This window comes from Melopsittacus undulatus, chromosome 9 (assembly GCF_012275295.1).
Source record: "Melopsittacus undulatus isolate bMelUnd1 chromosome 9, bMelUnd1.mat.Z, whole genome shotgun sequence".
NCBI lineage: Eukaryota > Metazoa > Chordata > Aves > Psittaciformes > Psittaculidae > Melopsittacus > Melopsittacus undulatus.
The window spans coordinates 2,086,733-2,228,739 of NC_047535.1; the positions used below are offsets into that span (position 1 = coordinate 2,086,733).

General features: G+C 40.7%; 7 protein-coding genes and 6 non-coding genes across 16 annotated transcripts; 9 read left to right on the forward strand and 4 right to left on the reverse strand.

Annotated features, from left to right (window-relative positions):
* The first annotated feature begins 448 nt into the window (after positions 1-448).
* Positions 449-9,356, forward strand: LCTL (lactase like). The gene is made up of 13 exons (XM_005148851.2): positions 449-572; positions 1,617-1,777; positions 2,295-2,382; positions 2,623-2,732; positions 2,984-3,112; positions 3,505-3,600; positions 4,507-4,561; positions 4,655-4,816; positions 5,502-5,776; positions 6,105-6,231; positions 6,660-6,859; positions 7,479-7,542; positions 9,241-9,356. Exons 1-13 carry the CDS (start codon positions 449-451, stop codon positions 9,354-9,356), a joined length of 1,707 nt encoding a protein of 568 aa, XP_005148908.2.
* Positions 8,486-8,558, reverse strand: TRNAV-CAC (transfer RNA valine (anticodon CAC)). The gene has a single exon. It is a non-coding gene; the product is annotated as a tRNA-Val (tRNA).
* A 678-nt stretch (positions 9,357-10,034) lies between the features above and the next one.
* Positions 10,035-19,610, reverse strand: ZWILCH (zwilch kinetochore protein). 2 transcript variants are annotated; one of them, XM_031048695.2, is made up of 18 exons: positions 19,523-19,610; positions 19,240-19,291; positions 17,969-18,064; positions 17,761-17,867; positions 17,162-17,358; positions 16,871-16,950; positions 16,426-16,581; positions 16,121-16,192; positions 15,707-15,800; positions 14,977-15,032; positions 14,024-14,126; positions 13,196-13,275; positions 12,797-12,953; positions 12,001-12,029; positions 11,485-11,621; positions 11,111-11,206; positions 10,904-11,022; positions 10,035-10,425 (listed from the first exon to the last, which is right to left on the reverse strand). In XM_031048695.2, the coding sequence occupies exons 1-18, from the start codon at positions 19,579-19,581 to the stop codon at positions 10,334-10,336; spliced, it is 1,782 nt and encodes a 593-aa protein (XP_030904555.2). In that variant the 5' UTR covers positions 19,582-19,610; the 3' UTR covers positions 10,035-10,333. The 2 variants fall into 2 exon arrangements, with proteins under 2 accessions (XP_030904555.2, XP_030904554.2); XM_031048694.2 differs by having other exon boundaries at positions 17,963-18,064.
* Positions 19,611-19,870: 260 nt separating this feature from the next.
* RPL4 (ribosomal protein L4) lies at positions 19,871-24,679 on the forward strand. The gene is made up of 10 exons (XM_005148799.3): positions 19,871-19,940; positions 20,792-20,963; positions 21,559-21,665; positions 22,047-22,185; positions 22,716-22,840; positions 23,070-23,199; positions 23,429-23,585; positions 23,869-23,952; positions 24,145-24,265; positions 24,347-24,679. Exons 1-10 carry the CDS (start codon positions 19,938-19,940, stop codon positions 24,605-24,607), a joined length of 1,299 nt encoding a protein of 432 aa, XP_005148856.2. The 5' UTR covers positions 19,871-19,937; the 3' UTR covers positions 24,608-24,679.
* On the forward strand, positions 20,613-20,713 carry LOC115946469 (small nucleolar RNA SNORD16). Its single transcript, XR_004080541.2, has one exon. It is a non-coding gene; the product is annotated as a small nucleolar RNA SNORD16 (small nucleolar RNA).
* LOC115946465 (small nucleolar RNA SNORD18) lies at positions 21,410-21,481 on the forward strand. The gene has a single exon (XR_004080538.1). It is a non-coding gene; the product is annotated as a small nucleolar RNA SNORD18 (small nucleolar RNA).
* LOC115946470 (small nucleolar RNA SNORD16) lies at positions 21,881-21,981 on the forward strand. The gene has a single exon (XR_004080542.1). It is a non-coding gene; the product is annotated as a small nucleolar RNA SNORD16 (small nucleolar RNA).
* Positions 23,245-23,315, forward strand: LOC115946468 (small nucleolar RNA SNORD18). Its single transcript, XR_004080540.1, has one exon. It is a non-coding gene; the product is annotated as a small nucleolar RNA SNORD18 (small nucleolar RNA).
* A 298-nt stretch (positions 24,680-24,977) lies between the features above and the next one.
* SNAPC5 (small nuclear RNA activating complex polypeptide 5) lies at positions 24,978-26,265 on the forward strand. The gene is made up of 3 exons (XM_034066239.1): positions 24,978-25,098; positions 25,501-25,590; positions 25,758-26,265. The coding sequence occupies exons 1-3, from the start codon at positions 25,009-25,011 to the stop codon at positions 25,863-25,865; spliced, it is 288 nt and encodes a 95-aa protein (XP_033922130.1). The 5' UTR covers positions 24,978-25,008; the 3' UTR covers positions 25,866-26,265.
* Positions 26,266-27,905: 1,640 nt separating this feature from the next.
* Positions 27,906-61,264, reverse strand: MAP2K1 (mitogen-activated protein kinase kinase 1). Its single transcript, XM_005148798.3, has 11 exons — positions 60,894-61,264; positions 45,570-45,780; positions 43,425-43,571; positions 40,544-40,621; positions 39,988-40,039; positions 33,850-33,974; positions 31,722-31,929; positions 31,524-31,588; positions 31,326-31,387; positions 29,782-29,827; positions 27,906-28,816 (listed from the first exon to the last, which is right to left on the reverse strand). Exons 1-11 carry the CDS (start codon positions 60,971-60,973, stop codon positions 28,703-28,705), a joined length of 1,188 nt encoding a protein of 395 aa, XP_005148855.1. The 5' UTR covers positions 60,974-61,264; the 3' UTR covers positions 27,906-28,702.
* Positions 61,265-66,011: 4,747 nt separating this feature from the next.
* TIPIN (TIMELESS interacting protein) lies at positions 66,012-73,319 on the forward strand. Of its 2 annotated transcripts, none has more exons than XM_005148797.3 (8): positions 66,012-66,386; positions 66,951-67,109; positions 68,190-68,283; positions 68,687-68,762; positions 69,813-69,935; positions 70,471-70,534; positions 72,255-72,452; positions 72,830-73,319. In XM_005148797.3, the coding sequence occupies exons 2-8, from the start codon at positions 66,977-66,979 to the stop codon at positions 73,015-73,017; spliced, it is 876 nt and encodes a 291-aa protein (XP_005148854.2). In that variant the 5' UTR covers positions 66,012-66,386; positions 66,951-66,976; the 3' UTR covers positions 73,018-73,319. The 2 variants fall into 2 exon arrangements, with proteins under 2 accessions (XP_005148854.2, XP_030904558.2); XM_031048698.2 differs by having other exon boundaries at positions 68,196-68,283.
* Positions 71,332-71,466, forward strand: LOC115946467 (small Cajal body-specific RNA 14). The gene has a single exon (XR_004080539.2). It is a non-coding gene; the product is annotated as a small Cajal body-specific RNA 14 (non-coding RNA).
* A 645-nt stretch (positions 73,320-73,964) lies between the features above and the next one.
* Positions 73,965-90,609, reverse strand: DIS3L (DIS3 like exosome 3'-5' exoribonuclease). Of its 2 annotated transcripts, XM_005148796.4 has the most exons (17): positions 90,462-90,609; positions 87,564-87,717; positions 86,644-86,772; positions 85,883-86,018; positions 84,743-84,919; positions 84,331-84,409; positions 83,220-83,399; positions 82,108-82,277; positions 81,155-81,316; positions 80,227-80,474; positions 79,294-79,386; positions 77,793-78,326; positions 77,381-77,535; positions 77,091-77,269; positions 76,607-76,752; positions 75,014-75,188; positions 73,965-74,464 (listed from the first exon to the last, which is right to left on the reverse strand). In XM_005148796.4, the coding sequence occupies exons 1-17, from the start codon at positions 90,589-90,591 to the stop codon at positions 74,153-74,155; spliced, it is 3,159 nt and encodes a 1,052-aa protein (XP_005148853.2). In that variant the 5' UTR covers positions 90,592-90,609; the 3' UTR covers positions 73,965-74,152. The 2 variants fall into 2 exon arrangements, with proteins under 2 accessions (XP_005148853.2, XP_030904535.2); XM_031048675.2 differs by lacking the exons at positions 82,108-82,277; positions 84,331-84,409; positions 84,743-84,919; ... (2 more) ...; positions 87,564-87,717; positions 90,462-90,609 and having other exon boundaries at positions 83,220-83,273.
* Positions 90,610-142,007: the final 51,398 nt, after the last annotated feature.

The window sequence follows — 142,007 nt, forward strand, 5'->3', positions numbered from 1 at the left end:
TTTCCTTTTCAACTTCCACAAGGTTTGTTTCCATTACATGTGTAGGTGTCAAGATGCTAGAGGCACAATCACTTTAATTTCTTGCTTCTCACAATCATTGTTTGCAGTTTTACTGACACTAGTGGGACAGTGGCATTCAGAACAAAACAGCTTCCAACAAGGAGACTTTAGAATATAGTAGAGATGAGTAATGTTATGCAGGGAATGCTTCTAATAGTTCTAATTTTGCACTTCATTCTTCCTTCATTTCATCACCCTGCCAGAAGCTTAACTGCATCTTCCACCTCACCCAAGCACTGCTTTTGTACCTATGCAGCAGAAAAAAATAAGCTCTTCCCTTTAGATCACTCTAAGCCTACTTTGTAGGGTGGCAACACTTGACAATGCTCTTCTATTTTACCAGGTGGGAGCTGGCAGAGGACAATTGGCAGTGAGGAAATTAAGAGTGATGAAGACTTACATTCTGAGACTATGGTATATGCTTGTGCCAATAACACGGCTGGATACAGCTGAGAATCTCCAGTGGACAAAGAATAACTCAGGCTCCTTCTATTATGGCACTTTCCCAAATGGTACTTTAGAACTATGGTTGGTTGTGGGGTTTATAATGCTCTGGATCTACTTGTGTGTTTGCACAAGGAAACTACCAAAAGGGTTTCCTTTTCCTTCCAGGGAAATGGCAGAAACAAACATTCAGGCTCTTGCAGAATGCATACTTAACATCATGAGCATCTAGCTCTGGGGATACAGGGATTCACCTAACTCTGCTCTTCATATAGTCACTTAAACCAGTAAACTCTGAGTAAATGCTAATAGATTAACATTTTATATCGATCTCCCTTTCCTGTGATTAAGATGCAGTGACAAATCACATCTGAGAACTCTTATTTCACTAATTATCTACAATGAAGATCTATCAGCTAAACATATCCTCTGTTATACAGCTAACTTAGGAAACTAACATGAGTGAACTAGTTGTATTGTGTTTGTTGCAACCTGTTTAATATTATCTAATCCACTCTTGAATACTACTTTATGAAACCTCGTTCTTTCTTCAACATGCATTTATACCCACACGTTTCATTCAACCAAAACCAAAACTAAAAAGATACAGGCACTGATTTGTTTTCATGTTTTTAAGTGACTTATAAAATGGATTAATCTTGTCCTTTTGTATAATACTATGAAAATAATCCAGAATCTTTGTATGTATTTTATATAACATCTACACTTGTAATCACTATAAAACCATATGAAAACTAGCAGAAATGTGGGAAACTGATTTTTTCTGACAGCAAGGCACTTCTGCCACACTATCAATGCACTTCCTCACTACTGCAAAATAACAGAAACAAGATTTAAATATGTGGAAGAATTAGATTCCCTTTTCAGTGCATGAGAAAAGGATCCCTTTGGTCTATACCACATTTTCAATCATTTCTTATGCACTGTTAAAGTTTCACATAGAAAACATTGGCCTCTTCACTAGGCACAGAGTCATGTTCAGTTCACACACAGCTCTGAAGGTGTATCAATTACTTTCTCATATGAAAATTGAGTATGAAGATCATTGCAGGGAAATGTTGAGATCCTGACTCACTTCTTTTTACCTTCAGGGTTTTTATGGGGTGTTGGAAGTTCTGCGTACCAGACTGAAGGGGCCTGGGACAAGGATGGGAAAGGACCAAGTATCTGGGATGCTTTTACTCACAAGAAAGGGAAAGTGTTCAGAAATGAAACAGGAGATTCAGCATGTGATGGCTACTACAAAGTTAAGGTATCGTTAAAGAGGAACTGCACCTTTAGAAACGTTCTGGAGCCATGTCATGATATTTATTACTGAATGTATTCTTTGTGCTAACTCCGGGATGAGACAGTAAATGAAAGCCTGGATTTGTGGTTGTGTGCCTAAGCTGAAATGTCTGAAGTCAAGATTCACAGGTTTATATTTGTTAAAACACTCTCATTGCAAATTCTGACAAACATAACTGTGTTGCAGAATACCTCAACTCATTTTTCTGTCCCCTATTTGATGGTGAAACATGCTTCCACAGCTGTTAACACAAAACATTACAGGACTTCTTTAGAGTCAAGGAAAAAGTAGTTAAAAAGGAAGCACACAAGTAGAAAGAGCCATCATCTCAGAGCAAATGCAGAAAATAACTGATAGAATCCTCCTTTCCAGGCAACTCTTCTCTAGATTTTCTGCATTTGGTACTATTTACGACAAATGAGTAACTGTAGAGTCACTCTGCTTAGACATGAGATATGTTAATTGGGTTTTCTTTTCACAGGATGACATTCAGCTACTAAAGGAGCTGAAAGTGAATCACTATCTCTTCTCTATCTCATGGCCTCGGATTATGCCCACTGGAATTAAAAGTAAGCAAAACATTTCCACCACATTCTTACCAGCATTAGTGGACATTCCACAGTTGTTTAACATTGCCTTTAAGCAGATTTCTGTTTCTTTGTTTGCAGAACAGAATTTAACTGTTACCTATCTGTTAAAGTACACCCATCACTGTAATGTAAAATGCCTCAGTTAAAATGTTCAGGTTTCTATTCTTCCTGCTATTTGAAAACTAATCCAGGTAATTTCTTGTTTGTGTGTTTCATCAGCAGAGCAAGTGAATGAGAAGGGAATACAGTTCTACAATGATACTATTAATAGTCTTCTGGAAAACAACATTATCCCTATTGTGAGCCTCTACCACTGGGATCTTCCACAGGTTAGACAATGTTTAAGTAAGTGAAATATTAATATAAATGCTTCTGATAGGATATTTATATGTAGTTAGAAAAATGACTAAAGATGGCTGCATGCTTATGTATGCTTAGAATTATCTTCTGCTAATCTGCATTTTATATACACTGAAGATCAACAAATCTTCTGAGCTACTGAAATATACATAAGTCTTTGTTAACAGGCAGGTGTAACTCTCAATAGCATTATTGATTCTGGACATTCTTCTTTACAAAGGTTCTCCAAGAAAAGTACGGTGGCTGGCAAAATAGAAGTATGATAAATTATTTCAATGATTATGCAAATCTGTGTTTTGAGAAGTTTGGTGATCGTGTGAAACACTGGATTACTTTTAATGATCCCTGGGTAAGTTATCAATGCTTTCTGTGCAATCACTCCCATGACACAGTCCTGTTCCCAAAATACTACAGGAAAGTAGGCTAAAAATGAGAGAAGGAAAGGGAAAAGGGAGCCACTTTGACCCAAAATCTCAGCAGCCAGATTCTGCACAAGGACAGTTTTAAGATAGGAAATTACAGTCACCAAAACATCGTTTCCAATAAGCCACAGTATATTATCAACCAAGCAATGGGGCTGTACATTGAAGTTGAGGGGAGGTGAAAGAAAAAGGGGACTGGAAAGGACAGAGAAACAGGTCATACAGGACAGCAGAGGATCCGAGTCCATAGCACAGCAGCAAAATCTTTAGCTCTGCTGCTCAGAGACTAACTCATTCTAAATACTCTGTGTATTTACAGGCAGTTGCTGTAAAGGGTTATGACACAGGAGAACATGCACCAGGACTGAAGCTTGGTGGATGCGGCGCCTACAAAGCAGCACACCACCTAATTAAAGTAAAATTAAAATCATGCTTTAAATTGTGTGAATTAAGAGGTTTTAGCAGATTATGGTTTTTGATTTTGCTCTTTCAATGGAAATACACTTTTGCACTGATGTAACTTCCAACTAGTACATTTGTGGGAACTCTAAGCCATCTTGTTCCCACTATGTGGATAATTAAAGAAGGATTGCTGATAGTGCGCCTCAGTCTTGAGCAAGCTAGGGAGTGTTTGTGTGCATGGGTGCAAGGTCAGGCTGGGAAACAGCCTGGGGAGTGATTGTTTAGAGAATGGAATTTATAGTGACTGAAGACAGTTACTGTGATTGATGTGGTTTTGTTTGGCTTCATAGCTCAGACCCATATATGTACGCTATAGAGAATAAAGAACTGGACTGGAACAAGTTGTGGAAGTGGTTTGTGTGTGTGCATGTTTAGCCTCTTTCTTTACAGACATCACAATTTCCAACTAGTCCATTGAAATTACCACCTGATTTAAACCACCAGCACTGAGGTGGAGCATGATGTACTAGGAGCTTGATGTGACGCTTGCTAACAACTTACATTTTCTTTATAATTTAAGCATCTCTTTTACAGTTTGTTTCAAACTGGTTGAGTAACAAAAGACCCAGGTTACTCCAGAACCAAGGAGTAAAAATCCTGACCAACAGCTTTGAACTTGAATTCTGAAATGAACTTGACTTTTGCAAACAACTTGAGTAAGGTTTTTTTATAGGGACCTCATGGAATTTAGGGAAGAAATGCACAAATGCTTTTTTGACGTTTTATATTAAAGTTTCCACTGTATACATAAAAAATTACATGATAGTTTAAACACAGCACAAAACCTGCTCTTGCTCTTTCACTACTGACTATGGCATAAGATTAAAATGTGTACATGACCTATTTGTTTAACTTCCAGGCTCATGCAAAGGTATGGCACTCCTACAATGACACATGGCGTAGCGAGCAGCAAGGTAATAAGGATTCATTCTGTGATTATGCTTCTATTTATCTTAGTGGATTAAAGATTATGCATAAACTGCAGAATTGTTGCTTTGTGGTTTAAGGTATGGTTGGAATTTCCCTAACGAGTGGCTGGGGTGAGCCTATTGATCCACACAATGAAACAGACAAAGCTGCTGCTGAAAGATACATACAGTTCCATTTGGGATGGTTCGCAAATCCGATTTACAAAGGAGACTATCCAGAAGTTATGAAGATTTATGTAGGTAAGTCCCAGTAACCAACGATAACATGAAGAAATTCTACACTTACAGCATATTACAATGACCAACGTGTAGTTTAGTCCAGTATGAGGACACAGGAGAAGCAAGGCTAAGCAACAACCAGCCCACAGGCTAAACACAGCTCCTCAGCAGTCTAGGGGACACACTAGAACTAAGAAGTTGAGCTGCTCTTCAGTGCTTATCTCAGTGCTCCAATGTGGAAAGGAAGCAAATACCTCACTTTTCAAGTCGAAGTCCATTTTAGTGCCCTGACTGAGATAAGGAGTTGTTAAATATCTTTCTTTAACCTAAAAGCAAAGAACCAGCAGTTTTCCATCACTACAGCTTGCATTTCTATAGGGTTCCACTACCTTTGTTATGCAGGATGAAGAAAGCAGGCAGCATACCCAGCAGCAAAGCACTTCTTGTCATGTTTCCTTTCCAAGCATTCTGTTGACATTTATCAATGCTCTTTGGAAAAAAAACCTAATCACTTTAATTCACTTTCTTCTTCCTGTATGGTACCCAATTTACTTCTCCAAACCAAAAGTATAAAAGATTATTTCATCTTCAAAAAGCAATCAAACTAAACTGCCCTCTACTAATACCAAGTTCAGGAAAGCAGCATTTATTGTTGGTGAGGTAAAGAAACCAAATTCTCAGGTGTTTCCTATAATTACTTTAATAGGTAAGAAAAGTGCCCAGCAGGGCCTGGGGACCTCAAGACTACCAACCTTCTCAGCACAAGAGAAAACCTACATTAAAGGCACATCAGATTTCCTGGGAATAGGCCATTTTACTACTTGTTATGTTCTACAGAAGAACTATCCTTCTCTACAAGTGCCCAGTTACCACACTGACTATGATCTGGCTGAACTGGTGGACCCAAAATGGCCAGCTCCAGGACCTAAATGGTTATATTTTGTGCCCTGGGGATTCAGAAGATTACTCAACTTCATTAAGGTGATTATAGAGTGAATCTTTAAAAGGAGATGAGCAAAATGCCTGGTTACATGCAGGAACTATACTTACACTGTTTTAGATTGTCAACTTTTTCATCTACATGTGTCTAGTTGGGAAGTTTCTTTGCCACCTTGATTTCAGTTCAGAAAACTACAGAATTGAGTAACTTCAAAATAACACAGCTAGCTTAAATTCCTACTTACACATTTACTATTACCTTTAGGATGAAGAATCTAGTAAAATGCATAAAAAGCATTTTCTAAGTCTTGTGTTCTGTATAGAATGATTATGTTTATATGAACCAGTCTAAAACCATCTTTGTTTGCAGACACAATACAGGAACCCTGTAATTTATGTGACAGAGAACGGAGTTTCTGAAAAGATACAGTGTACTCAGCTGTGTGATGAATGGAGGATAGAGTATCTGAAAGGATATATTAATGAAATACTCAAAGGTAAATTTAAAAAACATCTTTTTAGTGTGTGAGCTTTTTGAGTGTTTTCACCTTCTGATTATTTTTTACATCATAGAGAAATAAATACTCACAAATCTAAGTGGACAAAGTAGACTAATAAATTTCCACAGAAATGAAAACCCAGCCAAATGTAGCGATGCTGATAAATATAATAACCTACATGAGATTTAATACTGTAATAGATCATCACTTTCCACTCATAGAAAGGAGAAATTGCATCTATGAGCTCTGGTATCTCTAAGCTAAAGGAAACATTTTCAAACAATCTAAACTACATCACATTAACCATTTTCCTGTCCTCCTCCCCATCTCCTTCTGGTATAAAACAAAGCACCTACAGAACCAGATTTTAAGGATGACAAACATAGGCAACAAGTTTAACAGAAGCATTTCTATTCTGTTTACAGCCGTGAATGATGGTGTTAACGTCAAAGGTTACACTGCCTGGTCACTGCTGGATAAGTTTGAATGGAATAAAGGCTTCTCCGAAAGATTTGGATTTTATTACATTGATTTCAAAAACAAGAACAAACCACGATACCCAAAAGCATCTGCTGACTATTATAAAAAGATGATCAGTGCAAACGGATTCCCAAACCCAAGAGAGGTGATGGCAATTCCTAGTTTTATTCTTTTCTCTTTCTCTTTGATATATGGGCAAATATCACCTTGAATTTTGGGAAACAACTTGCATGAATACGGTGCATGAAACAACACTTAGGTTCTGTGAATTAGGGATGTGTTAAATACTCAGACCTCCAGAGACAAAGTGGAAACAGCCTCAAATACTGTTTCTAAAGCATTTCACAAACTCTCATTGGACTTACTGATGTGCTTTGAGATTTGGAATCATGTTACTATCGGATTTCTAGGCAGAAAATGACACATGTGCTGCCTTATCAGAATATGGAATATTTAGTGAGAGGTGTCCCTGCTCACGGCAGGGGGGCTGGAACTGGATGATCTTGAGGTCCTTTCCAACCCTAACTGTTCTATGATTCTATGTCATGTGCTTTTAAGAATTTTATTAAACAATTAGCTATAAAAATACATTGCAATAAAAATGACAATGATAAACATGAAGCTTCAGAAAATCATCATGTGTTGACAGAATAAAATAGTTTCAAGGCAGTTGCAGTGGGCAAATGCTCATGAACAGAGAAGAAGCTGCTGAGAATGAGACAGTCTTACAATCTAATCAAACTGCTACATGTCAACTTTCTCAGGTGGACAACTGGTATGGGGAAGCCATGGACTCTTGCTCCACCACACACCAGTGCCTCACTACAGGTAATTGTGCCTTCTGTTCTGTTTTAGAAAAGCATATCATATTATTTTCTAATTTTAGGTTTCTCAGTAGAATAATAGAATGCTTCTATTATCAAACCCTAAAAGATACTTTCTCACAACAGCTTTCAAATACAATAAGCCTCTCAGAAAATGTCTCTTTACTCTCTCCCACTAAAATCACCATAGCTAAGTGGATCAACTTTGGATGTTAATGGAATACACAAATAAAAGAATTACTATTTAAAATTAAGGCTGGGGATGACAGTATTCTCCTTAACATACTAAAAGTGCTAAATGCTCTTTCAAACAAATCAAACCCAAATTAAGACAACCTTGCAGACAGAAAAGTCTCTATATCATAAAATCAACCAGTTTGGATCCAACCATTACCCCAGGACTGCCAAGATCACCACTAAACCATGTCCCTAAGGGCCTCATTTACATGTTTTCTGAACACTTCCAGGTATGGTGATTGGGCAGGCTGTTCTAATACCCAATCCCCCTCCTGGACAAAGAAATTCTTCCTAATGTCCAGTCTAAACCTCCCCGGGAGCAGCTTGAGGCTATTTCTTCTAGTCCTATCGCTTGTTACTTAGGAGAACAGACTGACTCCACTACATCCTCCTTTCAGGTAGTTGTAGAGAGTGACAAGGTCCACAACAAGTCTTCTCCAGACTAATCCCCCCCATTCAGCTGTTCTTCATCAGATTTGTGCTCCAGACCTTTCACCAGCTCTGTTGCCCTCACTTCCCTACTCCTGCAGCCACACTATTTCCAATACAAGCCCGGGTGCTGTTTGCCTTCTTGGCTGCATGTTCACATGGTGGCTTATGTTCAACTCCATTAGTCAGCACCCCCAGGTCTCTTTCCACTGAGCAGCTTCTCCAGCCACTCTTCACCAAGCCTGAAGCATTCCATGGGCAAAATAAGAGTATGGGAGGGCTGTTTCTGCCCGGTTTCGAACCGGGGACCTTTCGCGTGTGAGGCGAACGTGATAACCACTACACTACAGAAACCCATCACATTTGATTACTACATAAAATGGGACTATAAAATATGGACTTAGGACTTGCCTAAAGCAGTGTCAAGCCACATTTCTGCTCCTTCATCCTCCTGAACAAAGCTGACAATGCCACAACTTTGAGCAGCTGCTTAAGAATACCTAATGCAGCAGACTTTACCTGCAGTTCCTACAGTGCTAATGCACCTCACTCAAGACCTTCCCAGTGTAATTCAGCACCTTTCACAACTCCTGAATTAGAATTAGTCTAACACAGAGGGTTGCTGAAACTTTTAGGAAAGATAAAATAAGTATTATGAAGTCTCAGAAGGAGGATGAGATTAATTCCACATGCTAGAAAAGGTCAGAGCATTCATCCTGAATGTATCCTACTTAGGCTCAGCTGCTGAGTTAAACATTCTGTGTGAATTAACTGCTTACTGAACTCCTCGAGGCTTATTTGTGGAGTAAAATACTACAAAATACAGCCCATTTATTTTTTCAAAGAAAAATCATGAAAAGGCTGAAGTACTTCCTGAGGCTTTCTCTTTGACAACTTTTTTTCTACCTTTCCCTTGGGGTGGGGAGAACAAAAATCAAAGTAACAGTAGAATACTGCTAATGCACTGAAACTAACTCATGGTAAGCACAGACTCTGTTAGATGAAATGTCTTATATATTATTAACTCAAATTTTAGATTCCCTGATTGCTCACATGGAAATTGTGACGGAGATTGTTCTTCCTACAGTTTTCACACTCTGCATACTCATCAGTATTGTGCTACTAATATTCTACCTTCGAAATCACAGTTAAAGTTGGGTGCTTACACACATTCATTTTGCCTAACAAATAAAGTGCAACTGGGCTATTATATTGGTTAAAGTTTACCACAGATGCCTCTTTTCTACTGCTGAAGAATGGAATATTAGGAAAGGGATAAGAAATAAAATTTACTGAGGAGAAACCAGAAATTTATAGAAATTTATAGATTTTAAGAATCATGAATATTGGGGGTTCTTACTCTTATCACTAATTTTCTCCTATGCAAAACATTTGTCTTTTATTATTTAATCAGCATATGCTACACTATGTAATTGTTTAAAGTTACACTACCAAAACATCAAACTGTCAACACACACAACTGTGATTCCAACGTATTTCAATGCTTATGCCCAGCCAATTATACTGAAGAAAATATGCAAAAGTACGTAAGAAAACAGTAAAAATAATTCAGTTTGTAGTGAGGAGAAAAAATAACCTGGAGAGAGAAGTAAATCCAAGAATACTCCAATGTATAAATACAGGGACAAAGAAAACCTAACTGTCAGAAGTCAACACTGCCCTGGATGAACAGCTTTCCAGATATATCTGGAGGATGAAATGTCACTTGACACCAGGAAAACGTGACAGTATTGCTTGTTCTGTTGGCTTAATTCACCCTTTGAACAGTATCTGACTGCATTCTTAAATAAAAATAAGATTTAAAACCCCAAAGTGCAACACTTTATTGAATATTTGTAAATATATGAACAAAGATATCTACTGTATTTTCAAAATAATTATACTGTACAGTCATTATCGCACAACATTTATAACAAACTGGATGCAGACAGAGGAATTATGGCCATGTATGTCAGTCACACTTGAAGCACACTAAAGCAAGTAACTCAGGAGGATGTATTGCTCTTCAAATCACAGAGTGTTTCTAAATATACTGTTGGGACACAGATAATACTGAGCTTTCCTCTTTACTGTACCTTTCAAGAGCCTGCCTGCAGAGAAACATGCATTTATCTGAAATGCACCTGACTGCACTTGACCAACGTAATAAAATACATTCTGTCTTCGGGGATTGCATTAACTGTGGAGTCAGATAAGAGACCTGCATAAATGAAAGAATAAAAATGTGATTAGCCACTGTCCTTGGAAAGAGGAATTGTAGATAGGGTCATGTAGCAGCTTCAAGATACTGGTTTCAAAGCTTTTACTGAAAGAAGCACTTCCTGACAAAAACCAACAGGAAAGCTTTAGCAAACCATTACCCTGTAGCAAACCTCACCCCCAGACAAATTATTTCTGTACCAGTTTACATGCTTAATTCTTCCCCATTCTCATGCTTCTGTCATGTTAATTCTAAAAACATAGCAGCAAAGGTGAGAGGCAGAAAAGTCATCACTCTCTGGAATTCTTACATTCCATAAATACCATTCCACCCTTTCAATAAAAGAAAAAACATCACTTTGTTTTTGCTGAAAAGCTTAAGTAAGAAAAATCTCAGACCCACTGACCCCAGTATAAAAACCCAAATTTGATTCAAGTGTCTACTTTAATTATTTCATTTTGTCACAAACACTCCTTACCTGTATTGTTTGATGTCATATGTTTAACTGGAGAATTGGTACTAACTTGCCACGTTGTTTTAACCTCCTTCGGTCCATGCCCACTGCTTATATCTACCTTCCATACTTCTGGGTGACTGCTGAGAAAATACCAAAACCAGTGCAAATTCAGTCAGGTATTCAGTCACATCTCACTTTTAATGCTGCAAACACTGAAGGTTCTCTTACTCTTGATAGAACTTCTTGACAAGAGCTGAGCTGATGGGCAGTTGAAACACATGCCTCTCATCTAGAGGGTTCTCTCTATAATATTTCATGCAGATTCTGCAATAGACAACAACCAGTTACTTTGGAGAAATACTTGTGCAACACTGCATAAACCTTGTGTAACATGAACTATAACTCTCAGATTTTATTATTTCCTTTCATTTTCAATTTTAGTCACAAAGCAAAATTTAGCAGGAAGATCCAGCTGCTCCTTCTGCAATCTCATTATCATCAACATTAAGGAGGGCTGCTTTTTAAAGAGAGTGTCTTTACAACTGCTGAAAAGAATCTATTTCTTACTGTCATTTCAAGAGCAAGAAGTAAAATGAAATTACTGTGTCAAAGGGAAGAGGTTCTCATGTTTGAACAGAAGTAGGACTGTACAGCTGACCATTATTTCCAGCATATGGTGAAGCTTTTGAACACGATGAACTTGCTCTTGTAAATCCACTGATGTGGAAATGAAGTAATCCTGGAACAGCAAAAAAGCTTCTGCTTTTAACTGGACACTCAATGTCTACAATCACACAACACAGCCTCAGGATACTAAAATCATTTTCCTGTTTCTTTTGAGAAAGCAAAATTTTAAGACCAGCCCAGCAGACTCAGAACTATGTTCCATGTTATCCAAGTATGAGCAGTTCTCTGTCCTGCCTGACAGCAACCCATATCAGACACCTAGGAAATCATATATGAACAACGAAACAACACTGACATTTCTGCAGTATACTGTTCTATCCTCATGATTTGCAATTCACTTTCTCAGCTTACAGAAATGATTGCATTCTCCCATCAGCTACCTGTACTCTACTTTACACTGCTTTCAGAGCTTAAAAAATAAAGCATCTTACCAAATAGGTCAATGTTGCAAGTTCCTGGCCTGTGAAATGAGCAGGGGAAAGGAAAAAAAAAACACACCAGAATTAAAAATTACTACATAGTGTCAGATGAAATAGAAATATCATTCAGGTAACCAAACAGGGAATTTACCAAGGAAGAGTCACTATGACTACAACATTACTTACTGACATGATTACTCATTAAAGACAAGGAAAAAACCTGTAAAGCAGCACTGTAGTAGTTTTCTTTTACTTAAAACCAATCCTGCACAGTGAAGAAAGTACGTATTTCAAGACAACACCTCTTCTTGGGACATACAGGTTTTACAAATAGGAAAATACAAAAGCAAGTGAAACAATGAATAAAACAGGATGGCAAAACAAAAAAAGAAGTGAAGAAGCGAAGTGACAAAGGAAAGTAACAATGTTAAAACACAAACCCATCCCACAGATTCAAAAAAACACCCCTGTCCTGGGTTCAGCAACTGCACCAGCTGCTAGGAAGAAGAAATGTAACTGTTACAGCTGAATCCAGGAAAACCCCAAACCAAACTGTAACACCTAAATACTCAAATTTCAGTTTGGGAAAGCAGCACACAATTACACAAGTTATAGTTATTTTAAAACAAATCAATGTAGTTTTGCGGCCATATACAACTGAGAAGTACAATGACTAAAGGAGGCTGGAAACAGCTCTTCAGCAAGTGGGAGCAAAAGCGAGATCAAGGTTACCCAAACCATCATTATTTCCTGTATGGAATACCTCTCCTCTTGGATTTCTAACCATGTTAACAGCTAACAGGCTTACCTATAAAAAAATTGACATAATCCTTCTTCATCTTATCCAAACCAATCTCCAAGAGCATTTGAATTGGAGTGATGCCAGTGAGAGAAACAGCCTCCATCTTTCCATGGTAAGACTGTTGAATCAATTTGCTCAGCAAACTGCTACTCCCATGATGAATCTGAAAATTAGAAAGGTTTTCCTATGACGTAACTGTGTACAAAACAACATAATCATCAGTCAGAAGTACACCACCACGGACACAGAAGCAACCTGTGACACCTCAAAGTCATTTGAAAACAATACAGTACAAATGAGGGGCAGTTAAGGGACAGGAACTATATTGTACTTCAAACAACTCAAAATGTTAACATTTATTTGTAAAGTACAAGTACAAGCTTACTGTGAAATACAGATACATACCCAGGGCTGTATCTCACCACGTTCCAGGGATTTCAGGATCAGTGTGAAACACGCTATTAACTCCTGATAGGAACTGACACCTTAAAGAAAAAAAAAAGGTGCAATATTTTATCAATCCATATCATGACTTTAAAAAGGGTTACTCTAAAGAAACAATGATGAAAAGAGACCACTGGAGTGCATATGACTGCTGAAACAGCACACAACAGAAGCAGATTGTCATAGAACACATTTTACCTACATTCTCTCTATAGACATTGAAGATCAACACACTTTCATAAACTTAACAGTTGCTGCACTCAGTAGGAATGAATGCAATTTAAAAGATGCATAAGTCAATCCCTCAAACAGAAAGGAGTTATTATAATCTCTGGAAGAGCTTAAAAATTATTTCCGTTAACTGATCTGAAAAAATAGTAATAATAAAAATATATTTTACTGAAAGACCGTGAGTGGTATTACAAGAATGATGTTTATAAGCAGCTTTATCAACTTAAAAGATGTCCTTCAGATCTAGAAAGACAATTTCTAAAGCTTTCTGCTTTAGAGCCCATGAGTATTAGTAATAGCTTTGTACCTTTTACAAATAAATAAAATATCTGCTGCTAGATGTTGCACTACCTTTTTATGTTGCAAGAAAGTAAATCAACTCACATATCTAAAATTGGCTCTTTGAGGAAAAAACAAAACTGTTGATAATTTTCGGGAAAGTTTAGTCCTTAAAACTGAGAGAAATTCACATTCGTTTCATTGAGAAAGCAACAAAATAGTATAGAGAACAGAAGAACTAATGGAAATCAGATGAGTCAAAACCCCAAATACACTTACATTTCATTTTGCACCATAATTGTTCAGCAAAATCCAGGTCTCCTCGCTCATTGAAGATTGATTTTATTGAACTGTCCACTGCCTCTGTGTCACATTTGATTTTCTGAAAGAGTTATTTTGTCTTAAGTGAGACAGGATGCCTAAAGGTTCAAAGGCCTTCGGAATTTAACTTTTCTCCAGAGATCAAAATTAGATGCATCACTAATTTTTCTCCTTTTCCTGGGAAACTACCACCTAGAAGCTACTCTGCATAGTAGTTTGGAAGCACATATTTCTTTAAAACTGAGACTAATTCCATTCAGAATTATCACATTAGATAATTGCTACCTTTGGACCAGGAAGTGAAGCCTACCATCAGAAAGGCTTTTGATTACAGACAAGTAAAGCTCAATCAAACTGTCTAATAAAAACTTCTCAAGATGATCCTTTTCTCCTTAGAGCATCAGTAAACAGCAAGAATAGAGCCTAGCAAGCACTAGCTCAGAACAACCTATGCTACACTGAACTTAGTGCCCTTGGAGACCAAAATGAATACATAAATAGGTTCTCAGAACAAAAAACTCTTCCTGTCATCCCCATCTTGATTATTTCTGTTTTAGCTGATACGAAACACATTCCATTTTTAGCTTATTAGTGAAACGTAAGTTCCCTCTCAATAGGGAAAAGATCCAAATCTTTTCTTGTAGACTCAAAAGGAAAAGAAAGCTGAAATTGAATTTCTCCATTGCTTGAGAAAATCATAAACCTCTACCTAAATAGGACAGATAGCCATAAATAAGACTGATACCATTAAATTGGCCCTAAAGCATTACATTAGTCAAGAAAAACAAATTAATGATAGAACATAAATACTATATGTTCTAGAAGATATTATGCAAGTCAAAATTTGCAATAACTACAGTTGTTATAAGGGTAACAAACTGACAAGGTAATCAGTAGGAAGTCAGATATACCTCCTTTCCATCTCTGTTTCCAGACACACAATATCCATCCAGCTTCCTCTTTAAATCTAGTAGAGGAGAAAAATAAATTTTACCACTATGGAATAAAAAAGTATCATCAAACCAATCATCTAAATCCCCAGAGACATCACCACAAACAAATACCCTGACCAGATGGCTAACAGACCAAATTTATCCATTTAGAAACTGGTTTTACTGGGCAAGGACATAGCCTGAAGACAGAATTTCTTAGTGTTTATTATAAGCTATGCATTTTCCCCATATACCTTTACTACATACGGTTATCTGAGTATTACCTTGTGAAGTGCCAGTGTGGAAGCAGTAAGGAGTAGCAGGTGGTCTGTTAAGTGTCTGGCTTTCTTCTACATGATTTCTCAGAGTTTTCATCTGGTTTATTTTTTGTCTGGTTTATGTTTTGTGCAAGCTTAATCTACATACCTAAAATTTTACAGTCGCATTTGAAAAGCTCCTGCATCCCTACATCTGATTCCCTTGTCAGATTTAGTTTCTAGTATCTTAAACTTCTAACAAGACACACAGTGTTCACCACAGTTTTCAGAAGGAATCAGTCATTTTGGATGCTTTAAGACATCATCAAAATAGTTTTCCACCACCAAAGGGACATTTGGCACATTTAGAAGCTCATGTGGAATTTCATTTTATTTCTGTGAAATGTGCCATCCCTCCTTCCCCATCTCCCCATGTAACAAGCAGCAATTACCAGCCAGAAATTCCTGGACTAGTTCAACAGCAGATTCAGGCTCTAATGGCTCAGGCCACTTGGTCACCTCTGTCTTCAAACATTCAGCCAAAGCCTAAAGGCAGCGTGAACATTGAAACAACACAAATCAGTTCTTGTGTGAGGTTCTTCACATGTCATACTTCAAAAAGTAGTTAACGTCCCCAAGAATCACACATCACTCTGTACAGCCAACCATGAACTTAGAAACTTCTTGGATTTCCTGGCTTGGGTGTTCTTGAGTATTTTGTATTCAAGGTTCCCAAAACTGAACTCCAACTTTATTCCAAAATAAAAGTTAACTTGAAACATCTGGTGAAGTTTTAAATAAATTATTAATGCATAAAATCACCATTCCATGTAAATCTAAAACTCGAACTTCTTGCTTACACTTACAAGGAGAAACTGCAGTTCTCTGTATAGCTGATACACAGGACTTCTGGGGTCCCCGGGCTCCAGGGCAATATTCTGAAAGTTCCAAGAAGTTTGTTAGTGTCAAGCTTTAGAAATCAACTGTCCTAAAACTGTCATTAGTGAAATGCATTTCAGCATAACTGACTTTTTTTTTACTTTAAATACCTGTGTTGCTTAGATAGTCACACAAATGTCAAGAGTTAAGCTTATTTTCTATCCTTTACATAGCTTATGTCACAAATGGTGTAAAGAGCTTGGGTTTGTTTGCTTCTTCCTTCGTGACTTACCAGTGTGGCAGCTGAAATTAGTGGGGGTGTCTCCAGAATCTTATCAACAGTATTCCATGTAATATCAACACAGATATTGCTTTCAGATTCTACAATTGTGTCCTCTAGTGCAGCAGCTCTGATAAGTTCATACTGAGCAAATCCTTTTGTTGTCACCTAGAATGAACAGGTTTAAAAATCAAAAAAACCCCACAACATTGGTTGGTTTGTATACATGCAAAAATCACTTAAAAAGCATTTCACACACACAGAATGGGCTAATATCAGAAAAATTCATTACAACACAGGGAGCTCAAATGTTACTTCAGGAGAGACTTATATTATGGACTCATACTAAGGTGTGTTTCTAAATAGAATCTATAAAGCTTCCTGAAACCAGCATCATAAATCCAAAACAAGAGTTTTAAAACATAGACCAAAAACTTGACAGACCATACAAACTTACAACAGATGAATGATGCATTATTTTATGTTGCATTTTGAGCTCTTCCAGGTTTGCAAAACAGGTTTTATCAGCTGTAGGACCTAGGAAAGGAAAAAAAGAATAAAAACCCCCAAACATTTGGCACAATTCAAATATGGAACTTCTTTTTCCTTCCCCCACCCACCCTCCCTTTTTTTTAAAGCAAGGCAGTACCAAGCCAACACCCCACAATAGACAACTTTGGCATTGCTACATTGATATTTTGACATTTTTAAGCCTTCCATATGTTACTATGTGTCATTATAACCTTACCATCACATGTAACCATATACAAATTGATCCCAGTGATTTTGTTTCCAGCTTTGAGAGGCTCAGCTCCAAGCCAACAGGTATGTTCAGGATCAGAACCATCACACCTTATCCAGAGGGGAGGAAGCACAACCACTTCACTTAGTTTCAAGTGGGTCATGTTTGGATTTTGAACCATGGTAAACAAGGAAATCAACTGCCTGGAAATGAAATAGGGAAAAAAATAAGATGCCAGCAAAAACAGCTAAATCCAACCCTACGTAAAACCAAATCCATGTCTATCATGCTTCGTTAGCAGACATTAAATCATTCTGCAAAAAGAATGTAGTCTCATAATCCTCTTGTTACAGCTTTCTTTGCTCTCCTATCCCCAGCCAGTCCCAACTAACCTCACAGGACAGCTTGCAAGTGCTTTCCCAATACCTGGACTTTAGCTACTTTGCAGAAATACTATTAGCTAGGAGAGGCCATTTTACAAGATGAAAAACTGTCATATCTCCTCACTCAACTAATGCATAATTTAACTTGGGGGGATTCAAAATGTCCAGGTTCTGAATATTGGGAAGAGACACAAAAAAAATATCACATCAGATGACACTTACTTTGCTCTTCTGACAGAAAGAGGCACTGGTCCAGAATTCTCCTTTGGTAAAAGCTCAGAGGCATCTGCTTTTGATTCTTCCATGGAGTCACTGTCTTCATTGGGTCTCTTTACGAGAAAGACATAGTTAGGTCAAAACATAAGTGTGTGAAAATACTTGATGGGAATTCAAAAGTGTAGATTAATCAACAACTAGCACATACACTCACTGCTTTCTGCAGAATATAAACCATGGTGTTTCCATTCCAAAATCTTTCAATAGGATTTTTGCAGCTATCACCAATCAAACAGATCTCTACATCGCTCTGAAAAAGAACAGTTAAACTTTTTACTGCACTACATATAAATGCTGCATTCCAGCACATTTTTTATACCAGAAATGGCAAAGTTAACTAATTTGATGAACTGTTTCCCAAACCTATTACAACAATTCACTTATCTAAGGCTGTCTGACTTCAGGAAAACACAGTTACTATGTGCTGTAGGTGGAATCAAATCAGCTGTGGAGATGCAACAACTTTTTGCTCACCAATGTAGAAAATTTAATCTCTAACAGGTTGATTCTATGAGAAGCTGAAGTTTGATTTGATTAACAAAACTTCAGACACCTTGAGGTATGAGGAATCCTTGTCACAACTGCAGTCACCAGATATCTTGAGATAGAGAACACTCATTTAAAGTAACATTAAATAACAATCACTTCTCTTAACATCTTGTGAGAACTCTAAACAATGTCTGGAGACATTAAATAACTCAAGCCTGTACTCAAGAATGAAAGAATACCAATCTGTCTTTGGGCTTTTCTATGCCCAGAGAAGTAATGTTTGATTCTTCAGAACTAATTTGGGTTTCATATTACTGTATACTTCAACAGCACCTGATTTTATTTTCACACTCTTACCAAACTCATATAAATGCCAAGATGAATAAAACTAAATAGCACTAATGCTCTCCAGCCATTCCAAAAGCTTTTAGAAGCAATTATCATTTTCATACAGATAGTCCATTTCCCCTAAAAGGACTTAAATAAAAAGCATGCCATCAGAAACTGCAAGTTTAAGGCATGAAAACGCTACCTGAGGGCAGCCACTGCTGCAGCAGCTGTTTCCTCCCCACACAGTTCCACTGTGCACCTCCTGCACTCTGCTGGGCCCCCACTCAGTAACTCTCTCCCTTGACCCATACAGCCACTTTTAACAACTTAACTCCTATCAAGTACCAAGCAGCAGGTGGAACACAGGAATGAGAAGGCAAGAGAGGGCTGGCGGTGACCCGGGAGGGCGGCACCGAGGCCGGAGTCTCTCCGCCCTGAGACAGGCGGATTTAGCCCTAAGACAGAGATGGATTCAAGAAGTATTGCTGAGGTAAATTTTCGTTTTTACGCGATATTCTCACACATACCTCAGCCACTGATCAATGGCTGCGCATTTTAAAGAGACACACTCAGGTTACGCGACTTTATTTTCATATATATGTTTACCTCAAAGAGATACGGATATTCAGGGATACTTTCCCTTCCTTCTTCATATATTCTGAAAGAAAACGTTAAAACTACGTTAACACTTAACGTACATACAACTTTTTTCCTCAGCATTCCTCATTAAACAATAAACTTAACTGCATAAAAACAACACGGTCCTACACACAGAAGCCCTGCAGCCTCCCACACAAGACCCACTCGATACCTTCACCTCAGCAACCTCCTCCTCCCCTAAGCAGAGGGCCCTACAGGCAGCGACTGCTGACTTTTAATATAGCCTCACCGGAGAAGGCTGTGGTAGAACGCGACCGCATCCCTCCGCCGCCGCTGCTCCGCTACCATGGCCGCCGCCGCCACAACCGAACTGCGCGCCTCAGCCGCCCCCGGCACTACATGTGACTACGGCTGACTCGCCGCGCAGGATCCTTCCGCCAGAAAAGAGTCCCTCTGTTTGGGAGGAGACTGAGAGCGACAGAGGCCTCCGGAGGTACAGAGCTCGGCATCGCATGTCGTGACATAGCCGAAGGGCCTCAGGCCGAGGTTAGGGTAGGGGACGGACTAGCGGAACGGCGGATGGAAGTGAGGACAGGGTGCGGAAGAACATCGCTCATACTGAAGGGAGAGGGACGTGCACTTCCTTTTCCGGTTGGGGCGGCGGCGGAGACGGGCAGGAGCACGACACGCTCCGCGCTGCCACCATGGTGAGGAGCCGGTCGCGGCACTGAGCGCGGTCGGGGTTGTGGCTGGGGCGGGAGGTGGGTGCAGGTTGGTGGGTTCAGGCTGGTGGGAGCCGGGCCCGGCGGACAGAGCTGAGCCGGGGGTAGCCCTAGGGCTGGAGGCGTGGGCCGGCCTCCCGGCCGCCATCTTGCAGCCCTCAGCGCTCCGCCTGCCGCGTGGAGCCCGTGTGGGGAGGCCCGGCCGGGTGAAGGGGGCCCGGGGCTGGCGGCAGAGCGGATCGTGGCCGAGGGCTGGGCCTGGTCCGCTAAAGGTCACCCTTTCCACTGTCCATGTGGGAGATGGGGCCTGCATCGCCGCCTGGCAGGGCTTTTCTGGTTTCCTCACTTATCTCTCTAAAGGAGAACGAAGTCACACGGAAGCTTTGGCATCCACATGGAGTCAAAAGAATGGTTTTTATAAATAGCCCTTGTTTCTACCTTTTTTGTGATTCCAAACCAGAACGGTTTGGGTTGGAAGATACCTTAAAGATCATCTAGTACAGGCAGGGATTACCGAAGATTACTAAATAGTTACCCAAAGATTCAGTTCTAGATTAATGTCACCCAAATGACTTGGAGATCTATTGAACTTAAAACCTCAGGTATAGTTTTCTGGCCGTGTATTGTGTGAGGAGCACTATGTTACAGGAAAATTATTGCTATGATGATGTAATTTGCGTCTTATCCAGTGCTCAGCGACAGTTGCCTGCTGTCAGTGTGCTGGCACTGCTGAGCTGAAGACCCCTTCATTCTGAGCAATAGTGGATGGATGTGAATAGTGAATACAGGGAGCTTACTCCCCTTGTGCTTAATGGTTTCTCCTTTTCCTTTCCCAGGCTTGCGCTCGCCCACTGATCTCTGTGTACTCTGAGAAGGGGGAAGCATTGGGCAAGAATGTCACCCTGCCCGCTGTGTTCAAGGCTCCCATCCGCCCCGATGTTGTGAACTTCGTGCACACCAACCTGCGCAAGAACAACCGGCAGCCCTATGCTGTCAGTGAGCTTGCAGGTATGGATGGATGGAAACACTGGGGGTAGGCCTTGCAGGTGGGCTAAAGCTGAGAACGCATCTAGAATGGAAATAAGAAGTGCTGTCAGTGGGGTTCTTTATAGGAGGTGTGGTGAAAACTCATGTTTAATGATCCCTGCTCTGTGTGGAGACTTGCCCGAGGCATTTGCCAAGAAGAAACCTGTGCAGATGGCATTTGTTAGAGCTGCTTCAGCAGCTTGTAGGTGCAGACACCCTCTGCTTTCCAAGGAATCTGTACTAGGAACATGCACCTACTGATGAAAGTATTTCACATAAACACTTTAGTCTGCTAGGAACAGTGCTCATTCAGATCTCCAAACTGAGGGCCAGGTGTAGAGGTTAGGATGTTAGTGTACTTGATTGTAATAAGCAGGTCTTCAGTATGGTAAGAATTAATTATCCTGCTCTAATCAGGATTTGTTTGGCTGAAATGATGAGATTCCACTTCATTGGTCCGTGTTTCTGAAACACATGATAACAGTGGAAGTTCTGATGGCTGCTCCTGGTTTCAGCTTATCCGTGTTTGGGAAAACTCCTCTTGTCACTTTTCTGAATGAAAATCTTTCTGTTCCAGGTCATCAGACCAGTGCTGAATCTTGGGGCACTGGGAGAGCTGTTGCTCGTATTCCTCGAGTACGAGGGGGTGGAACTCACCGCTCTGGCCAGGGTGCCTTTGGAAATGTATCCTTTCATAGCTGCATCCATCAAGCAGAACAATTACGTATCTAAATAAAACAGAACCTTCTGCTTGAGGCAGTGGTAATCTACAGTGAATGACCAGGTTTAGGAAATATGTGATGTGATTAGAACCTTCTGTATGCAAATTCAGACTGGCTTTAATGAGCAGCAGCCCCCACTGCAGAAGGGGAATGTCGTGCATCGCATGATGCCCATCCTGCCATGATGTCGTAATTTGCGTCCTACTCTGTGCTGGGTGACAGTTGCCTGCTGTCAAGTGTCCTGGTGCAGGTGGGTGACGAACACTTAACGCTGAGCAAGGATTCAAGTGCCACGCTAGAGAGAGAAGCTTCAACAAGGTGGTTCTTAACAGTCCATGCCTAGATGTGTCGTGGAGGCCGCATGTTTGCCCCCACCAAGACTTGGCGGCGCTGGCACCGGAGAGTGAACACAACTCAGAAGCGTTATGCCATCTGCTCTGCCCTGGCAGCATCTGCTCTTCCAGCTCTCGTCATGTCCAAAGGTGGGAATACTGTCTCTGGAAACGTTTACCTTGCCTGAGCAGCATCAGTTACTATGTAATGACTCAAAATGTATCTTCTGGGTAACTAAATTCTCTTCTAAAGAGTTGAGAGACTGCCCATTCTTCAGTGCAGAGTGGTTTGGTTATATGCAAAGTGGGAAGACACTTTGCAGTTGTGCAGTGTTGGAAGTTCGAGGATAGGAAGGTGCTTTTCTTTGTGCTGTTGACACAAATCTTGTGTTTATAAAAGCTGAATTGGGACTCACGTGGCAGTTCTGTTTGATTCCTGCTCATGGAAGCCAAAGATTTGCTTACTAGTTACTCAGGTACAGCAAGTTCTGCCCAAGGCAGGCATGTGAGACTCCACGGAGACTTCACTGCTGCAGTTACTGTGCCTGACTATCAGATCATGAATTTAATTTCCACTTCTGATCGTTTGTACCATTTCTGCACACACAAGTCAATAACACTGAGAAATGCTTGTGGCCAAGGTCGGTGGGTAACTCCATGTCTTGTAAAACCCTCACTAGGCCACCGCATTGAGGAGATTCCAGAGCTTCCTCTGGTTGTTGAAGATAAAGTTGAGAGTTACAAGAAAACCAAGGAAGCTGTTCTCCTTCTTAAGAAGCTTAAAGCTTGGAATGACATCAAAAAGGTGAGTTTCTAACGTGTTGTTTTGGAGGGAGACCCAGGTGATTAGACCCTGCAAGTAGGAATCCATTCTCATCTCTGAAGAATGATGAACTCTTCACTGGTCCGTGTTGCAGATCCACAGTGATGATTGTGAAGTTCTGACTGAAGCACGGCTTCAATGCCTGACTTGATTGTGCCTGACTGGTGGGGTTGAGACTCAATGGAATATTCACCATGTTACTTTTCCATAGGTTTATGCCTCCCAGCGGATGCGGGCCGGGAAGGGTAAGATGAGGAACCGCCGCCGCATCCAGCGCAGGGGACCCTGCATCATCTACAATGAGGACAATGGCATCATCAGAGCTTTCCGGAATATCCCAGGTAACTTTTACCTTCAGATGTGCCGATTCTTTGTTGGGAGACTGCCTGGAATGATGAGATTCCACTTCACTGGTCCGTGTTTCTGAAACACATGATTTTGTGGAAGTTCTGACTTGCTGAAGAAGCCTCTCTCTGTTTCTGTGGACTTCTGTGTCTGTTAAGAGTGTAGTCCTCCATTCCTTGATTTTAATCACAAGCTGACGGGATTGCTTTGCCTGTTTTCCTGTAGGAATCACTCTCCTCGATGTGAACAAGCTGAACCTGCTCAGACTTGCTCCCGGGGGCCACGTTGGGCGCTTCTGCATTTGGACAGAAAGCGCCTTCCGCAAGCTGGATGATCTGTACGGCACCTGGCGCAAAGCTGCCACGCTCAAGAGCGACTACAAGTGAGTGTGGACGGGATGGGAGAGAGTTCCAGATCCAGATTAGACCTTAGGCAGAAGCTCTTCCCTGTGAGGGTGCTGAAGCGCTGGCACAGAGTGCCCAGAGAGGCTGTGGCTGCCCCATCCCTGGCAGTGCTCAAGGCCAGGTTGGACACAGGGGTTTGGAGCAAGCTGCTCTAGTGGAAGGTGTCCCTGTGGCAGGGGGCTGGAACTGGATGAGCTCTAAGGTCCTTTCCAACACACACCAGTCTGGGATTCTGTGACTGACAGGATGTTTGTTTCACAGCCTGCCAATGCACAAGATGACCAACACAGACATTGGAAGAATCATGAGAAGCCAGGAAATCCAGAAGGCCCTGCGTGCTCCAAAGTAAGGGGTTTATCTATGAATGGGGTGTTTCTCCAATTGCTTGAATCCCTCAGGACAGAGGGTGGGGCCAGGCTTATGTTACCTTTTGGGTACAAATACAAGGAATTCCAGTTCCTCAAACCTCAGTAAATACTGAGCAGGATGTGGACTGTGGCCTGACCTGGTGCTACACCATGGGGCTGTTCTCTGCAGGAAGAAGATTCGCCGCAGGGTCCTGAAGAAGAACCCATTGAAGAATCTGAGAATCATGATCAAGTTGAACCCGTATGCCAAGACAATGCGGCGCAACACCATCCTGCGCCATGCACAGAACGTGAGTGCTCTGAGGCTGGGCGCAGTGGGGTCTGTACCTTGAGGGTGTCCTCATCATCTCATTTTGTCTTTCTTTTTGCAGCATAAACTTAAGGAGGAGAAGAAAGCCAAGGCAAAGCTGGCAGGCAAGGCCCCGGCAGACCCTGCAGCCAAGGGCCCGGCAGAGCCCGCAGCCAAGACCCCAGCAGCCAAGACCCCAGCAGCCAAGGCACCTGCAGCCAAGGCCCCAGCAGCCAAGGCCCCAGCAGCCAAGGCCCCCGCAGCCAAGGCCCCAGCAGCCAAGGCTCCAGCAGCCAAGTCCCCAGCAGCCAAGGCCCCTGCAAAGACCAAGGCTGACGCATAAGGCAGGCGGCTTCCCGGGGGAGACTGCCCGGCTGCGTCCGGGATCACCGGCAATAAATCCTCTTGGAGCAGAGCGCTGGTGTCGTATTTGTCGTGTGTTGGGAGGGGAAGGGATGCTTGGGGAGGCCGGAGCCGGGGTTTGCCCGTTTCCCGTTGTAACCGTGGTGCTGTGACCGGAGCCGGGGTTTGCCCGTTTCCCGTTGTAACCGTGGTGCTATGACCGGAGCCGGGGTTTGCCCGTTTCCCGTTGTAACCGTGGTGCTATGACCGGAACCGGCCGCACGGTGGCAGCCGCTGCACGTTTCCAAAGGCCGGCGGGCAGTGCGGGTGCGCCTCCTCCGGAGCGCTAGGGGGCGCTGCGGCGCGGTGACGTGCGCGGGGCGGGCTGGAGGGCGGTGGAGGATGCTGAGCCGGCTGCAGGAGCTGCGCCGGGAGGAGGAGACGCTGCTGAGAGTGAAGGCGGCGCTGAGAGAGCAGCTCACGAGGCTCAGGGTGCGGGGGGGGGAGCGGGGACGGGAACGGGACCGGGAGGGGACGGGACCGGGTGCGGAGGGGGGGGGGGGGGCGGACCCCGAGGACCCGACACTGAGAGCGGCCGGGCCCGAGCTGCGGGGGGGCTGGAGGTCACGTGATTGCTTGTGTGTGGTTATAGACACCCATAGGAGGCAGAGGCTCTTCCCTATGAGGGTGCCCAGAGAAGCTGTGGCTGCCCCATCCCTGGCAGTGCTCAAGGCCAGGTTGGACACAGGGGCTTGGAGCAGCTGCTCCAGTGGAAGGGGTCCCTGCCTGTGGCAGGGGTTGGAGCTGGATGAGCTTTGAGGTCCCTTCCAACACAAACCATCCTATGGTGTTATTGAGTAATTACTGCAGTGTGTCTGTGCTCCCGTGCGGCAGGTGGAAGAGCTGGCCCTGCAGTCCATGATCAGGTCCAGAGAGGAGAACGGGACCGTCCCTTCCTCCACAGCAGCAGAGGAGGTTCAAAAGGTGAGGGAGGGCTTTGCCTGTGGGGGGAGTTCCAAGGGTGGCACAGAGGCGACAGCAGTGGTTATGGGAGCAGTTGGGGGGGGGGTTGCAGTTCAGGTTCTTCCTGTTGACCTCGTTCACATTGCTTAGTAATTATAGAACTGATTGTGACACTCTGACCATGACAGGCTCTTGGGCAGATGGACAACGAGGCTGCCATCAACCAAACCGAGTTACACTTAAGTCTTCAAGATCATGGAGAGGAGGAAGAGGAGGAGGAGGAATCTGATTCTTGAGAGAAGAAAACCTGATACGGTTTGAATACAGACTCAGGAGTTTCTGCCTCATTCAAACTCACCCTTTTGTCCTGTGCATGGGTATGAACTGCAGGACACGCAGGACATAAGGTCTGGTGCAGTTACACTTGAACATGTGAGGGTCATGTCATAGGTGTTAAAAGAATGAACATTTGCTGTACAAACATGTAGCACAACCCCTTCCCATATTTAAAACCTAATGTAGCTTTTTGCGTCCCTGGCTGGGGCTTGGAAAAGTCATTGAGTCAGACTAATATAAATGTCTTGTGACCAGCAATAGTTTGTTCTTATTTCCTCATGATGAAAAATGAAACCAGGCCATGGAGGCTGGTGCTGACCCACTGATTGTGTTGTGACCTCATCTGCCTCCACTGGGAGGTGGGAGAAGCCATGTCCAGGCCTAGCTCTGGGCTCTTGGCTTCCATGTTCTCACGTTCTGAGCACAAGGTTTCTTCCTTCCTCTTCCTGTAGCACCTGGTGCTTTACCATATTGTCAAGTTGGACCAACACAGTGAAGTGTTTCCTAGTTTGTGCTCTCTCAAAGTAGCACCCAAGAGCCTTGTATTCATCCACAAGTCGTACGTGATACTTGTAATAAGGAAGTAGTGCTTTTTGAGCACTGTTACCTACTTTTTCCCTTAGTAATTGGTAAATAATCCAATTCCACCTTCTGCTTTCAAGTGATCTGCAAGGAGGAGTTTAAGAACTTAGTTATAAAACAGAAAGTGAGTGCCCTCTCATTTCTTTAGTGGCACAAAAAGCACTGTAACTGCTGCTCCTGGATAGACAAGATGCTTTTCCTCCTCATTTTATCCATTCTCATTTAAAACACAGAAATCCAAACTCTGTTAAACTGGTTAAAAACAAACAATAAAAGTCATACCCTAACTCAGCCCCTCTGTCAGCTGTCATTGTCACTTACCCCTGGTTGTGACTGCACAACAGTAGGGGCTGTTGCTGGCTCTGGAATCACTCTCAGAAAACAGAATCAACACCCTTGTAAAGTTTGCTTTAAGAGCAGGAAAGGAGTTGGGAATTGGTTGAGTATCCTAGGTGTGGTCAGAACCCAGGATTCCACCACCAATGAGCTGTTGCCACTGTCTGAGGAGAGATGGGGTATCTGGCTCTTAGGTGGTTTGTAGCTTCCTGGGGTGTCCTACTACAGGTACCTACATATGCACTACAGGAGCTCTTGTTACTGTTGCCTGGGGAGAAACCATGTAAAATGGGAGTTGAGTCTCAAGCTGGCTGTTCACATACTGCACCTTTCCACTACCAACAGTAAAGAGTACTACTGCAGTATCCCTGTGTGTTTGTGTGTGTAATGCACATGTAAAGCTCAGGACACATTTAATTAAACACTACCCAGCCTTGGCACTACTAAAAAGTCACATTCAAAGGAGGAGCAGCTGAAAGAAGCCTCGGATGTGTCAGTGAGTCATTTCCTAGTGTCAGTGGCTGAAGGGCTATTCTATCCCTCTCTGATACCTGATACTGTTGACCAAGTGGAAGTTTACATCCACACAGATGGGGATTCCTTTTGGGAAAGAACTTTAGACATTTCCTTCTCTGAAACATGAAGGAGCTGGCTGGTGCTGCTCACCACAGCTGTTACATCTCTGTGCAGAGGACACACTCCTGGTTCTGTTGCACAGGAACAGCAGCAAGTGATGGGAGCTGGGCTTGTGAAGGAAAATAACCTGCAGAAATGAGCATTATACAGCCTAGTACCTGAAGCAATGAGCACAGTGATAGATGCAGATGGGTATGTCTGCCCTTGGCTGGGTGGATCACAATGTTCCCATGCCACAGCCTCTCACACCCCACCCAGGGGGGCCACAGCACTGAGCACTGAAGGCTGTACAAAGTTGTGCGAGTGACACAGACACAAGCTCTGGTGTCAGGCTTCTCTCCAACAGCCCTCAGAGACACAGAACAGGGTATATACAGAAAAAGAGTGGGTAATGCACAAACACCTTCAGAATAAGGTCTTAAAGTCTCTAAAAAAGCTGCAAGAAGTTATTTGATAATAGATTTATTAAGAGAACCCATTGCTAAACATCTGAGAGAATAAAACAGTAGAGGATCTTCATACACTTCAGACACTAAACACAGTTGTCATGAAACTTCAGGTTAAAAGAAAGCAAAACTGCCTGGATCTTTGTCTTGATTCTGTAGGACACGGCCAAGAACTAACTTTGAAAACTCAATTAGAAAGACATCACTAAACCCAAGTAGGATGATATGTTTTAAAAATAAATATAGAAATATGAACAAGTCTACAATTAGAATAGTGCCCTGGACATTCCAAGAAATGCAAAGCTCTTCCCATCTACACCTGTGAAGAGAGATCTCGAAATAACATTGGAACCGTCAGGCCTAACTCTCAGGTACAGTTTGACAGCAGCAGAAGCATGCTCAACAGATACAGGTTCAGGGCATCCCTAACCCTTTCTGCGTGGGAGATTAGGTAAGCATGATTGAAGTACCAACGATTTACAAAGGATCTTGATAAAGTTCAAACAGGCTGGGAGGAAACACCCTCAGTGATATCTTCATTAAGAAAGAATATCCATAATCACTTGAAATCAGCAAGCACTGGAACTTAGACATCTTACAGTTTGGTCAGTGAACGAATGTCATCCAATACAATACCAATTAGTTTATGACAAAGTTTAAAACCATTTGGCACATGCTATAAAGACATTCTTCCTTAAGAGGTGAAATACATGTTTGAACAGGTAGAAGCTGAGGAAAGAGGACCAAAATAGCATCGTTGTTAACAGATGTACAGTACAGGAGCAGCTCTTCTGCACTCAGACTCCAGCAGCATGTGTGGGGGTGCTTGGTTGGTTAAGGCCTATGGTTGAACAGAGCCACCCTGCAAAATCCACCTCCTCCGCTTCAGATCTCTTAATGAAAGCGTGAATCTGAGCAGAGGAGAACATCATCAGTATTCAAGCACCCAAATCTGTTAAGTAATAGTTTTGAATAGCCTGCAATAGCATAAATCCAGTTTACTTTCAGTTTTCAAGCTAGCTATAAGATCTGACAAGCTACACGAAGCAACCAGGAGAGCTTTTCTGCAGGGTTCTGGAAATAGCCAGCATATGAAGTGTACACGTGGCACAGCATTCCAGAGGAATGCTGCCTACACGGTGCCTACTGCACAATACTTACACCAAGGTATGCAATAAGGACATGACTCAGCCACTTGAGATAATACTCTGGAAAAATGTCTGCTGGTTGCATAGAGAGGTTTTCTGTAACCAAAAGAGTCTGACTGCATTTTGTACCCTTATTGTACAACAGGATCACAGCAGGGGAAACTTGATTTTCTGCAGCAGAACCAAAGTGCTAGAACTATAGTTAAGGCCATGAAAGACCCAAGGGAACTGGTAAGGTCACTTCATGCAGAATAATTGCAGCATGTTTGGGTGTAGTAGTTCATAGTTTTTGCTAAGGAAAGCTGACACGAAGGATAAAATTTGTCTCTCAATAGGTGATTAAAATGCATTTAGCTACTCCATAAGCAAGTGGTATTTTGTTCTCTTGTCCTCCTGAAAGTAACAATCTATACATGTTATTATTGACTGATAAACCCAAGAAAGGGAATTCTTTTGCTCATTCATAGCATTAGGCCATCTACTTCTTGTGATAATCAGACTCCCAAACCCACTCATCTTGGTCTGACAGTCTCTGTCCTGGGAGCTTGTGAAACCTGTAACCCTTTGAGAAAAAGCCCCAGAAAAGCAGCCACTGCTAAAACTATTTGAGCTGCTTATGTCAAGGGCCACAAATTACACTCTAGGCCTCATGCTCCAATCCTGATCAGCTGAGGAATCCAACCTGCATGGACAAGAGCTCTCAGTTCAAGTTCAGAGCTTTCACTTACCATCAGCTGCTTCAAGTCGGCTCTCTCAGCAGGATTTTTAATTAAACTAAGAAAACAGAAAGTGTTGCACAAATTACATGTATTATCTTGTAAAGATCAGGTTACATCATGCTGGTGTGCTGCTTTGGTCTAAGAAGATCCCACTCTAGATACAAGCATTAGGTAATGCAGTGCCTCAAACAAAGCAGGGGCTGTACACAAGTCCCTTCTGTAGCTGTCACAGGTAGAGTTTTAGGTATGAAGTCTGATAAGTCTCCATGGGGGCAGCAGTGAGTGTCTATAACCAAGCTGGAGAGATCAAACTCCCATTCAAACAAAACCTCAACACTAGGAACTGCTTTATCCCCCAAGTTTCTTTTACCCAAGTCTTTTCAAGCTCTATATCAAGTATGGCTGTTGCATTACTTTTCTTCCATTTGGCAGCAGTAAATATATATATTTAGCTTCTAATAAATTCTCTCTCTGTAACAAGCTGCCTCCCTCAGCACTGAATATACTGGTTCAGTGCCAGTATCAAGTGCAACTGGACAAGTAAATCAGTGGGTAAACTGTTGCTGTGATAAAGTTGTTGGTTCAGTGAAACACTAAGAAAGAAAAAGCCATATCTGGAGCCTGCAAGACTCGTGCATCACATGGAACAGTCACTGCAGAACACTGTGAAGGTTACTCTTAAAAGTAAAGATCCTCCTTTGGAACTGTGGCATATGATCAGTCATAAGTGCTATGGTGTCTTTAATACTGAGAAATCTAAGTTGCATACAGCAGCAGAAATCATATCTTAAGGAGGGGAACATCTCTCAGCTTTGGGGTTCTCTTTGGATACATATGCTGTTAAGCTGGTGCCTGCAGGACAAGCTTCAGGCATATTAGCAGTCAGAAAAAGAGGATTACACTAATTGAAATTACATTTATCATAGCCACAAGTAGGAACTGTCCTGGTTTTGGCTGGGACAGGGTTAATTTTCTTCCCAGTACCTGGTGCAGTGCTGGCTTTAGTCTGAGAACAATGCTGATAACACACCATGTTTTTGTTTTCACTAAGTAGCGCTTACCCTGATCAAGGACTTCTCAGTCTCATGCTCTGCCAGAGAGGAGAGGCTCAAGAAGCCAGGAGGAAAGAAAACCAGGAGAGCTACCCTGAACTAACTAAAGCCTTATTCCATACCACAGACCATCATCCCAGTGTATGAACCGGGAGAAGCTGGCCAGAAGGGGCTGCTTACTGCTCAGGGAGAAGCTGAGTGGTGAGCAACTGTATTGTGCATCGTTTGTTTGGTTGGACAGTGTTTATTCCTTCCTTCATTTCCTATTGCTATTTTATTTCAATTATTAAACTATTCTTATCTCAACACATGGGGTTTTACCCTTTTTCTAATTCTCCACCCCCTTCCACTGTAAGGTACTCAGCAAGGTACACTGCAGGGGTCCCAGGTTACCAGCTGGCCTTAAACTACCACAACTCTGCCAAGTTACTGATACATGAAGGCAGCAGGGCTGATCCCAAGCATGTACCTTCCCAACTTAGCCACAGAGAAAGTACTCACCATTTGTTAACAAAATCTTGGAATTCCGAACCAAAAACACCATTGGGCAGTTTTGGAGGTGGCTAAAAAGAAATAAATCAGTAATTCAGCATAACTAATACATGGTGAAGCACAACCTACCTAGAGACCTACCAATTACACACCCTGTATCTCAGGAAGTTTACAACTGTATTAGCACAAGTGCAAATAGTTCATTACCTCGTTGACGATGTAATCAAGAAGCTCAAAGATTGCCATTGGGGGCCTGCTGTCTGGTCCATAGGCTAAGGAGAAATTGTAGAGGTAGAAAAGCACAGTGTTACTCTCCTTCTGTGGTAGGGGTGTTTGAAGATATTAAGACCTTGAAGCTGACAGAAAAGGGTATTAGAAAAGAATGTACAAGCTGTTGTAACTTACAGCTCACTGGTCGACCAGGTGTTCTTTGCCTGGGTGAGGTCTCTGTGACTGGTGAATCTCCCTCTACAGGGCAGCCAAACATTAATTCAAGCTCCTTAGAGTCAGGAGGAGGAATCGGGTATCTGCCAATAGCCATTTCCACCAGTGACAGCCCCATGCTCCAGATATCCGACTGCACTGAGTAGTGAGTTCCCTGTAGTCTTTCCGGCTACAACAGACAAAAAGGGAGGAGAGAATATAATAACAAGAGAAACCCCCCCTGCATTCTGCAATAACCTGGATTAAATTAAAGATGAAACCTCAACCAATCAGAATGACATGTTCCAGTGAGTGACTTCTTGACCTTTCTTTCACTCTCTCATCTGGAGTTCCAGAAGTCCCACAAACACTGCATACACCACTGCAAATAGCTCTGAGAATACTCTAAAATGATGCTATTATGTCACTGGTTTATTTAGCTTTATATCTAGATGTTGCCGATATTAATGATGGGATAACTAAAGAGCAAGAAATCAGAACTAGTACAGGCAACTATAGATTCATTCAGTTTCCCTGAGAAGCTGCTCTTGGCTTTCTGTTTGGGAAGGAGAGGGAAGGTAACTTGATTGTGTCCAAAAGTGACCTGGTGCTCTAGCAATAGTCCTGTGGTTTGTGACACTTCTCAGCTGATGCCACTCTGATAGCTCCCTATGGCAGCAATGCATTTATGCAAGAGCTATTCTATACATGCATGTTGCAGTTTCACATCCATATTCAAGTAACTTCTAAAGAAGTTGCTGAGCTTTATAATCGATCAATATGCTAATGAAATACTATGTACAAATTGAATGACACAGTATTATACAGGGCACAGACCTTTCCTGGTGATAATGACTAAAAAATATATACTGGATAGGAAGATGGGCATGTGTTGTGCAGGCTGAGCCACCTGCACACTAAGGTCTGACAAACTGGAGTGAAATAGGCTTAAATTTAATTATTTGTATTATAAACGTGTGCAGGTAAGACAACAGACTCAGCTAAAAACATGCTAAGGAAGCTGCTGCCAGAAAAGATACTTCAGGCACTATCAAAAATACCAGAATCACCATCATGGCTTGGTCTGTGACAGATGATAACAGACAGCAAAGCTAAATCTCAGTCTGTAAAAACAATCAAGTAAAGAAGACCAATAGCAGACAGCACTTTGCTCTCACTCCTCCTACTGAAAGAAGAAGGGAGAGCCAGCAGTATGTTAAGGGTCCAGAAGAGATGGGGCTGTGAATTCCTTTTGTTAATTAGCAACAGTCCCTGACTGTATGTGGGAACATAAGCCAGTTTTATTTCAAGCACATTACCAATATTACATGACAAAAGAGAGAACACTGTCTTTGCTGTTGAAGTGCAGGCCCCATACAAAGCTATTATGCTTTAAGCAGAAAAAACAGTTGAAGCCCACACAGTTTCAATCTTAGAGCAGAACCTCTGAACATGCTATTGTAGGAACTAATTGGCTGTCTGCTTCACCAGGTGTGTATGTTAGAATGCAACTTGTTATTTCCATTAACTGTGATTTTCACATAATGCAAAGAGTTCATGGGAAGAGCAAGTTTCAAGGTATTCCTCATAGAGAGGAACAAAGAACACCCTGTAAACAGGCTCAGATTGCTGCCACAGCCTTGTCCACAGCAGCCACTCACATGCTTTCTCTTATTGCTGCAGTGCGTTGAGTTCCCAAGAGCAGGCACAACAGGATCACTAGCAAGGCAGCAGTGTACACCTGCCTGCATAAATGACCACAGCAAAATGATGGAGTGGGAAGAGAACAACACTTAAGGAAAGCAAACTGCAAATACTGGGCTTTTCCAGAAACCCATATACAAAACCCAACAGCATTAACTGACTGGATTCTGCAAGATGGACACAGCTACATCTGTTACAGTGTTACAAAACATACCAAGTTGTTTGGTTTTCCTTGCAACAGTTCCTTCCCCCCACATACAATCTGATACTGGAATATTCCTGGAATGCAGGAAGTGCTGAACTATGACCAACAGCAGTAATGGCAATAGTTGGTTTCTTGTTTGATTACTGGCATCATGGTATCTCTACCAGAACATAAACTCAAAGCTACAAAATCTATACTTACAGACATGTAGGAGCGTGTGCCAACAAATGAGTTTGCCATAGAATCTATCAGTTGTCCACTGACACCAAAATCACAAAGCTTTATTTCCCCTCTAGAGTTCACCAGAATGTTAGAAGGTTTAACATCTGCAAAAAAAGCATTATGAATGGATGAATTATATTTAACAGATAAAATGGGAAATTTGACAATGAAAGTAACATGAAAAGTGAGAGTTACCATGTGTCTCCCTTTGTTTCCCTTCTAACTAGGACACAGTTCAACCCCTTCTCTGTGAATACTCTGGGAAGATATTTGATTCCCTAGGCCCCTTTCACTGGCTATTTATCTACAGACAGATGCAAAAAGCCTGTTAGTTTGCAGGTTTTATTTCACCCTGTTCCTTGTGCTTCCAATACTTAGCTTGGGCATCTACATCATCCTTGCAACGACTAAGACGCAAGATAAACATTAAAGTGTATGTCAGCACAGTTGCTTTAGCCCAGAAAGAATCACTAAAGAGGCCCTATATTTATTTTATAAAGGTAAATGAACTACAGGAGCCACTTCATCATCCTTAAGTTAGCATTCATATGTACATAACATCAACCATCCTGTATTCTTGCTGTTCTGGGGTTTGTTTGGGGGGTCTTTGGGGGTGGATGCTCTTGGGTTTTCCTGTTTGTTGTGTTGGAGTGAGGTTGTTTTAAAAGCTCTGAAAAAATCATTATCCTATTATTGAAATTCTGCATTTGAAACACTCTGAGATTGTGTTTACCTGTGACAGAACCAGGCTGGATTTTGACTCCATCACTGTTTCTAAATAGAAATGTAATAAGGGTCACTGGTAACCAAGCAACTAATAACAGCTATTTGAATGCAAAGGTACAGAGAACAATTATTTACTGTTTCTTTTGGAGCTGTAAGGTTTTTTTACTGGTTGCCTGATCCTTACCAATGCATTATCAAGATAAGTAAGCAACAGTTCACATTTGCAAGCAGTGCTACAGAAATAAGGGTACTATAAATGGGGTTTGAAGAAAGATCAGCTCAGCCTATTAGAATTTCACTTTAGACCCTGCTATTCAAGAGCAGACCCAGAGGTCTAGATAGTCTGTAGCATATTTTCATTGGCTTTTCCATTTTGAACACAAATATATTCCAGGTGGGTTTTATTTCAGCCACTGAGGAGCTGACCTTAGCTACTGATAACAGGATGGCACTGGAAAGATGATACTAACATTACTCCTCATCCCTGGAAAAAAATCCCCATGCAGAAGGTTATGCCTCACTGAACAACACCCACAGAGATTGCAGATGAAGACAAAGCTATGCCTTAGCTGGTTGCCATCTCAGACCCCTCTCAAAGAACCAAAAATCAAGTTTAAATAAAGCTATCTCCATATGGAAATTTCAGCCATATCTTCTGGTTCTTAACATCGCCCTTCCAGGTAACTGAGACTGTCCAGGCAGACTGGAAAGTGTTTCAGGATTATTTCTGTGTATACAAGTTCTTCTGTGCTCAGCTACAGGACAGCAAGCCTGCAGCTTGTCCACTTTGCTTGGAGTAAGCATCAGCCTGTAGAAAATCCAGAGTCATCTAACACAAACCATTCCCTGCTCTTAACACAAAGGAAGTCATGCCTGTGCACTTCTTTCTACCAGAAAGGAAATCCCAGCTGCTTTTGCCAGGTACAGTTTTCTTCCTTCTGCAGGAGGAAGAACATGGACACATGTTTTGTGCATACTTTTAATTCCCTATCCCTAGGAAAGCAACCGGCTTATAAACATTGCTCTCCTCAATAGATTTTCCTCCTGTCAGAGGAGCAGAGGTACTGGGCAGGTTATGGAGCTGCTGACCAGGCAGAAAACAGAAGGGTACAAACTGGTTAACACCGAGCAGTGCCTTGGTAAAGAGAGACCTTTAGAGGCCACCGGGGCATAGAACTGAACCCTCTGCAGGTTTTGACTACTTGCAGAGACCTCAGCACATTGCACAGGGAAACCAAAGAATCCAGTCCAGCAGCTTGACCTATCAGTTTGAAATTCCAGCAGGAATAAAACACAAACAAACCCACAAAACCCAAGCAGATGGGGGAGTGAAGCAGGCAGCAGAGATTCCGGCTTCACAGGAATCTGCACCTAGAGCTCTGGGTAAAAGCAAAGGGGAAAAACAACATTTGTGAAACACTGGAACCACTGCAGAGCCTGAACACAGTGAGAGACATGGCCTCTAGATTTGTACTGCTTATCTCTGAACATCTACTTGTTCGTTTTAGAATAAAGACTTAAATCCTCACTTTACAGTTCATGAATACTTCATGTTCATAATTAAATGGCAAAATATAATATTAGCATTCCTCTGTCAGTGAACCAAACAACACTCTCTTTATATTCATCTTATATGCTCTAGAATCCACCTGGGCTTTTGAAGACTTAACTTTTACCTTCAATATTCTCCTAGCTCATAAGCCCACACTATTCCTTCCTTACAATAGCACAGCAAACCCTGAGTCCTCACTGGAGTTCTGCACGATGCTTGTCTTTCTCTGAGCATTTCCATTTTCCTCACAAGGCACCCAGTGCAATCGGTGTGATGCCTGCAAGGCTGCTCTCTTCTCATCCCTCTCACTGCAGCACACTATGCTATTTTAACTCCAGAGTGCCTGAGCACTTGAGCAGTTTCTCTGGAAACCAGAGATTCGTATTGCCAAATGCAATAGGAATGCCAAAGCATCCTTCAAAATGTCTGCTGCAACTGGAAAGATATGGACAAATCTAGAAAGGGAGACAAGAAAATGAAAGGACATTTCATAGATCATTCCAGACAGCTGTACAATTCCAGAGACGTCCTTAGCCAGTCCAGAGGGATGGATACATCACACTGAAAAGGGAGCTAGTTAATACAAAGAAGCTTCCAGGATTTACAGAACATCTTGTAGCCTCTGTAAGGGGTGCATCTGCCTCCTCTGCCTGAGCCCAGCTCTCCCCCTCAGGTACAAACCTGGCTCTGAAAGAAAGGTGGCCCTGGGCATTATCATAACACCATCAGGCAAGAATTTCTTGTGCACAGAAGCTACCCAGCAGCCAGAAACCTGGCCATGGATTTGCTTTGCAGAATATTATCGCTATCTTCCAATCAATTCCTATTTCCCAAGGCAGCATCTCAGGAGAATACTCTAAAGCTACCACACTAGAAGGGACCAGTGACAGCATCCGTGCTGTGTGCTGCCTCCTGCCCTGGAGCTCCTGCCTGCAACTGAGTTCAGAAATCTTACAAAGCATTGTCTATGCAAGAGAAGAGTTTCCAGGAAGAACCACGCTCCAAACCGGGCTCAGAAACAACCAAAATGATGCTCTTATTAACTTACAGGGTTTTTGTTCACCCAGAGACAAAACACAGCAAAAACACATTAGTGTCTTAATCTGCAGCAATATACTTTGTCTTTCCTTACAGAACATCGCTTTGTCATTTAGAACCTTTTGTAATTAACCACAAAGGTAAATGGGCCCATAGAATTAGCATTTCCTGTTCTTGACCCAGAAGAAACCTTAAGTCTAAGAACATAAAATTACAATGTAAGAAGCTTTAGTTGTTGAAGTTTTATTTATTTACAATGGTATTCTTGCATTTTGAAGCCACATTTAACATTGACATGCATTACCTAAGCAAGTTCTGACAACATTAAACCCTGCTGACATCAGTTCACTCTACACACCTTTCATGGATTATGTTTTCTAGAACTCCTTAATCCCAGAAGACCACACAATAGTACAGCCAGCACACAACTGAGCATCAGTCAACCTGCAGGAGACAGCCTCATGCTGCAGGACAGCATCTTGCTCAGAAACCTGGCAGCAGGAAGCTGAACCAGGGCCCTCCTCAAGAAGGACAAGTTCTAACAGCTCAGTTGAGTGTGCCAGTTTACACATGAGGCTCAACTTACATATGGGAGATGACTGGTGGACAGTATCAGAGACAAACACCAGCAGATTTAGGTCCATATGTCAAGAGATGAGCAAGTCTGGCTCCATATGTCAGGAGATGGAAACACTGCTCTGGCTGGTTTTCCTTTTCTCTGCTAGCACTAGCCACAACCAACTTCCAAAATGCTATTTAACTCCCACTTTATCAGACATCACACATTTCAATGAGAGTTTCTGCATAAAGCGTACAAGGTCACATATTCCTGATGCTGTCAGAGCACACAGCATGGGAACTGAGCTGAGAAAATAACAACTGCAATCTGTACATGGAATTTTACACTGCAGGGGATATTCAGTCCATTGGAACCAATGGAGAAGAGGAACTTTTGCTGGTCTGCACATTTGAAGTATTCTGATGTAGCCAGTACTGAGGTTGAACTCCACTTAAACACCATCAGGAAGAGGTTATCTTGGATTTATCAGATTGTAAAACTGGAAATTAAGTTGGAACAATTGCTGTGTCAGCACCCAGGTGAGCAAGAGCAACTTAACACACACATACACCCCCCAACCAACATAACAAATCACTGCCAACTGAGAGCTACAATGTTGTTCCAGTATTCCCTAAAGTATGATCTCTTTTCCAGGAGTCTCCCTTATCCTCTGAACAGACACAAATGTCTTTGTAACTGTCATCAGAAATCTTTACAGAGTCTACACCTCCAGCCTCCTTTCTCCAGAAGAGTTATGTTTGATTGCTAGAAGAAACACCACCTAATGATGCTTAAGGTGATCCTACAACAGACTGTGTAAACTGGGATTGCTAATTACTCTGCCTGGCCAACAAATGTAAACTCAGATACGTATTAGTGTCTGATGAAGATATTTTTATAATCTGAAGATTGATCTCATATGGTACAAGACTCCCAGAGCAGTTGGCATGGTTTAGGCACATGGCCTGATCACTGCAGTGAGCAGTGCCATTCAAACACAGACAGGAAATGTTCCATCTCCAGTTGTCACTTTTCACTCATATTAGGAATAATGGAACTTAGTACTTTACCATTTCAAGGGTTGGTTTTGTTCAATGGAAAAAACACAGCAGTTTGAAGAGCTGGATTTTAAAAAGGGCAACTAGAAGGTGAAAATAAGGCAGTGCATTTATTTTTCAGTAAAGTAACTAAGGACCCCAGGACTGCAGAAGCAACACTCACTTTACATAGCTTCACTGTGGCTTTAAACTCATTTAAGTATATAAAGATACGCAATTCTGCATGACAGATGTCTGTAAACAGCATGTGAATGTAAGGCATCTTCTGGGGATGGGGACTTGCCTTTAGAACTTTGAATGGCAATAATGAGTATTGAAATGTCAAATTCATTTTAGGTCAGAGGTTTTCAACCTCAATCTCTCCAAGGATTTTGTCATTGTGGTTAATAGATCTGTTGCTATCAAAAGACTACAGGTTGCAATGAGGAAACAGATACAGTGAGACAATGCTTTTTAATAATAGTTTTCTCCATAAAGAGTTAGTTATGCCACTAGAAACCCCATTCATAAGTATCTTAACTGTCTTCTGCTTCTCTTTAAGCACAGGAATGGAAACTACATGAAGAGAAGACCTCCATACATGCTGCCTCATTTCAAGTGCTGACATAGCTAAGAAAGCTACTGCCCACAGCTACACTAGCCAGTGTTTCTTTACTGCAATTACACTGTGCGACAGGCAACGTGGCCCAAGTGCCACTCCTGGAGGAAGAAATGTTCGAGGGTTTCCTCAGTTCACAGCTCTAAGACTGCATTCTCGGCTTCTGTACCTGTCTGCACTTACCTAGAAGTTTATAATGTACTTTGTGTTGAAGAAGTCTATTCCAAGGAGGTGAAGGAAGACTTATCTAGTATTTAAGGGAAATACCATCACTCAGGTCCTTCAAAACATTCCTATCTTTGCTGCAAAGGGAGTACACTTCTGGTCTCAAGTTAAGATTCCCAGCTCTAGCACATACTCCCACTGGCAGCAAGCAGTTTCACACACTGACAAATCCTCTTATAAATGCAGATAAATTGCAGTAAGACATCAGAAGTTGAAAGTACATGATAGTAAGATATCTGGATATACCTCCCAATAAAAACCCTCAGAACCAAAATCACATTAAACTATAAAGAACCAGAAAAGCACAAATTAACCTGAATAAAAATTATATTCAAGAAAAGTTACAACGTAAAATTCTCACCTCTGTGCATTATTTTATGCTTTTCTCTCAGGTATGTGAGTCCTTTTATTACCTAAAGACAAAGAAAAAAACTAATTTACAAAGCAGAAGAGGTAAGTGCATGCTTTGTACAAGAGCTCCAACTGAATGCAATGTAACAGAAATACCAACGTGTAATGACTGCAGATCAATACTCTGATTTAATTTGTACCTCTAGGTGAGACTAGAGAAACAGTCAACCAGTTCTGCATACAGAGCCTGTTGCACAATAGATATGAGAAGGTGAAGTTCCAAATTTTCTAATCCAGTGTTGATTCTGTTCTTATCCAGAAGCATCAACTGACACAAAAGCAGAAAAATCAAAGCAAATACACCGAGTTACTCATTCCGATGCCCTGAGATACCAAATGATGACATGTACAAAACCTGTGTTTTAAAAGAAATGGGTGAACATCTGGTAGTATTTCCCCCTCCCACACTGCCCAGCCCTCAAGTTGTAGGGGAATGCCAAATCCAGGAAGCTGCTGAGACACGCATGTACCTACTTCCAGCCTTTGAGAGCAATGAGCACACTCACCGCAATGCTAACTTTGCCCAGTATCTGCTCAGGAATTCTTCCAGCCTTTTTCAGTACTTGATCCAAGGAGCCACCATCCTAATAATAAATGTTTGAATAGTCACGACTTAATCAAATTACTCTAAAGCCAGACTGAAACCTAAGTATGGGAAGTAAGAAAGCGCTGCTTTTCACATTTAACTTAACATTGTTATGGTGTGTATCTGAAAATCAGAAATTACTCCATGGGAATTAGTTTCATGTTTATTTTAAACAAACATTCAGCCAGTAACAACATCCACTCAAATAAACACTCCACACAATGATCTTCCATACCAGCATTTCCATGGTTTGGATCTTGCTAAGGAAGTACAGTCCACAAGTAGCTGCCAACCAAATGTTTGAAGTCTCATAGATTCTGTCCACTTTCAGGCCAAATCAATAATGTGCATTTTTTTTTCTTGTCACAGTCATTCCCTGATGCTCTATCCCCATCCAAAGACAGAATGAGGATTGAAACACCACAGGAAACCTTATGATCCTGATTACAGGGATAAAAATGAGTCACACTGGAAAAGACAGTTCTCTTCCTGATTGTGTGCTAGTGGCATCCTATGATCATAATTAAGCCCAGATCCCTCTTCTCATCTCAGAGGAGATCCTACATAGAGAAGGTTGGCCTCCTAGTTCTGCATAACCAGGGTGACCCTGTCAACTTCCAAGGATGGAGAGTTGATTCAGCTCTCAAAGAACCAAAACAGGAAGAGATGATTTTGAAGTTCCATGGTAAGTAATGGTCTCAGTAATCATATTAGGTTAAATAAACTGACTGCATGCACACACACCCCCAGCAAAGTCAAATATATTCCACTGTTGCTAAGAGCTTTGGAGAAGGAAAAATGTAAAAGAAAAAAGCTATTTATTTTTAGCAACTGATTCAACAATAGGTTTGTGCATAAGTTTTGGATTCTCTAGAATAGAGAACATATAATCTAAGAAGAAAATAGAAAGCTATTTCTCTAATTGCAAAACACCATCCTGTTGTCCAGATCAGCATTTGAATCTCCAAGTACTCAAGGCAAAAATCCACCTTGAGAAAGCAAATACCTTGTGCCTTAACCTATCCATTTATACATGTAAAGAGAAAAGATAAAATGCAAAGTTTTGTTATTTGAGGACTAAAAATCCATAACTCTTAAGAGAAGGAGAGTAGAGAAATACATACTTGAGCATGTATTTTTGTAATAAAAATACACCCACATAATGCTGCACTTGGTAAAAATACATCAACAGGAAAAAGATCTATATACATTTCTTGTATAACCAGTCTGCATTTCTGGACAGCTGTATTTCATACAGGTAAAACCCCATTTCTCTCCTCCCCTCTCCAAGGACCAGCTCTGCTCCCGGAAGAGGCTGAACCCAATTCAATTGTCTGGTGTTGGCTGCAGCCTTCAGTGTCTTCCAGAAGCAGACTCCAACACTTTAGCCTGTTAAATACCTGCTGCTAAGCAAAGTTATGTGTTGATTTTGAATTTATGTACCTAAAAATATCAAGCACTCAAATCTTCAAGTTCTATGCCTTTCCCACCTCCAACTTCTTGTTCATATTCATACTTCTGTTTTGTAACTCACTGCTAAAAATAAGGATTTTGACTGGCAGTAATTGAAAAGTATATACAAAATAGGCAATGGAGATTCTCAGCTCATTGTTCATCCAAAAGGAGACCAAAAGCTTCCACCTAATGATCCACATTAAGCCATCAGTTCAATGGCTTAAGACTCCAATTTTAATAATCCACCTTTCTATTCTATTGCAGAGCTTATTGATCAGTTGGCCTATGTGTAAAATCTTGTACGCAGTCTGACTTCAATTAGATCTCATCCTGTCTTCCCCTCAACTGAAGAGCCTTATGTCAGATACATCATACCCTGCTTAGGAACTTGCAAACCCTCATTGCTCCTGTTAATTTTCTTATTGACAAATTCATTTAGGTTCTTTATGCCTTTTATTTCTACATGTAATTACATATCACCACCATCTCTTGGCATGTCTTAACATACATATTGCTCTTCTAGCTATTGCAGATGTGCACATTTGTGACATTCATTACATGCATTCTGAAACAATGCCCAGTCAGTCATTTTTAACATCCATTTTTCTGGTTTTCATTATTCTTCTCCATTCTGAGAACTCAACTTCTTTATAATTCCCAACAGTCACTTGTATTTTGGGGTATGTACACCTTCTATTGGGTGAGCACATGCTTAAAAACTGGATTATGAGCACTTGTTCCTAAGCAACCATCGATTCCTTCTAAACATTTCAGTCAGGGAAGGCCAGAGAAGCATTACAACAACCACATGTACTTTCCAGAAAAGAAGAAGGTTTCTCTCCAAAGCAGCAGGATTTTTTTTCCAGGGAAATACATAAAAAAAGCCTTCAGATTTATTGTATTTCATATTGTTAAAAACAATCCTCTACTGAGCAAGTGAGGCACAAAATTTGCCTGACCTTTAATTACAGAAAATTTCCTTTTAGTGTTTGGCTCCATATGGTTGGAGAAAGGCAAACAGCTGTCGAGAAGAAGCTGTACTTTTCTATTAAAATTAAACACAGTCAAGAGCATTTTTGGCATTAAAAACAGTTGTGTGAGATCTTTCTGAGCTTGTTCACTTCCCAGGCACTAATCTTTCTTTGTATTTTCCGTAAAATTTGAGAAAAAGGAGATAAAATATCCATTCATCTAAAGAATAAACTAGACCAGGTTGCTCCAAGCCCCATCCCAACACTACCAGGGATAGGTCATATACTTCATTAACTTAAATCCTTTTGACACTCAGGTTTTGCACCAATGGTCTACTAAGAGCTTCAAGCTAAGACAGATTCGTATGTACTTACCATGTGTTCCATGCAAATGCTGATTTCTCCATCACTGTAGAAAGCTCCATAAAAGCCCACTATGTAAGGAGAGTTGCACTCATGGAGAACTTGCAGCTCCCGGATGATCTGGTTTCGAATAGCTGGCTTGATCTCTAGATGAATTAGCTGTAAAACAATCCACTCTTTATTATTTTCTTAGTGGTACAGTGCCATTCAGAAAGATCAGGTTGTTCAGAGAGAGTTTTCAATACTTACCTGGATAAGGCCCTGAGGAGCCTGCTCTGATCCCACAGGTGACTACTTTAAGCAGGAGACTGAACCTTCTGAGGCCACTTCCAACAAGAGCTATTCCATGACTTAACTTGAAAATAACTCATTTTATTCTCTTAGTGGCAAAGGGAAAAGAAAATACTACAATACAGCATGAGAAAGGTGAAATATCAGCACCCATGAGAAGGTGGGATTTCCATCTCTTCACTTAAGACTTCTCTATCACAAACTTTTTGTCCCAGCACACTTTCTTCACTTGGGTTTTGTTCTATGGAAAAGCCATGAACAAATGTCTAAAGGCAGTGTGTCAAAGACATACTGACTCAGAAGCAGCTGCTGAAAGTTTGTAAAGCATCAGTGAAAGGAATGAGCTGAACCTCAAATTAAAGGCTCCCCAAACTGAATCTAATCTAAAGAGAAGATGACAAACAATACTTTGTTTCACTAGATGGTTTTTCTCATTCAATCCAAGAGGTGTATTTCTTTTGTGAAAGGGAAGATTACGAGACATCATAGAAGTCAAATTTTGGTCAATAGATGAAAGAAAGACTTCAGTTCAGCAAGCATCTCAGTTGCATTGAATATTACTGAATTTCCTGTTAAACCCACAGTATGTGGGGAAAATAAATCAATTCAATTGATTCAGTTCAAGAAAACCTCAATGATTTGTATATTTTGCAATTCTCACACCTTAAAAGTGGGCCTTTTTATTTGCTTCTCTGCGAACTGTTAGGTTTTTATTCTCAAGTCAGTACATGCACATTTTCCTTGAGTTTTGCTGAAGGTGACAGTGTACTGCTCTTAAAAAATAAAGAGCTCAAGTCTTTTGACTTCTCTGTTAAAAAAAGGAAAAAATTTAAGTTTCCAGTAATATAACAGTGGGATCTGGGATGTGAGGGTGACCTGTGTTTTACCCTTCTCAAAGGCAAGGTTATGTTCCTGATAAAGCACAGCAGCCTGCCTGCCACCTCACCCAGTGCAGTACAACAGCCTGTGCCCCAACAGGCTGCCTCCCAACAAGTGCTACCTGTGCAAGGAACTTGACTCCTGGAAGGATAAGGCACAAGGTACCCAAAGAAAGTATCTGAGATGCTCCTCCCTTACTGCATTTGGTTCCCAGGGATACTGAGAGAAAGTGAAAGCTCCTCACATAAAGTGAGGATTAAAACATCAAGCTATTGCAGCTAAAAGAGTAATCACTATTCTCTCACAAACTAGGTCACAACTGCTACTGGCTGCAAAGCATAAAACAGAACCATGGAACAATACTCTTGCCACAAGGACAAGTACATTTTTGCATAGATGCCACCTGCATCCCATGATGAAACTATAAACCAGGACATGTCACTGTACCCAGTGCATTCCTTCACTCTTGTTTGTTTTGAGTTCTTTTCTTCCTGTATCATCCAGAGCCCTTTTCTGGTCTGCAGCTGTCAAGGAACATCTTAGGCAATAACCTTGCCCTTCCTCTAAACTCATGACAGGATATATATATATATATCTATCAGGATATTGTCACTTTTCCCTCATTCATACCTTTCAGTAACTTCTTCTAGGCCTTCTACTCATTACTGCATTTACCACATTTTATCTGAAAGTATATACCCATCCAAAAAGACTGTATTTGTCAAAATGGGGAAAGAAAAGAGAGGAATGAATGCCTAGCCTTTCATTATGAACACATGGGATGATACTCATGAAAACCTGGAAAGTTTAGGATAAGCAAGTGCATCTTATCCTGCTTTCAGAGAAGCTGATGTGTTTCATGAAGTTGATATTATTTTTAGGTATCAACATCACTTATTTCTCTAAGTCAAGTCACCATGTTTGATAAGAGACAATCTCCTTCATAAAAATCAATCACCCCCAAGTTCCTATTTTTGAGACACTCACCTTTCTTGCCATTATGAGACCAGAAGGTTTGTGAGATACTTTGAAGACCACACCACCGTTTCCTGCTCCCAGCTCACTGATCTTCTCAAAGTCATCATCTTTCAGCTCTCCAACCTTTTGTTTCTGGGTAAGGAAAGCTTCAAGGCGCTTTCGTTGCTGCTCATCCAACTCTAGTTCTTCCAGCTTCTTCTGAAGTGCTTCCAAATTTGTCCTGTATCAACAAAAAAAGAGCAGCTCCATTATTAAGCTGTTTGAGCTTACCCAGCAGTGTTGCAAGAGGAAGAGCAACAGAGCACTGAGGTCAGATTAAATTCAGTACAGTTTTGCACCTATATACATTATCTCAAACGACCTGACTTGTACAGTCATCCACATCAGACATACATTATTGGAACTCTGATTTAAGTAAACAGTATTTCATTCCAGATAAAACAATGACATAGACATGAACGGATAATATCCAGTTTCCCCATCTTTTAGGTTCTGTTCAGATCCATGCATGTTAAGTTTCATTACCTACAGGAGTGGCTTCATGACTCAGCACTGATGACCTGAGCTCTCATGAATCACAGCACATCACTCCACACTATTTTTGGTTTCACATTTTCAAGGATTGTGTTGTAATATCCTACAGTTTGTCTACATGCTTTATCTACTGATTTTCACATAACTATATACCTAATAATCCATTCTGAAACTTCTTATTTAGGTATCAGTTATCAAGCAGAACTAAACAAACATGCATTAAAACCACAGCCACTGGAAACAGAAGTTGGTTTAACTGGGGAAAAGAAACAGCCCAAAGGTTTTAAGCTCACTTTTTCTTCCACTGAAGGGCACATTTGCTAGAAATCAAGGTTTAACACCATTAGGCAATACAAAATAGTAATACAGAACTTTAAACAGTAGCTAAATTTGGGACTACAGAAAAAAGTTCAGTTTCTCAGGAAGATTCTTTATTTAATAGCTTCACTTCAGATCTTATGGCCACCCTTCATTTTAACAACAGCACCTTCAAAGCTCACTTAAAAGTTCCCTGCTCCCAGTTGCAACAATAACATGCTGCAAGAGTAAGTATTTACCAGCAAATATCCATTTTGCTTAGCTAAATTTAATGCATTGCTCCCAGAAAATACAGTGCTGCTATGATGAAAGACTTGAACAGAACCTACTTCTTCAGAGCCTATTTTCCATTAAAGATATGAAATCCACTAATTATCAAGAAAACTATTCCTATTCATCACTTCATAAAATGTCCACTTTCAAATCACATTGTAGGAGACATTCTGTGCATGCCTAGTAAGGTGCTGGTCACTTGAGAAGACAGATTCTCCAAGAAGGACAAATAAACCTGAGTGAGAAAAAGGGAATTATAGGACAAACCCCTCAGCTCACTCATTGGAGAGCCTGCACTTCCAGGCAGGATAACAATCGTAGTTTGACTGTAGGAAGGTTTAATCAAGGCAAATAAAAATGATATAAATATTTACAGCTCTTCCTTACTACACAATCACTGAAAGTTTAAGCAGTGACACACTCCTACTTCATTTATCAGTTTAAGTATGTCAGACAGGATGCAATTGTCAACCTAACTTAGGTGATAACGCTTAGAAAAGTTAAGTAGAGGAAATGGAAAGAGACCTTTGATGTTAAGGGGAATTCTGTTTGACATTTTAACTGTCCAAGCATAAGATTATCAGGCAACACTTGGAGCAAGCTTCACAAAACACTCACCCTGGGCACTGCTGCTCAAGAGCATGGAACAGTCTCACATAGTAAATGTGGATGTACCTATTCTACTGTAGTCACACTAGATTAACTGTCTCTGTCTTGGTGTAAAAATAATTTCATTCTGATCCACGTACTTCATCTTCAGGCTATGCTACAAAGAGAAACACGCTCTTGTTTCTGTCCTCATACCATGCTTTACACCAGGATAATCATACTGGAATATAATCACACAATTAATATCCTAGAGTATTCACCAGGAGAAATCTCCCTGCACAAATAAGCCTGGATTATAGGAACATTAAAATCACTCTGATTTACAAACTCTGTCTCAAGATTAACCATTAAGATGCTTTTGAAATTCAGTTTCTAAAATGCAAACCAAAAAGCAGAATCACCAGAACTCCAAGTTCTAATGGCAATTCATTCATCACACGCAGTGATGAGTAAGACAATGAGAGCAGTTCAGCTTTAGGATGCCACTTGGATTTTTCAGGACCAATCCTCTAACTGTAAAGCAAATTAATCTGAAGATACTAACCCAACAAATGCATTGTAAGAATTACTAATCAGAATAACTAGTAGTAACATCTCCAGTTAGTTTTGTGATAATTGAATGACACATCAGGACAGAACTGAGGTCTTTATCATGCTAATCCTTGGCTTGAAGCACCAAGTATTAATTTATTTAAAATGTAAACAAATAAATAATTAAAGAGTATGTATGTCATCAGATTTGGTGGTGGCAATCTATACTCAGTGTTTTAGAAGGCTGGACTCCAGTTTCAGTTTTTAACTTGAACTACTATAAGAATACTATCCCCTAGCAGGTAACTATAAGGACCCTCACCATATAAAAGCATCACAGCCAAGGTGCAGTGCAAAGCCCACACAGGAACAGGTGGATAGTTAAATCACTGCATATGAAGTATCATAAATCAAACTAAACTGACACATGGAAAATAAAGAGGGAATGCTCAAGTCAGTTCACCATTGATCTTTATGGTCTCTTCCATCCCAAACCATTTATGATTTTATGTTCACTAGGACATGATGAAAACACTAAGGAAGCTTTGTTAACTAAAAGTAGCAGCACGCTGTTATGCTTATGTCTGCCTCCAAAAGGAGCACTAGTAGTGACTTAATCTTACATAAAACTTTTATTCAGAGACAAAAAGATTCCTATTAAAATTCATCACCATTACCTGCTGCAGTCTTGGAGTTGTTTTTTCTCACTGTCAGAGCACTCTGCCTCTGCCAGAGCTCCATCAAATCACCTCAGTGCTTCACTGCTCCAAGCACTACTCTAAAGCAATAGGTTATCATTTAATTTATTGCTATCTGTTTTAAAGCCAAGCACATACTAAACATGCTGCACTAGGGAAAGAATTCAGCTTTCATAATGTGACCATCTGAATGAAGCCACACGGAGGCCTGTGCTGGTTTCTCCATTCATTAAGGACACAGTGTAATTTCACAGAGCACTACCTATAAATATGTTCTTACTCAGGTAGCAGAAATGGGTAAATGTGCTCCAGAGCCAGCAGACAACACCATTACACAAAGGGTAGTGTCTTAGGTGTTGAACTTCAGATACCAAGATCTCCCTCTTCTAGACTAGATTGGAAGTTACAATATACACCCAGGGTAAGATTTTGGGAGAGCTGGCTGTTTGTTTCCATGAGCAGCCCCAGGTGCTCCAGAGGTTCTCCACCTGCTCTTGATCAGGTAGGATCCTTCCTGTTGAGTCAATATTACTTCTTCCTTTTTGTACTCAAAGTTTTGCTGACAGTGCAGTGCCCTCCTCCCAGTTGTGTGACACTTCCATAACCTCAGGAGTTTAAAACTAAAGCAGAACAGAATTAAGAGAGCAGCCTGCTACAAGATGTGCACAAGCACACCCCACCTCCCCACACAACAACCACCGTCCGCTGTGTATGAAGAAATTTCACCTCTATTATTATCAATTTCGGCTTCACAAAAATCCCCATTTTAGAGGCCAGAAGACAACTGCAACCTGACATCCTGCGGGGACCCACATCCATCCCTTCCACAGCCAGCCTGTGTTACAGCCCAGAGGTGAGAAAGGTTTTCTGAGGAGAATCACAGCATGGGATACTGGGAACTTTTCAGACTTAGTGCCACCTCACCTGTATCAAAGCTCACCTAAGACCCTCAGAATGGGCTCACCCATCCCCGTATCTCACCTCCTGAGGATGGCAAAAAGCAGATGTTTAGGAAAAAAAAAGAGAACTGGGTGACAACAACCAAAGAAAAAGCACAACAACACCTCTAGCTGCTGCTAAATGAAATGTTCTGTCCTCCGCTTCCCAGAGATGCACACGTCCGTTCAGGAGTCTGCTGGTAAGACCAAGGCATGTCACAAATGCCATCACTTCACCAGGTTACCAGGTCACTTTTTGAGCCTGTCATACTGTTCCCTTAATGGATGGTTGAAGGTATTTTCAGACTTTGCTTTTCAAGACCGACATCCCTCATGACTTATACCCACTGTAAATGTACATATTATACACACGTGAGAATCACAGGGAGATACTCGTGTGTTACTTACGGAGCAACCCTGGTTTTCCTATACACAGTTTGGGCAAGGAAGAGCAGCAGAGTCTGCAGAGGACTCTCACCCTGCACACAAAGATGGGCACAAGGCAAGAAGAGATCTCTCAGCTCATGATTTTGGGGGCAGCCACCCCAGCACCTGAAGAAAGCACTCCTGGAAGAGATACATTAACTTCTCAGAGCATACTAACTCTGTCTGAACCAGTGACGAGGAGAGAAATGCTGCTGTTAGCTTGCTAGTACTTTATGTTAGAACAAAACCAGAAAAATAAATCCTTACTCTTAACTCATTATAATAACACTCCAAATGCTTGAAAATTTAATTCACATGAGTGATAAGTTAATCATATACTCAACCCTAAGAGCTACATTAAAGCTGTACTCAACCCTGAAGTCTACTTTAGAGGGAAGAAAAAAGGTGGTAGAGGAAGAAGGTCTGACAGAGTCTTCAGCAGCAATTTGTCAAATAGTTGTTCAAAGTTATTACTATCAGTTTTGCAAGCTGAACAATTAGCATGAGTGAAAGCATCAAGAAGTACGTTCAGTTTCAGATCTCCTGTCACATGAGGATACAGGCTTGGGGGTTGTTTTCCAGAACAGTGACAGTAATGCTTTCCCCAAGCCTACACAGCTGTCAGTTTAGAGAAGAAAGTAGGCAGTTCACTACATAATTTCCATGAACAACCTCAATCAGGGAGCTGAAATACAGCATTAGGAACATGAAGACATTCTGTGGTTTTGAAAAGACAGACTACTATTTCATGTGACTGTGCCAAACCCAATAAGGCTATTTTCTATTTAGCTTTTCCTTTAGCAAAGAAGAGCTCACAGAGTAACATGGAAGATAGAAGCGATTACAGTAGGCTCACAGCTTAATGCACAGGTGTCTATGTTTGGGCTAACTCCAGCAGACTCATGAAACCTGCAGTTAAACAACAATGCAACAAGATCCAAACTCATTATAAGTGCAAAGGAGTCTTGCTTTGGAAAAAACCCCAAACCAGTATTCCCCAGATCTTGCTTATTTTCAACCCCTGCAACATGTTAGAGGTCCTTCATAAGCTGTCTCTACCTTGGTGAGGTACACGATTGCTCAATACACTTGCTCACTTATAGCATGAATTTTAACATCTGAAAATGCTGTTCCACATCCACAACACAACAGACATAGCAGGGGGGATACTGAGGTTTAACACAGCCAGAGAAAAAAACCCAGTAAGAGGCAATTTGATTAAAATTAGTAAAAGCTATGTAAACCAAAACTATCAGAAAGGTATTGTTCTGTCAAAGGAAGTATCCTGCTAAACTAATTCAGTGTAAGAATTCTCCTTTGTCTAAAGCTCAGAGTCATGCATTCCAAGGAAAATCTAAGCTAAGACTTCAAGTCTCCTGCTGAGTCTCCAACCAACAGGACAACTTAATGTGAACAATTCCTCATCAGCTGAGCTGCTGGGCAGGAATCTCTGTTTAAAGCTTCCCCCCTGTCCTGCTTCAGCAAAAAAGCATTCAAAATCCCATTGAACATCTTGACTAATTTTGTTAAATAACCCAAAGCATGCCCAATATCATCTGAACTGGAGACAGAGTTCACTCAAGAGAACAAAACTACAGAAGCAAGCAGCAGCACAACTGGACAGATGCTGGACTCCTGCCCTGGATGCCTCTTCCTTCCAGATGTTTTGCAGCTGTTCCCAGCCGGCACGCAGCCTCACAGCCCTTTATCCTGGATGGTGGCAGGAGCTGCCAGCAAGGCTCAGCCACCCTTTCACATGGTTCACTCTGTGGCTAAGCAATGCAACTGGTGGTTTGGGGATTTTGGGCTCAGTTAAAAGGCTTCCTCAGGACTTAATGTAGCATTGAATTCAAAGTCTTCCACAAACTTGGCTGTTTCCAATTAAGAATTTCAAGAGCTAAACCTCCAGAACTAGAAATCCAAGTTCTTGGTCTCCCTTTCATATCTGCACACCTATCACTGATTTTTCCAGCCAGCACTAAATACAACCAGAACAAATGAACCATAGGGCAATTAACACTTCCTTACGGACAGAAAAAATAACTTAGGTCTTGGATATTTAGAACACAAACCCAGAGGATGGATAGAAGTTATAAAATGCTCATCAGGAACTGACACATGTATTTACACAAGTCCTGTTTCTCCATTTTTTGTCTCTGAACTAAGAGTTAAATGCAGTGACAAAAACAAGGGATAAAGATGTGCAGCAGTAACGGTAACACTATCCTCACAACTCCCTTATGTGGTAGCAACACAGCCTCTGAGAGACACTACAATAATACAAACGATGAAGTTACAGTATCGGTTTACAAGGCTTATGGAAAAGCCAGGATTAGAATTGAAACAGCTCCGTGCAGGAGCCGAGCAAGGAGCCAGAAGCACAGAAAAAATTGTCAGAATGTGGAGATGAAAACAACCAACCAAAATCCCCAAGCATAACTGGGATTCAGTGGATGGAAGGTTTAGCTCCTTGCCTGTATTTTAAATGGATGGATTGTGTAACACAGCACTTGTCAGCATAGCCACTTAGTGGAATAAATGACTAATTTTTACTTAATATATGTATAGGCTGTACCAATACATATAGAAATATTCACACATCCACATAGATCTACATCCAGACTGAATGTTAAACATGCATTCTGTGACTGTTCTATTTGCTACATTAAATCTGCTGACTCACCTTCCCACCACATTGGAGAAAAGGTTCTAGAAAAGCACAGGACAATGCTGAGCTGTACAAAACACCCCAAGAAAGAAGAGCTGCCAGGAAGTTCCAACAGTTTGCTTTAAAACCCCATAAGCAGACTTTTAAGAAGATACTTGTTCATCCAAAGCATCACACACACACTGCTGGACTATCTCTGTCCTAGTTCTCAGGCTATAAAATCATCTGCTCCCAGTTTTCATCAGAAAATCACAGAATGGTTTGGGTTAGAAGGGACCTTAAAGCTCATCCAGCTCCACCCCCCTTCCACAGGCAGGGGCACCTTCTACTACAGCAGGTTCCTCCAAGCCCCATCCAACCTGGCCTTGAACACTGCCAGGGATGGGGCAGCCACAGCTTCTGTGGGCAACTTCTCTTCTTGCTCCTTTAGCATGTGCCACCCTGTAACAGACACCACTCACTACTTCCTTATGCTGGGGTGACTGAACCCTGATGAAAACCACATCCCCAGCTGTCAGCAAGCAGAAGTTGTGCTGGAATTCACTCTCATCTTCTTCAGACAAGACTCAGGATGACAACAGCTTCTCAACAGATGGTTGCAAAGAGCCACCAAGCAGTGAATTTGTCTTTTCCTACCTGTTCAATTCCTCTGGGCACTAACTGGCACAATCCAGTGCTCATTCCTTCCAAAGTATAACCAAGATTTTGCTTAAATAACATTGAACATAGAGGCAATCAGAAACCAGCCAATTCCTAATTAATAGCAACACCACATCCTAAGTCTTCACAAAAAAAAAAAACCAACAACCAAAAAACAAAGACATTGTTTCCTTTAAGAAGCATAAATTTAAAAGCCTTTGGAAGAAAAAATCTGCTCCCCAAAAATTCAGCAAGCTGGAAACTGATGCTTCTTCCTCAAAGAGACATTTGTGTGTTCTGGCAGTAGAATCTATACACTTCAAGCTCAGTCAATCCCCAGGGCAATGATGGGAGAACAAATGCAGCTGTAGAAAGGGTAACACAGGCAATGTGGGGGAAAATCCTTACTGGAACATTTTGAACTGAATCATTTAAAGGGAACATCTAGGTTCTGTATACATTTTTCCTGTATACATTAAAATAGCCCTCAAATGATGGGCTGATGTATTTTCTGTCTCATGTAAATTCCCCATGACTTTCATGTTGGGTGTTTTTAAGCTACTGCTAAAGCAAAGACCCAGTAGCACCGTTATACCAAATAAAGAATTACACTACATATGTGGTTTTAGTCCCTTTTCAGGTTTTTTTAAGCCTTATTTGGTGCAGATAACACTGGAAGATATTCTAGGTAACACTGTAATGCGTTCCTCTTGAGAGACCTGAGACCACTCGATGGAAAGATGTGCTGCTTGAATTGTAATAATTACTGAATTTCAACATCTCAGTGGTATCTCTTGGACTCCAAGTGTGCTGTCATTGGGTTCTTGCCAAAGCAGGTGGCTCTGCCCCACTCTGTCCCTAGCTATTCATTCCTAAGTAACCAATTCAGATAACAGATCCATTTAAAATTAACCTAAATACTGCAAGTTTTCAGCCAGATTATTTCCTTGATTCAGCTCATCATGTAGCTCCATCAGTGCTGCTGTGAGTGCAAGAGGACAGAATCTGGGCTTCTTTGGCGCATAAATTCTCAGTCAGATCAGCACATACATCTGACCTTCTGAAAGAGTAGATATAGGAAAAGCATCAGGGAGACATAGGCACAGCAACGAAAGGACAGGACTTTAGAAGAAGCAGGATCTTCAGATGCTCACCTGTGAAAGCACACCTTTGTAACTCTACCTGCAGCACCAGTGCTGAAAAGGATAGAAAAGAAGTGGCTGTATCCATATGACAGCCTGCACTTCCCTCAGCTTTCATCTCACTGGAACACACTAATTTTTTACACCCAGTTTTTATTTAACTCTCTGAAAATGATATAGGCTTTCTGAAATACATATGCCTGCACTGCTATCATTACACTTAAATACAAGCATACGAACATCACAAGACTGGGTATTTACTCTCATCTTGGTATTAAGTGTCTTAAAAAAATCTCTCCTACACCCATAACTGTTAAGTAAAAGCTGGCTATCAAGAAAAAACAGCACAGGTCACTTTGCCACTTGTGTTAATTTCTGTACTACTTGTGTACACTTAATCGTAAATCTTTTCAACACAAACATCCAGAAACAATGTAAGTACTAAGTTAGAAGTTATTTTCCACCATTGTAACAGATCACATGTTCTATTAGCGTCTAAGAATTATTAAAATGCTATTAGCAATTCAATGAAAGACAATGCCAGACCCATACACATTTAAAGAGAATGCTCTGAATGTTTTAATCCAAGACTGGAAATTTTTGTTTGAATTTCTTTAATTAAACTATTTACAAGCTTGCAGTAATTCCATATTCATATTCAATGCAGCTGCTATCTAGCCAGGTCAGTCATAAAACTCCAGGACCTAATCTTCCAGAACACTACACAAGGGTACAAAGCTCCCCTGAAGTCAAACGAATTCCACAGAGGGGCTTGGCTCTCCTCAGAGACCTTGTGGTTTTAAAAACAATGGAAAAAAACCTCCAGAACGAATTCAGAAGTGACCCAGCATGCATTAAATCGAGCAGCTCTGAAAATCTTCCTTCTATTTCTCCTAAACTCATATCCAAGAAAACTGACCAAAAGAAATTACTCCACAAAGGACAAATCCTCCTGGAAGGTCTGCTGGGAAACAACCCACTGGTTACACTGTTCCCCCCCACTCCATTTTACAGTATGAACTTAAAAACAAGGGAAAAAAAATCAACCCAAAACACAACCCACACTACAGATGATGGGAGATAATCTGCCTTTTTACTCCTACAAACCCAAAAAGAAGTTTCCTTGAGAAAGATACTGAAAACATTAAAATTGCAAGATGTAGTGTAAATAAGCAACTATCTCTTTTCCAAATTGTAATAGAAGGTGGAGTTCAAGCCAGTTTTGCATAATTTCCAAGTCCTTCTTTGACTATCAAATACAGGCAGTTGCACTCGGAGGTCATCCAGCTCTTCAAGAGCTTCTTTAAATGCAATTTAAACAGAATAAAAACCAGTCCAAGCAGAAACAATAAGAAAAAGTTGGCAAATTACAAGTGCAGCTCTTAACCTGTGACTGAAACTTGCCAGTCACCCGTTTCTACAATATTACTCTCTGGTCTGAATGGTTCTAAGGCACACATGCGCTGTAATTAAGATAGTTTAAAGAAATAAAAAAGCCAGAACTGCTCAGGATTGGCTAAGCAGCACCAGTGGCAGCAGCATCATCCCTGATGACCTGTTCCCACTCACCATCATCTCTGTACTTACTTTCATATCATGCCTTTAAGAAAACAATATGCTTCCTATCAAGATCATGGCCATGGGTCTTTATCACCTTGAATTCCTCTCCAAGACCTGGCTGCTTACACCATATTAAAGGAAGATGCAGATTCCATTGTCCACTTTTGTGTTTACATTTGCATCTAATTTAACACAAGCCAGAATTCGTCTGTCATACTGTCCTTAGTCCTCCCGGCCAAGAATATAATCCTACCTTGCTCATTTTACATTGTATTACAGCTATATCACATCTGAGATGTGCCTGTCCCTGTACTCCCAGTACAGAGATCACAGTTTAGGCTTGATTTGGGAGATAGTAGTTGTTGCTAAAACACATACACAGTTTGTATATTTTGGAATTCTTTAAACAGATGACTGTAGATGACTGTAAAACATTTGTGTCCCAACCACCTCTGCAATGTCAACACTTACAAAATGCACAGTCAGTGGCACTTAATTTAAAAGCATTGTTTCCATTTTTGTATTTAATCAAGGTCCCAAGTTCTGGAAGGTTCAAGTTCCAATACCAGAGACAGGGAAGTTGCCTTTACTCAGTGAAAGTAAAGAGTAAGAGTTAGTTTGTAGACATACCCAAATGTAACTGACATACAAAAATGCAATTAGAAAGTCTCTTCCCCAGTCAGAAGTTTGAAGCAGTGACAACCACTAACACAGCTGTAGCAGTAATCCTTCCACAAGAGACAAGTTAACTGAAAAACTAATTATAATGCTCATTGGTGGCTCATTGGATTGTTGTGCGCTGTGACAAAATGTATTGACTATTTATTTCATTTTTTCTAGTAAACAGTTTTAAAATAGGCTGTGAGTACAGGCTTCATTATATGCCAAGACATTCAATTCCATTAAACATAATGTAGGATCTCAAGGCAGAGGTTTAATCAATTTTCCTGTACATATACTTTTGGACATGGATATTTTAGCTAATAAATTTTAATGCACTTCCCTGAGACCAGTACAATTCAAAGCTCACTATGTAATGTCACCTATACATAATAGGTTTTGAGGAATGCAAGTACTGATTTTTCCTTGAAATATATTATAGGGCTGTAACATAGAAATATGTAACTATAGGTGTATTTTGTGCCATCTCAAAAGAACTTCATATAACAATTATATTTAGTATTTGTTTTGAATTTAAAATATCAAGCATTGTGATCTCATTTAATATCTAAGTATATGTAACTGTTATGTACAGCAAGCTATAAAACTAGTTATCCTTTATCTTCACCAGCATTTTATATCAAAGTAACTTATGCATAAATATGATCCTTCCCTCTGCTTTTCTGTAAAGATGCAATTAGACAATTATATGAAGTAACCTTCTTTTTATGCAAACAAACCCCTTACTGTAACACAGAAAACAGCATTAATCTGAAACCCACCCTCCTGCTTCTTTGCAGAGCCTCTACTTCATGTTCTAGGTCTAGTTTGGATTTAGAGAGTAATGACTTTAAGACCTTCAAAGGTATAGGGAGTCAGAAGTCTGAAAGGAACAGAAAGTTGAAATTTATTTCTTGTTTCTTTTAGGTCGTAAAACAGTAACTACCCCAGCATGGTCAGTCAGAACAGAAGTATTGCTTTCACATTTTCTTCCAGGTTTGTTTGGTTTTCACCCTGTTTTCTCTGCAAAATCTTCGTACGAGTGTAACTGTGCAGCTCCAAAAGTAACAATAAAATCAAACCTGCAACTGGCCAGTGTCACCTTGGTTTCATTCTGATGATCTGAAGCAACACAAGAACAGCAGCACAGGTTCCACTCTCCCTGCACAACCACTTCTCAGCAGGAAGTGTCAAAAGCAGAAGTGAAGCTTAGGAAAAAGCTTTTAGTAAGTTGTGTCTATTGTCCAGCAGGGTAGCTGGGAATTTGGAAGGCCCTAGAGAGAACCACAGCATCCTGCACAAGTAATTACAGTAATCACTACAAATAAAAACTCCTGTCAAACATTTTGAAATCGTAATTAAAGCAGCCAGGATAAATATATTTAAATTGCAAGTACCCTAACTCTCCTTCACACTACCTGGCCAGGGGAAAAGAAAAATGCAGGAAGGTAAAAAAAACAAAAGGAAAAAAGAAAAAGGGAAGTCATGCAAGTGAGAACCAGCCCTCATCTGCATACTTCAAGCCCTACACCTCGTGCTATCTGCTTTTTCTTACTCTAGTCAATGAGTTCCCATCACCAAATAAGGATGAAGACAGAGGACAAGATAAAACGGAAACCAGGACATCCTGAATCATCCAGCCCCTTCTTTCATTTCCTTTCTTTCCCCTTCCTTTCTGCCAGGAAGTCCAAGTATCACACATACTCATTCCTAGAAGTATTAAGCTTCAATATTTTAAAACAGCAGGACATTCTGGGAGTCAAATACCCCTCATAATATGTTGCAGAACCTTCCATCTCTGACATTTTCTAGATTCCAGTTACTGATGGCCAATATATATCTGTTTGACTTTGTGCCAGCATTGCCTTTAGGCCTAAATAACTTCCTTCCTTCTGGATACTTAGGTCCTCCATGCATTTACAGACAGCAATCATATCACCTCACTCTGAATCTTCTTCTCACTTTAGCTGAGTAATTTGAGCTCTTTTCATTCTCTACTAAGAGGTTCTCTTCTCTGAAAAAGAACAGAGAAGCATCTGAGATTATTTGCAAAGTGACAGATTTGTATATGCTGGAAGCGAATAAGTAACTGGAGACTCGCGTGGCCAGAATTCCATTATACCAGGAGCAGAGCTTCAGAAAGTGTTAATATGGTAGCTCACAGATGCACAGCATACTTGAAATGCCTGACAATGCATACAGGCTGACAAACACCTCTACTGTTGATCTCAAGCAGTAACTAAAGGCAGGGCAAGAAGCACAGAACAGGAGAGGGAAAAAAAAGAAACAATCTTACAGATAATGGAAAAAAACAAATGTTTTCAATTTAATTCCAAAAGCATTTCAAAATTCTGATGCAACTGTTCTTTGCTGTTTGAAATCTTTCACAATGAGGATTTAATATTAGCAGGATGAGGGAATATTTCCATGATTAATTAATTCTGACTGTTTACAGGACAACAGGTTGCTGGATTTACTTTCACTAAGCTACTGCTTTTAAAAATACTTGACACATCTCTAAGCCTGGCAAAAGCTGGTTATAAGGTCTTCTACATATATGGGGGTTGGAACTAGATGATCTTAAGGTCCTTTCCAACACTAACTACTCTATGATTCTATATATGACAAAGAGCATAAGTCACATACCAAATAAATTAACATACAAACCAGAAAACTAAGCAAGATAGCTCCCCAGTGTAAACAAGATTCAACACTCCCATGAGTCTCCAAAGGTTTCCAACAAGTAAATGAGTACCAGATATGCAAAAGTAATTCAAAATTAATGACTTTTCTTGAGTGAGGTAGTACAATATTTAGTATATTACATGTTTAGTGATTAGTTTTAGGTACTAAAACCAGCAAGTGATAGGTATCAGGTTTATTCTATAAAACAAGACTAACATGCAATAGGGATCCCCGAGGAGTAACTCAATGTATCACCAACTCTCTTGAAGACAATTAACTGAAAAGTGCTATACAGGCAAATATAGAAATATTTCCCCTTTACAAGTCCAGAACAAAAACTACATAATATTCAGATCACAATGCTTAGATACAATCAGTAACTCCTGCCAAAGAACAGTTTTCAAACAGCTCATCTCTCAGTTAATCACCAAAAGAGTTTGCTAGAAGTGTCACAGCTGGAGCCGCTAGATGCTGATTTCTTTCATAAGATGCTGGGGTGGTTAAATGAGATCTGAGCCTGTCTGAAAACGTGGCAACAATGATCCATGCAAAGCACTTTAAAGCCCAAGACTCGCATGTCTCCCTGCAATTGTCTGACGTACTCTCTGTCAGGGTGGCATGCAAGCATATCAGAGCTCAGTTCACATATCCAAGAGAAGATTGCTCTGACCGTACAGGGACAGGAATCTGTTCTTCCAAGACACAGCTTTATTTCAGGGCTCAGCTAAGAGCTAGCCCATCACCTTAATCTAAATATTTAGTGGTGAACACAGACCTGTTAACCTCGAAGAGAAACCTTTTATAACACTTCATTACTTCAGGGTGCTGCCACTACATCTGCGTAACTGAAGTCACGATGCTCACCCACATCCACAAGCTCAACACAGGCTTCATAACAACACGTAACTACCCAGTGTTCAGTCCTTCTTTTCTTCCAGAAGTCTACCCACAATTAACCTTCCACACACGTACACGGTGTAATGTTTGTATCACACGCAGGAAAGCTCAGAAGCATCTTCTCCAAACACACTCACTGAGGTACCTGCCATAACATTGCTAATTGCTGAAAAACAGATTTACTGAAACTAGCTGCAGCTTGATTTGAAGCCAAGGACGAAGAGAAAGGAAACAAACAAGCAAACAAACCCTAAACCAAAGCAGAACACCTTTTCTACAGACCTGTGCTTTTCAACAGAACCTCTCCCACACACACATTTATGAAACATGCTATTGGAAATGTATAATTTGGCACTTAGGAGATAATTATATAACCTGAGAAATCAGCAGATACCATTACGGACTACGAAAAGAGAGTTAAACAAGTTTCCCTCTGTTTTTACTCCGGGTTATTTATCTTGCACAACTAACAGAAATCTGCCTATTGCCAAAGACACTCCTCACCGACCACGGTGAGGAGACCCCCAGTAGCTACCACGGGGGGGACCATGCACCCCCCCGGCATCAATAGTTCTGATTCTCCTAGCAGCCAAGGCCGTGCCGACTTAAAGCACAGAGGCTGAAGGAAAAGCCGACCCAACCGGGCCGGTACCGCTCCAGAGGAGTCCACCTCCCCAATACAGGATGAGAGCCGCCAGCCGGGCCGCGCCCGTCACCTCAGCCCCGCCGGAGCCCCGGTCACCCTCTTCACTCACTCCGCAGAGCTGGTCCCGTTGACGGCAGATCCATCCGGAGCGGGATTGAGCTGAATCGGCCCAGGCTTCTTCTTCGGCATTCTCGCCCCCAGACGGCGCAGAGGGTAACGGACGGAGCAGCCCTGGCCCCACTTCGGCCAGGTCCGAGGGACTTCCTGCGGTGGAGCAAAGTTCGGGGGTCCCCTCACCGCCGGTGCCACCGCGGGCGGGCAAGCTCCGACCTCCTCAGCAGGCAGGTACCGGTGGTGGCGCCGTCAGCCCCCGGCACTCCGCCCGCCCAACACCGGCCTCCCCTCACGGAGCCGAGGAGCACCGAGCTCCCTCCGGCACCTCCCGACGGGAGCGCTGCCCGGGCTCAAGATGCGCCCTTCTGCGGCACTGCGCCTGCGCACATCAGTCGGCCCGCCCGGCGCGCAGCCGTGGGGAGCAGGCGCATGCGCCCTGGGGAGGAGGAAGCCGGGCTGAAGCCGTGCCCGCACTGTGTGCTGCCCGCAACGGAGGGATCGCTCTGGCTCCCTCCGGTTCATGGCTTCATCTTAAAGTTGTTTGAGTGTGACACCGGGGGTTGTTGATCTCCCCCGTGTGCCACCGTCAACGCAGGCCAGGGTGGGAAGTGCTGTGCTTTATAATATATGTGTTAATATCACCATGAGCCTCAGCCGGAGGACTGACGGCTGCTAAATCCTCCCCGAAGTAAATGCCTGCTTTAAAAACGGAAACTTGACAATTATATTTACAGAATAAACAGTAAAAATCAGTATGAAAATTAAATCAGCTGCTGGTGATAAAACACTACTGGGAAGGGCCAGTTTGTGTCACATCAACGCATTAACACGATGACGGTTTTCTGGGGGTATGTTTCTGAGTTCTGACTTCAGTTACTACGGTTTGAGGAGCTTTCTAGGTTTTTGTAATTGTTGTAGTGAACCTGAAAATATAACCGAGAAGATTTTATTTTCCAGGAGCTCTCATGTTCTGGAATACAAAAGGAGGAATGTATGAGTGAGGAAGTATGATTTATAAAATAGTGCTGTCTGCGGGGATTATTCTTGATGCTTCTTTAACAGTTTTAAGGTTGGACATAGAAGACCTGAACAATTCGAGAATGAAGCTGTGAGCACACACAACAGGAAGAACAGCGCCTTGTTTAAACAGGTTAATTCTGGGGAGAAAACCACCGACATAAACATGAGGTTAAGCTTTCAGACAACAAAAGCCACCTCTTGCTGCTGATAAAAGCTCACATGTTGAGGCTTAAACACCAACTTGCTCCTACCCAGCTATAAAGTACTCACTTTTCAGATAGCAAATCTGCTCCATAGTGCATTGATTAACTAACAGAGAGGAGGTGGAGATGAGATCTTAGGCAGAAGCTCTTCCCTGTGAGGGTGCTGAGGCACTGGCACAGGGTGCCCAGAGAACCTGTGGCAGCCCCATCCCTGGCAGTGTTCAAGGCCAGGTTGAACAGGGCTTGGAGCAACCTGTTTGGAAGTGCATGAGCTTTAAGGTACCTTCCAACAAAAATCAGTCTGGGTTTTTAAGATTAATAAGTACTTTGATTAAAAACATTACATTACTTTTCCAAATCACAGAAGAACTTCACCATGGAATTCAGAGTGGGTTTTTATACAAAGTATTTATAATATGTGTTAATATCACTATGCTTCCAGGTAACAGCATCTTACTAATATCTAATCTAAATCTACCCTTTTAAATTTAATTAATGCTTATATAGCAACTGAAATGATGAACAAAGTCCCCTTTATGTTACACGCAAACGCTGTATCGTTCCTAGCATTTACCTAGTTCTAAAGTGGAAAAGATTGAATTACTATTTTCCCAGTTTTCCCGTCAAAGACACGCTCCCTCCTTCCCAATTCCAGGATTAAGAGAGAGCTCCCTCCTCTGGAGCACTTCATGCTTGCACTGCAAGTACTAGGGAATCTTGGACAATTGCCGAATTCACCCATCTCTTTTAGAGTCCCTTTTTCCTGCAGCATGAAATCAAAGACAGTTTGAATTGGCTGAATATAGAAATAGGTCACGACAGGGAGTTGGAACTGGATGATCTTTAATGTCCCTTCCAACCCAAACCAGTCTGGGATTCTATGATTAATGACTACTTTGATCTGAAATAATGCTTGACTTTCGGAACCCACAAAAAATAAAATACATCTTTTGAATATTCTCTGTGGAAGGAGCTTCTTTTTGCTTTACAAATGGGTGTTTCTGAGGGTGGATTACAGAGAAAAAGGTGAGAGTAAAAAATAGAAGGTAGTGTAATACCTGTGAAAGACTTGTGAGCAGGGAGACTTTCTGACTTATTGATTCCACCACTGCTTGGAAAAATACAACTAATGTCTCTGTAAATAGAAATGTAGCAAAGAAGCTTGTCGTCATTACCTCTCTTTTCCCTCACGGAAACTTGAATTTTGTCTAGTTTCTTGCATGAAAAGAAACAGGATACATATACAAGAAACATAATTACAATCTAATTATTGCATCGATTCATGCACCACTTAACCCAACTTTTAAAACTCGATTGCCACATAAAGCTGCTTATTTACTACCAAAACATATGTTTTGGTTATGATATTTAATGTTTCATAATCTATTTAGTGGTTAACAAAGCAATTGAAGGAAATAATTAGTCCCATAAGCAATGGAATTTAAGGAGCCTGATTCGAATTTGATTGAAATTGGTCAATAGGGTAAAAAATTATTTTAAGAGGGCTGACAGACTTTCAGCCAAAGATCACAACCTGTCTTGCACACCCTGTTTTCCTCAAGAAGCTGGGATTGAAAAGAACACTGTGGGTAAGAACACAATCTTAAATGTTTAGTAATATACTAAAAGCCTAGAAATTACTGTTGAACACGGTTGTAGAATATAAAACTTAGATTAGGTTAGCAAGGTATAAATCACAAATAGCTGAAGTTTGCTCAAGCTGTGGGATGTGACTTCCCACTAACACAGCTATCGTGGTACCAGTTTTGCAGAGGGTTCATTGCAACAGATTGGCCAGCATAATATTTAGAGAGTTTCTGAAGACAAGTGCTGCTCCCATTGGAGTAAACCCATTCAAATGTAGAAGTAGCCAATTATTCACTTAACAGATTTTCTTTGCTGTGTATTTAACAGAAGACAGGAAACAAGACTGAAATATAAAATAAGGTGCTCATTTTCTGCAGTTTTTCTAATGAAGTGACACTATTCAACAGAGAAACAAGTAATATTTCTATTTCATTGAAACTGGAAGCCAGAAGCATTTTCTAGAACAGAAGCAAGCTAGGTTTGGGTTTTATTTTCCCTTGAGTTATTATTTTATCAGCATGTGGCTGGTTATTCATTTCCTGAGGAAAAAAACAATAATCAATGCCTGCCAGCGTATGCTTTTCATTTAATTAGGAACAGGGGACTGGAAAGAACCACCCAGGTCATCAAGTCTGGTCTCTAATTAAACACTCTGCAAAAATATTGATTAATCAAAGCTGCATAAATATGGTAGGTTTTATAACACCATAATCCTCTGCAGATTGCAAGTGGCCTGCTTTAACACTTGTATAGGTTTTATACCTTTCTAGCACTTTTTTCCTGTCTGTTATCTCCTTGTTCCGATAAAGGCAAAACACAACAGAACAGGAGTCTGCTTATGCAGACCTGTGTGTATGGAGACTGTTCAGCCACACAAATTCATGCTCCCTTCTCCCTGCTTTTGCTCTCACAGATCCCTGCTATGCTACTTCTGTTCATTTAACAATGATTTTGCAGAAAATATGCAGGGACTTAGGGGGATTTGGAAGTCTTGAGCCTCTAATCAGTTCAGCTGACATTAGCCAAGTACGTAAAATCCAATTACTCCACATATAACCTCCCCCTCCATTAAATATTAAGGAAAACATTGACATGAAAAGATGTATTACACTAACCTAGTTATGAATCAGATATTTAGACTACACCAAACACCTAATTAGTTTGTAAGGAGTTTATTTAATATAAAGAATAAGTTATTTCCAAAACAAAGAGCTCATCATATAGACATTTGATTTTCAGTAATTTTATATGACAAATCTTTAATGTTTTAAGATGGAAATTACCCGTATTAGATCTATTATTATTACTATATCTTTGTGTTGCTTTAATACATCATGTGCCTCAGTCCTTTGAAGAAATTGGCCATATCTAAAAAGATAAATGGATTCAGTACTAACAAATCCATCAGCATGTTCTTCCTATATTTTACGTATTATGGGCTAAAAAAGCTGTTGCTGCATTTGGGAATGCACATTTTAAACATTAAGTGTCACTATAATTCTGACTAAAATATATTTATTCATTTTTTAATCTGGAAAGTAGCAACAATTGATTTTCTTTGTCATATTTAAAAGAATACATTAAATTACCAGAAACAGCATATGTCAAATATGAATTTACAGATAAATAAGGCAATGCCAATTCCTTCAATGCATTAATATGGTATTACTTTCTCTCACTTTGCTTAAAGGAAGAACTTATTATTTAAGTCAGATATACTTCTATAGACTGACCTGTAAAACTACACTGAGCTTTCCAGGTGCATCACCACTGGAGACGGAACTTGAAGCCTCTCCTCATTTCTGCAGTTCAACTCCTTTAAACGGCACTTTATGTGCACAGCTGCCAAATACACAGAGGACTTGGTATATTTATTACACACAATTACAAACTGCTTAGTTTCAAATCCCCAGAAGGCTTTAACTAGTACCTGCATGGAGAAAAGCCTGGTATTGTTACTTTCCCTAGAAGCCCTTCCCTCAGGGACACAGAAGAAGGGAAGGGCTCAACATGCACTGTTTCAAGCAGCATTCCTGGACCTGATCGCTCGCGGACCCTCGCAGCCTTGGAATCAATCTCCCATCCGCTGGGTGGGTCTCGCCTGAGGCGGTGACATCGCATAAACCACCTCAGGAACCGCCTCATAAACCACCTCATAAATCACCTCAGAAGCCGCTTCAGAAGCCGCTTCAGGAACCGCCTCAACCACACCTCCACCGCCCCCCGCCCGTTGCCTTTTGGCGCCAAAACGGCCGTGGCCTCCCTGCCGCGCATGCGCCCTGTCACGCAGCCGCCGCCGGGTGATCGCTCTCCTCAGCCGGGCCGTTCGGGCACTCGCGAGAGTCGCGATTATCGCTGCATGTCCCGGCCTGGAGCCGACGTTCATCGGTGTAGGGAGGCACGGAGCACCCTGAGGTACTGCTCGCCCCGGTATGTACGGATCTGTTTCCCCTCTTAACCTCGCTTCCCACAGGTGGAGGAGGAGAGCCTTTACCTCAGGTCCGCCCGCCTCAGGATGGCTGCAGCGGTGTGAGGGGAGCGCGGCCTCCTTGGCGCCCGGTGGGCTGTGGCTGTGGAAGTGTGGCCCTGCAGACCCCATTGAGCTTCTGTGCTGTCCTCTTTGGACTTCCTCGGTCTCCGTAAGAGCCTCGCAGCCCGGAGGGAGCTCACAGTCGAAGGTCAGTGCAGTCGGAGCTGCTTGGGTTGTTCCCTCGTTGTTAAGCTGCTCAGAAACAGCTTTCCCTTAAAGAAAGAGCCGTTCCTGAAGCCGTGGTGATTCCGGGTTATGCTAAGCGCGATGTGATAAAAGTTTTTGGAATTAGCTTCCCTCGAGGAGCTCTGAAAGGGGAATCCACCTCTAGACTGTGTTTCTGAGCGGGTAAACTGTAGATTAAAGGAATTACCCCTTGCATACCTGCATGCCTTTGATTATCAAGGATGTGAGTGGCAAAAAGCTGTTTTGAGAAGTGCTTTGGTTGGAAACCCATGCATTTTATTCTATTCCTGTGGCCTGTACCTGCCATTCCCAAGTCACTTTGAGGATTTGAAGCACAAATCCTTATTTTATTAAGCTCAGTGAGGCTTTATTGTATCATCCATCTGCATATCTGCTGCTTAATTTATATGTCACTTTTTATTAGCTGACATTTATTTTCTGTGAAAGCTGTATGTAACTGATGTTTATCTGCTTCTATGGCACCCTTTTTTTTTCTCTCTTTAAATGCTTTTGGTATTTCCTGCAGGAGGGAAGAAAAACTTACCTGTGGCAATGATGGAGCCTTTGGAGGACAACTTGTTTGATCTTTCTGATTATGAAAACACAGAAGATGAAAGGTTCCCACCTCTCCCACCTCCTGCCTCTCCGGGAAGAGATGATGCTGAATGGGCTCAAGCTAATGGAGGTGAACACCCCTGACCCCCAAATATCCTTTTTTGCAGTATGAGCAAGGAAATGCATGAAATCAGTATTTCTGATGGTGACATAGAATCATAGAGTAGTTAGGGTTGGAAAGGACCTTAAGATCATCCAGTTCCAACCCCCCTGCCATGGGCAGGGACACCTCACACTAAACCACAGCACCCAAGGCTTTGTCCAACGTGGCCTTGAACACTGCCAGGGATGGAGCATTCACAACCTCCCTGGGAAACCCATTCCAGTGCCTCACGACCCTCTCGCTAAAGAATTTCTTCTTTGTATCCTATTTAAACTTCCCCTGTTTAAGTTTTAACCCATTATCCCTTGTCCTGTCACTACAGTCTGTAATGAAGAGTCCCTCCCTAGCATCCCTTCAGAGTGTCCTTCACTATCTTGAGTTTACTGCATAAAAATAGTCTTGTACAGATAAGAGAGCAATTCATAACTTTACATTTTTATTGATTCTATGCTGTCAAACTTGTGGGGAAAGATTTTTCTCATAGGTTTCATGAAAATATGTTCACAATTGAATCCTTATAAAATTTAAGCTCTTCTGACAAAATGTTTGTAGATAATTATGCAGGTGTGACCTGTTGCTTCTCCTTTTTATTGGATTTAAGAAGAAGTAGTGATAAACATGTTTGCCTTAATCCCTGCTCTGTCTGTGTTGCTGGTCTGTCAGAATTATCAGTGGAAATCTTGAGACACACCTATCAAGTTATGTTTGTTGATACTCTCAGTTTCTTAACACTTAGAAACAACATTTACTGTTAGTATATTCTTGTCAGAAATACAATCTAAAAGTTCTAAAATTAGGAAATTTCCCTTTTAAGGTGCTTACTTTGCCAGAAAAGGGGATTCCTCAGTAGATTTTAAGAGACTGATTTATTTTCAGTCTGTTTTGTGAGAAAAGCAGTGTGAAATATGCAGATGTCCTTTTGGAGTCCTGTACCTGCAATTGAATACTTGTGACCTGCCTTTTTGATAGGGTAGAAACTTAAAATGTACATGATGCAATTCTAGTTGATGCCAACTGCATTGTATACTTAGTTGTTTTCTTTGTTAGAACCAGATGGGAACCAGCAGTCACAAGCAAAGGAGTCTGATGCAGCTCTACGGAAAGCAGTTAAAAGGCCAATGCCTAAACTAGATGCCCAGAGGTAATAGTTTTTACAAAATACTCCTTTCTGTGATGAATTTGGTATTTGGCTGTGGGGAAATGATTAAGGTTACTGTGTTCCCTGCTTGGTCATAGCCAGATAAAGAATTTTAGAGATGGAAATGCCTCTTGTCCATTGTATCATAGAATAGTTAGGGTTGGAAAGGACTTTAAGATCATCTAGTTCCAGCCCCCTGTTCATGACTTCTAATTCCATTATCTATATATCTATTAAATATACCCTGTATCTTTCAAATAGAGCTCTGCAGCTTCAGGCTATTTAAAGGAATTTGAGGGGGGTTTGTTTCTTTGAAAGGTTTTTTTCGTTGTTTCTTTGTTATTGTTTTTGTTAATCAGAAGTAAGTCCAGTGTTTCAAATAACTTCACCCATTTGCTATTACCAGGCTAATCTCAGAAAGAGGACTTCCAGCCCTAAGACACATGTTTGACAACGTAAAGTTCAAGGGTAAAGGGCACGAGGTAAGACATAGCAAGTTTCTGTTTTCTTCCTGGGATTTGATAGCTTGCTGCCCAACTGACAGGGGAAAATTGATATTACACTGTGGTTAGCCAGCTTTTACCAGCCAGCTTTTACCAGTATTTGAGTATACCCTGATGGGGATTGTAATTGCAAATTTAATGAAACACAAATGTACATCAGTATTTTAATAAAATCCATATTTTGATCTTTAAACTCTTTTCCTCTACTCCAGAACTAGAATATGTCTGTGACTGTTGTCCACAGAAGGGTTTTGAAATTGCAGCAGTCTAACAAGGCTGCCTACTATGTCTGGAATGCCTTTACAACTAGAAAGAAAATTAACTCTTATCTCTGGCAAAACCAGGACACATTTAATGATCAGTTTCCTGTGTTAGTGAAAATATTCTGGTGCTGTTGTTACACCTCTATCACAAAAGTTTTAGTGTTGAAAAATTGTGACATACCAAAGCAAAGAGGAAGCAGTAGTTTCTCTACAGACTGTCTCATTGACTTGGATACACTTAAACATAAAAGCTGATTTTTAAGTGTTACTAGATGATCAGCACATTTGCAAGGATGCCTGTGGAGCTCTGCTTTACAAGCAACATTCATGGTATCAATAAAAAACAGAAAGAAACAAGGTGATACCGCTGTTCTGAGCAGAAATCTTTACCAGATGAAGTGATTTAGATGTACATCTTCTGTGTGTTCTGAGCATCAGAATAAATGCCAGCTGTGTCCCTGTGATTCTTTGCAGTCTGGGTTCAGACCTATGTTGTCTTAAGGCCAGCTTCTTAGAAGCTGTCAGATGTTTTGTGGTATGTAAATGCTCTTCCTGAAGTTGGATTGCTGCTGTTCTTATAGCTTGAAATTGCACTTTCAGACTTTGCTGTGGGAGGAAGGGTTACCCACGCATTCATATCACTTCAGTTTTCAAGAGACTTTCAAGCTGCAGATGCTTAATGCTTTCAGAAACATTAGTGTCCCATCTCCCTCTGCAGTCTCCTGGCTTAGCTTTTACTAGCTGGATGTCATCTCCTGTGCCCTAGGCAGAGGATCTGAAGACTCTCATGCGACACATGGAACACTGGGCTCATAGGCTATATCCAAAACTGCAGTTTGAGGATTTTATTGACAGGGTTGAGTCTTTGGGAAACAAAAAGGAAGTTCAGGTATGTGTTGTTCTTGTTATTTTCTCTTCATGCAGTACTGCATAGTCTAAGAAGCAGGTTTAGGAGAGCAATTAGGCAATACAGGAAAGCTTAAGTTGTACATAATGCTAAGGAGCATAATGTTACTGAAATTAATGTCTCTCTTTGTAAAAATAGCTCTTCCTAGTGTTTAAATTTACATTTAGAGAGAAACTTTCTTTAGTTGAATTCTGGAGAATTGGGTTTGACTTTTTCCGGACATCTTTAGCCAAATAATTTGCTTATGAGTGCTGGAATTGATTGATTTGGGGGTTTTGTTTGTTATGTTAGAACCTGCAAAAGAAGGTTTCTGAAGAAGGCTTCTTCATCTGGCTGGTGGGAAATGAAGGACTAAGAGAATGAACCACAGCTTTAAAAGTTGTGGGTCAAAGAGAGTTGTAATGAAAGGAGATTTTTTTTTGCAGAGTTAAAAAGAAATTGGGAGTAGTGTTAAAACCAAAGCCAACAAAGATTTTGTTACAGATGAAATATCACTATTTTAGTGTCTCATTTGCAGACCTGCCTAAAGCGGATTAGACTTGATCTTCCTATTACACATGAAGACTTTGCAGATAACAAAGGTATGCCTATTGTGCTGAAAATTTACTTCCCCTCCTATTGACAAGAAATTAATGATCATTATAAGTTTTTAATGTGGAAGAAATTGTTGAGTGGTCCCCTATTTTATAACCAAGCTTCTGTGAAACTTAAAAATGCTAAACAGAACTGGTACTTGGACTAAAATTATATATATACACATATATATATATACATATATACACATGACAATAATAGTGTGATCTACTGAAAGGAAATAGAAAATGGGTATTATTGCCAGCATTGTTAGGAATACTCTTCCAAAAAATCCTCAAACTGAAATTGCTAAGTGAACACACTGGTTTGTATTATACTCTTAGGAGTGTGCAGTCTGGAGAGCTCTTGGGTATTATTATTGCAGAAATCAAGGCTCATTATACTGTTCATACTACACACTGTTGCAGTGAGTGTAGTGTTCTCTATAGGGAAAGTACTGAGACTGTGGGCAGTGTAATGTCTGGCTTCTTCCAGGATCAAAGTCCACTTAGCAAGTAGATAATTCCAGAATCTCTTCCAATCAGATGATGGTTTAAGAGTAGAAACAGATTTTTTTAATAAATAGAGGGAGCAGAGTTAATTTGGTAGCTTGAAAGTAACTTAATTGGCAGAAATAAGAGTCTAGTAGTTGTTCCTAAGATCTTTTGGAGGAGTTCACACTTTGCTGAAACAATTACCTACCATTGTCCAGTATATCTTCAGCTGAACCTCAGCTCTCAGACCAGCCAGTCCTTGGGAAAGGTGTTCTCACCTGCAGGGACAGCCTCTGGGGAGCTGGGGACCTGTGGCTGGCTTCACTGCTGGCTGCATTCACTAGGAATGAATGCAGCCGTGAGCAGCCACAGACAGTAAAGCCAATGGTTCCTGCCGACAGAGTCTGTAGAGTCATGAGATTTTCTGTGCGATGGTTCCATACATTTGTACTTAAATATGGTGCTGATCTGTTCTTAACTGTCAGTGAGTGTAGTGCTGCCACTGCTCAGTCCAGTTGAAAAGCTTAAGTAGTTATGGTTTTGAAATAAAAATTCAAGCTAGGGTATTAATAACCAAAAGCTTGTTGTCAGCTATCTTCTCTATTCACAGGCTTAAAGTGGTGCAGAGGCACAGACATTCTGGGCCTTAGGTGCTCTTGAGAATGCCCTGCTTCATGTTGGTGGTGAAGTTTGTCTGAAGGAGTTGGACTGCCTCCATTTTGCATGTTTTAATGTTGGCAAACAAGTAAATATTCCATAATAGCGGCACACTAAATTCAAAACTGATTGTTCCATGTCTGTGTTTGAACCTTTGTGATTCCCATACCTAGTCCTGCAACTTCCTAAAGGATAGTGTCTTATTAGTAGTAGGGATAGGAGGAAAATCATGTGGCCTTTCCATGGGGATTGCTTGCATTTATTGTCTCTTTTTAACCTTCACACCCAGCTCATGACTGCTAACTCAGAGCTCTGCCTCTCTAAGCTCAGGCATTTGTTGTTGTGTGTTCAGGATGTCTGATAAGCATTTGTCCTCTACTTTGAATTACAGGTAAGTGGACCTAGGCAGAAAATTGCCCATTAAAAGTAAATTACAGAATGATCTTCAGTTGTCAATGCAACTTTAAAGTGTAGAGCATAAAAATGCTTTAAAAATGTTCTCTTGACAGATACTGAACAGTAGATCTCTCTAGGGTGAAAATGTTAATTCTGCTACTTTTCCCTCACTTTTAACCAGATGGTGAAGGGGAAAGCAATGGACTGAATACAGCAGCTGAAGATGTAGGTTCCAGCTCTGGAAATGCAGAACAGCTCAGTCCTGTGTCTGCTATGACTCTCACAGAGCAGCAGCAGGAGCGAATCAAGAAGAACAGGCAGCTGGCCTTGGAGCGCAGGCAGGCCAAGATGCAGTGCCACAGCCAGTCACAACACAATGGTAAGCAGCTTGGAACTGAAGTGTTGATATTAAGGTCTATACCCTTGGAAGCTCATGCAGCTGATTGCTGAGTGATTGTAAAGGAGAGGGTATGGGTTGCTTTTCTAGTCAATAGTAAAACATGGAACTCTCAAATCTGAGCTGTTTTCCTGCAGTTACACCCCTCTAAAGCTAGTTCAGAGCTATGCTCCCTAGTTGCCATGCCAAGTTGTGATGGCTTTTGTCTTTAATGAAGTTAAACTCAACTTGATTATCCTTGGAGTTGGCTTTCCTGTGGACAGTGATTTTGGTGCTAGAAGCTGCAGTTAAACAGAGCAGTGGTGTCTTCCATGGTAGATAATTGGTTTTAGTTTGTTGACTTTCATTTTTCCCAACAGAGCTGTCCGCTAGTTACCCAGAAGAGGAGTTTAACACCCCTGTTGCTCAGGATCCTGCTGACCATATTGAAGATACCCCAGTTACTGCACTCAAGGTTGCTGTGGATGGAGATACAGAAGGTGAAGATGGAGATACAGAAGCTGAAGATGGAGACACAGATTTGGAACATGCCAGTGAAAAGCTGTAACCATTCTCCTGAACTTTCTTGATGGAAAACCCCCAGTACTTGAAGTACTGTCATTATAATTGCTGGTTCTTTTTACTATGACTTTTGTGAAGTTGGACTTTTGCAGCTGCAGATGAGCACCAGAAAACAACACATTCATTTGCATTTGGGACATCTTTTCTACCTCCCGCAGGAGTGTTCAGGGAACATTAATGAGGGGCTGTGGCCTATTTTGGGTTTTGTTAACACTTGATGTCAAACTGAATTAACTGGGAATATTGAGAGGTGAAGTATCTATTAAAGTTGTGGTTATTTTAACAGTGTGTCTACAGTAGGAGGTACTGCGGTGTCAGACAAGGGGTCCTGGATTTTTTAAACGGAGTCTTCAAGTATGTGCATCTTTATCTTAAAAAATGGAAGCTATTACCTTTTGGGAGTTGTTGTATGAGGCAGTCCCAAGTACAGGGCCTCTACATTTCCCCATCCCCGGTGCTCATGATGTCTCTTTACAGACAAGTCCATCCCTCAGGGGAACATGCTTTGGTTTTGACCTTATTAGTTATTTATATTCAGCTGATTATGTTCTCTGCCTTGAGGCTGTTTCATCCCTCTCTTACAGTCTTGTTTCTTTCCCTGCACAACAGCCTCTCCCTTCCGTGGAATGAGAGGAGCAGGTAAATCCCTGATCCTTCCCTCACCAGCCACACAAGAGAGACTGTTGTTCATAGGGAGCAGAGTTTATGGAAGCTGAATTAGGACAAGAACAGATAAAATAAGTTTAGGTCATCAGGTGTTACTTTATGCCAGATGTGCAGATGGGGGATTTCAGTAAGTCTAGGTTAATGTGAAGGAGCTTGCCTTTATATTCTTGTAGCTATGAGTTAAACTCACTGGAATAGAGCCAATAGAAGGAAGAACATAGGAAAGTAATTTTTACCATGACAGGTAAAAGAACTCACCCCACTAACTTCAGGCTGGAAGATGAGTTTTATATACAAAATCTTTTAGAAACTCATACATGGTCATAAACACAAAAATAATTCTTCTTTAAAATAGATATTTAGTTTCTTATTAAAAGGATTATTGAATACTTAAATAGAGTGCTTTTAAAAACCCCAACAGCAGTACAAAGTGGACAGGGGCAGAACATCACAATTCAAGTTCTGGCATCAGCCGAGACATCCAGTAGTGCCAAATCCCTTATCTCCTCCAGCAGTTGGTATAAGCTGGCTCCCTTGGTCTGGCAGTACTTCTCAAAGTCTTCATCAATTACTTCAACTCTTGTTTTCTCCTGGGCATGCTGGGCAGCTTCTGCTGACTGACTGACTGCTTTCACCAAGTCACATTTCACCCTCTGACAGTTCCTCTGGGAAACATCCATGTCCACAGTTGGGTGCGGTGCATTCTTGATTATTTCAAGCTTGATGGTGTCAGCATGGCAGCGGGAGGTCTGCACCAGCATCTTCACCTTAAAAACAGGATAAAAATACTTTTATTTCTGGTAGTGTTGTTTCCTCTTGCTTCCTTCTGATTGTGTTGGCCCCCAAAAACAAGAGGGAGATGGAGCTGTTGGAGCAAGTCCAGAGGAGACCACAGAGATGCTCCAAGCAGCTCTGTTCTGGAGCCAGGCTGAGAGAGCCTGGAGAAGAAAAGGCTCCTTAAGGGGAGACCTTAGAGCAGCTCCGGTACCTAAAGGGGCTCCGGGAAACCTGGAGAGGGGTTTTGGACAAAGGCATATAGGGACAGGCCAAGGGGAATGGCTTTAACCTGCCAGAAGGGAGACTGAGATGAGCTCTTAGGCAGAAGCTCTTCCCTGGGAGGGTGCTGAGGCGCTGGCACAGGGTGCCCAGAGAAGCTGTGGCTGCCCCATCCCTGGCAGTGTTCAAGGCCAGGTTGGACACAGGGGCTTGGAGCAAGCTGCTCTATTGGAAGGTGTCCCTGCCCATGGCAGGGTTGGAACTGGGTGAGTTTTAAGGTCCTTTCCAGCACAAACTGTTCTGTGATTCTAAATACTCACTGTAATATGATCAAAAAGGCTTAATGTAACTGACTCTCCAGTAGTTGTGGTGGAAGTAATTTTGTTCTGAAAGCGCTGCAGTGATCCAGGCTTCCACTCACAGCTCCCATCACCTTGACAAGAGATGACTAAACCTTCTTTGTTTTTCATATATGCTGCAGCTTTGATTCCATATCTATAAAAGAGCAGATGAGCAGAGGCTTTGCTAACAATTTTCACATCAGTTCTCTTAGTTTTGAAGCTCCCAAACATTACGTAGAAGCCACATAAAGGGGCAGTCACTGTAGCCTGATAACCCTGCTGCAGAGACACTAGTGTGCATTGTCAAATAAACCTAGAGTATATGAGAACAGCCCAAAAATGGTGACTGATGTGATTTGAAAGAAACAAAAAGATACAGGGTCATCCATTCTCTTATGTGTTGGGTGGAGACCGAAACGGCCCAATGATGGAAGGGCAGCAGCATTACAGGTTATTCCAGACAGCACAGTGAGGTAACTGTTTTCCATTTCAAAGAAGTTACTTAAGAGCAGCAGATACTTGCAGTGGGTTCTCTGTAAGGAAGCCTGCCTTACTTGGGTAGGTTCTGGCTCTCCAGCCTTGCATCCACGCCAAGCCATCTGGAGACCACATGCCTACATGGCGCTGGTTAATATCCAAGCTCAGTCTGTGGCCTGGATCAAGCCAGCCCCTAGCTGTATTTATGCAAGTTTAAGGTACTCCTACAGCAGTTTGCTTTATCATCCCTGTAGAATGCTGTTTGGGTTTTGTTTCTCTTATTAAGTAGCATTCTTATGCCTACATTTGACATACTTGTGAGCTAGCCAGGCAGACAGTGTTGCTACCAGAACTGCACAAAGATCATTAAGTAACCCAGAATGTCCAGAACCACTAAGAGAAAGGAGTTCTCTCCCCCACAGCTTGGAGATCTGGCCAAGTCCCATAGAAGGCAGCATTCTCTAGTTCTGTTGTGACTTGCCTTCTTACACCATTCACTAGTCAATTTGTAGCATACGCAGAACACATCTACTGTACTTTAAAATACAGATTTAAAAGCTCAGAAAATTAACTGTAATGTTAGCTTCCTGCAAAGAGCTGTATTCTACCAGCATAAATCAGCAGCATGATACAGGCACTTATAAAGCCTAACTACCATAAACAGCTTCATTTAAACACTTCTATGCTTTGTGCTGCCTACTATGCATAACTGCTTGAAAGGTGCTCTCAGCCTGCACAGAATATAGTCTGCTGTGAGGAAAAAGTACTGAGAAATGCACAGCTTTGTGGTTTGGGAAGTCATTCTATTATTAAGATAAAGAAAGGGGAGGGGGGAAACGCTCCAGTTATTGCTCTGCTTGGGCAAAATCATCCTTCTCATGTTTTGAAGTAACCACATAAAGCATAGTCTTACATTTCCTCATAGGAACTCCTTCCCAGAGTCAAAGCACAGCAAAGCACTGCTAATGCTTTACAACAGAAACCTAAAACGCACACACATCAGTCACCACCAGGCCAGGCTATGAACACTTCCTTTCTCAAGGGCCAGAGGTGTCCTCACAGCATTCCAGTAACACATCTTGTTTTAAAACTCACCTCGGCACAAAAACAAGCACTCCATTTGTTCGTATGGAGTAAATAACACCATCTGCTACGCAGCGCTCGTCTGTTTCTGGGGTTTTGTCTTTGAAGTACATGCACTGGAAGAGTTCAGTAGACTGCTTCTGAGCATGCTGGGCTGCCTGCAAGAACCCCCCCAAAGAGAGAAGACAAAACAACCTACATAAGTATTTCAACTGGCTTTCACTTCCATAGTTTCTTTTTCCCATTGCTTTCTCCCTTACCCACCCCTAGAAAAATTACATCTAAAAGAAAATCCTACACGTAGTAGAGGTGAAGTATGAGGTCATTTTTACTACCGCTCTCAGGAGAAAACCAGTATTTAAGTAAGAAAGACCCACAGCATTACAAATAAAAACGAGGTGATACTCTGTTGTAGTACCCAAACGTTGTGGTCAGGATCGGTATTCCATTCCTTTGGGTAGTGTGGGAACACACATGGAGACAGTGACCACCTTACCCTGTTTCTGTTGTTAATGTGTTTGCACAATTCCTCAAGATCCTTATTACTGAGTAAGTTATCCTTAACATCTCCTTTCTTTTCCTTCAGAGTCGCTGCCATCAGGAGTCTGTGGACAATAATATCAGCATATCTTCTAATTGGAGAGGTAAAATGAGTGTACTTCTCTAGGGCAAGTCCTATGGGTAAAACAAGAAGTAGTGATAAGCAAGCAAAGCAATCCTCTGCCTCCCCCCAGCAGTTCAGAAATCAGAACAGGAGTAGCATCAAAACATAAGGTGAGAAGATACCATAATGATGAAACTCCTCCTTGGAGCATGACCCGGTTGAGAAGTACAATGCGTTGGACATGGCATGAGTGGCCATCGAGCGCAGCAGTTGATTTACAATGGGATCCAATGGGTCATTTGCTTTATCTAGAGACTCGGCCAATGCTTTGTTAGACCTGTCAAAAAAGTATTAATTCTGGAGAAAATTATGCTGTCCCTGCTCATAGTGGCTTATACTTAAAAACAGCCACTAAAAATCAGCCCTTGTTTAGAACATCTCCCACTCACAGAATGGTATTGGGAAAACTGGGTTTAAGAATTGCTATACAGAGTCTATAACATTGGTACTCAGAACTGCAGTGGTTTGTGACACAGCATAGCCAAATACTTCATTGCTTAACTTTAATTAAAGCACTTAAGTAATGAAAGATACCGTGTGTCCATTGTGAAGCCTTTGGCACTGGCACATTCTCGGAGCTCAGCAAAGAATTCCTGCCGGGGTGGAGGATGCTGCCGCAGCAAAGCTTGGTGAGGAAAATGCTCAGAAATCTTTTTTGCCACCCAGTGGTTGGCAAGAATCATACATTCAGCTACAGTCTCGTGCACCTCCAGGGGCTGCTTTGGGATCAGATCGTGGATGTTGTGTTTATCATCCAGCTGCACTCGGATTTCCACCCCTTCCAGCTCCAGAGCACCACAGCTGTCCCGCTTGGCTCTAACATGCCGTGCTATATCTGTGAGTTTTGATACTGCCCAAACCAGCTCAGCCAGCTTCTTCTGCCTCATTCTTTCATCCAAGTCTTTCAGTTCCAGGATATCACCAACCACGCTTGTGTCTCCATCCAGTAACGCCTGTGCTGTTTCATAAGTGAGCTTGTATGCAGATCGGATGATGGTTTTGTTGTAGCAGACCCTCAGGATTTCATATGATTCTTTCTCTAGTTCCCACAAGACGCTCACAGCGTACCTTAGAGAAGGGATCACAATGTTCTAAGTAGTGCTGATTCACTTAAACAGGCTTTTCAAGCACATCCAACTCTTACACAGTTACAAGTTTCATTCTGGTTGGTTTTTGTTTGATAGGTTTTTTACTGGAAACTGTCAGTCTCATGTATCACAACTTAGTAAGTGAGAACCAGCTATAGACTGTAGCAGTATTTTCATCCCTTTGTTGAGGCAGAATCTAAACTATCCCTAAGTTATCTTAGGGATAAGAGGCCACGTCTATTCTAAAGAACAGCTATGATACACTAGTTATTTTTATTCAGTTGTATTTTATTAATCAGATGCACCCACAATGAATATATCTGCACCCTACATATCCTCATGTCAGCTAACTCTCTAAATTGTAACAAAAGGGAATAATGGGATGAGGTACAAGACAATAGTAACAAACATGATCATACACACGGGTGCACGCACACCAGGCTGAAACCCGTGTGAAAAAACAAGTGAAGAACAAAGATGCTTTCACTTCTATGTTGCTCTTTAAACACAAAGCAAATTGCTAAAGGCATGGGCTTCTGTCCCTGGGGCAGAGCTGGGGCAGAACTGCCCTCACCCTGTGTTATCAGCAGTACTGAGTTAGGCCCTATAAAAGTGATCCTGGAATTACAGAGTTGGACATTTAACATTTATTGTTAACTCCCACTGAAAACAAAGGTACACATGAAATTCCTGGTGCTCTCCGGAAGCTCTGGAAGAGGTAGAAACTTTGCTTTTGCCTCAGAATTCTGTCAGTGCACCTTGTATTACAAAGCACTGACCCTACTTAACTGTGGTAGAATTGAAAGGTAGTTTGAAATGTACACTGTTCTTTCAGTTGAGGATTTAACAGCAATGCAAAAACGTTCAACCAGCTGATGAACAGACTGGCAGCAGCAATTAAATTACATGTAAAGATCTCCTTCCTCAGAAACACTACAAAATCTTACCTGTCAACTCCACTGAGCAGAGAGCAGATGTCAGCACTCAAGACAGAGGGCAGCATGTCGTAGCGACGATCCGCTAAATAGTAAGTTGTTGCCCTGAGGAATAAAACACATTTACTGTTCTTCTCACGAGGACTCAGTGGTGTGTATCTCCCAAGCACTTTCTGGTACAAGCATAGCTTCAGCAAAACAAGACACACAGCATGATTTTAAAAGGTTATTACTGAACACACAGGCATGCAATATCGAAGTATTTAAATAACTATTTGTATAGTACAAGACTAGTTTTGCCTTCCTCAGTATCTTCAGCTGCCTTTAAACTAGAATTAGGGCTGTACAAAATAGGCTTAACTAAGAAGAGGCTAGTTTACATTGCTTTGCAGCTACAAAGACTATATTTCATGAAGTAATTCAGCAGTTTAAGTTCCAAACAGTGGCAATAAAAGAAACCAGAAAGAATGGAGTATTTGGCATTTTAAAGCACAAGTTCGGATATTAAAATATAAACCTGCCAAATAACTCTGGAATTAAATTAATGTAATAGTTCTATTTTGTGGGTGTTTCATGTGAAGATTTGTCCCCTTTTGGAATGCAAACAAGTGGTTTGTAAATCCTTCAAATCACAAATGTTAAAGGACACTGTAAAGCAAACAGCAGTGAGCAGGGAAAGATAAATCCTAGTGTTGTGGAAAAGAGCAATTTCATCCTAAAAGGGTGAAGGAGTGGGGTCAGAAGCAGTTTTTTTCCCCCCGCAGGCCTATTTCATCCAAATAAAAGCAGAACACCATTAGTTACACAGTAGTTTTCATAAGCTGCTTCAGTGACACAAAGAAGAAAGAATGTTTCTTTCCTCCCACTGTTTCTCAGTGTTCCCTTCAGGCAATGTTACAATGTTCTAAGCTCCATAAATTGTCTCAGTTTTAGAAAGTAAGTTACCTTGCTCTGGCTTCAACATCAGTGTAAGAATTTGGGGCCACAAAGTGGGTCACATCTGCAATGTGGACACCTAATTCCAGATTCCCATTCGGCAGAGTTCTAACGGAGAGAGCATCATCCACATCCTCACAGCCTTTTGGATCAATGCTGAATATCAGGTGTGTAGCTCTCAAGTCAAGACGTTGTTTTTCCTCCTCTGGACTCACTTTCCATGGATTCTTTGAAGAACTCACAGGCATTTCACTCATCTGTACAAAAACATTATTGATGAACATACATTTATATCCTTTTCTACAAAAGGAAGCCAAGAAAATAGATTTAATTAGCCTTCCCTCTTCTACACTAGGAATTGTTTTGTGTACTACTTCACCCTAAACAAATTCTTCTTCCCTTGCATTTTCCAGGTATTACATGGAAAGCAGGTAACAGAACTGAAAAGAATGTACTTGTTTTATCAACAACTGATATTACTGTGGTGATATTGCAGCTCTGGCAGACATAACCACTGCATATGGTTTATTACATTCTCCTTCTTTCAATTAATTGTAGGTATCAAAGCAGTTTTCTATGAGAGCTGCTTCCACCCCTGGTTGAAGACAAAAACAATTTAAAACAATGATTCTAGTAGGATCAAGTCTTTAGGATCAATACCATGAACACATATTAAAGGCAGTAATAACCCAAAAGTCTTCCCCCAAATTGAATTAAGTTTGTAATCTTTTCATAGCAAACAGATTATCTTAAAATCCCTCTCCTGACTTGAAAATACATAGTATCTATAGAACCACTGATCCAAAAGTAATTCCAGAAAAATCATCTCCAATTGCTTTTCAGCTTTCAGAAACCTCTTGGCAAACCAAGACACCCAGCTGTGAGAGGGTGCCCTGAAAATCAACAGAAAAAGAATGTATCTGACCCCAAAACCAACCTGGATTTCTGAGAAAGGAGCAACACAGATGCTGTTCTCCACCAGAATAGCTGCAATTTCCCCCTCCAGATCTCCAATCCTTCCTAGAACTCTCACAAAGTGTCCATTTGGATACACAGACGTTGACTCCCAAGAATCAATACGCACGACGACTCTATAGTCCTGCCACAAGACAATTATATTAGAGCAGCAACCTGCTTCTGACAGGCAACCAATACAAACACCCCTCCAGGGGCACACAGAGCCATCCAAGACCAGCAACTCTGACAGCTTGATAGGAAGGGAAAAGAAACCCACAGTGAGAGGCAAACATATACTGAGAATTACATTTCTTTCCTGATCCCACTTGGAAGAGTATAAAGACCCACCTGGGGTCATTATATGGAGAATCTCTATCTTAAATTATAAAACTTAACACATATTCTTATACCAGAAGAGACACATTCTGTGATTCTGTCTACAATGACTTCTTGCCTGTGAAGAAGTACTTAATGTGACAGGGTAAAAGCAGCCAGGAATTAATAAACCCACATTTCTCCTCTCCACAGCAATAGCAGGTGAGTACCCATAATCCATTACCAATTTGCTGAAAAGCTCTCTTTGCTTTCACCAAAGTTATATATATATGTCATAGATGCAATAAAGCCACAAGGGCTACTGCAATTTATACCCCTGATATGACCTTTCATTTATCAGAAAAACCCCAAAGCAAATAGTATATAAATGCTCAGGTAGCAGGGCTATGGCCCAAATAAGCTTTGTTACCCGAAGCTGATGTGGTTTTGACAGGAATTGAACACATTCCCCTTTGAGGCAGGAGTTGAACCACTTTCCCAGACTTCATTTTATTCATATCTGTACCCATGTTTTTGCCAAGGGAAACATCATTACAGCATTAACACCCACACCATTCTGTAGGAACACAGAATAACAAAACACTTCTGTCAAATCACCTGTAGTGCTTCAGCTTGCTGGGTACTGATCCGGATTTTGGGAATCCTGTAGTCCCAAGGTGTAACAAGGACCTTCTGAGTATTTCTGCCCTGGGGCTGGCTCTCTTCTCTAGAGGGGAAAGTGACCACATAATCCCTCCAGTTCTTCTGGATGATTCCAACAACTTTACCTTTTAAGAAGGAACATTTTTGGTTGTACATTAATGAGTTAGACAGGAACATGGGAGCAAATGTATGGGAGGTATAGAAGAGTCAATGCTTCGCAATACAAACTAATGCGTCCACAAATCCGTATTACAATTGCTAATAACATTTGGCATGCAGATAACACAAGCTTGTTATAAATTATCACTGGCACAGCCAGATTTTAATGAGCTTTTTTGTTTATGTAGAGACTAACTCATTGTATAGATTGCAATTGACACAGCACATCAATTATGCAGAGAGATTCCCACTCCTACTGAGATATGGCAAATTCCAGTAAAAAAGGAAATTGAAAGGATCAAAATCAAGCATTTTCTTGCAGGAAGAGACTTAACCTCTTAAAACTTTAAACTCTGACCTCAGCAAACATTTAAGCTGTAGCTATACATGCAGAGTACTACTTTCAAGTAAAACTGAGTTTCCATGGTACACAGGCAGGTCCCATTGTAATGGGAGCTGGATACTTCTTACCTCACAAAAACCTTTTTCATCTTAAATGTTATTTATCACCAAGGAATTAAAAGGATGCAGTTATCTTTCTGTCTAATCAACAGTGATAGTGGAGAACGTGAGTGCACAGTCTGGTGAATTGGTCTCTATTAGAATTGCAGTTTATCTCTCGAAGCTGTGAAGAGTGACAGCGTGGGCTTGGGTAGCAAAGTGCTCCTAACTCAGTATTTTAGGAAGGTAACTGCAATAACTGAGCTATTTCTGAGAATGAAATTAAAGGGTTCACACATAGAAACAATCTCATGGCCTTCTTGTTGGGATACATTAGAATGCTTTAATTCAGGATAATCACTTGCAAAAAATGTGGCAGTGGCAGAAAAGGAGGGAAGGGACTCTCTAATGAAGAGCACAGCACAGCTTGGAGCAAAGAAGTGAGGTAATCTTAACAAAACCTTTACCTGTAGGCATAGGGTCACCAGTGGTGTCCAACGGTGCTTTATCCTCAGTCTCATTTTCACAGAGGGCAACAGTCCTTCCTTTCCACTCATGCAAAGGCAGTAACTCTACAGCCACCACATCACCATGGATTGCACGATTTCGAGCTTTGGCTCCGTAAATAAGGATGTCACTTTGAATTTCTAAGGTTAAAATAAATAGAACTATAAACTTCTAAAAAAGATAAAATAAATTAAAAAAAAAGAATAAAATCCCTTCACTCTTGGCAGCATTCTGCTGAAAGAAGAGAAAATGGCATTTGCAATATGATTTCTTCTAAAAAGGACTACTGGCAAGTAGTTAATATTGCAATTATAGCTAAAACCTTGTCCTCTTTAATAAGGCAATATTAAGCAATTCCATAAGTGCACTTCTGGCTAAAAAGATGCATTGGTTGGGATGAGTTCACTGCTCTCAGGCAGCAGTTTACAAACACCCCACAGTTACAGTGTGGAAATCCCTGCCACAGGATTCTGGGCAGGGAGCAGAATAAAACAGGATTTTAAAGAATGATGAGTATATTGAACACTTGTTTGCCTGCAGGGTCTGTCACAGGAGCGTTTGAAAGTGGGGCAAGAGATTTGTGCAAGGATAATGGGCTGTTCCTCCAAAGTATTTATTACTAGCTCATACCAGAAAGACACTACTGGTGTTCCAATCCAATCCGAAAGGTAGTGTTCCTATTATGTTCACAATAACCAACTTCTAATCCTGCCACCATCTATGCAAACACTTGTTTCAGTCAAATGAGTGGTCATCTGAAGGAGGAGCAAAGCACAGGGATAACAATTTGCAGCAGCATTCAACTTCAGAAAGTCTAGCAAACATGTCAGTAGGACAAGAGTCCAAAACATGGAGGAAAGAGGACATAAAGGGTATTGTTTCCTCCTAAGGTCCACCCTCTGTGTTCATCTTCCCCCTCCTTTCTGGCCCATGAAGAACCCAAGCATTGGAGTATCTTAGCTTTCGCCTTGCTCAGTAAGTGAACAGCTACATACAGATGGCTCCATGGCATCATGCAAGCAGCACAGACAGTGTCAAAAAGGCACTCAGTAAACCCCCTTGTCTTTTCACCTGTTTCTTTGCTGCTAAATCCCTGAAGTCGAACAAAAGCTTCCAGCTGAGCTCTGTGCTTATTGACACTCAGTGCACCCTGAAAGAAAATAACAGCTAAAGAGTGAAACCGTCACACCTCTAAATAACCAACCTTAAAGCATAAAATCTTTTGCATTACAATTGTTTTTACATAAACTGGCAGGCCTTATTGGTATGTAGGTTATTCTGAATACAACTGTTCTCTCTACAGGGGAGAATAAATGACACAGAACTAAGTCCTCACTTCTGGAAAACAGTGGGATGTTCTTGTTTTCTTTCCCCCTTCCCACTATAGCAATGTTTCTTTATCTAATAAGTCTAATTCAGGCAACTAAAGGGACCAAGCGCAAGACTGCATTGTGCTGTGTGTGCTCTCTATATAGCAAATTACCTGTATATATCTTCCAGATTTGATCCCAGCCTCCAATATTTCCAGAGGTAAGTGTTCAGGATACTCTTTTCCATTGTTTTCTTGGCTTTCAATCTCCCGTTCACGCCGAGCTTGAAGTATAGAGTCAAAGAGTTCACGGGCAGCCTTTAAGTCAGGCCAAAAGTTATCCAAGTAATTCTGTATGCACATATATGAATAAACATCAAAGTGTTTAGAAGTCTCTGCTCTTTTAATCACGCATCAGGAAAGCCCATGACAGGGAAGAGCTGTCTCATGCTACACTGAAATACCACTTCCAAGCGGTAATGAAGTGTCTGCTCTAAACACCCCAGATTCAGCTTAACTCATTTATTAAATACAGCAAAGGAGGTTTGACTGTTAAGTTGGCAGTCTAGACCAGAGATTCACAAAGTTTACTACCAACATACCCCATCCAAGCTATGTACTTCTCATTAACTGCCACAGCAGAAGAATTAAACTGGCAATTCACCATTATGTTTACACTTCTACAATGCTACATTTGGGCCACTTCCCATTTGGCTTGTAGCAATTAAAATATCAGCATCATCATTTTTATATAGCTTTAAGGTAAACCTGTTTGGTCCTGGTTTTACTCAACATTCTTTCAGAGCTGCACATGAACATTTCATCCACATACCCCACTGAATAACGCAGTATAGGAGATCAACAACTAACTGGGGAATCAATTACCATCTCATGCATCACTGTATCCTCAGTAGTTAAGGCTAAAGGAAACTGGCAGAATAATGCTGATGGATATTAAGGCTATGACTGTACATGGACTGCTTGCCTTCCCAGCTTTAGGCAGCTGGCTGATGTCACTGATCATTGTTCATCTATGTCAAATTCTTTAAAAATAAGGAATACCATGAGCAGTTATTAAGATGGCTTCTACCTTTGGAGGCGCTGTTTTTCAGTTCCCTAGTTTGCTCACTGCAATGATGTTCTAACAACTGACATCTTAGCCTTTTTTGATAAATGAAGACATGAGTTAGCATCATAGTTTTCTTAAATGTAAACTCTGAAGTGATTTACACTATACGTTGGGCTTTAATGTACTCGATTCATCAGTTTGATGCAACATAAAAGAAACCATCCTCTGTTTTTCTAGCATGTTACCTTGAAGGAAATCACAAACACTCCTTCTGTTTCATTTCCGTACTGCCTGATAGCATCTTCATCTTCCGTTACCATAACAATTGGCATCTGACCCGAGCAGTGATTATAGTACCAGACCGCTGCATTGTAAATATTCCTAGAAAAGCAAAGTTTGAAATAAGATTTCTGCCATATCCCATTTATTAACTTGCACGACATTTGCCAGCTTTGTATAAAGGAGATTTTGGGTTAAGATGCACACTTTTGAGAGATATACAGCGAGCTACCTGAACTTTCTATCTGCAAAAAACTCTGTGCCATACATTAAGCAGTAAAAGAATAGAGGAATATTTCCTTCCAAATACATCCACTCCTGCCCTTGTTGCAACATGACATATTGTTCCTCTGAGTAGAAGTTTGGAAAAAGCAAGTTGGAGCTGCCAAGACTTCAATGTTATGGTGCTTGCAGGCTCTCAAACAATACATCTAGCAGCCCAGTAAGATGTGTCCTACTCATTGTGTTAAAGCATTCTTCAGAATGGCTGTGGAACTTTAAAATGATCCAGCTTTTTTAGCACTGCTCCATTTACTTAAGTACACTTGTGTCTGTTTTCCTTATAAAATAATACTGACACTTCCTTAATCACAAAAGCACAATCTAGGCTTCCACTGTTCCAGAGCTAAGCAGAGGAAGAGTATGAACTCTTATGCATCAAATGTATTCTAACATTCCTAAATACAATGCCAGGATGTTGTCCAGCATAGTACTGCATAAACCAAACCTGGTCTGCCATTTCTCCATGGATTCTCCCTTCTCTCTTGGCAAATAACAATGCTGATGGAATTCATTAGCAAACACTGCACAGTCGTGACGGGCATCCTTCACTAGATTTCGTAGCTTGTTGTACTGTCTGGAATAAGAAAAAGATGAATAAATACAATGTTGTGCTTTCCTTTGATAATGTTACTTTAACTCCAGAGGAAAATACAGCTGAAAAACTCAAGGAAAAATACTCCCATGCACTAAGAAGTGCGTTCATTAGATAACACCACTGCTGACAAAACCTAAAGCATAATCCGTAAGCAAGCTTTTCTTACTTTTATTATAGTTATTTTTAAACATACTTGTTTTCCAGTGAGCCCCACAAAACATCCTAAGTATTCAGGAACTTATTTTGCCCCTTCTGGGACAAGAGCCATTTCTTCAGGTGTTTGTGCTTTAGAATACAGGAAAGCCCTGCTGGCAAATTGTACTCTTACATGCTACAGCAACACACAGGTTAATGTCTGGTAAGGTAAGTACCACATAATGGTATTAATTGCTTCTCAAAGACAAGTGCTCAGTCTTTAATACAGCAAATCAAAACCATGTCCTTAATCTAGCTGTGGCACATGACACTTGATCATTACTGCAAAGTCTCCTTAATTCTTGTCAAAAGCCAACTGATTAGATAATAAAGCTACAGGTTTAATACTGCTCCTATCAGGTGAAAACTGATACAGGCATTGATGTCCATGGACCACACAGGATCAGAGTTCTTTCTCTTCTGTGAAATTATATGAAGACCTTTGAAAGACTTAAAACCAATTTAATCTGGTTTTAAGTATATTTGCTGACTTTCGATCACTGTGCTTACATATACATTTTACTATATTAGTTTCTTCAATCTAACTTAAAAATAAGTTATTACAGGGTAAGTACCTGCGTCCTTTTTGATGCTGCAAAGCTTGACACGCTGTTTGCATGAAGATGATACCCTTCAGCTCCGAAAACTCAAGAATCTCAAGGTAATCCTGAACCACCTTGCAGTCAGGGACGACATAATGCGTAACGTCATCCGATAACAACTTGCCATCTAAAACAGAATTCAGAGTTTAAAGGTTTAAACCTTCAGTTGCAATATGGGGTTCTTAAAAACACTTTCAGATGTCTGGAAATTAGGAGTTATGCCTCCTCAAGGGTATACACATATCTGTTTCTGATGAACAAAGTTATGACTACTACAGAGTAATTCTGTAGTGCAATCTCTGATATTTGTGACAGAGCCCTCTGGCATTCACTGACACCAAAATTCAGTGCAAATTTATCCAAAGGAGTGAAAAATATCCACAAGAATGCACATAACAGTCCCCCCACCCTTTTTTTTTCTACTTTCATGTAGAAAAAGAAACTAAGCATCTGTCACAGAAAATCTTTGCATGGAATTTTCAAAGGGTGTAGAATTAAGCTGTTACACTGCTTCCATAGCACTCTCTACTCAACACAATTCATTTAGAGCAGGCTGCTTTCCTACATCTTTACATAAAAGAACACAGATAAGGCTACGCCTGGAGACAAGCAATGCTCCTGCAAGATGATGATGTTCTTGAATCTAAATGATTAACTACCATTGCTAATTTTCTCTAAAGAGACTCCATCCCTTAGGAATACACCATCAAAATACCACAATCAAGCCATCACAGGTGCCATCTTGAAATGTACTTCAAAATTAATGAATTTAATTGCTTTAGATACTTCAAAGATTACCCAATAAACTTTAGGGCAGGGAAGACCTCCAATGAATTTTCTCTCAGTGTCTATTTATCCCTTATGGTTTTATAAATACTGAACTTACCCTAGTGCAGGCAATTTATATATATAATAGAAGCATATAGATCTTGATGAGTTAGGTTACTTTCATGCACATCTTAGAAGCTGACACAGGACACTCTATTAACTGTGACTACTAAAAGTGTGAAGCCAGCAGGCACAATTGTACACACAGTTACATGGCCCCATCTCACCCTGAGGGCACATAATGGATGATAGCAGAATGCACATAAAAAAGCTAATATTTATTAATAATTCAGAAGAGGATTAAAAGGGAAATGTCTCTTAAAGATTTATGTAATCTACCCACATTAAGCTATCCTTGCCTAACCTATATATCTAGATCAGATTAACTTCTAAATAGGCATAGCATACCATTACAGGTGTCTGTACATGTGATTTATGTAGGCAGTCTCTCCTTGTGAAAGAAATAAGTTTGCTCAGCTCCCTGTGTAGAGCCAGGAGTGAATCAGTCATGGGATAGTCTGGGTTGGAACAAACCTTAAAGCTCATCCAGTTCCAGCTCCGTGCCACGAGCAGGGACACCTTCCACTAGAGCAGGTCTCTCCAAGCCCTGTCCAACTTGGCCTTGAACACTTCCAATGAATACAAGTGTTTACCTCACCTCAGAATTACCTAGAACTTATTTACCTGGAATTATTACAAAGAGACATATTCTGACACTCATCTACAGCACAATTTACAATGAAGTCCATAAGAGGGGCTGTTAGGCATGGCAAGGGAGAAGACTTTTTTTTCTGGTATATGCCTGTTCCTTATCCTTAAGGAATTCATAGCCAAATGCAGTACATTAGAGAGCAATAACTATCACTAGTTCTGACATCCTAGACAGCAGTGATTTACTACACTACCTTCCACCCTCAACTGCAAAAGTCACCTAAACCAAAAGTAGTAACATCTGTGCATGTTACCACTCAGAAAAAAGAGTTAAAATTGTCAACCTTTTCTTTCAGGTAAGGGAATAATGTGCTTTATTTAAATAGGCTGGATACTGTACTAGTTTTTCCTTAAATCATGCTGTGGAACTACAGCAGAACACCCTGAAATATCAGCCAAAGGTCATATGATGATCTGTGGTGCACTTAATACCCCACGCTGTATAACAACAACAAACCCAGACACCATCGGGGCTGGCAGTGTTCCCAAGTCTCAGATGAGCAGATACAACACAGGCAATTAGTTAATTACTTAACAGAGATAACTGCTGGTACAGAATTACAATCACTCCGAGTTAATGGCTTGACCCCATTGTAATTACTTAACAGGTACGTGTAGAACTTAACTCATGCTATAAACCATCAACCTGCAGAAGTGAATGTATTTTTAAAAGATGATGTTTTAAAAGATGTTTTATAGAAAGCAAACTGTGAAATGTGAATAATCCTTTAGCCTTTTCTGACTGTGAACCGCTATAACCCAACATCCTGCACAAATTAACGCACTTTAGAACTATCTTTTAAAGAAAGTTTTCAAAGAGCTTTAAAAAAAACTTGACCAACCCTCCAGTCCTTTATCCCTGTCTGTAAATCAGTGCACAGCTAAGTACCATAGCAAATAACTTCTCAATACGCTTCTAAACACATCTCTCTGACAGACCCTGCTCTGTACGAGTGGCTGCTGCTGTACCCTCCATATGACACCGTTGGGATATTCCACCACTTTATATGTTGTTCGGTTCTGTCCAGGCCCAGCTCGGGACGAGCCACCAGCGCGGCCACGGCACCCCGCTCCCCTCTCCATCCAGGCCTCATTTCTCCTCACCGCCCGTACCGCTCACTGTTCCCCTGCACCCCGCGCCCGGTCCAGCCGGTTCCCTTCAGGCCTCCGCACCCAGCACCCGGCTTAACAAGGCCGCACGGCCCCCACCGCCCCAACTCCGGCCTACATGAACTGAGGCACAACAGCCCCAGGACAAGCCACCGACCGCTCCCCCCACACGTCCTCCAGTCCGTACCCCATTGCCTCCCCCCTCACCCGCAGCCCCCTCACCTCGCGGGCAGGCGGCGCGGCACAGGCCGCTGCGGCACGGCACGTCAGGCCGCAGGTAGTGCTCCCGCACGACGCGCACCGAGCGGCCCTGCTGGCCCCGCAGCTGAAGCACCTTCTCCGTCCGCAGCATCGCGGAACGGAGCCCCCGCCACAGGCCCGCCCCAAGCAGGGCGCATGCGCAGGGAGAGGGGCGGGGCAAACCTAGGAGGAGGGGCTTTCGTGGAGGGGCGGGAGGGAGAGGGAGGGGCAAGAGTGGGGAGGGGCGGGGCGAGGAGGCCGGAGCGGCATCTGATTGGTGGGACCTAAGGGGCGGTGCCTGAGGGGAGGGACGTGAGGGACGTGACCTAAAGGGCGGTGCCTGAGGGGAGGGACGTGAGGGACGTGACCTGAGGGGCGGTGCCTGAGGGGAGGGACGTGAGGGACGTGACCTAAAGGGCGGTGCCTGAGGGGCGGGACGTGAGGGACGTGACCTAAAGGGCGGTGCCTGAGGGGCGGTGCCTCAGGGGCAGTACCTGAAGGAGGGAACGAGCTAAGGGGCGGTACCTGAAGGGCGGTACCTGAAGGGCGGTACCTGAAGGCGGGTGCAAGCTAATTGGCAGCACCTGAGGGATGGTGCCCGAGTGAATTGGGGCCACAGCTTAAAGGATAGCACCTGAGGGATGGTGCCCGAGGGAACTGGGGCCACAGCTTAAGGCACAGCACCTGAGGGTGGGCGTGAGGTGAGGGGCAGCACCTGAGGGAAGTGGGGATCACAGCTGAAGGCGGGAACGAGCTGAGGGAGCAGGGCGGGAACTGAGAGGAAACTTCAAGGGGCTGTGCTGGGGCTGAGGAGGAGACCGGTTATTAACAGGTGCTGAGTTCTAGGACAGCTTAAATATGAGCAGAAAGGATAGATTCTTCTTCTCTGAGGGAAAACCGGCGAGATCTGGGGGGACGATGGAGAAGATGCTGAAATGTTCACAGAAGGCAAGCAAAAAGAGGCCGTTAAGCTTCATTAGGCTGCAGAGGTGTGAGGGAGGGGTGGCTGTGGTGAAGGTACCCGCAGGGGGTTTCTGTTTGATCCTAGTTTGCTTATTACAAGAGTAGCAATGTGGGGGTTTTTTGGTGCTCGAGGATTGAAAAGCGTCTAGGAACAACAAGCATAGAATAAGGGTGTCTCATTGTGCCTGAGCTGTAGTATCACATAAATGCACACGTGTGGATCTCCTCGGTTCTTTCACGGTACCTTCCAGGAGAAGTTTCAGGTCTGTTTCATGCCACATCTGTTCTTTGCATTTATAGAGGGGAAGATAAAAGGGCTGAATGATTAAGTTTATCTAAAACTGAGGTAAAGTAGTGGAAGGTCAGGAGCATGATGGGCTGTTTTTTTGTCTGAGTCAGTGTTCTCTAAGTATGGCATTTAGGGGATGGTTATTTTGATTACTAGGAAAACATTCACACTTCACTAATAAAAATTGCCTACATCATAACTTCACTTGAACATAAATACATAGTGCAAACTATCTAGCATTTGTCCTTATGAGGAAAAGAAGCCTGGGAAAGCGCTAAGGCAGAGTGTCACTGTATGTTCCTGTTTATTCTACTTCTTATTTTTTCACATATTTTATAAAATGTGTATCTCCAATGACTAATACTTCCAAGTAACCAATTGGTGCCAGTAAATGGAAGTACCATCTGTAAGAAACTCATTTTCAGAAGCCAAGTTCTCAAGCATATGAGGAGGAGGAGGTGTTAGAACTTAGTGAGAAATGACCAAAGTGTAGACCTGGTTTTGGTAGTCAGGATGATTTTAGGCTTATTATGTAAGCAGGATGTGAGAGGGGAAATGGAGACCAAAATACAGGAGCTGTTGTTCAGTCAGAACAAAGATGAAATAACCAGTAGTGAGAGAAAGGGGAAGAAAAACATACAATTTGGAAGGAAAGCTATTTAGTTTGAAATGTGAGTTATGCTGATTGCTGACACAGTAAAGAACACACATCAGTGTGCTTGCTCCATGTTATTCAGTGGCTGCAATAAAATGAAGGTTAATTAAATAAAAGGTTAATTAGGTAAAATTGAGATCACTGCTCTCATTTGTTTCCTCTTTCATGGAGGAAAATAGAAGACCTTTGGGCTAAGGTCATGTACTGCTGATATTGAGTAGCTGTGTGCTTGTTGCTAATATTCTAGTCAGAAAATGTTTAAAATTATCTTTTCTTCCTCTTTTGGAGAGCAATCTCATGTGAGTAAAAGGCAAAGGTTGAGACATGAAAGCCAAGAGAACTGTTAATGGTTTATCTAATAGCTGAGTTTGTCCAGTGATATCAGAGGCAAACTTTAATGCTCATCTAGTAATTGTCTTCCTACATGGCAAGACGTTTGTGCAGTGACAGCCAAAACTAAGAGGATAAAAATAGTACCTTTAATTGTTTTAAAATAAAACCTGCAAAAGTGAGTAATGGTACTGGATGACCATTAAATGTTGAAGAATAAAGGTGGAGGGCAGCGCAGCTGCACAATAATGTGCCATGTGTTTCTTCATGACATTTTCTTTAAGTGATTGAGAAACAAAGCATGGTAGAACAGAAAGCAAGCAGTACAAATATTCTTTTCATTGAGTATTCTTTGTACAATACTGCCTTGGATAACACTGGTGAGTGCTAGAGATGCTTTTAAGTGAATGAGAGAAGTGTTTTTAAAATTCAGTGTCATGTTCTTGCCCATGTTGGGAAGTGTGAGCCTCCAAGGAGGTCTCCCTGCTTGGAAAAGTATGTTGGGTGATGCAGTACAGAATTCCAGTGTAGTACCTTTTGAGGGAAGTTGCTCAATATTTTGACAATGAACCATTTCAGGGCGTTGGAGAACATCAGCTTTTGGCTCAAGTTTCTCATCTTGAAGACTGACTCATCTGACGAATACCTAAAACCAGTATGGCCGAAGAGACCCATTTCAAATGCAGAAGCAGAAGTTTATTATGGAGGTTATTAGTCTTCTACATGTGGAAATGACACATGCACCAGGTAAGAGCAAGTATTCTGACACGGGCATGATATATTGTTGGCCATTCAATGTTCACCTGCTGTCACTTTCTGATACACCTCACTCCTGCCCTGGTAAAGCAGCTACTGGCTTTTCTTTTTGCAAAGGGACTTCTTCCACAGATTTGTAAACCTGTTGTTATACTTTCTTTCCTCCTTCCCCCTCTCTCCTGTTGTGAGATGGACTGGATGGCTAAATTGGGCTTTGTCAGCCAAGTTTAAGATGGTGACAGAAGAATAAATAGAAATGCATATAGCAAATTATATTCTGGCTGACTATGTGCTTATAAAAAAATGCAGTTGACAGCCTGAAGATGGGGTTGTATAAATTGTGAGGTCTAATATATGCTGTTTGAAGAAAAAAAGATGGAGTAGCACAAACAAGAGACAGTATTAAAGTCTGGGATCCACACAGTTGTGGAATCAATAGAAATCATATGTTTCCATTTGAAAAAGACCTTTTTCTTTTCTTTATTTATCCAAGAACTCCATTGCTGAGGCAGAAGATGACAAGATTTGATTATCTTACAGGGTATCTTTGAAGTTGGTTCTTCCACTCTTAAAGCAATTTTGAAGCAACTGGCAATTCAGCATCTGCTTCTAACTCATATAAAGCTGAATAAATGCTTTTTTTTCTCTTGGAGATTGCTTCTCCTGGGTTGCTGCCTCACTAAAAGCCAAATATTGTAAAAATGGTACGTACATCTAGAACGGTCTCGAGCTTAATACGCCATTCCTTGCAGTCATAAGGAAAAATATAATGACCATTTTCACTCTGGATGCTGATACTTGGTGTCCGTTAGAGAGTTAGCCTCTTTCCTATTACACAGTAGGAATAAGCAGCTCAGAAAAGGAGCTGCCTCTATTTTCTGAGCAAAAGAACATAAAATCAAGGTCAGTATCCACTGCTTTGTTTTATGTAGCTGCGTTTCTGAAGTACAGTTTGTTGCCTTAATTTGTGAGAATGCACGTAAAAATTCCATGCGTTTGGTAGCTAAACTGTTCGGCTTTTTTTTCCTCCTTGGGTATCAGTCCTAAACTTAATGCCTTTTAAGTTTGCAATACTAGTTACCACCACTGGGAGACACTATTTAGTTGAGTTTGGAATGAAACTTGCTTCTAATACCGTGTTCAATAAGCTAAAATTCAGCCTTCAGCTCCTGTGAACAAACTGCTTTAAGTTGCTTGTAACATAACCAGACGAATTTCTTCTCAAAATAGACTAGAAATTGATGCTGTTCTGTAATACAAGAAAAAGTCTTGCAGATCTCCTCAAGCATATCAGGAATATGAAGCTCTACGATGTTTACAATTATTGGAGGCATAAAAGCAATTTATAACAGTACCTGATATTTTACTATAGAATGCATTTGATTTTCTTCCCACTACCCTTTCCTCCTTGGCTGCAGTTCAAAAGCTACTACATTACTGAATTGCAAAGTCATGTACTATTTTGCTTCACTTGCTTCTGTACCTTTACTTTGTTTATTCATGGGGTTTTGCTGTGTTTACTGATGAAATATTTCAGATATTATTTAAAGGAAAAGAACTTTTACAGTAACATTATTATAATATTAAGCTTTAGCTGATTAAGGAGGTTTAGAATATTTGTAGATGATAGTATTTTGGTAGATTCCAGTATTTCTTCTTTCATAAAATAGAAATATATTTGTTATGCTAGAAATTATTAAAGCAATTTAGATAGATCAGAGGAGGAATTCACCATGTTACTATTTTTGTAATCAAAATGCATTTGGTTTGGTTGGAGCCTTCCCCTTGAAATGATGCTATGTGGTACCTTGGCCACTGGAGTAGCTCCTGCATGGTTCAAGGGATAATCGTTGTTAGAGATGGAAAGACCTAAAAGGTCACCTTTTCCAGCCACTGCCAAATTGGGGTTGCTCCCTGTAGTATATCTAGCTCAAGTTTGGGGTCAGTGCTGAACGATATAATGCTCTAAGTTTTATTTATTTATATGCTGCAGTAAATAGGAAACAGAATTGCATGGGTGACTTTTTTTACCCTTGCTTTCAAAATAACAAGAAGTTTCTGTGTGAAACTGATTAATTTCCTCTTTGCCTCCTATCATAAGAAATTAAATGGAGTTGACCTGTGGGGAGCTCTGATGTTGTGATTTGCTCTGCAAATGAGGTACAAAAGGTTTTCCCTGAGAGCTCAGAGATGTATATTGAACCTAAAGGAAAATATATTGTAGAATATTTTTGGCCTGCAGCTGTGCATCTTAGGGGCTTTTTCTTTTTCTCACTAAAAGCTAGGAGTAAAGATTTTATGCCCATAACTGCTCTATTGTCTGGCAAATCACATTGCTTGGCTGGGCTGTGTAAATAACAGTTTACTCTATTTGGTTTTAGTTGTTTACAAAGGGAAAAAATTAAGTAAAAATAATTGTCATAACTATTGTCAAGTATCAAGTGTTAGCCAGCAAATAGTCATATATACCCTTAATTGTATATTGTAATACTTTTAAGTTATGCTGCCCAGTTCTGTATGTAATTATATTATTTGTTTCATGCTCTTACTGTGTGTGAAAACTGACCAACAATGGACATTTTGATTTTAAAGTCATAAAATGGCATATGTGCTGCTAACCACTGATAGTGCAATTTGAGATTTTCATTTGGCAAATGTTCCAGCTTAAAATGTGTTTTTCATTATTATTGCTCTTATTAAAGCTCATTTGCTCTTTGTGGAAACTGAGCACAAAAGGGATGTGAACAGTCAAAAGAAATCCATTTAAAAATTCAAATGAATATCCAAAGGACACAGATTGCAGTATTTGCCCAGCTCTACTGGGGATCCTCTGCTGCTGAATGTCTTATTAATGGGTGCTTTTGTCATTATGCTTAAGGCTTTCATCACAAATGCTAAATAGTTTTGTTATGACTTCATATTGCGGTCATTATGCAAAATTACTTCTTGATATTGCTAAAATGCTTCTGTTAGAGTGATCTAGGTGAGAGTGTGCTCACTATCTGTCTGCTCCTTTTTCAAATGGGTTAAAAACTTTGTTGTTGTGATACTAACTACCGGGTTTGAATGTGGTAGAGTTGAAGAAATTCAGGGCATCACCCCATGCTAAAAGCTGAGATATTATTTCCAATGGTCTTGCTTATGCTAGTGTCAGGGACCTATGTTAGCCTTCTGTAACTGTGTATCTATGAAAAAATGCTTACCTAGTGATAGGAAGAATCTGGATTACCAACCATGAGAGCGAAACTCTGTAGCTGCTGTTTATTAGCACTTAGATTGAGCTTCTGCATGCTGAGTTGAACCTTTTTTCTTTGCTTGCTTTCATGGGAGCAGGATATGTATTTAAGATTCTTTTCTCCACTGCTTTCATTTACAAGGTCTTATGGAAGTAAAAAAAAAAAAAAGCCAAAAAAACCCCAAAACAACCATTAACTGTCCTCTGAGTGCCACACATTTCATATAGTTGCCAAATTGCTGCTTGATAATACTTTACAAAATAGCACATCTCCCCTAATCATATTTGAATCTTGGCAGTGTGATAGGGTAATAGTTGTAGCTAAGGTGTCAGACTCCGCAGGATAATGCATACCGGTGTTGCCTTCACTATGTCACTTGGCACTCTGTGTGTTGAATCATGGGCTAGTTGAGGGAAGGAGGGATCTCAGGAGGTGTCTCAACCCTCTTCATTAAGCAGGTTGACTAGGACCATGTTCAGATGTTTTTTGAGTATTTTCAAGGGTGAAGACTCCACAACCTCTCCTGGAAACATCTTCATGCCTGACCACCCTGAGAATGAAACAGTTTTTTCTTAGTTTCAAGTATCATTTCCTTATTTTCAGTTTCTGCCCATTGCTTTTCATCCTGTCAATGAGCACCACTGAGAAGAGTCTGGGTCTGTCTTCTTTACTCCCTCTGGAACTATACACACACAGATAAAATCCCCCTCAAGCTTTCTTTGCTCAAGGCTAAACAGCCTGAGCTACTCTGTTATTACACATTAAGTTACCGCCTAGAACGTTCTGGAGGGATAGACTTAAAATGAAATAGAGAAAATACTTTTCTGGGGGTTGTTTTCTTGGATGGCAGTTATGAATTATTTTATTTACAGATCAGTATAAATATAGAAGGCAAACTGATCTAAAGTCCTGTGGTAAAGAATAAGTAATTCTTCCTTGTTGTTGTTGTTTTAAATAAAGCAACAGCCTTCACATGTGAGACTTGTAATTTTTTAATTAAAAAAATGTTAAAATATGGGCTATAAGGTTTGTACTGTAGTTAAATAGTGCAACATTTATATGTCGTAGTTCACTGTTATGTTAGAGAGTTTAAGTTATATGAGCAACTGCATAGTTTCTAGGGGTAGAAAGCTGAAAAAGAATTTGCTCCATCATTCAGCCTGAGGTTTTGAAGTGGAGTTTCCTCACGCAAGAGGAGGTCAAAGGCTGGTGTTTTTCAGAAGGGTCTTGCTTCTTGGCCAAATTTATAAGTGCTTGAACTAAACCAAAGAAAATCAAATTATGTGTGTGGGGTCACATGACAGCTGAGTGCCCCAGCCAGGATTTGAGCCAAAGATCCATTCTCTTGGTTCATCACCCTTGACTGTACATAGATTTCATTCTGGTTTATGTAAATATTAAGCTGGTAATAGAATCTTTTATAAGTTTCTGAAAGAGACTTGAGTTGCCATGTTTATGAGGAAATAGTCTAATTGGTTAATAAAAAAGAAAAAACAATATATGAAAAATACTGTCAGAAGAAGAAATTAAACCTTGGAGTAGTAGTTTATTCTTTGTCAAACAGTCCGGACCAGAATACAGAGTTTCCCTGAGGAGAAGAAGGTTGCACATCAGGCAGTCTGTCACCTCTGGCTGTTCCTGTGACCTCCAAAGGGAAAATCCATTATGGATGTTGTAAGATGGGTCATTTAATGTCAATGCTTCAGGTGTGAAGTGGCTGCTATAGGTTGCCTAAGAAATTATAAATATAGATCAGTAAGAAGACAGCATTTCAACACATCCTGTTCAGAAAACTTTGTGTTTAGCTCTAGAAATGGAGCTGCTTTATGTGGCAGCTGATAAGAGACAGAACTTTCTGGGAACATGAAGGATGTGAGAATGTCCATCAAATATCATAATGTTCATTTAATCTAGTAAGAGACAGCCCGATTTTTTTTATGCATTTTTTTCTTTTTTTTCATATTGATGCTTATTTTAGATATTTTTTTCTGCTCTTTTTCTAATCCTGATTCCACATTCTAGGCTAGAGTGTGTGCGACTGAGGAAGTGCAAAGCACCCCTTGTGAGAAGGTGTCCCACGTGTTGAACTAGTGAGTGCAGCTGCAGGTAAGGAGCGGTTTCCTGCTAGTGCAAACTAAAGGGAAAAGAGCAGACCCAGTTCTGTGGCAGAACAATCTATGCTGAGTCAGGTGATGTGAATGCTCTTTCAGATATGGCAGCCTACAGCTTTAGAAGCATGTAAGGAAGATGGAGGGGCAATCTTGGGTTATTTCAATCTTTTTGCTTACAATGGAGTGAAGCGTGTTATTTTCCACCTTATCTCACCACCACTTCTTTGTTTTCCTTCTGGTATGTCCCATCCCTTCAGTTTCATTTTTGGAGTTTTATATCACCCATTGATGACTTCTGTTCCTTATCTTCCCTTGATCCGTTTCTGCTTGTCTGCTAGATTCTGTTCCCTTGAGTCTCTAACTCATGTCTCCCCATATGTCAGATTAAAAAAACCCCATGAATTATGGTATGCAAGGCTATGAAAGGAACTACAGAATATTTATGTGTTTGCAGCAGGCTGACCATTAAAATTACTTTATTTCTACAGCATTTCAGATGCTGGGCTTGACAGTTTCATTTCAAAACTATTTATACTCATAAACATCTATAACAGCATTTCCATTATTTTCTTATATGATTTTTTTTTTTTTGCTTATGTTTTATCAAGTTGGCTTCTTCTGTTCAGGCCTGATGTCAAACAATAGTCATATGAAGGTGAAAAATGCTTTTTATGAGAGACTGCAGCTTTTTATCTATTACAACATCTTTCTGTGTCCCAACATATTTTTACCTCAGTCTACTTTTCAGCTTCTCCTGTTTATTTGATCCACTGGTATGACATGCAGAGGAGACACAGATGAAAGTTTCCCCTGAGGAGTGTGCATGTTCATAGCTGGGGAAACTTACTAAGGCCGCCCTCATTATTCACCGAAGTCCTCTTGCTGTTTCAGATAGGGCTTCCAGAGTATGGCATGTGAAAGCAGAGGTTAACTGTGCTGCTTCACACTGAAAATATAGAGGGAGTAGTTATTTTACTAAGCTAGTACCAGTGTGCATCACAGTAGGCGAGGATGAAGAATGATTGATTTGATTTTCTTGCTTTTCTAAATATAATGCTGTCCAAGCATTTATATATGTGACATTCCATTTTTCTTCTACTTTATTAGAAGATAAAAAAGCACCCCAAACCAAAATTTGCAGTTTTGCAAAAGAAACTAACAACTATCATAAAGTTCTTGAACAACATAATTGTATTAAAGTCTGGCACAGTTTGCATAAAGAGATTGTGAAATATCATTCACTAGAGATCTGTAAGAACAGCTAATTAAATGTCTGCTAGGGATAGTCTAGGTGTAACTTGCTCTTTGCTTCAGTAACCACATCTGTGATTCCCAAGTTTTCCAGCCTAGCCAAACCACTGTCGGCTCTCAAGATTTCTCTGCTGACCACCAAGCCCCCCTTAGTGTCAGTGGTTGATGAAAACTTAATGAAGACAGTGCTTGTGATGGTTTCATAAATTACAGTTTGGAAACCACTAGACATAATGATGGCTTTGGCTCCCTCCAGTTTCATATTTCTGTGGTTCGTTGCTGTTGTAATTCCAGGGTAGTGGTAGAGTAAGTTTGTGGTGATCTATGATAATAACTGTCTGAGCTACAGCCCTTCCTACAGTCTCATTTGATTGCCATGTAGAGACTGCTTGCCCAGGAAGGTCAGCAGGTTGTTTGCTTCCTGTTCAGCTAATTGGCAGGGTGACAACCACTGCCTGCCAAGCAAATGCATTTGTTTAATTTCTGTTGGTTGTGGAGAAAAACTGCCAATAGACAAAAGATGCCTTTTTTTGAAAAGAGCTAACTTAGATCTGGGTGAAGATTGGGTCTTCCCTTAAACCCCAAAGTATCAGTATTGGCTTCTGTAAATGTGTACTAATAATATACACCCAAGTTCAGTTTGGATCCCTTTCTTTACCTAACAGTGCAGTGATAGGAGAGAGAAACTATTGATCTTGGTATAACATCATCCAGAACCAGGTAAATTTGATGTTCAGTGTTATTATGTACTTAAAGCTGATGCCAATTTAAAGTGCAAGAATACAGGAGAGATGAGAAGCTTCCTGAGTTAAGATGTGTGAAGCTGATGGACAGTCCCTTTGTACTTCTCTACACGGCAAACTTGAGGCCCATGGGAGTCAGTGCAAAGATTCTTGTTGATGTTCATGAGTTTTTGGTCAAGTCCTAAAGATAAGAGTCAAGATTTAAGGTGTTTTGACTTTGAAGCAATGGCTCTGATACAATGACATAATTTCTATTATTTAAACTGACATGTGTTATTCATCATGCTGATCAGAACATGCTTTACATCATCGTGCTATTTCTGGTTTCATGGTGGTGATAAACAGTAGCCTTTGTCAGCCTGTGAAGTTGTACACTTTTTCAGATGCTTCATTTAGCTTGTAAAAGTGCTCTTAAAGTTTTAAAGGACAAAAATTGTTTGTTTTTGCTAATTAGAGATTACTGGGGGCTAATGGTATTCTAAAAATATAGGAATACTTTTAGTACGATTTCATCTTTGCCTCTTTCAGGGGTTTCCATACTCTGCATTTGTATGTAATGAGCCTGTTGTTGTCATCTCCCAGTAATAGAGGGCTATCTTTTTGGTATCCTTAGGATTTGCAGGTTTTAATTAGAATGGATTTATGTTGATTAGAGTTGATGGGATTGAAATGCCATGTAGTTATTAATTTCCTAGTTTTAATTTTGCTACTTAGTCATACATTACTGAAAATATCTTGGAAATAGATTTTTTCCCCTTGTAAAGTGGCAAAACAGAGAAACAAATGCATTGTGGATGCTGTCATTTTGTGAATAAACTGGAAGATCTTGACTTCTTAGATTCTGTGAATGCCTATGGAGCTGGATGAAAATGAAAAGAAATATTTACAGCTAAGTCTTCATAGATTTTCTTTGAAAACTGAAATAAAAAATACAGTGGCTAAAGATAAATATGGACATAGAGAAGGGGGACAGTTGAGAGAATGTTGATATTCAGTGTTCACATTCAACTAGTTCCTAAACTTCAGGGTAAAAATCCATTCAGAAATCTATCATGAAGACAAATTCACAGCATCTTTCAGATTCTCCTTCCTGTAACAAAACCCATTCCTCACAGAATACAAGACCAGTGCACTCAAAATGCCTTTTAATAGAAATATAGCAATGTGCCTTCCACAGTGTGTCCAAATAATGCCAGTTGCTGTAACAGTACATTTCATACAGATTTAAGCTCTGGCCAAAATACCATGTCTATCTGGAGTTCTGTCCATAAGGTTACATCTATCTGGAGACACATGCTTGGAGAAAATGGGCTAAGCTTGATGATAAACTTGCCTCAGCATATTTAGAAGTACTTGTAAATAAGGTATAAATAAAGATATCACACAGACTTGTTTCAGAATGCCAACTGCAAGAATTTCTATGTGCTTCAGTCCTCATTTTAAGTTTATTATCTGGTTTGCTGTCACTATCTGAATATTCTGGGCAGCTTTCTCCAGAGGGGAATTTCCTGAGGGAATGCAGTCTCCTGGGTTTCTGTGTGAGGGAGCTGAACTTTGGGATACCTCACTGTATCGGTGAGGCAGATGATGTGAATCAACATTCTCGTTCAGCTGCTGATTCAATGCCCCTTTTTTGGTCTGTATGTGCTAATGGCTGTTCCAGCCTTTAATTCTCAGTGAAGGAGAAATTCTGGTGCTTTATATCACTATATCAGTACCAGCATGTTGCCAGTGTAGTTGAACTTCAGTTTAAGGAAATGTAGGTGTACAGTCTTTAAATAATGGCTCTCTGAATGACTGGACAAGCTCAAGAAACTGATAATAGTCTATGCAGCTTTTAACTCACAAATATAGCTAATAATGTTCACCCCGGAGATGCCTGTTTGGTGGTGTAGAGTGGAGAATCAGTTAAATTCCTCCCATGCCCTTGATCCTACCTCAGCCAGTACTAAAAGGAATATCCTGTAGATGCACAGAAGCCTGACAGATAAATTGTCTTTTAACTCTCAAAAGCAGAAGGTGAAGATGTGGTTGGAAGCAGTTGATTTCCCACTTCAGCTGCAGTATGTGTTTTCTTGATAGCAAAATACCTACTCTTTGAGATTATCCACAATGGAATTTTCACTAGAAAGGCAACATTTGCTGTTGACCTATATGACATTGCTATTAACTATACATTGTATATGCAGCTTTGCATATTTTTTTAATTGAGAGGCTCTTCGCCTCTCAGTTCATGTGCATAACTCTCAATAAGATGAATAAGAATGTAGGTGTTATAAAGTGTCCTTCTCTGATACTGAATTGGGTCTTACATGCTTAGAGTCTGTTTGAATTGGATGAAGAGTTTCTGTATATTTATGTTAGTGTTACAGAGGATTAATGCCAGATTTCAGCCACACACAGTGCTGGAACACCTAGGCCAGGTCATACTTGCCTAGGAAGGTTGGATCAGATGATCTTTGAGGCCCCCTTCCAACCTGGGATTCTATAAATGTTTTCTGATTTATTTTCTTTTTTCCATTACCTGTTCATTAAAAATATTGGGATAATTTGACAGAAATGTTGGATTTGAGAGGATGTGTCCATATCCATACCATATCCATATTATAAAAGGTAAAATAATGTCTCTGGCATAGACCCAGACTCTGAAGGATGGCTGTTTTTTTTCAGCCTTTGGATTGAGATGTATTGTACTTTTCCAACCTTGGTAGCTTAGTCAACAGTTCTGAGACAGAATAAAGCAAAGTGCTGGTCCTGTGAATGCAGGAGTTGCTTCCTAAGTGAGAATAAATTCTTGCAAATCACTATTTGGATAGATCAGGGAAGTCAAACAGAATCTGTGCACAACTGGCTCTAGTTAAGATGGTGTTTCCTACACTGCCTGCAAGGAATATGTGTGTGTTTGATTTGGACACTTTGTATTGGTGGAAGGGAGTTGTGCATAACAGAGGCCAACACTATTATTCAGTGTTATTAATGATGTTGTCTCCTTGTAGTTTCACAAAAACTAGAAAACTAATAAATTTTACATATTGGAAAAAAAATCACAGATAAATCAAACACATATATAAATTTTTTAAAGTATTTAATATGTGTTAAGAGGACAGAATGATGAATTCAATATTGAAAGCCAATATCAGGTTTACAATTATGTACCATTTATCATCACTGATTGCACAGACAGCGTATTATTGCAGGGAACAGAATGATGCATAAACTAAAAGCCTGATTGGTTTTATAAAAAACAACTTAAAGTTCATGTTGTATCTGCAAAGCTTTGTTTTTCAAGCATTATTTTGATGATATTTTTTTCACTCAGACACAAAATATGCATATTTTCTTGAGCTTTAATATTAAATGTGTAATAATTTTTGAGGGTTGAAAACAGATGCTTTTACAAACACTCACCTGGTTCAGTGAGCTGCTATTTTCTGAGGCCCAACCTCCCCTTGAAGAAAATGGAATGTATGGAAAATGACAAAGTGGATAAGGAGCTAGTTTTGAATTGGATATGTAGAAGCAAGCAAATAAAAGCAGTAAAAATGCTCTTAGAAGGTGACTTTAAGAGGAAGCATGTATAAATGGCTGATTCTTACTCAGCAGATCTTCTCCCAAGGTAAAATTGTGTCTCCCCAAGAAGTCAGTGGCAAAGTTACTGGTAACTTTGGAGCTTTCAACCTGGTGTGGTCTGCCTGTATTGAAGGACGTACCTGCTCACCTCTATGAAAGAGCTGCTCTCTTTTAAACTCCTGTTGCCCAGCTGAGCTCTGGGACAGGGAAATGAATTGTTTTCCAGCTCACACATTACCAGCAGAATTATTAAAGAGCTTTCCCTTGCAGAGTCACTCTTGCAATGCACTCTTGCTTTTTTTGCTGCCCCCCCCCCCCCCCCTTTTTCCCAATTATTTTCTCATTTCCATGTTGATGCCCAGACTGCACGGGAATAACCAAAGATATCACTTCACCAAACTAAGGTTGTGCACCCATAACTGAGAGTTATTTTGTCCTTCAGAATTTTAACAACTCATTCTGATTTATGGAAGAATCTAGCTAAGCTTGAAGATTCAGCTTGGGTTCACAGAGTTCCAACTCTGAGCAAGACTTGTTGAGTTAACAATAAGAAGAAAAAAGCCAAACTATCTTTTTATTTGTAAACAGTGTATTTCAGAAACAGCACACTCAGAATCAGTGTGCTGCAATCTAATGCTGTTTATGCTGAATGTATTTTTAGAGGGGGCTGCATTTAGAGGCTAATAATAAATATGTCAGTAGTCACCCTCAAATGTAAAACACTTCAATAGCCAAATTTATTGATATAAGTAATGTCTATCTGCTACCCTTCAAGTAGACAACCTCACTGCAGAGAATACCAGAAACTATACCATCCAAACAAAATGACTGATTTGGATGGGATTTGACATGAGGACAGAGGGCTGAATGCTTTGTCTCAAACAGCTGCAGTTTAGTATCTTGGGGTTTTTGTGTCCAGGGCAGCCCTAGTTTGACAGGATACTGCTTTGAAAAGTTCTAGAGAGAAATCTGAAAGACAAAAAAATCCCAAACTGTAGCAGCAAAATGGCCTAATTTGTCTTCAGCAGACTGGTTTTGTGTCCATGCATCTCAGGCAGCATCTTACATTCTATAAAGGAAAATCAGGCAGGCTAAATAGTTTCCCAACTGGAAGCTGGTGACAAAACTGAGTTATAAACAATGCCATCAGTATAGAGCAACTGGTGTTTGTAATATTCTTATACAAACAACAGAACCTAATTATCTTTATTTATTCACTAAATCTAGTTCAAATTTGGTCTATTAAATTTTATTAAATATTGAAAAGAACTTGATAAACAAACACAATTGCTAATTTATTATTGGTTTTCATTATTAGGATGTTTGTAAAAATAATTAAATACAGGTCAGGAAAGATGGGGATGAATTAATTGCAGACACCAGTAGTGCTGCTGATTGTGGCTAGGCTGCCTTAGCCATAGCTAATGAGGAAAAATAGCCTCTGGAGTTAAGGAGAGAGCTGGTTTGCAGGGAAGAGGTGGGGAAGGCAGCATCCACTCTGGCAGCATCTATTCCAGCACCATGTGCTCCACAGTTCTGCTCTCCTGGTCAGCTGACAGCAAGATTTTGGGAAGTCTGCAAACCAGGACAATGCAGTAAGGTGCAGGTTTGGAATATGGAGAAAGGAAAACAGTGGAGGGAGTGGAGAGGGGTTTTGGGAGATTGCAAAGAGTCCTTTAAGGAAACAGCATCCCAAATCTGGCCCAAACTATCCGTTTTGAAACTCTGCCATCACCTGCAGCCATGTACTGGCATTTTACCAAGAAACACACAGTGCAGGACAAAGGATTTTGGCAGCTTCCTATGTACATAAAATATTGTACACATGGGAATTTATTATGTGGCTTGCAATGACAAAAAAGTTCTATTAGCCATCTTGGTACATGATCAAAAAGGGACTTGGTCTTATGTTCCTTACATACTGCGATGATGAAAAAGGAGGAACTCAGCCAATATTGCTATTCTCATTAGAAAATAATAAGTAATAGTGCATACCACAAATGGAGCATTTCGTCTTGAAAAAGACTGTGCAAGCACAGGATAGCTGATTAGGAGCTAAGTTAGTGCAGCTGCTCAAATCACCTGTCACAAGTATTTGATCTAATTAATTTGTGATTATATATTTGTAACTTCTGGTGTGTCTTTCAGGAAGAAAACGACATTTGTGGGGTGTAATTCCTTCCCTGTGAGAAGCTTCTGTGAGCATCGAGTTGCGCGGAGCCACCCTAAAAAGCAGCAGTGGAGCAGACGATTGACAATGCAAGGGCAGATGCTCTGGACGGTAGAGGATGCTAGAGAAGAGGTAATTTTTCCCTGGCGCTTTCCTCTATTAGCATCCCCTCAGCCTTGCTTGCTATCTGCTCTAGCCAGCTCCTCCATTCAGGGGCCGCTTCAGGCAGCCCGAGAGCTGCGTGTGTTTTCCTGTGTCTACACGCCCCTACTGCTGCGTGCGTGTGTGCAGGTGCCTCGCTTTGCAACTTGAAATGGGTCCAGAAGTTTGCATGATCTCCCGCTAAACACATCCGTGGAGTTGGGGGGCTCTCTGCTCGGTAGATCCCCTTCTTTCAGCCGCAGGAGGCAGGAATACTGGGGTTTTCCCATCTCCTACCCTCTGCTGAGCCGCCGAGTGTTCATGCCTCATCTATAGTTTCCTTCCTCATTCCCACATGCACGGTTCAGTCGGCAACCTCGGGATGCCGGGGTCTCGGTCTGATTCTTTTTCCTTTTAGTCTATTTAAGGTATTCTAATTGAATCTGGCTAGGAAAACAAACCCAAACCAATACATAAACCCCAAGGCATCAGGACTAGATCCGTCTTCCCCCAAACAACAAATGGTTAAACAAATAACGAGCTGCCAAACCAACCCCTCACCAAACGAATATGCCAAAAACCAGCGTCAGCGCTGCAGGAAACGGGAAAGTTTCTGCGCGCTGAAGCTGGCTCCGTGGTACCGCGCGTAAAATCAAGATCCAGGCTGGAGGAGCGGAGCGCGGCCCCAGCCCAGCTGCTGCGGGATTGGGGCTGCACCGGCGCACCCAGCCCTGCACCCCGGAGCGACAGCCCGGGAGATGCTGCTGTGGACTTGGCTCTGTGCTGAGGAACGAATGGCTTCCGAGCCCCCACCCCCGTCTCCTCCCTCCCTCCTCCGCCCTCCCCCGGGTCCTGCGGGGAGGCGGGTTTAAGGTGGGTCGTGTGGCCGCGGTAACTTTCCTAACACAGCCAAAGAGGCTCGTGGAGTCCCCCGCACCAGCACCGTCTCCCGGTCCTGGGCAGCGGCCCCGGAGCCGTGCACCGGTGCGAGCGCCCCGGCTCTGCCGCTGCAGCCCGGGCTGCCGCTCGCCGCCTCCTGCCGCCGCCTCTCGCAGCATCGCGCTGCCGCAGCCCGCGGACCCGGCACCGACGGCGGGGATCTGGTCCCGCCGAGGTAGGTGCGAGTCGGGACAGGGGCTGGGAGTTACGGGGAACGCGGCGCCGGAGCCCCAGTGACTGCGGCTCCCCACGCCCCGCTTGCTCTTGGCGCTGTTGCTGCGGGGCAGGGAGCTCTCCCTGAACCCTTAGGATGCGAAGGAGGAAAGCCCCCTTCCCTGCTCCTCCTGGAACTGCCCAGGCACCCAGGACGAGCCGGGCGGAGGCAGTCTCTCACCAGCTTTCCGTTTCTGTCCGTTACCTCGGTCTTCCTTTGGGTTCTCGTTGGTGGTTTTGGAAGTGCTGATTTACGACATACATGTGTGGGTAGTAAGACCTTATGGCTTTATTAGGGCTCTCCCCTACCGGCGCTTCTCTCACAAGCCGGCTCCCCCTGCATGTTTTACTGGGGTGTTGTGTCTTCACGAACTTCTGGCTGCAGGAGGCAGGTTTGTTCCCCGCGTGTCCCCGACCTCGGGTTGCTGCCATGCGCGGGCAAGCGGAGTTCTTGGGCTAAAGCCTCATTGCCTGGGTTGTGGAGGCTTCCCCTGTGTGTACTCAGCAGTGCTCCCAATGAAGAGAATCTCTGGGGCAGGGAATGGCACAAGGGAGAAGTTGTAGGACGCAGTGTGTAGCCTTAGTTTCTTGAGGTTGTGGAGCTGGTGGAATCTCGCTGGTGCTACTCGCAGCTGCCAAACGTTCCCTTTTTTGCCATTTGAAGGACTCTGTCCATTCTGCCAGATGGTTCTTAACAGAGACAGGGAAGTTTAGGATTATCAGGACATCAGGTCCCAAATTCAGTGCTCAGCTGGGATTCTCTGATGATAGCACAACAGTGCTGGTACCTGTGTCACTTGCAAGCACTTGGCCCAGAATGGTGGGCAGAGGATCAGTGTTCTGTGAAACCAAGGCAGCCGTTTCTCAAAGTTAAATAAACCCAAAATCCTGTCAAGGCTGGGGTTAGCCTCCACTCAGCTGGAGGAAAGTCCAGAGTTAACTAAAATGAAGTCTGCACTTCATATCTTTATTACCTTTTGGTTTAGAGCACAAATATGTAACCAATACATTAACTAGAACATAACAGCCTGTTTACCTTCAGTATTCTGTTAGACTTGGGGTGGAGGGAATGGGGACATGGGACTGCTCTCAGGAATGCTCTGTCCTGTGTTATGGTAATGGATATCAAGTCAGGTGGTTGGATGTTATGACTTTTAACTTCACAATAAAAGGCTAAGTGATGCTGTGAAGGTTTTTCTGGGATAGCCAAGTTCAGTCTGAATCCTTCCCATACTTGAACACCTCTTAGAGCGCAGACAGAGCTTTGCTGTCCCACTATCTCTTTGTACCTTCCATACATGTCCACTTTGGTATTAAATCCTATAAATTTTCCTTCTTGGAGTAAGGTCTGATGGATGGATTCTTTTAGGTGCATTGCCTTGCTTATAGGAGTGTTAAATAGAGGTGAGTAAATCAAGTGAACAGTCTCATTGTAGGGTTGGATTTTATGTGATCTTTTACAGGCTGAGGATCTGGTCTTGAAAAAGCTCATGAACAAGTTTGTGTTTATGGGACTTGCTCTGAAGTCTGTTATAGTCATTGTGAGGTGACTGAAGTGGTTTAAGGCAATAAATATGTGTTCAAGGGTAATTTTGTATGTTTGCGAAGCTGGTTTCAGTGCAAGTGTAGGAGTACTTTGTCACTCATAACCTCTGGAGGCTTCCTCACTGTTCAAATTGTTGAACTTAGTTTTTGTTCTTCTTGTTAATATCTAAGTAAATTTGTAAAAGGATTGTAAACGCTTTACAGAGAAAGTGTTCCAGCATCTGAAACACTGAAAATGGTTGTATGGTCACTGCTGTCTTCAAAATGAAACCTCAGTGTTGTCTTTTTTACCAGTCACCCATCATCTACCTCTTCAAAATTGATTTTGTTAAAAAAAACTTGTCTGAGATAAAATATATGCTCCATGGCTGCTTTATGTTGTTCCTGGTTTTTGCTTATTGAAAAGGACTGACTTGATCTCTTGTTTTTACAATAAATATAAATTAATAGTCCAAAGTATCAACTAGAAGCCAGTGATGCTCTTTCAAAAAGTGGCCCATTTGCTATGAATGGGGCATTCAGCCATTTTCACTTTGAATAACCCATCATGCTTTCTGTGCTAGGCAGCAGAATTAATAACCAAGCAAATGCATACATCGAAAATGTAAGTCCCTGAAAACAGTAAATTATATTGGAACTGTGAATGTACCTTCAAGTATAGCCTCTATAAACCACTTTTCTGTAGCATGATCACAATTCCTGCAAACCTTTTCTCCTTGTCTGTGAAATAACTTCTGATTCAGTGCTTCTGAAAAGCATGTGCTTGGTTATTGTTTTCAAAACCATGTGGTTTGAGCTACTATTTAAATATCATATTTACAATGCCACTTCGGTTGTTCAGCTTAAAAAGAGAAGTGCTGCATTCCATTGCATATTGAAAAGCTGCTGTATAATTACTACTTTTTGCAGTACTGCTGTGCAAATCTCTGGGGTAGAAATTTAAATGGAGACTTTATACAGTTCACAGTTACTTGATATAAAAGCTATAAACTCTTTTTCAAGTGTGGGGGCTGCAGGCATTGGTGAGTGGGGAAGTGTGGTGCCTGCACTAGTTTTACATTTGGTTATTCCAACATGTGTGTTTGCTTTTGGGCTTTGTGTTCTTCCAGGTGCATAGGGAGTGTGTGGTGGGTTCCCACAAAACATCCATCTGTACCACTGGTGGCTTGAACTACCTGTTTGCACTTTGTTCTTATTGTCATCTTATGCAACTGTTAATTCTGGTTGCATCTTGCAGAGGAGAGCTGAGAGGCACAGGCTTGCTTATTCTGTTCCTCTCTCCCTTGCATAGCTGTGTAAGGAAAATTCTGACACTGTAGGTCAGAGTCTAGTGCAAATCAAAGCCAAAGTATCGGTGAATTTCTCCATTGATGGTGATGGACTGTAGACTATGGGGTAGTAGTTGCAGGTTGGATTTAGGGCTCGCAGGCATCTCAGGCTCTCCAGGATACCCTGCCTGGTCTCTAGTTGCTGCTCCATCAGCATTCAGTTGTTCTGTGAAACATACATCATATCTGGTGCCCAATGCAGAGATCTTGTTTTACCTCAGGTGTCTCAAATTATCCTGTTTAGGTAACTGAGTCTTTCCCCAGCTGTCTTAGAGGTACTAATAGGTAAAACCTGGGATCAAGAAAATGGTCCAAATTACCACTGGGAATAAACGAGTTACCCCTAGAAGGTGTTGTTGAGATGTTAATGGAAAAGATGAAAAAATCAACCTGATTGTTCTGCACTGTGCAGCCTGACTGTGCTCCAGCAGCAATTGGTACTTTCCTTTCACAAAACTGATTGAAACCTCAGTGAGGAAGTTCTGTGTATTAAGGAGAGAGATAAAAAAGCCTGTAGAAAATTAAAAGAGTTACTCTCAAAGGAGACAAATCCCAGATAGAATCAGTTTTAAAGTTTGCCAGATGAATTCAGCTGCATAACAACCCTATGTGATTCCCGTGGGTGATGTACAACTGGTGTATACATATAGAGAGGAGGAATTTTAAGAGTTTACAAAATATGATCCTTACCTTAGGAACTGAAGGTTATGTACCAAATTCATGAAGAGACAATACAGTATAGCTGTTAGAAGATCAGACTCAGTAGCCTTCAAACAGCAGGCTACAACCCAGAGAACGTGAGGTATTCAATCAGGATGTCCAAAGGGAAGTCCAGAATTCTCCAAGATTAATGTTTTTACAAACACTTGTATATGAACAGTAGTGCTGAGCCCTTCAGGCATTTTCTGCTGTCTGGCTGCTGCTCTAAAGGGAAAGTACTGAAATTTGTATGAAAGCTTCTTTCTGAGAGGGGAAGAGAGAGACAAGATGAAGGTCACTGCTTAGCCTGCTCACAGAAATGCAGCAGGAAAGAAGGGTGCATCCAATTTGCACCAGATTGCAAACAAGACTAGAACTGGTAGGCCTAACTTTTTCCTCTGCAGTAACTGACATTGAAAAATTCTCCTAGTAACAGCCTGACTATAAAGGCTAATGAATGAATAGGCATGAGGCTGAAATCAGATTCACTGCCTGGAAGAGGAGTAAGACAGAGTAGCTGAGTGAAAATAGTTCTGTGCTCTAACTTAATTTACTTAATTTTGTAGGCTTTTCAACCCAAAATGTTTTGTGAGCACTAATAGTTACTCTGAAAAAAATTTTAAAGGGTTAAAAAGGCACCAGAGAACTGTCAGAATATGACAGCTTAAAGGTTATCTAAGAGTGAAACTTGCGAACAAGTCCCTTTTTTCCTTCTTATTTTTAGTATATATATTTAACTGGTACATATGAGTGGAAACGGGTCCAGGTTCTTTTTAAGTTCAGCTATGCAGCTGAAGTTTTCCTTAACCTTTTTTCTTGGATTCCTTGTTAAGATCTAGGCTTTTGCTGACCTGTTTTTATCACAAGTCCTACCTATGGTACGTGATTTCTTGTGAGGTTTATGGAGTATTGTGAACTTGTGGAAATCTTTCTCTGGAACAAAAGAATTCCTTATAGAGAAACTATGAGGAGTACTCACAGTTGCCTCCTTATGGAGTCAAAACAAGGAGGTAAATTAAAAACTCCAAAGCTCTTTAGTTAAAGCATATAACCTATTTCTGTAGATTGTACGTCTAGGGAAAGTGGCTTGGGAGCATATTCTGCTCTTTCATAGGGTTTGAATCTTTAATACTCACATCTGGTTTTGAGATAAATACTTGAATAGTAAAATCCGTTACTTGATGCAGCCATTTTAAGATCCTTAAAGGCTTTTTAGAGGGTTTGGTACAAATATTTCTCCCTTCTTTTACCAGTGTAAAACATGGAAGTATACTGATATAAAGTCAGTGTAAACATGAAGAGAATCAGGTTCTTTATCATGCTTATAAAATCTACCAAGTGAGAGAAGCATGGATGATTTGTAAGTAGTCGACTGGCATATGGTACCATTATGATAACATCATGTTCACAGCACTTTCCAGATTGATATACAACCTTTCTAAAATAAGCTCGGTAGAAAAAGAAGAAAGAATGTAAAGTCATTTAGCAGCCAACATGCTTTTGGTAGCAGCGTAGGACACTGGTAGGTGACTTCACTGACACTCAGTTTGTCAAATGAGTTGCGCATCAGAGTCTAGTACCTACTTGACAGGCAGTTGCTCCAGTAAAGTGCAGTTGCACTTTGTACACTGGGGTCTGATTCATGCTTTCTTAATTTACAATAAAATTCTGCATTCATTTTCATTCCAGGCAGTCTCAGTGAAGTCATGGGGGTTAGCACAAGGTATAGAATTTGTTTCTCAGGAGGAGGTCCAGTATTAAGCTCTTTGTTAGCAGAATAAGGAGAAAGGCTGGGGTTATCTGGGGATGGAGACTGAATTATACTCCAGTTCTGGACAGAAATATCCAGACTGAGATTGAAACTGTCTCACTGACATGCTGTGTCATTTATGGTTCTCAAGGAACGGTAAAATCATGAATATTCTTAGAAGCAGGAGCTTTGACAAGTCAAACTGTGACAACGCTTCTCTATTCAAAGGGTTTTTATCTCTTACCACAGCTAGCTTAATTCTCTTGAAGAAAACAATGATATTTTAGATGTCATTATTATAGCTTAAATTATACTGCTGTTTGCCTTCATTTAAATGTAAAAGGTATAAATATCTCTTTAAAGAAGTTCTGGCTGATGAAGTTGAATTAGTATTAACTTCTGTGTGTTAAAATGGATAAAGTAAATCAAACCCGTTAAAGCTACAACACATACCGTGGCTCAAACTTGATGTCCAGTGTGGGAAAGTTCTTCATCTCTTCCTCTCTTCCTTTTTTCCTCGTATTTCAGGTGGGCATTTTATCAAGCAAATGGGGCCAGTCACTTACTTTATAGATACATTTCAAGCATCAGAAAATTTACTTCTCAGTGTTATCGTGCACTGTCTTCTATAAAACACTGTGTGACTAGTTATGAATTGCCTTCTGGCTCTGCCTCCTTCCTCCAAAGGAGGTCGAGGTAGTTCTTGGTACACTGCTAGTCCTCAGTATGAACCAGCAGACCAGGCCAGACCATGATTCTAACTTTGGTTTACTCAAACCTTGTGAGATTAATCCCACCCATTCATAATAATGCCTAGTTTCCATTTTATTTGTAAAGAGAGGAAAAACCTTAAAACCATTATTGAAAATGAATGAATGAACAAGTTCAAAAATGATAATTTATAGCTCTGAGCTTTGGTTTAGATAGAATGGGTTTTGATAGCTGTAATGTTGAAGCAGGACAGAACTGTGCATGTGTCTCATATAGTGTTTTGCTGGTTTACTGTGAGCTTTCCCTGAATGAGGTGTTTTGGATGTAGCCCTGACTATTACCATGTAATGTTACAACAAGAAATATTGTACTTAGTTATGTAGAATTGTGCTTCGAGGAGTAAAGTAGAGTAACTGCAGTCACTGACTGGGACTACTCATAATCACCTTTCCAGAGGAGTAAAAACCCCTTGAAAATTAAGTGCTCCAGCAAATCTGCCTTTGGTGCTGGTAACTGTGAATTGCAGGGATTTCTTTTGGTTTGGAGTCTTTGGTGGCGTTATAGCTGTCATTAATTATGTATTATGTGTTTGAAAGGAAAGACATCAGTAGCCTGTAGGATGTATTTGCACAGTAATTGAGGATTGATTAGATGCAGCCTCCACAGTGAGGGCTACTGGGAATAAGTCACAGAACTTGCAATAGTGGGAAATTATATTTACAAAACAGTCATTTGTAGTAAACAGCAATGGTCAAATACACAGAAAGATTTGTATGCTGTGAATGGGAGTAGCCTCATTTGCACAGTGTTGCTTGTTGCAGAAGGGGATCTGTCCACCTGATACCTAACACTGGATTAGAAACTCTTGAGGGCAGAAGTTGTGATTTGTGTCATATGAGGCCTGTTCAGTGACAAAATACCATTGGCTGCTTGTGGTCAGAAGATAGAGAAGTGTCAGTTAATAAACAGGTGAGTGCAGTGGATGCAATGAGCAGTGGAGGCAGCTGCTACAACCATTCCAACCCACAGGAATTTTCAAAAGTTTTATTTTTCTTCATCTTTCTTTTTGATTTATATTGTATCACTTTGGCTGATAGAGATGTAAGCGAAATTTATTTCTCAAGATATGTTCCATGAGATTGTTTGTGAATCATCTGAGTGCAGGCTGGAAACTGAGCTTGTTCCTCTTGGTCTGGCCTGTAAAATGCAAGAAATGTGAGAACTCCAGTGGTGAACAAGAAAGGCAATGGAAGTAGCTTGGCAGGCAGAGGTGCTGGGTAGGAATGATAAAGGAAGTCACTTACACAGACAAAAGACCAACAAAAATTAGTAAATAAACAAGGTGGGACAAAGAGACAACTAAATACAATTCAGCAACAGATAAAAGGCTCACCCAGAAATCACTGAGTTAAGTAAGAATAGTGAAGTGAGGACTCAGATCTGCTTATGGTGTGCAAAATCCTTTTGCTTGACAGGAAGACTGAGAGAGAGAAAAAGAGTTAGGAAGCTGCTGCACTGATTTATGCCCAGCATTTAACGCTGATGATTTCTAGATAATAGAAGCAGATGTTTTTCCCTACTGTCTTGTTTTCCTGCAGGTCTTTCTTTTGTCTTATCCTCCCCAGCATTCTTCTGGGCTGGTCAGATTCTTTCTTTCTTTCCAGCTAACATCTTGGACATCTGTGTATGGATTAAAAGAAGTCTTACATGTCTTATGTATTGCCTGTCACGCAAAAAAAATGATGCAACAACAAAAAACTTGGATACAAATAAGTATTTTCCTGCATTAGCATAACAGCTCATTATTCGTTGCAAGGAATTCAAAATGGACAAAGAATTCCTCTCATCTAGCTAGAACTAATTATTCAAAGACACAAGATAGGAGGCTGTTTGGAAATAGGATAAGGTGATCTTCACGCCATCCTCCTTGATACTGTAATATATGTAATAGATTTAAAGACTTAAATCTATACCATGTATGCTAAAACTATAGCATAGCCCCTGTGCTGCTCACTACTGGGTTACAGCACATACTTATAACTTTGCTGTATGAAGGACATCACTTTTTATTGTTCTAGCCTCTGTCAGAGCTGAGTTTCAAACCTAAACTCACCCAAATGCACAGTGATGGAAAACAGTAGCAGTTGGGAGGTTCACCTGCAATGAAGTCTTGCTGTTCTTTTGAAGATGAGGCTTTCATCAGAGATATATAGGACAGTAAGTTTTGTAGGACAAATAGTTTCTTGGGATGTCTTTACATAATATATAGACCTTTATTCTGCTTGAGAACTTTGAGCACTTTAGTAAATTTGATATTAAGTAATAAATGTTATGGTTACTGTTGTTTATTGCATAAATCTAATGCCAGAAAAAGAGATGTGTTACAGAATCAGGAATGGTGAAGCCTGTTCTTGGCTTTGTCAAAGACTGCCTCTAATATCAGTGCCTCGTATTTTCTGGGAATACTAATGCTTCTGATACGTTTTGCATCTTAACGTATTTGTACATCCTCTGAGAGAAACTGTGTAATGTTGGGTCACCTGTGGCAGCATTGATTCTACTCAAAGTGCTGCAAAAGATGAATGCAAACATAAAATAATTTTACTTATTTAAAATATTGCTTGCTGTGATCAAATTATAAGATATATATTCCTCTTTTCTTGAGATGGGACAAGGTTCTAGTTTTGAGCCAGTGTTTGAAGTTAGCTACACTGGTGTCTGTTGCTTCAGCTTTTGGAATGCTTCTGTGAGTAAGTAACAGCCTAGCCCAAAACCAACTGATGTCAATGAGTGTGTTTTAATGTACTTAGAGTTTGGTCCCAAGTAAAAGGCACTATGTTTGTAAATAGTAGTTAGTGTTATTCAAAGATACTTAAATTAGATAAGATTCTGTGGCCTGAATAAAACCTAAAACAATAAGAAACACAACAAAACAAACCCAAACAACTTGTTTTAAAATGCAGCATATAAATAAAACCCCAAAATGCATTTGGAATGTGTAAATTCTGTGACTGTCACATTGAGATCTATGTTTCCCTGGTCAAGCCACTTCCTCAGGATAAATGCTCTGCTAATCAATATCCAAAGAGAAAGAAATGGGACTTGCAAATGATGAGGCACTCCTTGGGTTTCTCCACTGACTCCCTAAAGCTTCGTGTCAAATACAGTAGACAAATCTTCACATCTAAATAATTAATCTGCAAATGGTAGAAACAAGGGGGGGAGAGCAAGAAAGTTATTCCATGCAAAAATACAATAATGCATTAGAATGAATCAATTTCCTCCTGCTGGGGAACAATCATTTAGAAAACATTTTAATTACCAAAACTGAATAATGGGATCAGTATTTTTGAGAAGGTTGGATTCGCCCTACTGAGCACTGGAGAATCCTCTTCACAGGAGCCCATAAAAACATTGCTGTTTGCAAGTCGCTACTTTCAATCATGATACTTCTGGGGAGAAATCAGATTTTTTCACAGCAGCTTTTAAGGCAAATGTTGAGTGGACAGCAGGCATGTGTTAACCACTCTGTGCCTGAGCACAGCTTTGCATGCACTCCAGCACTCCTCTTTCTTTTTTTCCCTTTGGATTAGAATTTATTGTGCGTTACTTAACATATCTGAAATCAAATTTTCAAGCCAAAGTGTTTGGCTCCAACAACAGACAATGTTGTAATGTAATGTTGTAAAAATAGCATTCTTGTGTCTATATTCAGCCTAGCAATGAGTAGAAACTTGCAGAAATAAGCCAGCCCTGTCTGTTGTCTAGGCTAGAAGTGGTGTCAAGGGGAATGTTCATGTTATGTTAGGTGTAATGACTTTGACATTCAGAATTTGCCATGGAGGAGCCTCTCTGATGCATGAGGGTCTTGGTCTCCAGCTCTGGTTTCAAGGGAATTTGTCAGGGAGCTGAATGTTAATCGGAGACATGACTCACTAGTTGCAGAGCAGATGGTGACCCCCAAGGAATAGCCGTTACCTGGCCATCTGGGAAAGTTGTAGGAGACTGTAATAAAAAATGTGTTTGTAGCAGAAGTTTCTTCACATACATGGGATATATTTTAGTCTAAAACAGTTTCTCTCTTTTAATTTTTTCTCCTCTTAAGCTATGGCAGCTTTGCTTTTTCATAAGCATGGCATGGCAGACACATAGTTGTGTTTATGCATTTTGTTTAAGCTTCTCTGGGTGATGGATAACACTCATGCAAAGATGTGGCTGATAGTGTTTAATATCTGAATCCTGACTGCACAGCCCTCTCATAAGTTGTGTGACTGATGATGTAAAAGGTCTCTCAGAGCACATTTCACAGCAAGATGACAGAACATTTTGTATGGTGATACTGATTGAGAACTGGTACTAGAGTATGTATTAGGGAAGGGAAGCAATGGGTTTTCAGGGATGTATTGTAAGTTTTCTTTACCAGCACTGGACACTGGTCAGCAGAAGAGTTAAATAGTGACCCAAGTGCCTGCTAAAGATATAGTCACATTAAGCCTTAAAGGTAAGAATACACTGAACAACTTTGCTGAAGCTGCTCTGCATGCATTGCAGGAAAATGAACATTGAGGTCTTCAGTGTGTGCTCAGAGTAAGCTGTATCTCCATACTTTGCTGAATCAGGATATTAAGTTAGCAAAGAAAATTAAAACAGATTCACTGAGAATGATGTAAATCTTTATGTCCACAGTAGGGCACACAAGCAAAGCTGAAAATCCTAATAATAAAAGTACTTTGTCACTTGTGGAATGAGCAAAGTTCCCAAAATGGTTATTACATGCTGTATTTTCTGTTTGGGATTATTGAAATAGAATTACTGAGAATTAAGTTGGATAAGAGGCATTTTCTTTTTTATTTTTATTATTATTCTGTCACCCACTGAACTTTTTTTTTCTATCTTGGAATAGCCTTGGTTGGTACAGAAAATTGCTGTAGGATAAGTAAAACCAGTCTAATTGAGATTCATAAATCCCAATTTTAACAAGTACAATTAGGAATAGTTATTAGAGACCAGCTGGAAAACATTAGGGATAAAAATTTACCACAGGAGTTTTTTTATGTGCTTGAGACATTGCTTGATACCAAAACCTAAATGAGATCACCAGAGAAATGAACTTGCTATTTAAAATCTAATTTGTACACAGAAAGTTAATTCTGAATATTTCTATTGATAAAAAATTTATTATTAGGCCTTGTGAAAGTGCTTGTTTTTAATGGAAGTGTGACTTTTACAATGCTTTTCCTATAATTAAAATATGAGAAGTAGCAACTTGATTATAGTGAATGCATTTTTGTCCAGTGGCTGTGTAATAAACTCTGGTGCTAGTCAATTCTATTTTCTATAATGATCTTTGAAAGCAAAGAAGTTCATTGGGCCTAATTCCAACCCAATTCAAGTCAAAGGAATTGTTCAGTTATTGCATTTGGGAATAACATTTTAGGAACCTAAGCACAGATTTTCAAACATGCTAACATCCAGCTTGACACCTGGGGAGGCAGGAAAGAAGTAATTCACTGAGACTGCCTCCCACTGAGGAGCTCTACTGGAATGGAACAATATTGCAATGGGTGTTCTGGGTTGGATCAAAAAGTCTTCTAGTCCAGTATTTGGTCTTCAGCTGTATCTGGCAGTGGTGGCAGGCCCACAGGAGCACTTCCCAGAGGGTTCTCCCAGTTTAGTTTTCTTGGACTCTTCCTGTAGCTGGTGCAGAGGAAGAGAAGCTGCTCCAGTGGTGGAGGCCAAACAGGCAAATTTATTAAGAATTTATTAATATTTTTATTATTGTATTAAAGAAACTATCCTAACAAATAATTTTTGTTGGCTCAGTTTAATCCTCAATCACTGTTCAATAGAAGAAATTATGATAAATGGAAAATCCTTCCTCAACCTTTTGGCTGAGTTTTCACATTACTCCTTTTGCAATTCAGGCTTGATTTTGGAAGTGCTGTTGTGACAGAGAATGCTTTTAGCATATTGAACTGAGTGTTTTAAAACAGCATCTCATCTGTCAACTTTGGAATTATTTTTCTCCTTATTTGTGGTTAATTGTATTTTCCTCCTGGAAAATTGGACAGATCAATGTAAATGAAAGAAGATTCTTGTTATTTTTAGGATAAATAGGTAAAGGCTTGTTAGCCATAATAAGCTGTCTGTGAACAACACAAGTTGAGGATGTATATTTACTGCAGACAAATGGTTTCCACCATTGCTACATTTGACATATTTATTATTCATCTAATTAAATTGTGCACAGAGGGCAGGCAGGAACCTACAGTGTATGTGGGTGTCAGATGGATATTTAGTACATGTCTGATGAAGATCAGGTATTTTTCATCACACATTTGTTATGATCAAACAAAACATATTTGTAGAAGGTGTCCCTGACATGGCAAGGGGTTGGGACTGGATGATCTTAATGTTCTTTCCAACCCAAACCATTCCACGATTCTGTGTTCAAGAGAAAAAAGGACTGAGCCAAATTCTATTCTACACAAGTTTGAGTAGACTCAGTGGTGTTCCTGGGAGGGTAGGGGTGAAAATACCAGGAAAAGAGATCTGGAGTTGTGTGGTGCTCTCGGTGACTGTAGGACACCCTGTGCAATTCCAAAGGGAGTCATTAGACTGAGGACAGCAGTGACTGACAGAACTGAATGTCGTGTTGTGTCCTGTGGTCGGGTTAGGGTAGCACAGTACTCTGGAGATTAGAGATTAGTAGGACCCCAGGGAAGCTGGAGTAAGGCCAAAATGTATGGGAATTAAGTGTCACTTTAAGTAATCTTTGTAACAACATGCCCATGGAGGTAGAGAGAACTTTTTCAGTTTCCATCTTATTACTGTAAGGGTAATGAGGCACTGGAATGGGTTGCCCAAGGAAGTTGTGGATGCTCCATCCATGGCAGTGTTCAAGACCAGGTTGGACAAAGCCTTGGGTGACATGGTATAGTGTGAGGTGTCTCTGCCCGTGCCAGGAGAGTTGGAACTGGATGATCTTAAGGTCCTTTCCAACCCTCACTATTCTGTGATTGCACAAAACCCAATCCCCATTGCCTCTTTTGTTCATCATCTTTTCAAATACCTGCAACAACAGTTACTTAGCAGGGAGGAATTAGGCTCTCTCCTTTTTGTCAGTTCACTCCTAAAACCTTTTTCATTGTGAAGTATAAGGGGAAAGAGCATTTCTCTGTCTGCTCTTTGAAAAGTACAAGGCAATAGGTTCCAGTGTTGCTCCCCTCTGGCTTGCAGCAAAGGGAGGGAAGGTCGGGTATTCTTTAGCTGGCTTTTGTGTATCTGCATGTATAAATCAGGTAAAGCCGAAGGCTGAGTGACACAATTCATAAAGAAGAAGAGTGCAGGGCAGCAAAGAACTTATTTATCAATTTATTTCTCCCAACTTTGTGAATTACCACCTAGGAAGATGCTTTTATTTGTTATATAATCCAAGTGGCTTGTACTCAGTCCAGAGCCATTTATTTGAGGCAATTAATTACCAGTTGTTATTCCTTCCAAATTTACTTTTTAAAGAAGTGCATTGCCAGCAGCATTCTATTTCTGGCAAGACTCATGTAGTGCCAAGGTTGGGGGACACACATCCTTATGTGTCAAATCCCTGCATAGCTTACTCAATTCCTTGTGGAATCCTGTGAAGATAGTTAGCACAAGGATAAATACCAGGGAAAACCTGTGCTTGCCAATATTGGAAAACAGAGATGTAAAGACTTAGCTCATCAAGCTTATAGCTGGCTGGAACTCCAGAAAGTGAAGTTATAAATGCAGAGATTTTCCGATTCCCAGCCCTTAATTATGTGTGATTTATGACACTGAGTCAGAAGAGAGGCTTTCAGAGAAGTGCAGTTGGGACTGGTGGGGGCTTGTAATACGGAAACTGACATTTGGAGTTCCATCCCACTAAAGCAACTGGCTGTCAATGGCAAAACAAGATGTGCTGCTCTCAGTCCACTCCAGGTATAAACGGGCAGATACAAGATGCTTAAGATGATCTTTTAGCACATCATCAACCAGAGCAGTGGCCAGGAAATAGAATGTTTATGATTTAGATGACTGTGATTAGTGTTTAAGAAGAATGATCACAGATTTCAGAACACTTGAAGACAGAAGCAATCATTTCTGGTGACTCTTTAGTTTACTACATCCATGACTCTCAAGGGCTCTAGTGGGATTTCAGACCTTTTGATTACTTTGAGCTGTGACTTCTCGAGAGTGTGTGAGCCTGCTTGGTTTGCTGGACTGTCTAAAACTATAGTCTTCCTTTCTGGTCTTGCAGCCCCTGAAAGGCACATTGCTGATAAGTTGATAATAGTTTATACTAGTATGTTCTTTTAGAGCTAAACAGGTGATGTAATCCAGCAGAGACACCACTAACTTTAGCAAATTTAAACCACTACTGCAAGAGAGCATGAAACTCATCCCATGATTTGATTTTGCTGCTGTATTCTCAATCTGGTTAGGAGATAACTCGATAACATTTTCCAGTCAGCTTCAAATTAAATGCAAAATCTTTGTTCCACTGAATAACTTCGAGATTAGAAATAGCCAGAAATATCCTTCCCTGAATGTCCTGTGCCTGGAGGAAAATTATTGACACATACAAGGGCTGTGTTTTGGGCCACTGGTAAAAGAATATAATATGCCTCTGTCTCAGGAAATACACAGATTTAAATCTGAAACTGAGAGTACCTCTCTCGATTCACTCCCTTACAGAAGCTTGCAAAGCATTTCTGATTTTTAACCTGTGCTTTAGTCTCCTTTTTGTATGAATCCCCAGTCTGTTACTGGGTGTTTGTCAAAAGAAGTACGTATTCCTATAGTTTATGTCTGCAGGTACTGCTCCTCCCAGTGCTGTGGCACCCTGTGTTCTCCCACATTTTACAAGTTAGAATTTGTCCTGGTCTCCTTTGATTTTGCTGCTTCACTGATGTCTTCAGTGATGTGCAGAAATGAACATTTAGGACAAAAAGTAAGGCAGGCTTCACTGAAATGAAGACATGTTAAATGTGTTTTACCATTTTGCAGAAGATAGAAGCTTTCTTTCCAGTCATCTGATCGTATGACTCCAGCGTTAAGTGAATCTTCTGTGTATCTGACACCAGCTCTTGTAGCTAAGCTTTGGTATGCACAGTTTCATGTACCTTGTTTCCGCACTTTTCACTTGTCAGTCTCTGTCAGCCTATTCCTTCTCTCTTCCTTTCTCAACTTGGATATGACTTTCTTCTCAAATTTCTTTGCTGTTCGAGCCCACTCTCAGCAGTATTTCAACAGTGTTGTGGGATCAGTATTTCAATTGGATATTATGTGAATATCAGGCTCCTTTTCCTATGGAGCAGTTAAAATGATGAGATGAAATAGAACAGCCCCCAGTGCTGGTACCCTTGCTCTGTCACTTGGGTGATTGAAATGCCTGTAAGCCGGTACCAGAGAGAAGGAAACAAAGGCAAGCATTAATACATCTGCTGTATTTATGAACTAGTTAGGACTGTGGTTTATGGACCATTCAAATTGCTTTCGGTGTAAGATTTCAGGTGGAAACATTTCATTACTGAACATCTTCCTCTTATTTGGAGTCACAATTATTTATTTATTTTTTTAATCCCAGAAATTGCTTTCATTTTATTACAGACTTTATCTGAATAATCAAATTTACCCCAGTGTAAGGCATAAGGTCTCTTCTTGCAGTGGCCAAGTTTACATGCATAATTCCTTTTAATGCATCAGTATATCAAGAAGAAAATACATCACTTGGTGCTCTCAGAGCCTCAGCTTGAATATTAAAGATACTTTCCTGTAGCAGGTGTACATGTATTGCATTTTCCAGTCATTTAAAATAGTGAAACCACAGATGGGTGTATTTGCTGGCTTCATTGACCCTCATGTTTTTGGAGAAATACTGGGTATTTGGATATAAATGTAGAACTGGCAGGATGAGCACATCGAATTTGCATTATTTATATCCTCTTTTGATAATGAAGACATAATTTGTAGGATAATTTACAGCAAATTATCTTTGGACCATCATTTGAAATCTTGCAGTGCTTAGAATGATGCTGTTCTGGTCATCATTAAGAATTATTTCCTATAGAAATCCTCCAGTAGGTGAGAGAAATCCTTAGGAAAGTTATGCTCTTGTATAGTTCTTCATGTAATTAGAAAGATCGCTCTTGGGTCTGGGAGCATGGTCATTTAGGGAGAAAATAGATAGATACACTCACATGTATAGAAGAAGCTATGTGTGTGTGAGCATGTGTGTGTATATATATATATATATATATGAATATTCAGTACATTTTATGGGGGTTGGTTCTATGGGTATTTCATTTGGTTAAAGGAAGGCCATTTTTTTTCCACATTGTTGACAAAAAGTGTTTATGGTAGCTATATACTTAGCTAGGTGTATCAGGTGATGCAGCACACATGAAAGCAATTGGAATAGTAGCAGCTTCTCATCTTTGGGTCAGTATTCAATTTATAAGTGAGTTGATGGGAGTTGTAGGATTACTGTAAATTCATGTGTCTTTTTTAAGCACACAGCAGAATAAAACCCCTACACTAATACCTTAAAGTACCCACCTAAATTAAGTTACAATTACCACATGAGACCTTACAATAAGATTTGTTAAGTACCAAATCATTTTTTAAAGACATAGGAAAAGGACAGTAAAATTGGAGCTACAGGGAATGAAGAGAATATAGAACATATACATTATTAATAAGTATGAGAAGCTTTATGCAGGGCATGATCTAGAAACCAAAAATAACATTGGTTTTAGGTATCATTAGGCTGCCTGATATAGAATATTTGCATTTATTGCTAGATTTTCTCTTCATATTGCTTACTGATTATGGGAATAAGCTCTATATTCTATGCCAAGTCCTTGTGTGTGTTACAGATGAGGATCGGGCCCTTTAATTGAGGGGAACATGTCATGAGCATAGGCAGAAAACATGGCTCAAGAATCTGACAGGAAAGCTGATTGTTGCTGCAAAGAAAACCATTAATTACTTGAGTTGGTTCTGATCATACAATGAAAGAAATCACTAGAGCAGATAATCGCAGCAGATCATTCCAGTCCAAAGTGTTTGGATATGTGTTCCAAAACTGACCATTTTGTTTGTTTGGGAAACAAAAGGCTATCTGGTTGCATTGGGTTGTCACTGCTGCCTGTGCTATACCACTTACTGCTTTCAGACCAGGTATGTTAGTTGCCTTAACAAAATTCTCAGGCAGTACAAGTGAATCTCTTGCAAAATATATATAGGGTCAGTGCAGGCAAATTTTAATCAGTGTTTCTCCTTTACACATTCTACAGTGATGCTGCTTTATTTTGTGACTTGTTGCATATGGTAGCAAACCTTATAATTTCCACTATATTTTGTGAACTGATGGGATAATGTGTCATGGGGACCTACATGTTGGCTTTTAATGAATGTGTTATTGAATTATTTTCAATTTCCTGAATGGAAGTTGAAAGAGTATGTTTTAATGTCATTAACCTACAATGCTGTTTAGAACTATTAATTACATGTAAACAGTAATAATATTGCTACTGAAAAGTCTGTTGTGAAACCTGAACAGTCACTTTTGTAATGTATCTTTATTTCACTGGCAAGATACGTAATTAAAACAGATACCCGTCTGTTAATTTGTCTTGCAATTTATATGTTGTTATTTGAGTGCATTCAGTGCATTCACTCTGATGCAAGTGTAGCCCTGTTCTGTCAGTAAACCATATGGGATTGGCACCTAGTGCTCATCCTGTCAGACTTTTTATAAGTATTTAAGTTAGTATGTAATATTAACCATTTATCACGATACAAACCCATCCTGGTCACTGTTCCAAAAAGATAAAGATGTAAACCCAAAGGTAAGGATTTTTTTGTATTCATATATTTCTCATAAACTGTGGAGCTTTCTGCTCTGAACTAGTGAAATCAATATTTTCTAACCATTTTAAAAGTCTCAATGACCTCCTCCTTTGGCAGCATTGTTGTTCCAGGACAGAAATGAAATCAGTTTACGACTTAGACATGAGACTGTAAATGGCAATAATATCTTCCAGAGATAAGAGATTTTGCTCTTCAGAGATGCTAGCTGTGTAATACCTTTTTTTGATTAACATCCCCCATACATACAGCTAATGCAAAAATATTTGCGCCTTATTTTATATTTCACTGTAACTCACATGCTCATTTGCTCTGAGCCTCTGCTGATTGAGTGTAGCAGAGTTGGGCAAAGTCACTGGTGCCAAAACTCTGTTGACTAAACTGGTATCAGAACAGGTTTAAATGTGACATCAATTACCTGATTTCATAAACCTCTCTCACCATTTTTTCCATGCTGTTCTTGTGTTATGTGGCATCAATGTAAGCTAAAAACTTTTAACAATAATAATAATAGGAACAAATTGTCTTCTGCTTTATAAAATATTTTTATTTATTCCATGATATGGAAATGGTTCTTAATTTTACTTTAAATGCTTCATTTGCCTCAGTAAAACTAAGTTCTGTTGCAGAAAATGTTGGAAGAGAGCACCAATTCCAGCTGCTACCATTGTTTTAATCTGCAGTGAGTTAAAAACCCAATGCTTAGTAGATCTCATCTGCGATTCTTGTCTGCTTGATGGAGACAGCTTAGAGTCAGATATCAAATTGTTAGTTCTTGTGTCAAATTGTGGATGATGAAGACATATGGTGTAGTTATTTTGTGATGAGAAACAGGTAGAAAACTCTTTATCTGAGCAGACTGGAGGAGATGAAGTTTGGGAAAGTGTTTTTGATTTATTTTTTCAGCTTCTGTTTCTAGTGTTTGGAAAGCAAAGCATGTTCTACATAGACAAAGTTATACTGGAATGTGCATACTGAATACAGACTTGGATTGTGAACCTTGCAAAATCAGAGGCAAACCCAGGAATTGAATGGTTAGTGCTGGGGCACAGTAGGTTTTGAAGATCCTTTTATCATCTGTGTCAGGAACTGATGACCTTTGCAGCGTGCTTTTCTCGAGCAGCAGAGTGTTGTTACAGAGGTAAATTTGCCCATGACAACTTTGTTAAACAATTTCAGATCAAAGTGAGAGTATTTGTGAAATTTCCATCACAGAGCTCTGCCCTGATCTTGGAAACGTTCAGTTTGTTACCTATGGCTACTTTGAAGCTGCTGATTGCATGATGTTAATATCTAAAGCATTCTTTGTCAGTGTGTCTCTACCACTACACCCAGTCAGGTTTTGCAGAGAGAGCCTTCAAACACTTATATGAAGAAGGTGACACCCACTGCTGGACAGATGTAGGTTAGAATAACACTATCTGAAACACTTGATGTTTAGCTAATGGGTTTACGTTGTTCTGAATTAAAGAAAGGAGCCTCCTATGACATTGATCACTGTAAGATGTTTGATACATACTAAGAAGGCCAAGCAGGTGCTGCCTGGCTAAGTCAGTTCTTTGCTTCCTCTGATTTAGATGGAATGTCATTCAATATCAGCTCTTTATTCAGTTCATTGCACAGCAAAGATTGCACTATGTTGTTTTGAAGCATCTTTTTGTCCTGGGGCAAATGTACCACATTCTGTAGAGCTGGCAAAAGCTCCTGTTTTGTCCACCTCTCTAGCTAGCAGGCGTTGCTCATCCTACCCTCTGCTGGTTTCCAGTCTGTCAAAGACATACCATTGTTCTGTTTCTTTTTACTGTAGAGGCTACCTCAAAATGCTTTTGAGAACAAAAGAGCCAAAGCAATGCAGATATGGTATGGCAGGCTGGATACGATCTGAATCTCTGAGATTGGGATAAGACTGCAGATAGGACATCTGACGATGGGTTTTTATCGTGAAACAAGAATAGAATAAACGGGTTTAATGGATCTTCACTTACTTTGGGACAAAACTTACACTGAGGCAGCAGCTCAGGGGAAGAGGTTGCTGATTATTTTTGTCTTATCTTCTGAAGCAGATACTGTCATTTTTATTCTCCAAAATAGGGAATACAGGGTCACTCTCAGATTAGTCCATACAGGTTCTCTGAGTGACTACAATGTGAATGTGCACCCTGAATGAGGAGACTGTCCTGGGGTGGATTTTTGGCAATACTTTGCAATTTGTGGGTCAACAGGAAAGCACTTAAATATATAGGTGTTTTTGTAAATAGACCCGTAAATCCCATTGATATCAATGGAGAAAGAATTTTTGACGTGAACTCCTGAACTGGGTTCTGATATGTACAGCATCTAGCTGTACATTTTCAAGCTGACCCAGCTGAAACACATAGAGAAACCTCAAGACTACAGAGAAGATTTGCAAAAGGTATAGCTTTAACATCACAATATCTCAATCTTAACTGAATAATGGCAACTGCACCCTGAAGCTGCAAGCTTTGTTTATCCTTTGTTTCACCCACTGTATCCAAACAACAGGTACTCACTCAGCTTTTGCTCTATCCTTGGTTTGCTTGAGCACAATGTGATAAAAAGCAGCTTTCTGCAAAATCTCTCGTTCTGTGTTGAAAGGACATTAATTTATGACTTCACATTTCTTTTATTTCATCATGTTCTCTGCTTTGTGCCTTCTGCACTGAAAGGAGCTGTGGAGAGGAGAGCTCCACTACATCGCTCTGTACATGCAGCCTTGCCCATACACATCACCTCTAACTTTAAGCTGTACCAGCTATAAATCCTCCCAGCTTCTTGCAGGCAAGAACAGATGATTCAGTATTATCTAGTGCATTAATGTACAACTGAGCAGAACTTAAAGCACAAAGGAAGCCTTGTTGATAGTGTCATCCAAAGGCAGGAAGTAGAGAGACAATACTGGGCATTTACTTCACAAATTAACAGCTTTTGATCTAGAAAATCTTCATATGTTTGCCTTAATGTCATTCTTACTGGACTCTGGGCTGCTGTGCCATGAATGAGTTCCTCTGTATGCAGAACATCCTCTGTATATGTTCCCTGTTTAGAAAGCTAAGCAGAGCCTTCATGGAAGATCTGGAAGAACTTCAGTGACTCCTGCACACCATGAATTTGCTGCTTTTTCAGCTGGTGTTTTTAAGCTGAAGTTCAGGAGAAAGTGTCTTCTTTAATGTGCTTTGTGGTGTCACCTTCAAACTATCTGTGAGTCGCCTGTGGAAAAGGATCAAAAAGTTTGCCAGACACAGAACTTTCTGCTCACCCAATTTATCTGTGCATTTATTGGTAATTTATTACACTGCAGGCTGTGCTCATGTGCACCCTGGAATCCTGAGCTCCCTTCCCCAGCTCGTCGTATAAAGAAAAATCTCTAAGAGCAGTTTTCAGATCTCTAAGTGGAGGAAAGCCTGAGAGCTGTGTGGGAAATACTATTTGTTGAAGTTGATATGGTAAATCAGTGTCAAGGGACAAGCAGGACCATTTTGATCCCCTAGAATTAGTTAATGTCATTAGTTTATTAAAATAGTGTTTTATGAAATAGTGATATTTTTTCCTTCAGTTCTCTGTACTAAGTTGCTTATATTTTCTTGAGAACATCCAGTTGCAATGAAAGTATGTGCTTTTTTTGTCTTTCCTGACACAGAAGTATGTTGCCAAAGCTATATTGATCTAACTGCACAAGCTAGTTTAATAATACAGGGTAACTTTAACTCCTTTTGACAGTTCGCTCTTTTTTGATTGGCTGTACTACCTGCAGAGACTGTCTTTGTGCCAGATTAGCATTGTAGTTCTTGTATTATCTTGTGCATTTTATGATGTAAAATTCAGATACCTCTTAGAGGAACGAAATCTTCATCGCCCCTGACACCCCTCTCCCACCCCATTCCTGCAGAGTTACAGATGTAGAACCTTAACATCTTTTAAAACCTTACTTTCATACTTTAGTTGCATTCAATTGGTACTTCCAGTTACCTGCTGGGTGTCTGTCCTGGTTTCAGCTGTCACAATAGCCAAGCACGTGCGAGTAGTTTCACAGTGTTAAGAGGAGTCTTTGTCTTTACTGTAGTTTACATCTAGGACTATAGCAGTTGGTTAGTGCTTATGACTATTCCGTCTTCTGGAGTGATGCACCAAGCCCTGCCCAGCATGACTTGCAATGCCAACAGTCAGCACTAACCACCTCAGGACACATGGGGTTTTCAGGCTATTTGAAGTGATAGAGTTGATGCAGGAGTAGCATACCTGCACAGCATCTCCTCAGTTCATTCATTAAACATTGCATGGGGTTTTTCTCCCCTCATACTCATGTTCATGTGACAGATAGTTGCTGCTTCCTTTCAAAGAGAGCAGACTCAATTTAAAACAAGCAAGCTAAGATCAATGCACAGTTTTAGGTGTAACTTCACATCCTGGCCTAAATTGTATTTTAGTCCCCTGACACAGCACTTCTCTTATTTCATTTCCTCTGAATATTATACCATAACAAATGTGATGCTTCTTACAGCATGCTTTAATGTGGAAATCCCAGTGTTAGGGATCAATGGAGTTAATTAGTAGTGATTAATGAGAGAACTTTAATTGCTAGACCAGCCATTAGAATTGCAAGTGGTCACATAGCTGTCAAAGAGGTGTAACTGCTCAGCCTGCAAAGACAATTTAGATGCTTTGTTGTGCTAGATGCAGTTTGGTTAGCTGTATCATAATGCTAATTAAATACCTCAAATAGAAGCTATTAATGAAGGATGTGAGTTATGTTTCACCCTATCTGCAAAAATATCTCAGTGTATTTCTCCAGTTTGCTAAATGAACACCAGGACTATCCCACTCTGCTTACGGGTGGATCAGTCTGGAGCAGCACAAGTGACTTCATTAGAATTATCCGAATTTACCACAGTGTGACTGAAATAACCTGCCATTTGTGATTTACTTGTGGACTTACTATGTCTCAGATCCTGCTTACTATTCACTGAGTAACACTACATAGTAAACAACCAGTGTGTGAAAGTGACTTTTTTTTCCCCAGTACCATGAAGCAATGAGGCAGATCTGTGAGCGTGTTTGTATACAACACAGATGTATTATGCACTGGCTGTATGAGCTATTAATGCTAATTTTTCATTGTCATTGTATGTGTCTATGTAGCTGTGATGAGGCAGTGGGCTTCCTGCAAACAGTGTGACACTAGCAAAGTTTGATAATGTTGCAGAGCTTTAAAATGCAACCCTTCCCTTTCATTATGTCATGAAAGCAGAAGAATGCACAATTCCAAAGAAAACCCTTTTCTTTTTGCATGACATAACCCCTTTTGTGTTTGAAAGTGTAGTGCCAGAAGTTGAATTGCTTGCTATTTAATCTTTACTAGATGCAGCACAATCTAGCCTTTGGCTCTCTTTGGAAGGGTAGGAATTGGAGAAGAGAAACAAACAAAAATACATGAATGTCTTTCGAGTACAGATAGCTATTAATGGACTCCAACTCAGGCCAAGCTTTTACTCAATAGCACAGCAGTTTTTTATATACTAACAGAGGGCTTTTGGTCTTTGTGGCATGACGCTTTCCTCCTTCTAAGCAAAAAAGAAATAAAGCTTGTGTTCAGTTGATGAAATGTAAACTGACTTTCTTTAAAAGAAAACTCTTGCCCTCACAGTGGGTTGTGCAGTGAAGCTTTCCAAGGTGAGTAGAGGTTACTCAATTTTAATGTAAGAATCTGAAAAATAATCAAATGTTCTGAGGATTCCAGTTAATACTTCGTTTTTCCCCCCTTGTATCTATAGTTAAAACACTTGCCTGATATTTTTGAGGCAATCTCTTTGAGCAGAAGGGATATTTATGCTCTGTAAGTGAAACCTTATGATGTCAGCAGTGGGAATGGGTGGCCCGATGACTCAGATCTGAAAGAGTTTGCTTATGATGAGCCTCGCTTAATGCTGTCAAGTCACAGCTGGAGCATGAAAATACTAATGCAAAAATGATAACTTTTTCTTGTGGCCTAAATAATTTGGCAAAGTATCTGAACATTAAGAAATCAACATGCTTCAAGTATTTGCTCTCTTAAATATCTTTCTTTCTTTAGTTATAATGCATGTGTCTCTAGTCCCACCTCCTAGGAGAGGAGCTGTCCTGCCCACAGTCTGAATAAACAGGAAAGGATCTCATCAGGTTTTCTGATTAGTAAGAGAAAATGAGAAGATTATCACCTTCAGAGGGATCTCATCTTTTCCCTTATTTAAAAGAGATAACAAAGGAGAAAATTGAATATAAAATACACTCACGTAATACCAAGAACAAAAAAGTAAGGATCAGGAAATACAAGTTAAATTAATCTGTTCTTGCACAATGAATTATAGTGCTATCAGATAGATTATTTGCAATATGTATTTCCTTGAAACAGACAATTTGCAAATAAGAATATTTCTGTTGCAAGAGGACACGTTGAAAGCATTGTAAAAAGGTCTTTACTCCTTCACCTATTGTCTTCATTGCTTGTGGCAAAGGAGAACACCTCCTGGTTTCCAGGTTTCTAAGTTCTGAGGTAGAGGCTTTGAAAATGCCCTTGATACTCTTTAATATGGGTGTTCTCTGATCTCTTGGAGACTTCCAAAGGTAATACAAAAGATGTTAAAAAAAAACCCCAAACTTTATTTTACAAAGTAACATTCTGCTTGTATATATATAGAGTAGAATATATGAATAGAAGCTTCTCTGCACATCTCAAATAAAATAGCTAGCAAAGAAGACACTGTTTTATTTACAGAAGTTCCATCTACTTGGAACACTGAAATATGAGAATGATCTTTCTCTTCCAGTTTTTAGCTCAAACCAGCTATTCTGATACCTGGATCAGCAGCTTCTGCTGCTACGCTGTTTTTAAACATCAGATTTTCCTTCTAAATTTCACATAATCTCTAAATGCATTGGTTTTTAGTTTCTGAGTTATTTTTTTTTCAGTTATATTCTTCATATGTTTCTTAACTCAAAGCTGCTTCTCCCTTCCTCTCCACCCCATACTACTTTACTCCTAAAGATCTTTCTCTGTTCTGGACATGACATAAACTGTTAGGCTGGTTTCGTGTCAGTGGTTCATTAGAAGGTTGCAGTAGGGCTAGGATACCAATATGAGCATGAAGGTGTAAGCCAGGGGCCAAGGTCAGCGGAACTCAGTTCACAGCCGAAGGTGAGTGAGCACAGGCTCAGTTTTTGAATGGGGAGTTTTCTCCCTGCAGCTATGAGATCTCACTGGCTAGTGAAGGATGACAGCTGTGCCTTTGTGACTTCCCTGGCCTAAGTAGCAGGAGTTCTAATGATTTCCTCAGCTGGGATCTTTTGCTTGGCAAAACACAGCTCGTACAGGAAAAATTGCTGTAATTTATAAGTGTTTAGCAGTTTCTAAATGTTTAACATCTAACTAAGTTATTTCTCACTTCAAGTTAAGCCGGCAAATTGTGCTTTAAATTGTGGTTTGGAGTGATTTGAAAAATACCAACATCAGCAGCCTTCAACTGAAGGCCATGATCCACTGTAATAGCTAGCTAGTTCTAATTCCTGCTCAGAGAATTGGAGAGGATTTCGCACCCAACTGGAAGTGAAGTAACTGATGGAAGCCTGGAAAATGCACGAGACACACTGGTCCACAAATCGGTCCTGCTGGCTACGGGTAATGGAGAGGACTACTGAAGGACATCTCTGAAGGGATCAGCAAGTGATTCAGCTTAGGAACAAAATAGTTTATCTATGATAGCAGCCTTCATTACTAATAATGCTTCTTTTAACTATTTAATGCTCAGGACATCCCATAGATCCTTATCTAGGCAAAAAACAATGGAAAAAAGATTAGTGATATTCTTTGTGGATACTGCTTTGTATCAGATACTGATATAGGGAGTAGAGATGGAGAGGACATCAGAAGGTTAGCTCATCTTCCTTCTGACTGTATGTATATAAGCCATCCTGGATGGATGTTTCAGATTCAGAGAATAGTTGAGGTTGGAAGGGTCCTCTTGAGATCAACCAGTTTCTAGCGTTGCTTATCTAGAGCAGGTTGCTCAGGAGCTTGTCTTGTTGGGTTTTGAATGTCTGCAGAAAGTGTTATCTTCCTGCTGGGATGTTGAGAGAGACAGGGTCTGAAGCTTTACTAAAGCCGTGATAAACACCAGCTACTGTTCTGCTCTTATCCATTAAGCTAGTCAATTCATCATTGACTTATGAAGTTGATTCAGCATGATTTCCCCTTCATAAACCCATGCTGACTACTCTCAATCAACTTCTTGTCCTTCTTATGTTTGGAAGTAGTTTCCAGGATTATTTGTTCTGTCACCTTCCCAGGGAAATGTTGTGTTCTTTGTTCATGGTTGCTTGTGACTCCTCCATGTGCAGATGCACTGGGTATTCATGAAGAATGGGAGAAAGTAACCTTCTCTTACACCCCAGATATGCCAGTCAGCATGACTGGGATTGCAAATCACCTTCCAGTTCCTTGTAGTTTGCTAGTGTGGGTTGCGGCAATCTATGTCTATATATTAATGCAAGGTGGCAAAAATGAAGTGTTGCTCTGCTGGGTTACCTGGTCTTTCCATTATTCCTATTGTAGTGTACTTCTGTTTTCCTTTTAAACTTGGCTGGAGACAAGGAATTGTAACTATTTGCTGGTTCTTTCAAGATTTTCCAACATTGTGAGTCTAAAATGCTGTAAAAAAACCTCAGTTGGTCTGGAAGAATTGCTTATAATATGTGTATTTTGATAAGAGAATTTAATGTCAAGCTTTAATGCTGAGCACACATGGCACATGAAACAGCAACAGTGCCCAAGGGGAAGAATCCTTCACAACCATATTCTCCATTGACTAGCATGGGGAATGTTCTTTGCAAATGGGTGTGTCCATCCTTCAGGCACTGCAAGTGAGTGACATTTAATCCTTGGTGCATTAGACCTTGTCTGAAACTGTTCCATAAATATTATAATAAATTAATTAGAGTAGACATTTTTAAACATCAATTTTGATGTAATTATCAAGCTGGTGTTCATTACTCAGCAGACAGAACAATGGATTCCAAACAGCTTTTGTTTTATTTAAGTGCCAGTACCTTAAAAATAGATTTTCTAAGCAGCAAAAAGATTATCTCTGTGGTTTAATTGTGTGTGTGCATCTATCTGGGGGCAAGCTTTCTCCAGTTATTTCAGGTTCTAAATGTAACACAGTCAGTAGTGGCTGTGATGGCAAAGGGGGAGCCAGGAGAGCCCTGCCAGAGCCCTGGCCAGGTATAAGAAGTGTCAGGGACTTCTTTCTGAAGACAAAAATCTATCTTGCCTTTTTCTTCAGACCCAGCTCTTTTGCTGGATTGTTTGGAGTAGGATGGTGTAGTAGCCACACATGTGTAATGTTAAAGGACCAAGAAAGCTCCTCAACATGTTGTATCTAGGAAGACGGCATGAAAAGCCAAATTGCCAAGTTTAAGGTTTAGAGCAAATCTTTGATTTGGATGTGCTTTGGCTTTAGCATGTGAACTGCTGCACAGGTCTCATGGAGCAGAGACTGCAAATTCATGACCTGTCTTTGGACTCTGGCTGCATGAAGGATTACCCTGAAGCACATCTCTGCAGTGGCTGAAATGCAGATTTACTGCAGCTGCTCTCTGCATCTTGTCCTGCAGAATGAATCAGTCAGTGGGGCTTTATCTCCTCTCAAATTCTTTGACCTTTTCCTATATATGGAGGGGACATGAAATTTCTGTTTTATCACTGAGCACTGGACAGAAAAGGTTCCTTCTTTTTGTCTGGAATGTCTTGGGCAGAAGGATATGAGTGTGTGCCCTAAGAGGATCAGCCCCTGTATACAGGTAGTGTGCTACTTTTGTGTATTGTTTTCCCTTATGTATAAAAGTTGCCTTAGCAGATTGCTCACAAGCTAGTTGGAATCAATGGGCAAGTTCTTATTGATTTGAGTTTTGAAAAAATCCCTCATATCTGGTTGTTTTCATCTTTAAGCACTGGAAACATGGGATGATACTTTTGGAGGGGGCTTTCCAGGCTAATACCACATTAGACAAAAGAAGTTACTCTGACAAAATCTTGAAATGGGCATTATTAGCCCAACGTCTTCTCAAGCATTACTCCTCAACTGTCTTCTCAGCAGTTTACTGTTAGGTCTCCTCTACGTGTGACTTTCCTCTAATGGCAGTGAGCCAGATTTGCTAAGGAAAAGTTACAGATTGTAAGTTACTCGGCAGTGGATTCTGCTGACACAAGTAGACAGTGTGAAAACATGTGAAAGACGAGGCTTTAGGGCTATTTTTTTTCCTTCTAAGAATGGAGAACAAACTAAAGTAGGGTTTCCTACTGCTCTGAGCTAAACTGGGTATGGTGAGTCCTGTGCTGATGGAGTTGCTGGCTAGAGTCCTCCATCTGTCCTGCTGGAAGTCTACCTAAAAGGAATGAAAAAAGTTATGAATACAGGAAAGAAGATCAACCAAAGAGAAAATAGTGAAATTGGACATTATGATCAGAATTTATTTCCAAATCCCAACTGAAATTCTATTCAAGGATTTTTCATTAGGCATCAAATTAATGGTTTGATTTCGAAGATGAGCAAGTTCCCATACAGTTACATTTTGAATAATTTAGGCTTAAAATGTGGTAGTTCATTCTGCTGATGAGTAAAAGTAATGAAAACAGGCCACATGGCTAGAATGGTACATTTCCTGAACAATTCCATGTTTCCAACAGTTGGGGTGGGTGAGCAGTGTACAGTCCCAGACTTAATTCCACCAATAAGCTGGCACTGGAGCTCATGCTGTGCAGGCCATTCAAGCATGCCAATGCCTTGATAAAGACCTTAGATGAGAGAACAGAGTAAAGTAAGAAAGGATTAATTTCAGATTATGAAATTTTTGTGGGAAATAAAACTTACATTTTACAGCAAGTTTATGTACTTTTTGGTCTGTAGGGTTTTTTTCCCCAGGTTTATGTTGAGCAAAGTTCATACAGTTGCATAGGTTAACAATGAGTGCATCTTTATCCTCTTTCCCTGGACTGTAACAGAGAACATCCAAATGTAATATCCCAGGAGAGGAATGCGATACCCTTATCCCTTCTTCATAGCAATCAGCTGTAGGTGAGTTTCACTCTTCACAGTGGGCCATATCCTTATGAACTTTCCAAACTAATGGTCTTGAATCTGGAATTTGTAGAGGCTTAATTTGGATAAAGGGTTTAAGAGCAAGGTTTTCAGTAGAGCTTCCATCTGCTGGCTAATGTTTTCCACTTCCTTCAGGCCTCGGAGAGACTTTCTTTCTAAATGTAGGTAAAGTAGTTGAGCCTATTACTTCTGTTATCTTCTGTTTCACTGAGCAGAACTGGATGAATTAATATGTTTTAGTGTTAATTTCTTAACTCTTCAGAAAATTGGAACTTAGCTGCTGGCTTTAGGTAGGTTTAGTTTTACAGTCATGCAGATGAAGACACTTGTTCCATTTGCCTACCTGTATTCCACCAACTAGACAGTGATTGGCAGTTGAGGAAGTCAAAAACAACCTTTGCTGAGTGGAATTCTGCCTCTTTGGTTTTTCAGTGTGAAATTGTGGTTCTAGAATGTGTCATTCCCACTTTGGAGACTGTAGTGAGTCTTTCCACACCATGGTACATGAGGTATTTGGATATTCTGATACAGTCAGCTTAAAGCATGTGCTAGACAGTTTTTAGTGATGAACAATACAAAATGGGTAAAGAATCTTTTTGTTTAAGGCAGTAAGATTTTGTTTTGCCAACCAATTTAATCTTCAAATAGTATTATTATAAAAATCATACCACTTGCTTGAAGTAAGTGCCTGCTATTTGTCAGGTGCCTTCTGGTCACTTATTTTGATCCTTTCCTTTGTAAAATGCACTTCCTTCAGAGTTTGCTGCTTAGTATTCGGCTTTTCCTTTACAGTACTTCTCTGAATTGTGTGGCATATTCCTTGAGGTAGCAAAGGTGTCTGTGCATATAGATTTGACAGCAGACAGAGCTGCACCCTAAGCCTCTAGAAGCTAAACAACATTATTATTAAATTACAGTGCATCTGCAATGGAATTATAGATTTATGATAACAAAGCATTAAGTCGTCTGTAAAGTAATCCATTTACATCACTCACTCATCTTGAGCAGTACTTACGGAAAGATTCAGACCTTGGTTCATACATCATCTTTAATGTGTTCTTATCTGAACTCTGCCACACTCTTGAGAGATCAGGACATGGAGAATTTGAATTGAAGATGCTCTCTAAACAAGGTTTGTAGGTGTACCTTGGACTCATCACTAGCTCTGTACCAGGTCACAAATGTATTGTCTGAAGAGACTTATAATAGTAGCAGAAGAACAGAACTGACATGCCCATGTGTTTGTGCCAGAGAAGGAGGAAAAAGACTGCTCATCTTTTCAAGAGCAGCAAGTGCTGTTTTGGATAGTCAGTATAACCTTGGGCAAAACTGGAACTGTAAGGAGCTGCTGTACTTTATTTGGATCTCTGTAGTGGCCAAAGAAGTAACTGAGACATTCACAGGAAAAAAATTAGAAATAATATTCTTAATATTCAGGACTGTGAAGAACAAAGAAATATTTTGAGCAGACTTCAGAAGAGAGGAACTCTCCTGGAGATTATTAAAAATGTATGATTGAAAACTGGAATGTCAGATAACTGTTTACAGCAGGGTAGGAACAAAGTCTTACAAGAAAAGTTAATGAGTCAGCACTTGCTGATAGGCCACATAGTGATTTGGAAAGCAAGTTTTACAGGACTGAGGGACCAGTGCTGTAATCCTTGATGCAGCTGAACACTCTTGTCACTTTGAAGGCATGTAATGAAGATGTGCATGTACAAGAAAGGCTGATTCAGGTTTCTGGCTCATACTTGCAAGGGCAGAATGGCTTTTTTCAGGACTCTTTAAAACACGGATTTTGCAAACAGTGGTAAGCTGGAGGATGAAACCCCACCACTGCATAGTCATTTATGGATCAGATAATGATTTTTTCTGGTGCTGTAATGACATTTCTCCACTCAAGGGAGCCCAGGCACTTTTGTCAAATATTGCTGATACACCCAGTACATCTGCCAATGTTGTCTTATTTATAAGCAAGAGAAGGAGCTGGGGAAGAATTGTCCTCATTCAAAATAACTTGCATGAAAGTTTCTTGGCATCTCTGTTGTCAGCAAAAGTTACTTGAGCAGCACTGTATATTATGAAAATAAGTAAATTAATATCTGGATTCTACTTTTGTGAGGAGTTTTGTATTACAGACACATAGTATTAGAAATCTATGTTTACATTATGATTTCTTTTTTAAGTACCAATTTTTCCATTTGTTTCTTTGGTGGGATGTTTTTGGCAAGTGTTTTTACAGCATTTGAAGCTGCTGAATGAGATAAGTGCTCAGATCCTGGAGGTTTTACAGTTAAGGGAATTCTTACTTAGCTAAAATTTAATTGTCTAGTGCTATGATTTTGATAATGATTTACAATGACATCTTAATCTTATAAACCACTAAAAAAGAATGCACCTTTTTATCCCAGAAAGCTTTATATCTACATGCTGCAGTTACAAACTATGGTGATTTATATGCATACTTAGCTGTGAATGTATATTTCCTACCTGCATCCTAGAGTGCAATAATAAATGTAATGAACTTGTAGTCACTCAGACAAGCTTAACTAGAGCATCTTTATGCAACATCCTCCAGAATTTAGTTTTTCAAATAAACTCAGTGTGTCATTGACATCCAAGAGGGGATCAATAGAATGGAAATTGCCATTTCCCCTGAAGTGCTGCAGTGTTTTATTGCTCTCACGTTTTCACTCCATAGCTTTTTCTCTGCCAGTGAGGCCACATGTCCATGCCAAGCACACAGAGTACAAGGATACAGAAAGATAAAATATATGAATGATGCACACTTCACATTCCTTTTCCTTTGTGTTTTCCATCCCACTCTGGTATTGAGCTGCTTCATCTCCCCAGGGTTCAAGACTTTCTCTAAGGGTGTTCAGTGTCTGGAAGGGCTGGAGCTTAACTTGGCAAATATTGTTTCACCAATGCTATTGAAGCAGAGGAGTGGGTTTGAGTGTATATACTCATATGCTCACATCTTCTTCAAGAGATGGTGATACCATCGAGATTCCTGTGATACATAACTGTAGCCTCATCTCCAGGCATCCTCTTGTGCTGGTTGCTGGGAGAAGGTAGGTGTAAAATTCAAGCACATGGGAAATGGCCTTACATTGCTGAATTGGGGATATGATTTGTTGACTTGTCTGCTGGATTCAAAGTTTCTTTAAGCAGGATCTGAGGGCCAAGAAGCCCAAGAACTAAGCTTCAACTGTGCCTGATTGTTTGTGTGCATTTCTTGCCTAGTAATGATGCCAAGCTCACCCTGAAGCCAGTCTTTGGCACAGGCTTAACTAGTTGAATTCAGCAGAAGTAGCTAGCAGAAGGTTGTGCTACTGCAGAACATACAGCAGACACTGCAGAGGAGTGGGTTGTAGTGGGCAGCAGTTAGCCACTTTTGGAGTGTAGTCTCTTTTTGGTGTGATATTACTTGATTTCACATTAATGGGAGTTACTTGTATGCGTCAAACAGAGATTAGACTTTACAAATTAGTTTGCTGTGTCTCCAGCTTTCCCTCCCCCAGGTTATATTCCATATGCTGTGCGGTATTTTGTTTGATTTGTACCCACACACACTCGATGAAGCAGTCTCTGCAATGCTTAGGCCAACAGTGGTATGTTCATTTGGGGCTTGGTTGCTAATCTAAAGTAAGTAGATGATGTTCTCAATGTTGAGTCTCTCAGTATATACACAGGATGCTAATGATTTAACATGAGGGAAGCTAAGTGCTAACTCTTAGTATTTGATTGCTGTTCTCCACTGAAACCTGCCCAGATGCATACCTACTACTGTAGCAATTACTGTTACTGTAACAGAGAAGCCTTCCAGTAGTGTTATGTAGTATATTTAGTCTAAATTAATTGCAAGTTAGTAAAAATACTGCCAAGACTTGAGTTCACTGGGGTTTTTCCTAAACAGAATGAAAATGAAGAACATTCAGAAGTTCTTTTTCTCCCAAGGCTTGTATTATTCATTCATTGAATGAACAGGTTTCCTGTTGCCTTTGCTGCAGTTGAGGTCTGAGCTCTTTCACCTACCCACTGCAGTGACTCAGTAAGCAAATTCATGGGTTTTTAACTACTCCTTATTTTCATTCTGATATTTATGTATTTCTCATTTGTTATTGATAGATTTTGACTTCTCCTTCTAGGTAGTGGCAATTGAATCAGGGAGTAGTATATGTCTATATACACTCTTCTGCTTGTTCCAAATAGGGACTATCTCTTCTATAGGATGGTGAATAGACTCTCCTTACTGCTTTGTGAGGAATGAGAGTTCTCTCCCTAGCCTACATCTTCACTGTGGTGGTTACCAGCCCTTATCTTACTTCATTGTGGAGCAGCTGCACAGAAGAAAACTGCAACTCCCATGGCATGTTGTGGGTCAAATCTATCTGGTACCAGGCTACATTATGTGCTGTGTTTCTCCTGGTCCTTATTCTTCAGCTTCAAAGGTATCCTTCAGGATTTTGGGAAGTTGGTGTGGCCTGTGTCCTGGTTGTCACAAGTTACATGGCCAGCACTAGACCTGAGTTTGAGAAGAACCTGACAGAACATCCCTGCAGTGATATGGACTTAGACTTCCCCAAAAAGCATTTTAAGTGTTAGAAATAGATGGAAGCTGAGGGTAAGAGTCTGCCAGCCAGCACTATTTTAATTTATTATGCTGACCAGTGCAAGAAAGCAGTGTTTACATTTTCCACTCAAAAAGAAGGGAAATGTTTAATGAAATCCTGTGCACATGTTTTCTCTCACTTTTAATCTGTCTTTGAAAGAGTATAAAAAATGTATAAGTTGGACAATGATGTTTGACAGATTACCTCTTGTATCCCTTTGGAATGAAAAGATTTTGCAGCAGTGCTTCCTGATGTGTTATTTAGAGTAGTCAGACCTTGAGTTCTTTGGTTTCACACTTTGCAGGCACTTGGAGTACAATTGAAGTACATGCTAGAGCGATGTCGTTCTCATATACATGGGGAAAAAAGCATTATCAGATAATTAGACTGTGTCATGGAGATGTAATAAAAATCCTTAGGAAATTAATTAATGCACATGTACAATAGCTACTTTAAACCACAACACTTTAGCC

Excerpts from the sequence above, each read along its gene's own strand:
- LCTL (XM_005148851.2), top strand. The coding sequence starts at position 449 with ATGAAGACTTACATTCTGAGACTATGGTATATGCTTGTGCCAATAACA. Across the intron at positions 4,562-4,654 it reads ATGGCGTAGCGAGCAGCAAG|GTATGGTTGGAATTTCCCTA; the intron begins GTAATAAGGATT and ends TTGTGGTTTAAG. Across the intron at positions 5,777-6,104 it reads GATTACTCAACTTCATTAAG|ACACAATACAGGAACCCTGT; the intron begins GTGATTATAGAG and ends CTTTGTTTGCAG.
- ZWILCH (XM_031048694.2), bottom strand. The coding sequence starts at position 19,581 with ATGGTAGCGGAGCAGCGGCGGCGGAGGGATGCGGTCGCGTTCTACCAC. Across the intron at positions 16,193-16,425 it reads TAATTTCAGCTGCCACACTG|AATATTGCCCTGGAGCCCGG; the intron begins GTAAGTCACGAA and ends TGGAACTTTCAG. Across the intron at positions 11,622-12,000 it reads TTGCAACATTGACCTATTTG|GATTACTTCATTTCCACATC; the intron begins GTAAGATGCTTT and ends TTGCTGTTCCAG.
- RPL4 (XM_005148799.3), top strand. Across the intron at positions 20,964-21,558 it reads TGCTGTCAGTGAGCTTGCAG|GTCATCAGACCAGTGCTGAA; the intron begins GTATGGATGGAT and ends TTTCTGTTCCAG. Across the intron at positions 22,186-22,715 it reads AGCTCTCGTCATGTCCAAAG|GCCACCGCATTGAGGAGATT; the intron begins GTGGGAATACTG and ends AACCCTCACTAG.
- SNAPC5 (XM_034066239.1), top strand. The coding sequence starts at position 25,009 with ATGCTGAGCCGGCTGCAGGAGCTGCGCCGGGAGGAGGAGACGCTGCTG. Across the intron at positions 25,099-25,500 it reads AGCAGCTCACGAGGCTCAGG|GTGGAAGAGCTGGCCCTGCA; the intron begins GTGCGGGGGGGG and ends CCCGTGCGGCAG. Across the intron at positions 25,591-25,757 it reads CAGCAGAGGAGGTTCAAAAG|GCTCTTGGGCAGATGGACAA; the intron begins GTGAGGGAGGGC and ends TGACCATGACAG.
- MAP2K1 (XM_005148798.3), bottom strand. The coding sequence starts at position 60,973 with ATGCCGAAGAAGAAGCCTGGGCCGATTCAGCTCAATCCCGCTCCGGAT. Across the intron at positions 45,781-60,893 it reads AACGGGACCAGCTCTGCGGA|GACAAATTTGGAAGCACTTC; the intron begins GTGAGTGAAGAG and ends TTGTTGATACAG. Across the intron at positions 31,589-31,721 it reads ACCTGGTCGACCAGTGAGCT|CCTATGGACCAGACAGCAGG; the intron begins GTAAGTTACAAC and ends ATTTCTCCTTAG.
- TIPIN (XM_005148797.3), top strand. The coding sequence starts at position 66,977 with ATGATGGAGCCTTTGGAGGACAACTTGTTTGATCTTTCTGATTATGAA. Across the intron at positions 69,936-70,470 it reads GAAACAAAAAGGAAGTTCAG|ACCTGCCTAAAGCGGATTAG; the intron begins GTATGTGTTGTT and ends TCTCATTTGCAG. Across the intron at positions 72,453-72,829 it reads CAGCCAGTCACAACACAATG|AGCTGTCCGCTAGTTACCCA; the intron begins GTAAGCAGCTTG and ends TTTTCCCAACAG.
- DIS3L (XM_005148796.4), bottom strand. The coding sequence starts at position 90,591 with ATGCTGCGGACGGAGAAGGTGCTTCAGCTGCGGGGCCAGCAGGGCCGC. Across the intron at positions 83,400-84,330 it reads ATTTAGCAGCAAAGAAACAG|AAATTCAAAGTGACATCCTT; the intron begins GTGAAAAGACAA and ends TTTTAACCTTAG. Across the intron at positions 75,189-76,606 it reads GTGCTTGTTTTTGTGCCGAG|ATATGGAATCAAAGCTGCAG; the intron begins GTGAGTTTTAAA and ends GCTCTTTTATAG.